General features: G+C 30.8%; 1 protein-coding gene across 3 annotated transcripts; it reads right to left on the bottom strand.

Annotated features, from left to right (window-relative positions):
• Positions 1 to 13068: 13068 nt before the first annotated feature.
• On the bottom strand, positions 13069 to 123094 carry LOC147067723 (very long chain fatty acid elongase AAEL008004-like). Of its 3 annotated transcripts, none has more exons than XM_085952864.1 (10): positions 122895 to 123094; positions 88211 to 88272; positions 44076 to 44288; positions 43186 to 43293; positions 39222 to 39302; positions 36379 to 36435; positions 34712 to 34817; positions 27541 to 27677; positions 14016 to 14186; positions 13069 to 13365 (listed from the first exon to the last, which is right to left on the bottom strand). In XM_085952864.1, exons 3-10 carry the CDS (start codon positions 44214 to 44216, stop codon positions 13195 to 13197), a joined length of 972 nt encoding a protein of 323 aa, XP_085808990.1. In that variant the 5' UTR covers positions 44217 to 44288; positions 88211 to 88272; positions 122895 to 123094; the 3' UTR covers positions 13069 to 13194. The 3 variants fall into 3 exon arrangements, with proteins under 3 accessions (XP_085808990.1, XP_085808991.1, XP_085808992.1); XM_085952865.1 differs by having other exon boundaries at positions 88211 to 88269; XM_085952866.1 differs by lacking the exon at positions 39222 to 39302 and having other exon boundaries at positions 122895 to 123035.
• Between the last annotated feature and the right edge of the window lie 8502 nt (positions 123095 to 131596).

Here is a 131596-nt window from a genome sequence, read left to right as displayed (position 1 = left end):
TAGTGAATATTTTGGTTGTTAAATAAAAAATAACGAATGTATCGTAAGTGTGTAAGGATGGGATATATGACAGAAAGAGGAATAGAGCGCTGTAGACGATGACCGCCGATAAAAACAAAAAAACATCAACCATTCATTTTTTCAATTCAAAATGAGTAATGATGTTCATAATGAATGAATTACCTGTGACAGGATCTCGTTGTTTAATGTTTATGCAATATCCGTCTTGTCCCTTCCAGAAAATTAGCGGATATTGGAGAGCGTCGTATGAACGGTGTGTGTCAGCGATGAACTCCAGATTATTGTTTCTTCTTCGAATCACGATTTCTCGCGTCGATGTGCGGTCGCCAACCATGATTCCAGCAATGTCGTCAACAACAGGCGCATTGAATCGACGCATGTACTCTCCAGCTGGTGTTTTATCAGGATTGATGACAATAGCGTGATTGTCACTTTGCAATTCGTGCATGTGTTTTTTGAAGAATTTCAATAATTCATTGTGCTCATTCAACAGGGCGTCCAGTTCGCCGACGATGCGCCTGGCATTAGGCGAATTGAGGCTATTGTAGCCGCAACGTGCATCCACATGATTGATGTTCTCACCGCCCATGAAGTAGATTTGTAAAAATTTATGTGGTTTGTTTGGCATTGGCAGCAATGAGCCTACTTTGTGGTATACTTGGCCTTTGATTTTGAACGTAGAATGGAATTGTTGACCATTTGCCGCAGTATTGTGAACTATTTCTGTTGCTCCGAATGAAGTCTTTTGGAAGCATGAATTGAATGTGCGAATGGACTTCAGGAACAGGTTTGAATCTGGAATCGTGCCGATGAGCAAGCCGTTCAATGGTTCTGGTGGTATCTCAATTTCTGGTAGTTGCACTTTTCCTGATGCGCAACACATCCCGGCTGACTCATGTTTGAATTTGAGCGCATGACAATGGGGACATTCTCTGTCCATAGCACCAATCAGCACTTTCGGATGAGCGGAATATTCAATATCTGGCTCGTACTCGAATGCGAGACGAAGGAACGAAGCGGATGTAAATGTTCGATGTACTTGTTGGCGTTGTCGGTCATTTGCTCTGCGTGTGTTAACTACGAACCGGCGCGCTTGGCTCCGTTTCAATTGTCGTTGTTGATTTCGTTCAGCTCGTGCCTCTTGTGATTGGGATGCACGCAATTGCAACATGCTTACACGCACGTTTTTGTTATCTTGTTGGATTTGTTCGCCTGTTCTTTCTGCTCTAATATTTCGCATGTTTGTTGCTTTATTCGTTCGACGGCCAAAATGGCCCCCCTTGCGTCTTGATGGCATTGTGCACTGTAATACACGCAAATAAAAATAGATAAATTAAAATAAATCATACAAAATTTTGCACGCACTGCGTTGTGATATGCCGAATGAAATGTCAAAATGACGCGACGCTTATCTTGAATTCTTCTCGGACGTAGCGCCATCTGTCATTCAACAACATAAATAATTTCGTCCTGTTTGAAATACGAACGACGGTTAAATTTGTTCATACAAAAATAATAAAATCGCGATTAAAAAATGGGAGGGTGGGGGTAGGAGGGTGAAAATTTGGGGTTATAGGTATTTTTTGATTCAAAATAATAAAAAAAATACAAAAAGAAATTTTCAAAGAAATAAAAGAAAAAATTTTCTGGATAGAGATACCCTAATCACCTAGCGGTATGAAATATACTTGTTGACTTATTCTCATACCTACCAAAATATACATAAAAAAAATCATAAAAATCGGTCGAGCCATTTCGGAGGAGTTCGACCACAAACATCGTGACACGAGATTTTTATATATATAGAGATTGACTGCGATGCATCTGAATACCTATACCTAGATTTAGATTTAGAAAAAAACGGAAGGGGTGGAATTTTAAGTTTGTCAAAGGGCGGCACTTTGCCTATGAACGTCACGGATCTTATTCATAATAGAACGAGGGCGACATCATCTTCTTATTGAAAAGTTAGAAGTCCACGCTTTGATTTATTCAAGACCGTTGACTTAATAATAAACAGGTTCTTGTTTCTGTACTTAAAACATTTGCGATGAACCATCTGCATGAGAGACATTAATTTCATATTGTGACTGATAGCGTTCAGTAAAATCATCGGGTAAAATTTAAATTATGCCATGAAGATGAAATCAATGAGAAGTAATTAGATAATCACAGTCAATTGATAGTAATGTTTTACCACGTAATATTGTATCATATTATAATATTAGTAATATAGCGCGATTAACCCAACGTCATCTGTTGACTTCACTAGCGTGAGATTAGTTTATTCAATTTCCCTCATTTTCGCGGGCTCTAGATTGATTGTAGGTATAGGTCTCTCAGCCAGAGTTGGTGCGACACAAATACGAAAAATTGTGTATTGGTGAATTTCTGAAGAATACAGTATTCTTTTACAGGCTGTTCCTTTTTTGAGTGCGATCTATACTTCAGAATATAATTTTTTTATCTCAGTATCAGTATTTCACACCATGTACATAGGTCTCGTGAAATAATATAGGCATTCATTTTGCTGTACGCAGATAAACGTTTTATCGAAACAAATGACTATAGACGTAAATATGAAAAATTGAACGGGTGTTTGGAAAAAGGATAATATTCTAAAATTATGAAAAATCAACTGAGATAGCCATTTTGTAGGTATTTGAATACTTACTCTTTCTATTGAGTGTAAAACGGGGAATATTCCAGCCTCACTAAATTGTAAAAATCGACCATTAAATTTTACATGATTGAGTAGAAAAAGGATAATATTCTGGGAATGTTACCCTTTGACTACTTACTACCCACACTAGAGATGTAACTCCTGACTTTTATTTTGTATTATGTTAATTTTGGAGTTTTGATTCATTAATAAATATGTTTTGTTATTATTCAGGGCTCGAAATGGAAAATCTTACGAACCGGAGTGCTCGATAATTTTCGAAAAATATCTCCATATTTATCCAAGTATATATTTATTTTTATTTTGTAAAAATAAATGTTAGATTTTTTTGTTATAATATGACCTACCTAGCTCAGATGGTCAAATATTTTTTCCCACGAGATAGAGCGATACTCTCGGGGATTTCATGAACAGGAGCTGCGCTCCGGTGCGTTCCAGTCCATTTCGACCCCTGTTATTTATAATGATATTTTAGCTACTGTGAAATCGTTTGGTGGAAAAAGGATAACATTCCAGCACCTTCAATATTAATAATACTTAATTAACTATTAACTAGTTCAACTTATTTTTTTGTATAATTAAATACTTTTAGGTAACAGTAACTTTTTCAAATAAACTTATTGTTTCTTCAGAAAATAGTTTTTTTTGTCTTACCAAAAACACTGGAACATTATCCTTTTTCCAAGTACCGGTTCAATTGTATGCGCATATTATATAGGTACACATCATCCACGTAAACACTATAAAATTAATGGTCTTTTCGTCCTGTGTTTTATATGATCAAATTTGTTCAACAAAATACAAATAATTGTTTCCTTTTACTAGATAGTTTCTTAGAACAAGATAAGAAAACATTATACCTAAGAGGAAATAGACAGGCCAGTGACGTTTCGTGGTGATGAAAAATAACAATGAAGAAATATTATTATTTATTGAAAACGGCGCATGCACACATAAAAAATTACAACGATGTGCGAATATTACAACTTTTGAACGTCACCCGTCTTATTATGCATATTATACTAACGGATCGCTGAAAGCCTGTCTAAAAAGATTCAAATTGAGGGACGGTGACTGCTGTCCTTGTGAAGATACACCTCTTAACAGTATGCCATGTCATTGACGACAGTCCAATCCTACTGAGAAGGGCTCGGTTTCAATATTAACCTCCAAACGACCACAAAAAACAAACCAATAAAATAATACTTAAATACCACATAAAATATCTAATAAGTACAAACCATAAAAAAATAATGAAGGAACATAACAACAATCCGGTCGTTGCTACAGACTCCATCTAAAACACATCGCACCCGGGGAATTATAGTGGCACAAATCAAAATACTTGTTTTTGCAGGAGAGCAGAGCATTTTATTTTGGTATGTTAAATCAGTTAATTTTAATTTACTTTATAATAGCGCGAAGTTGGCACACTTGAATCATCTCATTTTGAATGTTATCCGCAATAACAATGGCACAATGATCATTGTGCCACTATTTCTGCTTCAATTCAAGTAAAATGTTATAATATGATGGTGACAAAAATACTTTTAAGGCCAGCATTACATTTTTTAGAATTATGCCGCTATTTGTTCGGATAGAAATGATATCTTGGAACATTTCTGCATACTTAACATAAAAATAACAAATTTGGACTTGTACCACTATTAATCCCCGGGTGCGACATATATATTATTAATTGTGTAATAACAAAACAACCTTGGATACGAAAGAAAGAGCAAAAAGCACTATCCAAATATGTGGATGCTTATTTTTATTCACTCGGCAAAGTATCTTCTTAAAGTACCACCTTTTCCAACGGGAAACTAGTTTTTCATCGCTGGTATTAAAAACTTTCACTGATAGCGGCTTGGAAGGCTGGCCACAAAACAATTACGATCGGTTTCAATTTCACGAGATGCTCGCCATCAGCGGGCCAAAGGCAGCTTCGATTCCGACTCAGGCAGCGGATAGCGATGTCGAAAAAGTATCGACATTAGAAAATATCGTTGACCGATATTTTTTGTGTAGTTTTCTTGTGATATTTTTTCTGGGTGCACCAAAATAACATTCTCTGTTAGATTCGAGCCACCAAACTTGTCACCGAAGCAGCACTGTGTACAAAACAATACCAGTTGTCTTCAAAATCTGGTGTATGACCAGCGGTGACATAGAAAACTTTATCAACCGGAGCGCTCGATAATTTTCCGAAAATATTTAAGTGTGTGAGTTTTATGTTATTATACCTTCTATACTATAGTAGCTGCTGTCGTTCTGACCATTGCAGATACAGAGACCTCAGTTCAGTAAGAACCATTTTAGCGAATAATATTTACACTCCACCACTAACTGTCGGGTTTATTTATTTTCTCGCATTATTTAAGTGATTTTAATCAATTTAAATTAAGTATAATTAATTATACTGTGTTTTATGAGGTGAGATTACAAACATATGCTTCGTTTTTCTTATAAAAATTAAGAAAACTGTTTGGTCATTTCACCAAACATTATACCTAAAGAAGTTTCCTTTTGCCTTGCGTACATTGAACACACTCATTATCATTTGTTGTTGGGTGGATCTAAAAAAAAATTTCACGGACTAATATCATCATTAATTTGATACCAATACTTGCAAGTATTGATACTCTTTCTTTCGATATGACATCCCTAACAGCGGATCGGTGTTATGAAAGTCTTATGAGATAGCTGTTACTCAACCAGCCAGCGCAATGCCTAGGCATGTTTGTGGGTCACAGTATAAAATTTACTTCGCGTTTCTGACGGTTAAAGATCATGGTTGAAGTGTCCACATCATATCAACCATGCAGGTGATTATCGTACACCGAGGTTTCCCAAACGGGCATCCGCAGAATTATGGGGTTCCGAAAGATAAAATTAAGGGTTCCGTGAAAAAAATATATATTGTGTTACCTATATTTAGGTATATTTGTAGGACGAAACAATATTTAGGTCAGGTCGTTATGTCGTGTTGGGTTTACTGCTCAGCTCAGCTTGTGTACTAAGTTGTCTATTTAGTAATTAGTAATCCAGGCATATTATTATAAATATTGCGCCGACTGTTCATTCTTGCATGAGTACCGAAATACTGGAAACTACGTGCACACGACTGTGATTGGTTACTATAAGTAAATAATATAATAGTAGCGATATGGTTGTATAAATCTTGACATTTTTATCAATCGGCTTTGTTAAAAAATCAACGTTATATGCAACAACGTAACATTTATTTCAAGGGTATTTGACACTGAATATGTTTTCACTAAAAATTTATGGTACCCACAAAATATAAAAGTGTTCTGTCACTAAATTTGGGAAACGCTGTCGGACAGACGTATATGAATATAAATTACTTAATATGTTTTTTAATACCTAGTGATTTTGTTAAAGATAAATTTTTTATCAATTAGTAATCATTTCATCTAATTAAATTAATTTTTTTAAATTTAATTCGATGGTATATTGGTGCTTATTAATAAAATGTCAAAATTAATGAAACCACAATATTTAAAGGATTCAAATTCTAATGGATTTAAGTTTTGTACAAATGTTACTGCCAGGGCACGAAATGGGACGGAACGCACCGGAGCGCCGTTCCGGCTCGTGAAATTTGTAAAATTATCGCTCCGTCTCGTGGAAAAAATATGTTGACCGTCCGTGGTAGATAGGCCATAGAATAGAAAATCTGACACACTTATTTTTATAAAATACACATACGATTTGATAACTATGTAAATATCTTCAGAAAATTTGTCGAGCGCTCCGGTTCGTAAACTTTTCCATTTCGAGCGCTGCTGCTGTGTTACGAACAGGGAACTGGCTCACTCTACCGGGTGTGGTAGAAGTTTTGAAGCACAGTTCGCTTTATTAATTTAAGCCATAAAACCAAGCACAACAAAGCGTGCCATCAGTCGTCAAATATTGAATGCGTGCTATGTTTGCGTGACAAGATTTAATGCATATTATGCGACAGACATCACTACTGTTGAAAACAATATATTTTTTAACACGCGTTAAAGTTATTATTATTATATTATTATACACCCACGGTGGCCGCGCGAATTAAGCGTTGGACTATCACGCCGTGGGTCTCAGGTTCGAATCCTGGGTCTGGCAAGTTCACATATTGTTTTTCAATTTGTGTGTGAGTCAGGGTATGGACCTAATGGGTTGAGCAAGTGGCTGACATCCATTTCTCGTAAAAAACAAAATCTGTTAATACAAACCTCTACTCTGTGGAGGCCCATATGATCCTATTAGGATCGGACATGGTCGGATATTAAAGTTAATCCCATATTTTTCACACTCGAGATCCGTATCCTGTTATATCACATAAAAGGCTGAAACCACATCCGGTAGGGTAAGCCAGTTCCCATTAACCTTGTTTTCTTTGGTTACGAATAACTACGTAAAAATTTATTTTGTTTAGGTCAAAAATAAATCAATACACAAGCCTGATCAATATAATATATGTACCCAGCACTCGAAATGGAAAATTTTACGAACCGGAGCGCTCGTTCATTTTCTGAAAATATTAGCGTAGGTAGTTATCTAATTTTATGTGTTTTGCAAAGATAAGTGTTTGATTTTTGTGTTATTTGGGCATTCTAGCTCAAACAGTAAAACACGACACGGAATGACAATGTTGCCGATTTTACGACCCGGAACGGCGTACCGGCCTATTTCGAGCCCTATGTGTACCTACTATATTCCATACCGTAATGAGAATTTGGCCGGTTCCCTAATTTTATGGTGAAAATAATACACATGATTTTAATCGAGTTTTCTCTCTATTTTATAATTTTATTTATTGGGCCCTTTTATCCGTTTATCGTAATTGCCGATGGGCATTTGAAGCGTCTAATTCCAAAACGCGATAAGTCCACATTTGGTCAAAATCGAGAAAAAAATACGCACGTATTCTTTGTATAATTTTACACAATATGTGTTGATCTATAAATTCCAAAACGCGACATAACCCTACGAAAAAAAATATTTTAAGTCTCGATTTATTACAAAAAGCGCCAAGTCCGTGTTTCATATTATTTAAAGCTTGGTTGACTTCGCGCGTGTTTAAGTCAACCAATAAGGGAACGTTCAATATTGAAAAGGGTGTCTCCCATACTGTAGCATCTGGTAAACTCATGACAGTGCCACGGAAATATGTGCCTTATGCGGAGTAAATTAAAAATTGACGTACAAATAGCGCTATGTCCAATTTTATTTTGCCTATATTTATTACATTTAAGAGTTTATCGGCTGAAATACATTGCCATTTGGTTCTAATTTCGACATAGAATACAACGGAAAAAATAATCTCACATTAAAACAAATAATTGAAGCTTGAAATATAAAAACGTTGTTTTTCTAAAATATTGAATTGCGGACTTGTCGCTTTTTGTAATTAGACGCCTCATTTCGTCTAAACAGATAAAAGTTTTATTTTATTTTCAACTAGCATAGTAAACGTAGAAGTTAGTAGTAGTAGAAGTAGTTATTCTTAAAGAGATTTACTAAAAGGATTGCCTACTTTAATCATTTTTAGTTGTTGAAATGAGCAAACATTTAACAACAACTACTTTGAGCTAATTCATTGACAACAATATTTATTGTTATATTGTTACATCATTCACAGTAACTCAGAGCTAAAAATGTCGGAGCTCAGCTCCGATTCGTGAAATCCTCGAGAGTCGAGACTAGCGTTCAATCGTGTGCAAAAATAAAAAATCGCATTCCATTTCGTGAATTATGAAAACAATAATTAAATTCATCTACTTCACTATATTTTTTCTTAAAGTTTAGCACGAAACTTGTTGGACGCAAAAATAATATTTATGACACATCGTGATCCCCTATTTCTGTAAGCAATAATGAGCTTTTGTAATATTTTACCAGATATTTTCATACGATTTCAATTTCTATTAAATTTCGGCCTTTTCTGGATAGACTTGAATAAGAACTAGAATTGAATTTATACCAACGCGTAAATAATACATCATTTATAAGTACAAAGCGGTGACATGACGTGGGGGTAGACATATCATGCACTGCTTATGGTCGGCAGATAAATAGAGGAAAGAGATACAAAAAGATCGAACATCATAGAAATGAGATTTTTTGCTTTCGTGTTTAACTTAAAATTCTTCTTATTTACATCAAATCTAGTTTCAATATTGTGACCATGCCAAAATAAGATTTGATATAAATGAAAAGGATTTCAAACTGTACAAATATTTATTTGTATATAAAAATATGTTTTTTTTTTAAATAAATATAAAAAACATTAATACTATGAATTAGTCAAAAATCTTTTCAGCACATTAAAGAAAACTGAAAAAAACTCAATTCTCATAATAAACATAAATAAAATATAATAACAAGATGGGATCCACATCCACAATGATTTCATATTTTGAAACATTTTTTAAGTTATCTTTCATTGTTTGTAAATGATCAAAAAAATGACTCTATACTCTCTACTCTACTCCCGATAAGTTTAATTTGAGGCTTCGGTGCATAGGTGCCGCGTTTCCAGGGAGCCGCATGTTAAACTTGTCGGTCTCTAGTAAGTAGGTATTTATTATACATTTTATATAAAAAAATAACCATTAAAATAATAATATCGACTTTAGAAAGAAAAAAGGGCGTAACCCTCATTATTACATTAATTATATAATAAAAAAATGGGATACTTTAACGAATTCACATTTCATACGGTTTTTTTAAGGTTATCTTTGACTACACTTAGATCTTTTTAATAGTTTTAGATGGGTGTCAATTAAAGTAAGTTTTCAATAAATTGTCTCAACGAGCTTTGTATTTTTCCGATAGGTACCTTTGGTAGGCTGAGCATTCGTCTTAATAACTCACACCGTGAATGTAAAACCAAGGCATGTGCATAAGACATATTTTGGATATATTAGGGTTTGAAGTCTTCGTTTTGTTAGGAGAAATAGAGTTTCTAAAAAAAAACCATAATATTTGGTTTATATCTACATTATATTGCATGTTCTTTCAGTAACTTCACTTTTACATTATCAAGTTCACGACTTTTGCAGTTGTTTTGCATTTAATTTCGTAATTGAAAAATTTGCAGATGCTTGGTTTTACACTCACGGTGCGAACTGATGATAAAGTTTTTTATACCGCCATATTCGGAGTGGGTATACTCTGTTTAGCAAACATATCATGACGTTAAAATATAAATTATGAATTCTAGAAAAATCATAGAACTCAACAAAGGAAGTCATAAATTTAGTGATCTTTGTTCACATTGTTGTGATGTTCATACACGTAGGTGCTTAAACTGTGACACTATAAAAAAAATGATTATTTTCCTGTTCTTGGAAATAATTCTTAAATACACTTGAAGTTTGAATATCATCCTCGGATAGCAAATACGTACATACTCCAAACTGAATAAATCTGACCATTGAGTTGATTTAGCACTTAATTTCTTCTAAAGAAAAAAACTCGCACTCTGTCAAATGACCATTTGTTTGTTGACGATGACTAGTGTTTGGATTAAACATATTTGTTTATTATCAGTTTGAGTGATAATGCTATTCAATGGAAAGATACCATCATCCTCGAACGTCAATGGAAATCATATCTCACATCTGATTCATGTTTTAATGATATCAAACCCTTTTCAAAACTAATTGCTTTATTCCCCGTGTATGAATAACATCAATTCATAATTTATAATAACTTTTTAAACAAAATAACAGTCTTAATGATAGTTCATTATCTTTATGCAGTTTTTTGTTAAAAATCAGAAAAATAACTGATTCACAATAAACAAGAAATCTTTCAGCATTATTTATAATATTCCATACATCAATGTATGGGATATCTTTAAAAAAAAAATTTGGATTGATTAATTTTCGAGCACTGAAATGAAAGAATTAATTAATCAATTACATTAGAAGGAACTCTTGTATCCATCCATTGTGGAAACCAGGAATTATTATGAGCAGTTTTGATTGGCAACGTTAGACTGAACATTCTAATAAGGAATTGATCCTCCCATCATTGTGACACGGGCACGTTTCCACATGTTATTTTTATCTCCACTGCCCTGCTGCACGGACTGATGAAAACAACTTCCAAACATGACATGTCATGCAGAAATCTCTGCCGGCAGTACAATAAGCTGCCCTGCGTTGTGCGAACCGCGCTGCTTGCGCGCTAACGTGCGCTTAGACATATTATCTAAGCTAAACAAGAAAAACAACACACCGTTTTGTATTTGAAGAATTTAGATGGAAAAGGTAATGATTAAAAAAATAAGTATTTCATAAAAAAACATTTATAATAAAGATAAATACATACATTATTCCTTTCAAATATCAAGAGGTACCTAATAATTATTATTGATCATCTTTTACATGATATAACCAATATTTGAATACATCAAAAAAATATCATTAATTAACACAATGAAGAAAATATTGTTCCAAAAGAATTAATATAATATTATCCAAAACCAATATTTTCTGATAGCTTACAAGTTAGTGTAAATACATTGGCTGTAAATTGTATTGTTCAAACATCATAAATTAACTAGGTATTTAAAAAATGCATATGCAGGGAATATTCGAGAGAATTAATATATAATAACAATCTGTCACTCCTGTGATGTAGGCACCTAACGAAAAGAACTTTATTCATTTGCCATTTTTTATAGTATTATAGAAATATAAAAAAATGTGTCTTATTCATTCATCAAAACTTTTTTTATAAAAGAAAGAATTTCACAAATTGTCATTTAGAGTTTTAGACAAATAAATAAATGTTATCTTCGTGTCAGTATACTATATCTATTTTCATTATATTTTCAAATACCTATTCAATTATATCATGTGTTTCTTAAACGTATTAAATAACTTGATGTATTATTCTAAAGAAGAATATGTTTCATTGACGTTAAAAAATTCCACCCTTGGTTAAAGCCAAGATAATCTTGCTCTATATACGAAGATAATATCTTAATAAAACCTAAAATATTTTTTAGACGATATGTAAGTATAAACAAAGTAATATTTCCTTTGTTTATTTCAATAAAATGAATTCTTCTAAAGAAAAAATTATATTATAGGTACTTACTTATACTGCGTAATTTATTTCAACATTTGAAACAATTTTTTTATGATACATTATAATAAAACTTATTCAAATTTCCTGTACAGTTGATGGGAGTGAAAACAATAAATAGATTTTTAAGATACTAAAATGACAAATGTAAACTGTTTGTATTACTGGATAATAACATAATATAGTTTAATAAAATATAGGTTACCAATTTACCTAAATACTTAATAATAGTTAATTCTTATTAAGTATATAATTATTTGAGCACATGTTTCTTATATATTTTATATTTAATAATCATTTTTGTTACCATCATACCACCATTTACGTTAAGTATTAATTATATCACCATTCAATAATAAAGAGCCCCTTATTAAACTAACAACAAATCATTATTCATTCAACAACAAAAAATATATAAGTAGGTATGAAGATCACCATTTTCTGTGAAATCTAGTCACTAATGATGAAATTATAAACAAATTATAAGATTTTAGCGCTGTGGCAAGTAATATTTTATAACTAATTGTATTATTCAATATTTTACTAACATCATTAAATAAAAGTGTATAATTGGACACAAATATCGGTAACTTTATCAAATTTAGATGCCTATAAAAGAGTCAAATTAACTCAACAATGCAATGCAATAATATAACTCGAACACCAATCAATACGTTTTAACAAAAATAAACACAGTAATCTATGATACGCATTGTCGATAGGTAGAATAAAATTGGGTTAAGTAGGCAACCTTAGAGAGTTCTAGGTTACCTATATAGCTAACTTAGTAAAAGTTATCACAACAATAATATATATTTTATTATATTATTTTACGACCCACCGATGACAGATAATTTGTCAAATTCATTGATAGCCATGACAGATACTTGTCAGATAATACACCAATCATTTTCATAAAAAAAAATATAATGGTAGGTAAGTAGGCACATTAAAATAGGTATAGAATTTGTAGATATCATAATGATAATAAAACTGTGAACTAGGTATAACACATAGACATAAGAGTAATGTATTTCAATATTTTGTTTCGATAGTATGTACGTTATTTTATGCTAATTTGAGGATAATACAATATAATGTAAGTACCTATTCAAATTGGCCACTGCTTTACCTTTTTATTAGTAAACCATTTCAATGAAAACATTGAGTTTTTCAGCCTTGAATCTATATTAGACAACATAGTTGTATCACACTTAAAATATAGATTAAAAATAGAATACATTTAGAAACCTTAGAAAATTAATAATGTGTAATAAAACATTATTCTTCACCTGTCATTTTATCTGTCAACATGACATTTCTTTTAATATCACGAAGAAAACTTCTTTACCGATAGAAAAAATGTTGAAATATTATTATTGACCAGAAGCGGCATGGTCTATGAGTACCCTCTGTCGTGCGCCACCGCAACTGTCAGCCAACTTGTTTATCGATAAATTGTACAGAGGCGATGTTGCGCTTGAAATTGAAACACCATTTCCATTATGCATTTTCCCGGAGATGTCGCTGTCTCTTTTTTCGAGTGCCTGAAATTATAAGGATTTTTTTTTATTTATGCGAGATTAGTTCAGAAATAAAAAATCAAATTTACCTCGATTACACACCAATAATAATTACGGTTTAAAATACATAACTAATAAAAAAGCCTGAAATTTTTGAACTTTAACAAAACGAATAAAAAGTACTTATTAGAAATACACCTTGAATGTGGCATTATTTTTGTTTGTAATTATTGTCTAGGTAACTGTAAAGTATGCTATTCAATTCTTATCTATATCTTACTGATTATGCGGGTCTATTCTATACACAAAGCGACTATCGACCGCTAAAGTGATAAAGTGGTAGTATTTATAACATATTTGTATTGAGGTATTATTGTTACAATAAGTTAGCCGTCCAAACAGTCAAAACTGTCTATCTCGCTCTAAATTTTATCACAGCCAAGAGAGGTGCTGTTAAAATAATAACACTTATTGCAAGAATTACAACTAACTTATTGTAATTGTTACAATAAGTGCTAATACTTTGATACAAACCTACCCTAAGTTTGATAATATTTATCTCTTTATCGCTTTAGCGGTCGATAAGGTTTAGTATAGAATAGACCCAATGAAAAGTTGTGCTCCATAAACGTAGTGCATTCTTGGAATCTGAATAAATATATTATTATGCTTACCCTTTTGGCTTCGGCTGCCTTTTTCTTCAAATATGTCTGCTTGTAGAAGTCTGAGAAGAGGAAGTAGAACATGATGGCGTGCAGTCCGATGAACCAGACGAAGGCGCGAGGATAGTTGCAGTCCGTGAACACCAGTTGGAAGGCGTGGATCATCACCAACACGAATTGAGTCTGTAATGAAATAATATATTCATCTTAAAAACCTTATTTACATAAAATTTATTATGTGCTAATATTATTGGACTGATAAATTGTGAAATAGAAACGTTTGCTGCTGAACTACGGTCTAATAAGGATGTCTAATAGTTTTAATTAATAATTCTGTAACTTATCGGGTATTATTATTGGTTTGATACATAGTAACTCTATACGTCATTAATACCTATACTAAATGTTTTAAACATTTATGGATGTTGAAGAGGCATTCAGATGGAACGGGGCAAATCATCAGGGTGATTATCCAGTATCCACCTCATAGATTGCATTTATTTTCTGGTTTATTATGTTCTTCGCTATTTATAATGCGTAGGTATTGTAATATGCTTAAAGTTCCGTGTCGTCAACAAATTAATAAGGGTGATAGATGGTTATGTTATAACTGTTATAATTATTATAGACTGTCACACACAAAATCATTTTGACATGGGTATTGCGGGATCAAAAGAGTTATCGGTTCATAACAATATATCAACCGTTTAACCAAAAATAATTGTCACTAAACGTAAAATATGTCGGTAAATATCTACCTGTATGTAGATAGATAAGTACTTTAAAAATGATTTTGTTTATTTTATCGTAGGCACAAACAGCGTTTTTTGTTGGAAAATATCATTTTATATTCTGATTGTTTTGACTAATCTCGGATTTCGGAGATCGGGTAATACTCGTACCTTCTTTATTCGAAATGACAGGATTGAAAATTCCAGCCGGAACTGTAATCATTGTTTTGTATTTTATCAGTTTACTAATAATATTAAACATGCGTGTCCAACCTGCGAACACCTGACATTTATTTTGAAAATCATAGGTACTTTTTCGTAAACAAAAGCTGTCGAATTCTGGACGGAGATTTTTTGATTTTTTATCCTTCACGAACATGCATCAATTTAACTCTAAATGTAATATTAATAATCGTATTCTTAGTATTGTATATAATTAGTATTATATTAGATTAGTAACTGCGTGGTTACCCCGTGTATTACACCCCTTACTCCAGAAGACGCACATCATAAATCCCTTATTATTAATTTTAGTATAACCAAAATAAAAACGTTACAAGCGGCTGTTCGTGAGACATATTTATTTAAAAATTGCGATTATACCAAACTCAAAAAGGATCTCTCCGCAGTATCTTGGGAAACTATTATGTTACCAAACATGAATATGTAAGATGCCTCGGCTTGTTTCTATGCTAAACTTTGGGAGTTAATTGATACTAACGTACCGAAAAAATGCATAACTCCAATTCATCGTTATCCTCCCTGGTTTTCCAAACCCCTAATAAAAGTTATAAATGAAAAACTAAAGTATCATAAGAAATAGAAAAAGTACAGTAGCCCCATAGATTATGATACATTTGTCATTTTAAGAAAAAGGCAAAAACGCCTTGCTAAAAAATGTTATGAAGACTTCATCTTACGGGCAGAAAAATTCATTAAGCGAAACTCAAAATGTTTTTGGTCATTCGTTAAATCCAAATCCAATGGGTCCAATATTCCCGGTGAAATGCTCCTTGATGAAAAAAATTGTTTCAGATGGCAAATCTATATGTAATTTTATTCAATGACTATTTTAAATCTGTATTTATTCCGTCATCCTTACCTGTTTTGCAAGACGTTAGCACTATGATAATTAATTTAATAACATTCACTCCGTCATCAGCTCTTTCATACATTAAAATTATAGACATAAATAAAGGCGCCGGTTCTGATCGTATTCCTCCCATTTTGATTGCTTCTTGTGGAAACGAATTGGCCTCCCCATTATCAATTTTATTTAACTTTTCTGTTAAAAGTGGATGTTTTCCTGATGTATGGAAGAAAGCATTAATTACTCCAATATTTAAAAGTGGGGACAAAAGCGTCATTACTAATTACAGGCCGATATCGAAACTTCCTATTTTCGGAAAAATGTTAGAAAAGATCATTTCCGACCATATTTTTGCAGCTCTACGTAACTTTATCACACCAAATCAACATGGTTTTTTTAGGAGACGCTCCGTAGAAACTAACCTACTCGAATTCACTGATTTCATACTTAATTCTATGTGCAGTAAAACACAAGTGGACGCTATATATACGGACTTTTCTAAAGCTTTCGACAAAATCAATCACTGCATCTTACTTAAAAAACTCTGGGCCCTAGGGATTCACGGGGATTTATTCCGTTGGATTTCTTCATACATCTCAAATCGGTCGCAAGCTGTTGCAATTAAAGGATTCGTCTCCAGTTTTATACACATTCCATCTGGAGTACGGCAGGGGTCCCACCTTGGTCCCTTATTATTCATCTTATATATTAATGATATGAGCACCTGTTTTCTTAACTCACATTTTTCCATCTATGCAGATGACACAAAAAAAAATAAAAATATCTCTTCAGTCGATGATTGTATTGAGTTACAATCTGACTTAGATAGACTGTATAGATACTGTCAACTGAATCACCTTTATCTAAGCGTCAACAAATGCTCGTCAATAAAATTCTCCAGAAGTATGAACCCCATCAACACAGAATACAAACTAGGAGTCGAACCCTTGAAACGCAGCTCAAAAATACGTGACCTGGGTGTTATAATGGATAATAAGATGAATTTTAACGCTCATATCAATGAAACCATCAATAAAGCATTAAAATTACTAGGTTTTATCCTTCGGATCTCTAAGCCATTCAGATCACCTGATGTTCTGAAGGTTCTTTACTTATCTTATGTTAGATTCTTAGTTGAGTATGCCTCTGTCGTGTGGAATCCACAGTACGTTACTTGAACTTGTTACGTTCGAAGCGGTGCAAAAGCGATTTCGCAAGCACGTTAATTTTAAAGCCTACTGTTATGATTTATCTAATTCTACTTCGACCGCTGCAACTTTTATGGTACCATCTTTGGAAAGTCGACGTTCTATATCTGATCAATATTTTCTTTTCAAAATTATCAATGGTTTTTTTGACTCGCCAAACCTACTCGAAAGGGTGGGTTTCCATTGTCCATCAAGATTTACGCGAAACCAAACTTTGTACCATATCAGTCGTAGCGGTTCTAATTATGCACAAAACTCCTTTATTCGGCGCTCTTGCTTAAATTATAATATGTATTTCTCCACTGTTGATCCGTTTAATAATTCACCTGTTTCATTTAAACATGCTATCTCCAAAATTTTGTATAAATAGAAATATAATGTAATTACTTATACCTACCTACATATATATATTCTTTTATTTTTTACGTTACTTTTTTATTTTCCTTTTTTATCTTTTGTATATCTTTAATTATCCATTATTCTTCCTCATTTTTCTCATGTAATATTCTTATGTAATTTCTTTATATTTATGTTATTTGTACTCTTTATCTTGTTAGGCTTAACTATATTATAATGTATATATGGAAACTTTGCTGGTTGCAATAACTTTTTATTATTATATTTTGAATTTCTGTAAACAATATGTAACTGTTTGTTTTCCTTAATAAATAATAAAAAAAAAATAGTAAGACCTAAAAATACGATTTTTTTCTATGTGTGGCCCAAAAGAATGTGTATTCACTCAAAGTGGCTCAGCGAAATCAAAAGGTTGGGCACCCATGATATAACAAGTTATTCAAAATATTACTCCTCCGATATTTTTAATTGATAGTACAACTACGAGCTGAAGAACGCGTAGGTATCAAGAATTATTTTTTTTAATTTTTAGCTAGGTAAGGTATATACGTATAAATTGTATCTTTCATATTCTATCAGTAAATAAATGCTCCTAGTAAAATTTATACCTACTCGTTAGTTATCGGTTCTTATAAAAATAAGTTATTTTATATTGAAATAGTATGAAAGCGAGGGATAGGATTACCGGAAGTTCAAAACCGGTAAACAATTATTTATCAATACCGTAATACCGGTTTCATAAAAACAAAATACAGGTATTTTTCTTTTTGGTTTCTGTTTTTCGTAAATGAATTTAATGGTATTTTTCGATTCTTACTACTATATTGTACCTATATTAAATTTAGTGAATAAATTTTATGCTGCCAAAACGTAAATAATATATTGACTGAAACCAACGAAGGTTAAATAAAACAAAATCCCTCAAATATACTTATAGAATTGTCACGATGAATTAACATATTTCGGAAAAGAAAACATTCTTGGCAAATATTTTCAATTATTCTATATCTAAAAGTTGAATTTGAGAGAGATTTTCTTGCACCCGGATTTATAAGTATTACTAATTATACTTATAGCATTTGTAAAAATCAGCATTTTTACAATATTATGATCAATATATGTATGAAGGTCAACATAATAAAATGTAGGTTGCTATAAAATAATATTTTAAAGATTTGAATAGCTATATTATTATTGATAGGTACATCTTTCTTTCTATATGTTTTAACGAATACCGGTATTAATACTGGTATTCAATAAGAAATACCGGTGGGAATGATATTCTATTCATTTGGTATTGCAATCCCTAATGAAAGCTAATCACGAAAATCTGGTTTTCACACATTCAACAAATCAACAATTGGGATCTACAAATCAAGTTAGATCCTGAGCATTCACGATTCCAAATTTCAGATGGAAATCCTCGTATCTTTTTCTATCCAAGGAAAAAAAACAATCTGTCTAATGGTCATACATAGTCAATTCATTAAACCAGTTTGGCAAGACTTATAATACATAGATGGTTTTCTCCTTAAAATGATTAATGTAGGTACTGCGCACTGGAATCTAATAATGGCAGGTATATTATTATTATTGGCCATTAAATATTTAGAAGCAATGAATATGAATATAAAAAAATATCCGCATTGGTACATATTTAACGCTTATAGCTAAACCAGAATTTCCCAAATGAGGTTTCGCGAAAATTGTTAGTTTTTCGAAGATATAATTTTAACAAAGTACTAGCTGAAAATATCCTAATTGCAATTACAGTCACGATAATTTAAAATAATATAATATATTGTGTATTCACCACTCAGCTGTACGTTTGCATTCATATCTAGTGGCTACCGAGATAAGAATATTTGAATCGTTGCAAGAGAATAATATGTAGGCATATTATATTCTTTTCTGCTATAAATTTCGATTTTTTTGGTCGATTAAAAAAATTATTTCGTGGTTATCTAAAATTGCGTATCTTGCCGTAAAATCATACAATTCAATGACGTACGTTCATCACTTCAAAGCAGAAAATACTTAAAACATTTTTACCGTCCGGGATGTTACAATATTTGATCTCAGCTGTGAAGCTGAAAGTCTTTTGCAAGGTAAAAAAAATATCCTACATTTTCTTTCTGTGCCCCACTAAAATTTAACATGAAAGGTTTTCGTGACTAAAATTAATTAGGAAACGCTGAGATAATATTCTTCTTCTTCTTCCACCCTGTCACGTCCCAACATTGAGGCATAGGGCAAGCACAAGTTGGCGCCACTTTCCTCGGTCCATCGCCAACTGCTTGCCCCATACCCCAATACTAGGGTGTGACAGTATGAGTAAATATACCGTCTTTGTTTCTCTGGTTACTAAGCTTCGATACATTACAGCTAACGATTTTTTATAAATTGTCCATTAAATGATAGTATTAACAATTATTTTATTTTTAGACAGTTATTATTATGTTTAAGCAAGCCATATTCTACATTTGCCTCATAATTTATAAGCCAAGCACCGAAAGAAAGCTAAACAAAGGCAAATACTATTAGGTAGGTAGGTACGTATTAATATTTTCCCTCAAATACTTCAACTCCTTACACTCCCTTATTACGGCATGTATGTTAAGTTTTTATCACATTCAAAATATGTATTGATATTTTGTAAATAAACTATTATAGCTACTTAACAACAAATAAGTCGCTGAAAATGATATTTGAGGATTACTGCGGGCAGTTTTGATTACAGGAGTGTCCGAAATTTTATACGTACTTTTTTAATGAAAATAAAAAGATGTATAATATGTACTATACATAATATATATAATACTACAACATGCCAAAAGGTGCAATGACAGTCGCGTATTTAGTAATAGAAGTTAAACAATCACAAACACCAAGACTTTTAGAAAAATCACCTAAATATTATATTGTGACCTCACCGGGAATTGAGATTAAATTCACGTCCAAATAAAACAATACGTAATAAAATCCATGTAAATATAAGGAAAATACTGAAGAAAATCGGTAGGTTATTAAAATTTGAAAAAGTGCAATCATATCTTAGAATTTCATAAAATTCTGGAAAGTGCTTATAAGTATCAAGTCGTACTTATCAAATATCTGTTAATAAAGACACCCCAATTATCAGATATTTATTAACAATCGAAATCAAAAGTTCTAACTGGAACATTAGTCTGCAATACTCTATGAATAACGCGGATTTTTTCTTGATCTCAATGATATACGGCCATCCCTTTCCTGTATGACAGACCACGATTAACTGTGCTATGGCGAAATTTAGTGCCTACACTATCTACGTACATTTTACAAATAAGCGCTTAGGCAGCAAAGAATTATTGGTGATATACCTACTTATAGGTACCGGTTTTACAAAACAGTGTATTCAATTGAGAGAAAACGTAGTTATATAAAAGGTTTAATCGGAAAGTATAGGTACCTATAGGTCCATAATAAGCGATAAAACGTGAGAAGTCAATCATATTAAAATAACGGGGCATGAAATTTCGTATCTACCGAGGTACTATCCCAAGCAGAAAAAAATGCGTAGTCAAAACAAGTTTTCTTAGCTTTTGGAACATGCTATAAATACTTACATACTACCTAAGATTGGATTATCGCGAGGTATTCGAGAAAAACATCACAGCTTCTACCTAAAACTCGCATATTGCTAACATTGGTCGCGGCTAGGGATTCCAATCCCGGGATCCCAAGCTATTTTCGATACCTATGAATCGCGGGATTGATAAACATAATCCCGGGATTTCGGGATTGATTTTTTTATCAATTTTTATGGAACAAAATAAAAGCGAAAATATAACAGAAAAAATACTTTTAATAAAAAATAGCTACATTAAAAATAAACTCAGTTTGAATGAAGTTTGATTTATACCCATGTGTAAGTTGCCGATTCATTTTATTATTTCAAATAAATTATTAAAAAAGAGAAAGATTGGAAAAAAACAATGCTTCATTCAATTCCACCATGATCTCATACTTTTTACGGCAATTTCATATTTGACTGACTAATTAGATTTAAGAAGCGGAAAGGCCATAAGTAGGTACGCCATGATTATTTGCTTTACTATTTTAAATCTCGCTAATCCATTCGTTAAGTCTTTACTATCAGAAACAGCAATCTCGTATTAAATTCACATTATCATTTATATATATATATATATTTATATTTAATATTATTTACTCCATTAAACTTATGTTTTTCCAAGATTGAACGTAGATATAGAATATTAACAATAAATGTCTTAAATATTATAAATTATACTAGATTTATTTTTGACCGATTTTATCAATGTTATGTGTAAATATAAAATTTTTATATTAACAATTAAAAAAAGCCAATCCCGGGATCAGAATTTTGGCTCGGGATTGGATTCCCTAGTCGCGGCTACTATGCCAATCAGAAATATAGTCAGGGTAACATAACTGATATCATAAAAGTAACAATAATTACAGTTACAAATACGAATTTCATAAATAATGATTAATATTTTGAATGTTCAGTCAGGAAAAGTTTGTATGTAAAATAGTGTTCGATTCTTCTGGCAGTATAGGCAACTCTTTGTCGGTTCGGTGGTTGAACTTTGAGATAGGTAAAATTTATACAGCGAAAAGTTTATAAGAACGATTACTTAGCTATATTATATTGTTTTCAGGCAACGTCAACTGATTGTTAATAGCACGTTGTCATAACACGATTGTTCATTATAGGTAGGTTTTATTATTATTTTAAAATTCTTATAAGTAGATTTTATTTTCTGAGGTCGATCAGCATTTTCAAGGTATGCAATAAATACTATTATAAACAAACAATCAAGTCGTATTGAATATCATTTGTCCGTTTCTGTCAAATGAAAAATTGTATCGAGTACCGATTATCTATGCAAATACGAAATACTTATTACAATTATAGAATGTTATTATATTATTTAAACATTTTAAACTATTTAAATTAGTGGTGCACACCCTATTTGAAAGAAAGGCCGATTTATCCATTTTATAATTTTTCACGGGCTGCAGTGGGTAAAATTGTTGAAAAATAATGATATAATATTATACTAGACGAGACACATTTTATTATTTTAAATTCAATAGTTGCATACAGCTACTCCAATCACTCTCCACTCTGCATTACGTGCATATGTATTTTCACGGGAGAACTTACATAGTATTCAAATTTTGTCGTATTCAATGAAAAATTTGGTGATGAAGTAACTTTACTGTTATTTTGGGCCGCAACATATGCTATTTTGGGCAGTATTCGACCAGGGGCCCGTGGTTTATGCATCGCTAAGTTTAACTGTATGACATTTTTGTACGAATGCGTCAACTAACATATTATTATAATATGTACCCAGTTAGTATTGCAATACTTGCAAATTGAAATAGCCTTGTCCGAATGGGACAGTTAGGGACATTATATCCGCGAAGTGTGGGTTTATTTAAATAAGCCAGTACTAAAAATATGTTAAGATATTGATAATCAAATTTATGATTGTTATTTTATATTTTATGATGTGAAGTTTTTTATACCATAATATTTATACCATTGTGTGCCAATTAAAAAATATATTTTTTCAATTTCCAGAAAATTCGCCGATTATTTATTGTTTTGATAATCTGTCAACTATGCATACGGCTCATAATTAGTTTTTTTTACATAACGTTGAGATCTTTGCTTGGATATTCTTCTAATAACTAAAGCTTCTACGAACCATTAGAAATAACCAGAGAAAAAGAGAAAAATCCTTAGTCGCTAATTTGACGCATTGTAACGTCCAGTTTTGATATACATGTAAAAATGAAAAACACCTGTAGGTACTGCTACATTGAGTTATTATTTTATTCTAACACATTTCGAATATCTATTTATTATATACCTATACATATTATTATATCGATTAGTCTGAACATTAATTCTTTTTTCACTGGTTTGAACCATACTCACGATTATTTTGGCAATATTCATCTTATTACCTGATGGTTTTTGTTGATCTTATAGTTTGTTCTGATAGATTAAATATACTTTTATTTGTTCATGTTAGTCTTTTGACATGCAGCAGTGCTGAAAACTTTGATAAGATCTCTATTAAATGCAATCTTACAATAATATATGTTGCAATATTTTTATTTTATTGTTTTTCAATTTGTGTGAGTTTATGGACCTAATAGGTTGAGCAAGTGGCATGAATATATATAATATATATGTAAATACATACTAGTGGTAAAGACTGTGAGGCATGAGAAATTATGTAGGTTAGTACATATTTAAATACTGTTGGGTCTGTCACTTTGTTAAAATTAAAAAAAAAACAGTTAAAATAAACCGAGATAATATGTTGAATATGACAGAATACATTTCCTTTCATTAGTATTATAATACTACTGATAAAACACATTGATCACTGTGAAAACATGATTTTTTATTTGCATTTTATTCACATTCATCCAACAATCAGTCTTTGCAACTGATGCACATATAGAAAGTTTGGATGTCAAATGAGTTTAACATATTAAAAGATATTTTTTCACATTCTTTCAGATTAACACTAAAAATATAGCCACAAGTAGGTAATATATTGTATCCTCTGAAGTGGGAGTACTTATGGTGCCATAAAGAAATGACTCGTACCATGGAATTATTCCAATGACATTATGACTAACTATTACTTATTAATTTGATTATGTGAGTAGATTGCTTTCTGCATAACATGATGCAATAGGGACTAATTTTAATTCAGAAATACCTATTAGTAAGTACCTAACCATCAATGGCGTGCGATGTCTTCTGAAATCACGAATGCTCTTCAAAAGCATATGCATATATTCCAATTTTGAAATACATTATTTCCACTGAATAATCGATGACAGATTATCAAAAAATTATTGTGTTGTCATTAGTCATCAGTAGGGATTCCAATCCCGGGATCCCGAGCTATTTTCGATACCTATGAATCCCGGAATTGATAAACATAATCCCGGGATTTCGGGATTGATTTTTTATCATTTTTTATGGAAAATAAAATAAAAGCGAAAATATAACAGAAAAAATACTTTTAATAAAAAATAACTACATTAGAAATAAACTGAGTTTGAATGAAGTTTGATTTATACCCATGTGTAGGTTGCCGAATCATTTTATTTTTTCACATAAATTATTAAAAATGGAAAGATTGGAAAAAACAATGATTCGCACTTTTAACAAAGTAATTCCACCATGATATCCATACGTTTTACGGCAGTTTCGTATTTGGCTGACTAATTAGATTTATGAAGCGGAAAGGCCATAAGTACGCCATGATTATTTGCTTTACTATTTTAAATCTCGCTAATCCATTCATTAAGTCTTTACTATCAGAAACAGCAATCTCGTATTAAATTCACATTATTATTTATATTACAATATTATTTACTCCATTAAACTTGTGTATTTCCAAGATTGAACGTATACAATATTAATAATAAATGTCTTAAATAGTATAAATTATACTAGATTTATTTTTGACCGATTTTATCAATGTTATTTGTCAATATATAAATTTTATATTAACAATGGAAAAAATGCCAATCCCGGGACTAGTCCCGGGATCCCGGGATTGTCAAATTGTAATCCCGGGATCAGAATTTTGGCTCGGGATTGGATTCCCTAGTCATCAGGTCCAAATGAAATTATAAGTTGAAAACGCTATATCAAAATAATGGGGAACTACTAGCAAAGCATGAAAAAGATTTTACAAAATAGCTAGTCCCACACGACAGCACATATTTTTATCGCATAGGGAGTAGTACCCGGTTACGAGTATGCCATTTATTTATTGGATTTGTGGATACTTAAACATTCGTAAAATATTTTGGAATAACAATTAAGGTATGCGTAACATTCACAGCATCTATGGACCGCATACCATTGTTAACCATACACCTACACTGTTTTTACATGCAAGAAAATATATGTTGCAAATAAAAATGACAACCTCAGACTAAGAATACCTGTAAACAATTTTTAATTGTGATTCATATTATCTAGGCACCTTGTGATAGTTATGTGGGTAAGTAATTTAATTATTCAACGGATGAAGGTAAATCAACAAACACGTGCAACAAATCATGTTGTACAATGTAGTAAAGTTATAGGAAAACTCTTACAAAATTTCCAAGTAATTTTCCACCGTGAGAAAATTTTTACTACTTTTATTAATAATCAACATTGCAGAATTGAAATGCTGAATAAGTTATGAAATACTTCACAGCTATAAAATCATAAATACGTTACATAATATTTTGTTTACTTATATTGATTATATTTAACTCATAAAGTTATGTTTTTAATGCAAAAATAATTGTTAGTAATTCTCTTAACTCATTAAGACTATGGCGTTCATTCAAACACACATTAAAAAAAACAAGTGAATTTTCCAGACGCAGATTCGATCCTGCGACCCACAAGTCTGGCGTTCTGTTAATACTATCGACCGAAGGTATTTGATGGAATTAGAATTTAACACTATATAATAAATAATAAAAGTATTTATTTTATTCTACAATATATTTTTAATGCGTTTTCTAACTAGGTACGCTCGTTTCCCCGCTTAATGCCACTACATGTTGAAACTATATATTATAGCGCCTGTACACGTACATGGATTTAGTTGCGCCCAATAGTGTGTATTTTAAACTATCGCGATAATAACTGGTTACACGTAAAAGTGCTGACTTTCTCGCCAATTTCATTCTACAAGAGTAAGCGAGACGCGATGTTGTCATTTTATTGTACTATTTGAGAGGTCGTGAAAATAGGTTAACCTAAGATTAAGTCTGCGTGGTGTAGTTCGTTTTTTACCGGCAAGTTCGCCACTATCGTTCTACTGCGCAGATGCAGATATCGAACAAATCCCAACTGTCGCGTGAAAATTCAGAAGCTTCCGAACTTTTTTGATTTATGCACGCACTCTTGCAACTTGCGCGATAATACATATTTACACGTGCATTTTCATGTGCACGTGTAAACGGGGTATTATGTTAGGTTGACAATAATGATATGAACAACGAAATATCTCAATTAAGCGAGCATACTATACATATTTATATGAGGTTAGACCGAAAGGGACTCGAACACACGTCTTTCACTTTCCGAGTGAGTGCTTTAGCCTCTAAGCTATCGATACGTCTATGATTCACGTGAATTATTTCTTATCATCATCATCAGCCGGGGTCAATCCACTGCTGGATAAAGGCCTCCCCAGGTTTCTTCCAACTCTCTCGGTCCTGTGTCATTCGCTGCCACGTATTTCCGCCGAATTTTACCAGTTCGTCAATCCAGCGGCTTTAAGGGCGACCCTGTGGCCGTTTCGTGCCTCGTAGGTACCACTGGATGACGGCATTTGTCCAGCGGCCGTCCTTTCGGCGAGCAATGTGCCCCGCCCATCTCCATTTCAGCTTGGGCTCATTATTTCTTATATTTACGCTTAAATTGAGGTACTTCATATTCCACCAATCAGGAAGCAATCTAATAATGAATTAAGGTACTCTTAAATTACATTATTAACTCAATAGTAACCGACGTCTGATGCAATGGCTGATAATCTATCATAAAGAAGATTGCCTTCTGATTGGTGAAATTCGAAATACCTCAGTTTAAACGTAAATATAAAAAAATAATTGGCATGAATCATAAACCGATCGATGGTTTTATTGGTAATATAATGATAATATTAGTAGGTGTATATGTATAGGAAATGGTTATATAATTTTTCTGGCCTCTAAAATGATGACAACCATGAGTTTTTTTTAATTATGATAATCTACTAATATTTATCGGAAAACTTAATTCCATAAAACTAATTGATAATAATTACTTACAATTTCTCACCTTCACCTTCTAGTGGTATTCAAACTGTGGGTAGGTATATTAGTTACATTGAATTTATATCCGGATTTTTATTGATAATACTAACAAGAGTGATAAACCAAAATGAAGAAATGAAACTTTTTTATCACCCTATAAACATGTCAATGTAATAAGCAATTCTTTTTTTTAAATAACCACTTCAAAAAGGATTTAATACGAATGAGTATACCTATTTATATTGAAGAAAATGATTAGAGTTTGATTTAAAACTTACCATTTGAATTGCGGTGAGATATTTCTTCCACCAGAGGAACTTCTGGAAGCGAGGTCCAAGAGCGGCGAACAAGTAGTATGAGTACATCACCACGTGGACAAACGTATTCAATAAGCCGAAGAACGAGCTGTGGCCACCTGAAATATAAGACAATGCTATTTTATTGTTTGGTACAGATAAATTAATGTAAGTATACCTAATGCACCCTGTATCACACCCTTCATTTTAATGGTGATGATGAACATAGACAAGTTTATCACAATATGCGGGCTGCTTGCAGAGCTCGAAATGGATCGTAGCTCACCGGAACGTCGTTCTGGTTCATGAAATCTCCAAAATCATCACTTCGTCTTGTAGAAAAAATAATTTGAGCATCTACGTTAGACAGGTCATAATATAATAAAAAATCCAACATATTATTTTTATAAAATATACTAAATAAAAAATACTAACTACATAAAATTAGATATCTACGTTAATATTTTCAGAAATTTATTAAGCGCTCCGGTTCGTGAAACTTTCCATTTAGAGCGCTGGCTGCTTGGTAATATTCATCCTACAAGTTGTTGCTCGAAAAAGAGAATTATTCTTATTAAACCATCCTCTTTGAAGTTTCAGCAATGTAGTCCAGCATGTTCTAGACTAGAGATGGTATACATTTGACACGAGTATCATTAAGTAGTATACTATGCTTATTTTTTCTATAATCTGCTGAAGATTAAGATTTTAAGATTACTGAATAAAAATTCACTTCAACTGGCAATATTAGTTTATTTTATCGGCATTCTAACAATTAAAATATTCATATTTTATATCGAAATAGCATTTATTAGCATATCATCTGTGAATTAATGGAACTCGTTAGCCGAAAATTAATTCAATGAAAGAAATTTGCAAATTAACTGTTTTTGGGTAAAAATACGATTGCGAACAAAATGATTCAAAGTTTTCAATTATTATAAACCCCGAATAAATAATTTAACATCAAACAAACAATACATATCTCGCTAAATTGTAAAACATATAAGTATATGCTTTTACATTTAGAAAATAAATATAGTACTTTTTTTGTAAATGAAAATGTAATTGAAAATGAAAAATCATGAAAACGTGTCGGTGCATCCTTGATTGATACCTTTTGACCACGAATAAAGTTTTCTTAGAAAGCTTGAAGTTTGATATTCAGAATTTAAATGTTGATATCTTTTCCCTGAAGAGAAAGATTCAATTAATTTACTAATCCGCCAAATATGAAGCAAGACACATCCATTTTTCATCACTAAAGTGGGAAGAAAGATCTTATTTTTTGTCATGAAGAAAGAGGCGATGTTTATTACTAAGTTCTACAATTCTTATCCATATCGGATAAAGTATTGTGATCGTGTAAAAATTTGAGCTCGAGATTTTGACCGATTTGTATCGGTCGATCGTACAGTTATGATTTTTGTTTTTTTCAAATACTGAAATATTTTGCGGAACCCTGGCAGGAACTCCACGCCCCCTGGCCGCACTCCCAGTTTGAGAAGTACTGGTCTAAAGGTCTAAACATTGAAAACTGTATATCTTGCTCTAAAATTTATCACAGCCAAGAGAGGTGTTGTTAAAACATAACACTTATTGTAACAATATTACAACTAACTACTACAATAAGTGCTAATACTTCGATACAAAAAATGAAAAACTGCCCTCGATAGCTGTCGATAGCGGCCTATAGCAGTATTGTGTATTAAATAGATGCGCAGGAGTATGTATGTAATCGTTCATTTCGCAGGTCTAGATTGTATAGGCATGTTATCTTTATAGACCGGAGTAGCATATTTTTATTCACTGATTTGGTAATCTTGTCAATTTCCTCTGTGACAGTATGTATGTTCAAAAGTGAAACAGGGTAAGTATATAAAAGAATCAAAATATACGGAATTTTAATAATCGAATGTATCAGAAAACTACAAACCGAAATTCAATTTAGGTGTGGTTTCTGGTGGCGTAATAGGGAAGGATATTATATAAATTAATATTTTGTTTTTGTCTGGCTTCTTTGAAGGCCAGATTCGTAAATCAGCTTTTTTCATTCACCAATAAATTGTTTTATGTGTGGATTTGACTCTAATTGCCATTTATTATAAAATTGTAACTATATGTATATTTACCTAATTGAGATAAGCTACCTATATGATTTGATCTCATATTTTTATAGTTAATTAAAAAATATCATCGTACCAAAAACAACATTCCACAGAACATCAATATTGTTCGATTAGAATAAAAATATTAATTCAATACGTCAATTAAGTGCCATACAGTTTCTTCGATTTGGTTACGTGTTCAGACCTATTTGGTCATATCAGATGAAATATCAGGTAAATGTGTTGTCTGACATACGGTAATATTGGTATCAGGTGGCCACCCCATCCAACCACATGACGAACTAATCAAATCAAGTAATCTGTACTTGATATCAGTATTAGTTTGCGCGTGTAGGCACATTACTAGAAACGTAAATGATACGTTATTTTTATTCCGTTATATGGCAGGATGCAATACGCATGACAGAAACACGTACGTCGTACATAAACAAAATAGCAGATACCAATATACAATCGGTCTTCTTGATGCATTTAATTTAATTTCCAATATAAGGGTTGTTAATATTTCTTACAATAATACTACCGATAAAGATTTGTAATTTTTCGATTCCATTGTTTACAGCATTGGTTTAGTAAAATTTGATAACTACTTGTTTCCTTTCGGCACATTGCCATATTAGTTTTTAAAAACTAATTATAGATTTAATTTATGTAGACATATTAGATATTAGCTGTACAGTATATACATTTCGTCGTATAAATACGTAGCTGCAGGGCATATGGGTTTTTCCTGTGATCAAGATTAACAATATAATAATTGGACAATTGTTTGAAGGTATTTATTGGATATTATGTAGGTAGATACATGAAATCGACACGTTGATTATGTTGACGAATTTGCATATTATGATACATATTTTAAGATAAGGTGGAACGTTTTCTGCAGATGTCAGACTTATTGATGACCTTGTTTGATTACCTATCAAAATATAAACGTTATTATAATAATAAAACACTGTAAACTGGTATTTTATTATATTATTATTAATTCGGGCGTGTCTATATCTTCGCCTAACAAAAGAGATGCGCCATTTAACGTCATGATGGGAGCTGCACAGGAAGACATTTAAAGAATCTGTTTATATCGTGCACTAGAGAAGAACTTTCCAACTGGTGAGTCTCGAGCAATTTGGAAGAGCGCCACCATATTTCCTTTATAAATCTTGTAGATTGATAAAAAAAGTACTTAATAAATTTGTACACAATACTTTTCTCATAACTCTGTTCTACTTATATAAAAGTAGATAGTATAAACATTCACTCGCGTCGAAATTTCTTTTGTTTGAAAAGAAAGCTTTTTGTTAATTATAATATTTTAATTGAGTTATTTATGTTGACAGCTGTTTGTTTTCTTCAGAACGACAGTAAGATAACCGATTTCCTAAACATAAAACTAAATTATTATGGCTGACAACATTATGTCAAAATAGATCTTGCATTGTGACGTTTTTCGCTCTCCAGTGACGTAGCTATATTTATTTTTATTATAATAATAAAAACAAATAAATAAATATAGAGATAACAAAAAGCTTTATAAACCATTATTATGGAGTTATACCACGTGAACGCCAATTCAATTAATAAATTAAAAATGTAATGTTCTTTTGCCATGCATACCATATATTTTAAGTTTTTGATTATACTAGTAGTTTGGCACTTTTTGTTTGATTAATCATCTTTTATATTAAAAATTCACTGCTTTTTTGCAAAATAGATTCTATAAATTGTATTTATCAACATTCTTTATCTTACTATATGTTTGCTGCTTATTTATTCCTCTCTCAAAAAATCGCAAACAACCCTATGACATACGTAAATTAACACAATGACAAAAGATGTAGCCGAATAATCACTTATGTATTTACTCGAAATTAAAAAAAAGTAAATTAAATATCTGTATAATTAAATTCATTTAAAACCATAATAGTAATATCAAATTCAACATATTGCATGTACCTATGTATTAATCAAGAATTAATATTACAAATTTTCTGTACATATTGTTATTTCTTGGTAGAAAGACATGATGGCTGAATATTCTGAATAACGTAATAACGCAATACTGTGATACTTATTGCGATATACTTTTATTTTTAGTAAATTTTCCAAGACCGGTTTCGTCTTACGATATTATTCATCAGTTGATACTATCGTAAGATGGAACCGGTCTTGGTATTATAATGTGCAAAACCTAATAGAATTAATAACAATAACAATCGAGATGTATCAATGTCATTTCATGTATGTACTATTAATTGTGACATTTAGAAAATTAGTTTTATTATAATCCGCAATCGCAAAGAGACATCAACGGCATGGTACAAACGAAACCCATATCGAGCTTTCGCCGCGATACACTTAATATTAATAATTTATTATGAGGACTGCGGACATGCAATATCTCATAAAAACCATTTTCTTTTCTTCAGAAGCTTCGTAACTAACATCATGCTCTGACTGAGGTAGAATTTAGCATTAATTTTTGCTTCCAATGCATACCTACGTAGTACGTATATACAAATTAATATGAATTTAGTTTCAGACCGCGTCTACGTGAACTCACGAAATTAATACTTTTGTATTAGGTATACAAAACATGGTATTATTTATATTTAGCTGATTTTAGAAATAAGGTACATGTGAACGCATACTTAAATGGAATAAAATTAAAATTCACCTTTTTGGTTTACGTTGCAATATTTTTATTGAGGAAAAAACCACTTTATATCAATGTATTTGTGCAGGTATTTTTTTACCATATTCGATCCTAAGAATATCAAATGGGCTTTCATAGAGTGGATATATTAATAGATTTTTATTTTTACGATAAATGTTATTTTGCTTGCTCAACCTATTAGGCCAAAGCACACATTACAAAATGATATGTGAGTTTTGACAGACCCGGGATTCTACTCTAGACAGTAGTAGACACTCTACCGCTCGGCCATCGTGGCGAAATAGGTAACTATTGTATTTAATTGTAGATACAATATATTATGTTAACAGTTTGTCGTTAATAATGTTAAATGTACACATCATATTTTGGAGAAATAATAATGGTGATCAAATTGTGATATTATTATTCAAGTATTTTATATTATTTTAAATGTTTAAAATAAAATTTATTATAATCATAGTAGGTATTTTTTTTTACTATCAATATTATCGTTTTACTGTCGGATACAGCTTAAATATTATATCTAAAGAAAAAACTCGGCGCTTTGCTTTGCTTTGCCCTGGGCTCCTCAGATAATGGTTACTATATTTATTTATTTAATTACTTATAATGAAAGATGGAGCGGATCACACGTCATTGCCGAAGCGCCGTTAGCAGCCGACTGAACGGCCGCGCTACTTTCGTGACTTTATTTTCGTTTAAGTAACCGCTGTGCCTGTTCGATGTTTTCGTAACGAATCCACCCAGGTGGTCAAGACAAAAGCATGTTCCATGCTAGAAACGTATTATCTGAAATATTATACGACAGCACGATACTAACAATATTAAATTCCATATAATTCGTTTCTTAGTACTTTATAGTTATAGTTATGACTATGTCGTAATAGAATTATCTATTAGAACCGCATTGGTAATGGTATTCCAACTAGGTAAGCATATAGGTAACTAAAGCAATTTTTGTGAAGTATCATATAATTGTGTAGGAACTGTTTTTAAAAATAATGTAATATGTACATATTTTTGAGTCTGGCTTGCCCAAGTATAAAAAAATAATACAGGAAATTTGTATTTTGACCTTTGCGTAATAATATATTTTTTAACAATGAATGTAAGGCCACAATATGTATACGCTATGCTCCGCAATTATTCTTTAATCTTATTGACCACCTCTTGACGAGATTCTCATAATATAGTTTTTACGAGAAATGGTTGTTCGCTATTTGCTCGATCTATTAAGCCCATGCTCTGGACTGTGGGGTTCAAATGCACAACACACGGTCTTGGAAACAAAATATATGCTACTAGTCTATTGCATATAGGTTTATACATTTATTTATTTACATTACTTTTAACTGGTTCATTTAGGTAGTTCACAATATTTTTTTTAAACTTTAATACTACGTACCTACTAATTAGAAGGCTACTAAAGTATGTATTATAGCCAATTATTTTCGGCACGAATACAATTATGGCTAAAAGGTTTGATAGAATGGACGGTCAAATTATATATCCATAATGCCTTTTATTCTATAAACGAGTTTTTATCATACAATAGTGAAATCAAAGATGCTCAGAAAAACCTTCATATCGCAACACCTTAGTAAAATCAATCCATTGTCAACTTAAAAATAATATATATTTTTTAAACATATCTGATGTTTTTTACGCGTTTACCATTCGATCAATAAAAATGTAAAATTTCTATGTTTTGTTGCACACAGAATGTAAAGTGTATTTTTCATTGAGAATATTTTGTTTTTATTACATTGAAAATTTAACCATACAACCGATAGCGATCAAAAATATTCATTTTCTATAAAAAAACATGGTAATATAAAAAAAAAACTATTGAATCATCGAAGTATGTGACAATGTCGGCATAATAAAATATAGTATGGATCATAATAAACATTACGCACTACATCATTTGCATACATTCATGACGTCAAATATTACTCCACTTTCCTTTCATGGCTATCCGTATATGTTCCTTCTTTCCTCTACATTTCGGGCTCATTGAATTGCAAAGGTTATTTTTAATTCTATTGAGAATGACTTCTGACTAGCCCAACAGATCGAGGAAATAAGTAAGAGCTACAATACACGACAACAGTTCAAAAATAAAATACAAATACGTGACGTCATTGTAAAATATTCTAAACTTTAAATTTATTCAGGTTCCCGTAAATTACGAGGGTTCATTTTTTCAGTTTTTTTTATTTCTTTTATTTTTCCAAAATATATCATATGACTGCCCCGCTTATTAAAGTTCTTATACGTTTTGGTACTGATTGAAAATCACATTGGATATAACAGCTTCAGAGGTGAGTTATAATTAGTATCTTACCTGGAGTGAATTTGACTCCGAACCAGACGGACATAGGCATAACTCCATGATGAATAATGTGAAGAGTAGATAGTTGGTCATTCTTTTTTCTCAGGATGAAGAACAGCTGCAAAATAATGTAAATTTTATTGTAGGCATAACAGTAAAACAACTTTATCACTTGTGTATGTATATAATTAATTAAAAAAATATCTATAATTTTTGATCGAATCAAAGAAGAATAATTAAGTGATTGATTTTCTAGTGGGATTCGTTTCTGATGGGTTTGAATCCCACTGGGTGGCTATACGATGTAATTTTTTTACCATTAGAATTTTCTTTTGCATATTACAGAACGACTTATTATGGTAATGATGACCATTCGCCGTAAACACATATACTCTAACACTGCATATATATAAATATTGGTATGGAAATGATGATGCACGATACGAAATATTAAGGTATTACCATCATGGCCCCCACAAAGGGGGGGGGGGCTGACAGGGCACTAGCCTGGGGGCCCGGGCTCAAGAAGGGCCCGGCGTGGCGATTCGACCAGATAAGTGATATAAACACACATCACGAATTCTCTCTAATAGTTAAAAAAAAAGTTATTTTTCTTCAGTAATATTTTTATTTAAAATCATGTGGTTGTACTATCCAATTTTTAATTGTGTATCGATACTCGACAACTCCATAATTATTCAAATGGAAGTATTAATTAAAATATACATATTAATTTCACCGCGTACACGATTTGGAAAACGCTACTGTAGAGCGTCACACTGCCTTTAGCGATAGGTAGGGGGGCCCGCCAAAAATCCTAGCCTGGGGGTCCGCCTCAGGATGTGGGGGCCACGATCACAAAACAGAGAAAGCTTATGAGCAGACTCAATATTAATCAGAATATGCGTAAGTTGTACTGTCAACTTGATATTGAAAACTTTCAGTAGATTCTATTAAAAACGTTATTATACAAGTAAAGTAGTTACAATATTATGCCATATTTACAGCGAAATATGGCTCGTGTGGGAAAGGCTTTAGTTACTAACTAGTTAGTAGTAGTTAGAATATACTTTTAAACCTTAAGATTTAAGTAAAAAATGACCGGATGCATTTTCATTAACCAAGATATATGCATCATGCAAAAAAAGTTATGTATCACTAAAAAAAACTTAATATCCAAACATTTGTATTGTGGAAGATTTTTTTGTATAACCCTGACAACGGTTTGTGTCTAGTAAAGACTGACTTGCATAATTAATAACAGTAATCGTTTTTATTAGCATCAGATCGTTTTGTTTGAATTTTTTGTAAATTAAAATGTAATCATAATATTTAATTTGACCATGTGTGCAATCATAAAGCATGCAAATAATGTTAAAAAAAATCTTCTTTCGACCATGTCCGATTCTAATAGAATCATATGGGCCTCCACAGAGTGGAAGTTTGTATTAACAGATTTTATTTTTACGAGAAATGGATGTCAGCCAATTGCTCAACCTAATAGGTCCATACTCTGACTCATACACAAATTGAAAAACAATATGTGTACTTGCTAGACCCAGGATTCGAGCCTGGGACCCTCGACACGAGAGGCCAGCGCTTAAGCCACGCGGCCATCGTGGGTGTAAAAAAAATACTTAAATATAAATACATACGGAAATATAATGTATTTTACTTACCGTATCTAAAAACTCTGAGAATTTTGACATGTAGTACCACCAACAACCAGATGCCATCTATAAAAAAAAATGCATATTATGCATATGTAGACTTAACAAAGAAATAAAACAGTTAGTTTCAAAACCATTATAATGGGGTTTTATCACGTAAATGCCAGTTTAATTAATGACTAATAATAACTTCTCGCAAAAGACCCTACTACAAGCCAAGATCCACATTGGACTGTAAACACAAAATTAAAAATAGTTACATACTTAGGAAGTGTAAAATTGATCTAAATTTGGAATGTATCTTCTATCTCGTCATTTCATACTATCTATAAAATATAATAAGGAGAGAAGGGTAGAACGTCACGTGGAAGCGATCGCCATAGAGTAGTTACACTATAAACTAACTATTACTAGTAGTAGACTATGTAGTATAACGTGTTTGTGTGGTTATGTTATACCTTTTTAATGTAAGTTTTAGGAGTTTTTTATGCTTTGAGCAATATGTATACGTACTAAATTTATGATATTATTTTAATACTATTTGATACTATTTTAAGATTTTATTACAATAATTTAATAATTATAAGTATGACCAGTTTGTACCATTTCGAGGTCCCTTTTTAAATCATCTGTCTAATCGACTGAATCACCAGCAACAAAGAAAACCGCCGATGATTTTTTTTCATTAGAATTATTAATAACCATGTCCTAGGTTTTTCGTACAAAGTGGTTGTAATAAGTAATTTGGAACAATCATAAACACCCAGGCTTTGATAAAAACACATAAATATTGTGTCCTCACCGGGAATCGAACCCATAACTTTCGGGGGGAAGGCCAACGCCTTACGCACTTCACCACGAGAACCGCCAACCACCGATGATTAGAAATGTGTGTTACATACTATAAAATATACAATTTATTAATATAGATCACATTTACATTATGTATCGTGAATAATATGCAAATAAAATTATGAAAATATTTCTTTGTGAAAATGCATAATAACAAAATATTCGATAACTTTTATAGTTTTGCAATACGTTATATAATATGATGTTATATAATATTATTATAAAACATTTATAAACAAGGTCCTAAAATTGAATTAATTGAAATTATCACTTTTAGTGAATTGATGAATAATAATTATTATTATTACTTATTAATAATATCAGTTAAATTTATACAGAAATATAATATTTAAAGCTCCTTAGTATACAATATACATAATATTTAACGTAAAATGAAAAAAAAATATTATAATATTTAACCAAAAGTATTCATTTAACAGATTATAATCAATGGCTACCAAATTGGTCCCAAATTGGATATTATGTGTATTGTATAATATACATAATATTGCGGATAAGGATTGCAATCTTGGACAAAAGTGTTAGTCCAGAGATTTCGGCATTAGTATCCTTAATCCCGGGGTTACTCAAATATTACTCATTTTATTTTGCGTTTTAAATACTTAATAATATTATAAGTTTGTGCTAATAAAATATTTAATTTATTAATAACAATATTATTAATATATGAGTGGATCGTATTTTCCCAACAATTTAAATTTATTTATTTTTTAAGATATTGTTGACATTACAAATTATAAGTTTAAGACGTACACAACATGATACGAAACATTATTATAAAGAAGAAAGAAAAAGAAAAGTAATAAAAATAAAAATTAAAATATAGAAGAGAACATAATATTAACATACAAAAGCAGTGAAAATACAATATTACACATCTAAAGAAGTTCAAAGAAGTACACCGAGTTTACTAAGGAGACCCTATTTTAAGAATCACCCTCACGCAAGTGGAATATATCAACAACCGAAGCAATTTGGTTGAACATAGTTATATAATATCAACATAGTTAAAAAAAATGGACCATGTCCGATCCTAATAGGATCATATGGGCCTCCACAGAGTAGAGGTTTGTATTAACAAATTTTGTTTTTTTACGAGAAATGGATGTCAGTCACTTGCTCAACCTATTAGGTCCATACCCTAACAGACACACATTGAAAAACAATATGTGTACTTGCCAGACCCAGGATTCGAACCTGGGACCCACGGCGTGATAGTCCAACGTTTAAGCCGCGCGGCCACCGTGGGTTTAAAATAACAGTGGATAAAATAACACATCTACTACTAATTAATTATCTTTAAGTTACAAGACTTCAGTTCTTAATAAGAGGTAATTTTAGATAGAAACTTTCTGACATAGGTAGTCCCAAAATTATGCAATTCTGGTGTTTTCAATCACTAATATCTACCGTATAAACTAAAAGAATACACCCACGGTGGCCGCGGGGTATAAGCGTTGGACTATCACGCAGTGGGTTCCAGGTTCGAATCCTGGGTCTGGCAAGTACACATATTGTTTTTCAATTTGTGTCTGTCAGGGTATGGACCTAATAGGTTGAGCAAGTGGCTGACATCCATTTCTCGTAAGAAACAAAATCTATTAATACACACCTCTACTCTGTGAAGGCCCATAATATGATCCTATTAGGATCGGATATGGTCGAAAGAAAAAAAGAAAAAACTAAAAGAATAAACAACATAAAGGATTCTAATATTTGTAATTAGCTAGGAAATACGTCTATTAGGGGCAAACAGTATATCTTTTTCTCGTGTTTTCTAATTAGTTGGAGTATGTATAATGGACACGATACGGTGCCTCATAGAATCCCTATCGTTCACCAGTCTTCTTGCCTCTTCCCAGGTAAAGCAATATAGTATACTGTATTATTATTTAAACTATTTTGATTGGAATTCTGTCATACATGAGTAACTGATACTCTATATACTCTTAATACTCTTATTTGTTTTTTTTTCTTACCCGCATTGCCATTGGACTTGTCGAGTAATCTACCGGTTGGCACCGAAAACTATAGTGACCGACCCAACCCGACATACAGCACTGAAACATAATATTAAACGTTATTTAATTTGTATCATAAAACTTTATTTAATATCTAGTAAGAGTAACAGTTTAATATTATACATAAGTTATCATTTTTAAATTCCATGCTGAATATTTACAATTTTTAAGAATGTTCGATTCTTCATAATGTATTTTTTATGATACATATTTTCACAATTATAATAAACTGTAAATAAAATATTTGTACTTGATTGAAATAATACTGAAATATCATATTGTTTTATATAGTAAAGCACGTATATATTAATAATTTAGTTGCTATGACCCCAAACCTCTAGCAACCAATAATGGTGTCGAAATAACTTTTCATACAAAGCAGAATTAACTGAAAATGAATTCTACTTAAAGATGGCTAAAAGTATTAAAAAAATGCATTGGCATTGTGTTCTGATATATTCTAAAAGTTCCAAATGTCTAGCTAGTCGGGAAGTTGGTTAAAAATCGATTGCAAGATTTGTACCGGACAAAGAACCATCGGACAAATAAGAATACTAACTAAGAAAAACGTTGTAAAATGGAAAATATTTTGACTTTTAAACAATTTATTATGTCACATTCAAATAAATGCTTTGTAATCGTACTACTTTTCTTACATAAATTCGGTATTATTTGTGCATAACCTGTTAACTGCAAAATGTTGAATTTACAGGAAAGCAATAATGCTTTGAATTGCCCACATAAATCTCAGTTCATTTTTATTATCACATTACAACGTTTTTATTAGCTCGTATTCTTGTTTGTCCGGTGGTTGTTTGTCCAGTACAAATCTTGCAATCGATTTTCAATTAACTTTCCTACTAGACAGACATTTGAAACTTTTAGAATATATCAGAACACGATGCCAATGCATTCTTTTAATACTTTTAGCCATCTTTAAGCAGAATTGAATTCATTTTCAGTTAATTCTGCTTTGTATGGAAAGTTATTTCAGAAAAATCCGTAAAAAGTAAAAGACTATTATTGGTTGCTAAGGGGGTGGTCCAAGCAACTAAATTATTAATATATACGTGCGTTACTATGGAAATCAAAATGAAATTTCAGTGTTCCATGTTTGTTTGTTTTTTATTTACTTCATATCAAGTACAAGTTTGAGCATATTGAGCATACTAATTCAACAGAAAATTTAAAAACGTTGTTCTTTTTAACTTGTAATTATTTTGTCTTAAATTGAGAAAAACTACTGAAATAAATAATTGAAGAAGAATATGACGATAATTAGATTGTCAATTATTCCACTAATTAGGAAAATAATGTCGCTTATCAGTGATCAAACTATGATAAGGTTTTTGGTCATGTTTTGACCAAACTAACCGCTGTGTTTCTTCACATATAATCATATTATTACCATAGCGTTGTGAGCATTTCAAATGAGGTGACATGTAAGTTGTACGTATGCAGTTCATTGTGGGACACTTATTCGCGTGCCGCAGTACGTGAAATATGAGTTCGTATAACATTTTATGAAATGACGAGTTATTCGTTGAACATTTCACCGTGGAATACATTTGTACGTATCTTACAAAATGCGGTGATAGTTTGCAAATAGTACTATTCCAATTAGATTAACCATAACCTAACCTAACCTAGTAAAGAAATCTTCACGGTGAATCGTTCAACGAAGAACTCGTCATTTGATTAAATGTTACACGAACTCATGTTTCACGTACTGCGGCTCACGAATAAGTGTCCTGCGGTGAACTGTTTACGTACAAATTTCCGGATACGTTCAAATGAAATATAGACATCGGGTTATTATCAAATGGAAGATAATAATACATTGACCCAATTTTTACTCTTAACATAAAATAACCAAAAAAGCAGTTATCAAGTTATGCCCAAACAACACCGAATTACAAATAACATGATTATCTGTCATCTGTCTAAATTCCTGGCACATGACCGACTTTTGGTAAGTGATAGTGACCGATTCTTTTTGACGTTAGAATGCATATTAAGTTAAATTAGTTGTGGAATTGACGGGCGAGTTACAGTTGCGCGATTGAACATAATCTGACAGCGGAATGACGTATTCAATACGGCGTCATAAGATTCATTACGTATATAGTTACATGTTTGCCTCCTCTACAGAAAAGTTTGTAAGACTGTTTTATCTATCATTACCATTTATATACATATTGAGTAGCAAACCAATGGATAGCGACCCGTTTCAGGCCGTCGTATGGTCATTAACTAAAAACCACAGTGTCACTTAAAAGTTAAAAGCCCACTGGATTGACGCACTCACCGACGGATTACGTGGCAGCGAAGAACTAGAGACCGATAAGAATGGAAAAAGCCATGGGAGGCCTTAACCCAGCAGTGAATTGACCCCGACTGTTGATGATACGTGTTGAGCACCAATGAACATCACATAGTTTGTTTGAGGCTCAATTCATGGTTTATAGTATTTATACCATGTAATCGTGTTCAATCAAAATGAGATGAATTTTAAATTAATAGCTATGAAATATGACTGCGAAGACTATTTTTTACAACGTTTTTCTTAGCTCGTATTATTATTTGTCCAGCGGTTCTTTGTCCGGTACAAATCTTGCTATCGATTTTTAACTAACTTCCCGACTAGCTAGACATTTGAAACTTTTATAATATATCAGAACACAATGCCAATGCATTTTTTTAATACTTTTAGCCATCTTTAAGTAGAATCGAATTCATTTTCAGTTAATTCTGTTTTGTATGAAAAGTTATTTCGACACCATTATTAGTTGCTAGGGGAGGGGTCTGGGGTCCTAGCAACTAAATTATTAATATATACGTGCGTTACTATGGAAATCAATATGAATGTCAAAATGACATTTCAGTAATATTTCGATCAAGTACAAATTTTTTTGATCGTTTAAGCTAGTCAAGTCAAGTTTATATGATTCAATAGAAAATTTAAAAACGTTCTTTTTATCTTGTAATTATTTTATCCTACAAAACTATTAGTGATAACCACCTACTAAAAATCAGTAATGTACGGGGATTCAACTTATTTAATAAAAAAATCTTATATTACTATTTTAATTTCATTGACGTGATAAAATGATATTTAAATACTTAAAAGAATTGGTTATTAACCTTAAAATAAAAAATTCCATCCATTAGTTATTTCAATAAAAATAAAATCAAAATTATCACGTTGGAACCACTTTGTTGGTTGCTCAATGTTCAAACAAAAATGTTATGTAAATTTTTTGAGAACAAAGTAGTAAATTAAATGATTGTTTCATACATGTAACGTAGATAATTATGCAATAATAATATGTAGCTAAATTAAAGTTAAATGCATCATAAAATATTGTGTAGGTATACATCAAAAATTACTCTAAACTAAATACCTACACTTCATTTCCCGTGATTTATCAGTAATGTATTATTATCAAATTAAATGAATAAATTTGGCATTGATTCTATATTAAGTGATATAATAATTATAATTATACTACAACATGTCAGGGACAGCGTGTATAAATAAACGTTATGTTTACATAATATAATATAATATTAAACACGCTGGGATACAACTTACTTAATTAAACACCGTTACCAAGGATAAGAAAAACACGTTTCTTAAAATTAATTATACATAGTTTTTTTTACAATACTTCCTTTTTCCCATTGCCCTAATTGTACAGTTGGAATCATAATAGTTAAAACTAGTAGCGGTACCTATGTGTACGACTATAACACATCCGGGCATCTCTATAGGCAGTAACTTATTATTAAAAACTAAATATTATCTTGCAGAAATTAATGATGTTTCATTCGCTGCGGACCTTTTAATTAATATTTAATTACTACATTTAAATAACCTGCTAATTATTACATGCATTTTAAATGATCAAAATATAATTACCTCATAGAATAGCCATGCACTGAAAAGTACTTGGAAGAGATTATACACTACTAGTATATTATTTAATTGTAGTGGTTTTCTATTTTCCATTAATTTTGGGCCGACAACCTAAAACAGAATAAAAATGCATATTATGAAGTCAATTTTATTTTTACTGTAGGTACAGTATCGGTCACGGGTAGCGAGTTTCAGTAATAGGGATGCTGTTGGAAAAATATACATTATATCATTATATTTACTATTTGAAACCATCCACTACGAATTGTAACAAAGTTCATTTTGGCGTGCACGGGATCAAGTATTATGACATAATAATTATGAAGTAGTAATTCTACGATATTATAAACATATTAATATGTTTTAATAAGATAAAACATTGAGAGTAAAATTTACCATATACTTGTACATTAAATACATTATATTATTAAATTGTATTAATTCAATTATTTCTGCTAATGCTCTGCATTTACAGTATCGATGCACCGCACGCCACTGATCGTATTTACTTACATACTAGAAAATTGACATTTTTATTACAATGCCACATTATTTTTTTTAAATATTCAGATTTTCAATTTAATAATACACATTATTATGTTATGAGTATTATGACTAACAATATTCCCTTTCAACCAACATATTATGGAATACTGCCAGATATTGTGACTGGCATCCTGCGATAGTATGTCACATAAGCATGTACGGGGTTCTATTGAAACCACCATAACTGGCTAGGAACTGGGAAGTACAACAGTCTAAGGTCAGCATGGCTATCTCCATACGCTGCATAATAATTTATTAAGGAACAATTTTATTATGTTGTGAATATATGAAAATATGGCTAGGTATGCCAGTAGTTTTCCAATATTTCAAATATAAATTATAATTACCCGTGCGATGTAGACGTATGATAAGCATATGATCATTGTGGGGAGAGGTGAGTCCATCATCATCCATTTGGAAACCCTGGGGTCGCTCTTATTGTCTAGGAGGTCGTGGTAGCCGGCAACCAGTGAAGTCATTACCTCCATCTTGGAAAAACGATTTCAGACGAGTTTTGACAGAACTGGATTTTCCAAAACAAGTAGGTAGCTTGTGATAATCTGTAACATAAATAAAATGCCGGTGTTATTACATTACAGTAAACAATAATTATCTTTGAAGAAACTAGATTTGAATTTAAAATGTTTTTTTTAGTTTTAATATGAACAGAAAATATGATTTTAGCATATACTATAGCAATTTAAAACCTGTTTAATTTATATTTTAGCTCTAAGCACATAATACACAATTTTCGAAATGTAAACTTATAGCTCAACACAGAACATTAGACTAAATACTTTATATTATTCAATATTAGTAATTAATTTATTTTAAAGAATTAATAATAAACAATAATTACTACGTTATAGATACTCGTATCAAAAGTGAGAGAGTTGTATTTGCAGTATTATTGGTGGAATCATTCATTGTACACAATAATAAACAAAATACGTAGTAGGTACCTATTAAATTAGATCAACTGTTGGTTAAGGTTGATATTGTTTCATAATTGATTACTTTAATCGGTTCATGGCACATGTAACTATAATATGTATTATAGAATTTTCTTCTTTATCTTTGCCCAATCTGAATACATCTTCATTCTTCTCGGATTTCTTTATTTTTCACGTGATTTCCGAGTTATTTGTCAGTTGTTTATTTGACAATATCCTCCTAAGCCAGTATTTTCCAACCTTATTTGTGCCGTCCCCCACTTCAACGCTTCAAAAAACTCCATGCGGGGGGGGGGGGGTTCTATCAAAATGCCACAGTTAACTAACAAATTCTGAAAAAAAATTGCTTGAAATAAAAAATGCACATGGGCAATACTATTTTTAATTTAACTTTCGTAACTAAGTATCTATGTATATTACATACAACTCAGAACAGAAGTAGTGCAATCCTTGTGCTTGATGTGAGCTGCAAAGAGTTTTTATGTGAGATACTGATTTGGTAATTTTAATGTTAAATCTCCACAGTTTGTGATATCAAAACGATTTTTAACCTACTTTAAAATGTAATACTTTTACTCTCCCGCAATCTTGGAATCGGCTGTTTGCATATCTGAAGGTATAATGAGACGCGTAGCGACTTTCACTTGATTGGACCTTTGTCTAGGCGACCTATCTCGTCCGTGTCAACCGACAATATTTTTACGGACGATGAGCCTATCCAATTTTTTTCCTTGTCTATGACCAACAAAATACAGAATTCTCTCTGGATATATATATCGGAGAGTCAATCTTGCACTTTTATTTGATATTCGTCTTCTCTGTCATCGGTGGACTCTTTAGCGGCGTATTTATTTTATTGATTTTTATTGAAATATTATATCGATTTTTTCAGCTAGTATTGATAGCATACACGCTGTATACCATAACGCACTAATTTATTCAAAATATAATGTAATCACAATCGGGTTTTAACCACTATTAGAATATATTTTTTACTTCTCCAAACAACATTTATATTAATTGGTAAATAATGAATAGAACAAAACGATTCGTGATAATGGTAAACGCTGCTCATGCAAATACACCCGAAAGTAATAGGTAATGTATGTAATGGCGGTGATTGGCAATACAATTAATTCAAGTCAGTGCCGAGTTGAGTGCATTTTGTTTGAATATTGTCATCATCAGTACGTCCAGTGACGTCCCATGGGGGTAGGCAGATTGAGCGTCGCTTGGGGGCGGCAGTCACTCGAAGGGCGGAAAATCGAAGAGAATCATTAAGTATATACATAAATAAATAGCTACCTAACCTTAAAGTAATAACGGAAATAGTTTTCCATTGAAAATTCACCTCACTGGTTGGAAACAAAATGTATTAATTAACATACAAGGTTTAACAGGACTGTATTTTTTGTCGGGTTGCCGATGTCTAGTTTACTTCCGTTGTCCTTAGATGTCACGTCTTTGATGACCAGCAATGATACGTGCAGATTCGCGAATTATAGGTAGGTATATATTTACCTAATTTAAAATATATCTAAATATTTTTGCAAGTCACTCGTGAATTTTGGAAGTTGTCAGGTATATTTTTAAATGTATCTGGAACCGTAGACTTGCAATATTGTCTATTGAAGCAGAGGTGGCGTTTAAATTAGATTTAGTGGTAAGTATAATATTTTGTTAGTAATGTATCCATACAACACATTTCATAGATATTTTCGTCATGAAAGGTGATGAAAAATGCTGTAAGTACAAAAAAATGGAACTTTATTTTGACGCTGCCTAGGGGCGGCATTTTGTCTAGGGACGTCACTGAGTACGTCTTCTAGTAATAGCATACCACAAGAATTGTAAAAACAATGTCTTGTACGTAGATATTCTACCATTAAAAAACATTATAATCCGACGCGCAATTGTCTATGACATGATGACATTAAAATAATGTACTCGTGTATTTCTATACACTGATTTTTACTTATCAGAAGACTTACTGAAAATAGTCTGTTATCTATCATAGTATTCGTCGTAATGCGACAGGTCGTGTTTTTCTCACAAGTGAAATGACCAAAATATTACTTTGGATTTATATTGTAATATTATTTAATGCTATTTTGTGAGAGAGGGGGTTATAAAACCAATAATATGCGACAAAACCATATGTGATAAAAATTCTAAGATATAATTGAGCAAAGCAGATGAGAATTTTAATGTAAATGGAAGAAGTGGGGAGAAATTAGCAATTAAAAAAATATGTTTCTTTGTTTCGTCTTCTTCAAATAAAAATGTTTTATGACGTTACGGAAATAGTTTTTTGCATTGAAATGGAAAATGCAAAAGTGCGCGATTCAGATAGCTACAATACGTTAACTAGATGTCCAATCTGGCCGTTTTTCCACTATTTTTATGCTGGGATAAATAAACACCGAAAAACTTTTTTTCAAATGCCAGCATAGATTTTTTAATCATGGTTTCGTAATTGAATTATTACAATCGCAATTAAACACATAAAAAATTCTGTAGATTTACGTTGACTCCTATATTATCGAGGTTCACAGCCGAAAAGCCCGGAAATGGAAGGAGCCCACACGATTCTATACCTTATCTAAAATAGTCCCAAAAGAAAAAAAATAAAAAAGAATAGTCATTGATGTACTTATTATTATCGATATTATTTTGACGTGAATCAAGAAACAAAATATTTTAAATGTTATTAAGATATATTGGGTAAAAAAAACTAGACTATTGAATATATATAATTCTGAAAACACTCATGAGAAAATATAGCCAATAGAAAATAAATTGAAAAAAGTAGACACCCGGCAGGGATCAAACCCGCGTCTCTTGGGTATCGCGCCCTGTGTAATACTACTATGCTACAACTGTCATGCTTAATTACGACCAATTTTAACTATTTACCTTATTAATATCTGATCTTGTGAATTATTCGTTGAATAAAACAAAATAGTTAAGACGGTACTTCAGTGAAACGGAAAATAATTTTCAACTATAGGTGCGATGAAATTTTGGACTCGCTGGCAATCGGCAAGTGAACGTCGAGCTGTGAACATGTCAATTTGTTTCGTGATGGCGACGGGGGTATTAATTCTTAAATCGTGTAAAGATGACTAAAAAACGTTACTCATTTACTTAAAAAGAAAACATGTCAATGAATATATTATTATTGTTACTAATAGATCAGTAAACAGAACATTAAATGGACGCATGTTGGATTAATATGACAAATTATATTTCGTTCGGCACGCGTCATTTACACAATCCGCGCATCGCCTAGCCACGATCTTTTTAAACCATGCCTCAACTGAGGTATAACTTTAATTAAAACTAGACTATTATTGCCTTTATTTTTTCGATATTTCGACGCAAACGTATATTATTTTTTTGAGATTGGTTATATTATATAAAATTTGAAAAATAAACAAATATAATATGTATATGAATATTGATTATTCACATAATCTTTAGTAAGAATCATATTTTGTTTTATTCATAAACTGTTTGCTATGAAAATAAGTGTTTCAAAACTGTAATCCTCTCACGGAAGTAAAATCTAGTCATACATATTATTTAATGCATAGGTATCATTCACGTTAAAAAAGAGTAAATTTTATCTTGTTTGAAGGCCAATAATATTTTATTATGTTAAATTTATAGTATACCTTAGGTATCGTTTTAATAATGCCATAATATCCTTCGATCGAATTGTGTAGTACATAATTATCGTTTGTAAACAATAATTTTCATGCATTTGGTAGCACATGGCTACAATAAAAAAATGACACTTAAATGGGTACCTGCGCAATAGTATTTATTTGATCTCAATACGTTTAAGTCAGTTAAATTAACTTACTATGAATATGCGGTTCACTAATAAATATTCAAAAAAAAATTATTACTAGTAAATGGGCGTGATCTTCTTTAGCACAAAATTAAAATAAAAAGACTAAATGAGAGTAAATTTGATGTTTTGGTCATGAACATGACATTAACACGTATTTTTATATGAAATGACTTAAGTAATAATAAAATAACATATAATCAATCTGGAAAATCCAATAGGTAATAAATATATCTAGACTCTAGAGTTTGTTCAACATACTATTATTGAAACTAATGCAGTTGAGGTAGGCAGGAACAACTTTCCGAGTGTCTACTAAGACTTGATTAGATCTAAGATCAAATTATGAGAAAAAAAATCATATTATGAAAATAAAATTAAAAATAGCTTACAGATTAATATTTTAATAATTCTTGATTTCAATCGACTAATTTTATTGATAAAGCCGTATTTGTCCATTATAATATTGTATAGAATTTTTTTTACCGTAAAAAAGATAAACAATACGTTTTATGAACATACATAAATTATATAAGTGCATTATTATTACTACAGCAGGCCATGTGAACCAATAACAGTAGTGAAGTGTAACAGTAACATAATTAGTAATATAAAGGAAACAATCACAAATACCCAGGCTTTGAAAAAAACTCATAAGTATATTGTGACCACACCGGAATCAAACCCGGAGCCCCCGGATGAAAGGCCAGCAACTTACGTACTTGACCGAATTAATGTCGATTATACTACTGACATTACGTGTATAACACTTGTTTTAAAATTCGTTACATGTAACTATTTTTTTTTTTACTAAATTGGAATAATTTTGCCATGGGTAGATGAGATTGTAGTGGGCAGAAATTATTAGACAGGGAAAATATCATTATATCACTCGACGCTCTTACGAGTATGTCTAGTTTTCTGTCAAAATAATCGAAATTCACGCGTATGTGGTTTGTTTATAATTTGTGTTTTTTATGTATGAATTTTTTCTTCTTCATAATATGTATTATTAAATTCACGCAGAACCAGTTTCTTATGTGCCTCAGTACCTATATTAATCTTACATATCGTAGGTACAAAGTTTCCATGCAGTGGAAACATAAAAGAAGATGATTTTGACATGAGGTGTTAAAAGGCGTATAATCGGGATCCATCAGGCGTGCCAAGTAATCCATTCCTGCGCATCTATTCTATACACAAGACTGCTATCGGCAGCTATCGAGGGTAGTTTTTAATATTTCTGTATCGACGTATTAACACGTATTGTAACAATTATAATAAGTGCTATATTTTAACGGCACCTCTCTTGGCTGTGTTAAATTTTAGAGCGAGATAGACAGTTTTGACTTTTTAGACGGCTAACTTATTGCAACAATTACAATACTTCAATACAAACATAATAAATCTTTATTATATTATGTCAAAAAGCTCATTAAAGCGCCAATCTGAGGCGAAAGATCTTGGGATAATTTTTGATTCTTCATTATCTTTTCACTCGCATATAACAGCTCTACGTACGAGTAAGCTTCTAGGATTCATCAACGATCATGCGATAATCCAAACCATTCAAGAATCCAAATGTCTTACGTACACTCTACGTCTCATTAGTGCGTAGCATTCTTGAATATGGGTCGATTATCTGGTGTCCTTAAGAGGTTTCCTATACGATTTTCCTTTCGATAATTCGTCAAATGATTGTTTTCAAACTGCCATTCTACAAGGCATGTTTAATTTTCACTCTCTCGAATCTCGTATGTCTCTTCTGCTCCTGAAATACTTTTGTCTGTTATCGCGAGGGATGGTTTCCAATCCTGATGTCCTACATGCACTTGTCAATTACCTACGTACCATGATTTATTCTGGATCGGGACCGTTTCCTCGTGTCAAGCCTATCAGGCACCATTAGCGAGAGGTGCAAGACTAGTCAATGCGCTCCCCAAAGGCGTAGATATTTTCGGTGACGTGGTATGTATTTTGTATTCGATATTTTATTTTTCTGAATAAAATTTAATTTTTTGTATTTAAGGGGGGACATGCTCGTCGAAGGTCAAAATTGAGTTTTTATTGTATATTCAAACCATGATCCTGGACACTCCTTAAACGTTGTAGATGATCTATTTATATACTTTTGAAGCCTTATTATCCTTTATAGTTAATTTAAACATTTGATGACTGCATGAAGTATTTTTGTTACATAAAATAGTATTCTTTTAAACCTCTCGCTCTAATGTTTTAGAATATAGTCATATTTCGGTACATAACTGTGCAGTGGTGTTAAAATTTTTTACATTTATTAATTTTTAAACGCATTTATAAAACCATTAGCATAATTTATTACGAGATAATTTTTGTAAAATATTCACGATAAAAAATTATATTGATAATCTCTGTGATCCCAAATTTGACAAGAATTAGGCATTTTATTATTCAAAAAATCGGCAAGATTAACACTTTTCAAGATGATTCTAAAGATATTTATTATAAGCTATGTTTTTGACCATTCAAGTGTGATAAACATCTTATGAATAATGATTGCTTTATAATAATTATTGACCTAAGAATAAGGTAGTGTTTTTTTGAAATACGCCATTTCTTTTGTCATTCCCCAGTGGTTAAGCTACAACATACGGCCGTAATTGACAAACTATAATTGAAGTAAAGAGTAAAATGATATTGACGCGCGTGTTTGAACATGTACCGTTTAAAAAAAAATAAAAAAAAATTCGGTTAGGTACATGTTCAAACACGCGCGTTAACATAATTTTACTCCCTACTTTAATTATAGTTTGTCATTTTATGGCTACGGCCGTATGTTGTAGCTTAACCACTAGGGAATGACAAAAGAAATGGCGTATTTCAAAAAAACACTACCTTATTATTAGGTCAATAATTATTATAAAGCAATTATTATTCATAAGATTTTTATCACACTTGAATGGTCAAAAACATAGCTTATAAAAAATATCTTAATCATCTTCAAATGTGTTAATTTTGCCGATTTTTTGAATAATAAAATGCCTAATTCTTGTCAAATTTGGGATCACAGAGATTATCAAAATATTTTTTTATCGTGAATATTTTACAAAAATTATCTCGTAATAAATTATACTAATGGTTTTATAAATGCGTTTAAAAATTAATAAATGTAAAAAATCATAACACCACTGCACAGTTCTGTACCGAAATATGACTATATTCTAAAACATTAGAGCGAGAGGTTTAAAAGAATACTATTTTATGTAACAAAAATACTTCATGCAGTCATCAAATGTTTAAAATAACTATAAAGGATAATAAGGCTTCAAAATTATATAAATAGATTATCTACAACGTTTAAGGAGTGTCCAGGATTATGGTACCGATAGTAGTCTTGTGTATAGAATAGATGCGCTGAAGGAGGTAGTGATAAAACCATCCGCATGAGAATGACTCTTCAGATCTATGGAATTAGTGGAATAGAGGCGGTAGGTTGAAGAGACTGGATTGACACAGGAAACAATACAAGAGAAAGACAGAGAACACTCGGATCAACAGGATCTTCAATAGTATTGGCAATCAGCTCATCTGGGTGGAGGAATAACTGTATGAGAGTTTTTAGCAGAATACGAGCTGGTTATTGCATTGATTAAGATAATCAATGTTCAATTAACACGTACACATTTGAACAACTGACCGTTCATCAGTTATTATAATTATTCTGACTTATTGTCAGAGTTTTTTTAATATTTGATGGTTAAGCACGACTATAAGACTACATTCTTGCAATTGACCACCAAAAGCACAAAATAATCTCTGCGGTCAGGTCAGATGCAGTGTGCTCCGGCGAAACATGTTTATCATGTGGGAAATAAAATTTATATATGCCACCGGATTAGTATGTCTCCGCCCATCAAGTTTTCGAGTAATTATTTTGTTTTTTGACAAATGTAAAATAACTACAGACTTACATTACAGATTAAATATGGATGATCGCTTTTATTGATTGCTACATACTCTTTGTACAACTTCTGGTTATGACCGTTACGGTGAATTTATGTTAATTATGATTCTGTATGCGGCGTAATAAAAGCAGCATGCATATGCATGGCAATGAATTAGAAATACATTTTATATGACTAGTAATTGTCATGTATGCTTTTACTAGTATAATTTTTTTCCTTGTCTCATCATCATCAGCCGACTTGAAGGCCTCCCCTAGCTCCTTTCACTTTTCTTGGTCCCTAAAACTTCATTGCTACATACCCGTTTTTCCTTGTCTTATTGATAATAAACAATCTCAAAAAATTCAAAAAAATATAGTGAAATATTCTAGTATATTAGTTTGCTAGTACTTACTTATTCAATGAAGTTACGTTGGTGTTCCATAATGACCAAGTGAAATAGTGTAATGAGAGCATCCTTATCTCTGATTTGTTCACGGCCGCACTTCCATTACGATATAAACATCTCAGAATGATAAGATTTTAGTGCCACACTTCCTTACCCCGTAACGAAGCTGCACGGGACTGGTATAACAACAATGCACCTCGATGCTTAGATCATAGTTTCTTAACCGGTGGTCCGCGAACCACTGGTTGTTCGCGAAGATTTTTGGGTGGGCCGCAAAAATTTTCTGCAGTTCAAAAATAGTTAGTATCCATTTTTAAAAGCTTATATTAAATTTCAAGTAATAAATATCTTTCACAACTCGTGCATCTACAAGGGTTCACAATGAATTAACAAGTCATTTCCGGAATGAATGACACTGTTGTATATGGTCATAAATCGTTTCCGTGGTTTACCTAGAAACACCACATTTAAAGCGAGGTTGTATTATATTTCGACAATTGTTTCATAAATGGTGTAAATATTTATTATTTTATTCCAATGTTGATGGTCCGCAAAACATTTTTTGTTTTTTTTTGTGGTCCGCGGATGTAAAAAGATTAAGAAACATTGGCTTAGATAAAGAGTTTAGAAAATAAAAATAGGCTATTTGACTTGCTCTGTGGTCTTTTATATTTTAGTAGCATAAAGTGTCCTTTGTACTGGTGTACTGAAACTATTTCGAAACAGAGGAGAGAGGAGTTGAAAGTGATGAATCTAAGGAGGCACGGAAATATTTCGTCCTCAATATGACGCAGCAAACTTTTCGAATGCCTCAAAATTGTCTATGGTTGATATTAAGTTGGCGTGGCCCGTGTGTGAACAGATCCTGGCAAATAGCTCTGCTCGGTCGGATCCCAACAGCAGGGCAGTCCCAGAGGACTTGTTCAGCGTCTTGATGGTCGTGCGCGCATGTGCATTTCGACCCAAGCCCTATTAAACGAAAACCGTGCAGTTTGGCTGTAATCGTACAGTGTGACTTTTAGATTTTTTTTATACAATGAATAATATACAAGAAATAGGATTGTACCAGTAATTATTGAATGATTTTCAAAGTATTTTCATTGATTTAATTTGTTGATAATAATAAATATTTTTTCCACATTTTATTTAAATTTTGTTACTATGAATAAGAAACGTTGTTTTTCATACAAATTCTCTTAGTTTTATTGTATGATTCCAACGTCAAGATGACGTGATGAGTTATTTATAATAATTCTCACAGAATGTCTACCTCAAAGTTAAAGATTTACTGCTTTGTTTTTGATGAAATATATCAGTAGGTTTATCTTTATACTATGCATGTGAACTTTTGCATTCTTACTACTGGTGATAAACATCGATTTTTTTCAGATTCATGAGAAAATTTTAGTCAATGCACGAATAAATGCATTTCAATGCACATTTAATATTTTAGAATACACAAATAATTTATTAAATAACAGTGAAAAAAGAGCAATAAAATCTGATTGGCGGGCCGAGGTCAAGTGTCATAAATGTAATATATTTAAAATAAGCAACAAATTCAAATATATATATATATATATATATAAATATTACAGCTGATGACTGATGATATATTATACATATCGCAGGGAAACGGGTTTAGCTACGTAGGTATATTATATGCTTTGTGGTCGTTGGTGTGTGTTAGGCATAAAGCCCATTGACGCAGCGAGTGCGGCGCTCGCGCAAAATTTCTACAAGTGGCGCCGTAAATCATCAAAAATACAACGTAATCAAATACGCCAGCGCCCACTGGACTTAACGATGCCTTGCGCGCCGCTTGCCGCATGAGTCACCGTTTTTCGCTTCTCGGAGATACGATTTAATGAAAATACAAAGAAGTCCATTCATTGAACACGGCTACCAAAATTACGCTGCTTGAGGCCTCGTCGATCGACGGGCCAAAAGCAATTATTTAATAACAGAGAACCCATTGTTTTATTTTATTCCGTGTCATTATATTTCGCTGGTTGAATAATGTCGTCGTAAATATTTATTACAAGCCCCGAAATAATATAATATTTTTATTGCTTTGTTATGAGAGACGCTGTAAAAATAATTTTTTTGTGCTGCTTGGGCCGCTTATTACATAGGTGAAGGGTAATGCGCGGTGAGAGACGTGTGGTTATGGTTATGAATACGCTGACTTCGCCCGCTCGACGCGTTCTGTGGGCACCATCGCTTAGAATCACACGTGTGACAAAAATTCACACGTTATGTATGTTCAATCCAGTGTAAGTATCTAATAGCTAATACATTCGTTAATAACCTCCACAGTGTAGATGTCAAAATGTAATACTCCTCTTTGCATAAATCATTTAAAATGAGTAGGTGCATGACTTTGGCACTCGATTTAGCAATAAAAAAAATCAGGATATAAAAACACACTATATTGGAATGTCAGAAAAATACTATGACCAATACACGAGATCGTCAATTATACTGTCTAAAATGAAAATAGTAATGTATAGGTATTTTCAATAGAACAAAGGTAAATAAAAATAACTTCAAATAAGTTTTTTTACATTCCTATATAAACGTACGTCTCCTGCATTTTTACAACTTTTTTATTAGCTCGTATTCTTATTTGTTCTTATTTGTCTTGGTACAAATCTTGCAATCGATTTTTAACTAACTTCCCGACTTGCTAGATATTTGAAACTTTTACAATATATCAGAACACGATGCCAATGCATTTGTTAAATACTTTTAGCCATCTTTAAGTAGAATTTAATTCATTTTCAGTTAATTCTGTTTTGTAGTTTTTTCGGAAGAAATCCGTAATCCAATCCACTATTATTGGTTGCTAGGTCTGGGGTCCCAGCAACTAAATTATTAATATATACGTGCGTTACTATGGAAATCAATATGAGTGTCAAAATGACATTTCAATATTATTTCTATCAAGTACAATTTTTTGTTGATCGTTATGGTCGAAATTTAAAAATGTTGTATATAAAAAATTCTTTTTATCTTGTAATTATTAGTTGATATATTCTGGTATTTTTAAATAATTGTATTATAATTTAATTAGTAGAATTCCATTTTACAGACGGTAATATGTTTTTGGTAAATTTCGATAATCACACTATAATATTTTGTCTTCTCCTTTACTCCAGTACTATTAAAAAATAATAGTCTAATACTTGGTATGTTTGGAAATAGTATTAACTTAATAAACTTTACTTTAAAACAGGTTCATAAATATTGTAAGATTTGCGCGAATACATGAGTTTAAACATGTGCCAAAATTAGAATTAGTGAATTATACAATAATTAAAAATCATAGTAATGCAACGCAACGCAAATTATTAAATTGGGTTCAATCAGCGCCATCTTTAGATTAATAAAACCTGAGCATATCTTTTTGCACAAGCAACGAGTGGTCCACTGTTTAGCTGTCAAAATCAGATCCCAGATTGCTTGACATATTAATTCGCCCTTTCTCGTTTCAAATTGAATTATAAAAAATTCTCAAATCAAATATATTAATAAATTATAAATAATATACATTCCTGTTATTGATCAGCTGTCAAAATCAAACTAGTCCTTCACACAAAAACCGGTGGTAATGTTGATTTCCAAAAAATATATAGCATTGGTCTATGCATTACATTTGTAGAAGGTGTGTTAATGCTAGTATATTGTTTATCGTGTAAGTTATCTATTCAAATCAAACCATTCCCTGTGTGAACATGACAGAGGCATCAGTATGAGCACTATATAGAACAATGACAGGCAATGACAGGTCATACTTAGACAACAACGGGAGGGTCGGAAAAAGTAGGACCAGTCGTTGTGAATGTATCGGCTTTCTACTTGAGTCGGCAATGGCTCAATTGAAAATCATATTTATTTATGAATTTCATACAAAATTTAATAAAAGCGTGAGTGAAAGCCACATTAGTAATATTTATAATGAATTATGTGGATTATGTAATATCATTATTTATATTTTATACGAAATGCTGCATTTTATTTAATATAAACGATGGTATTCTACGAATAATTGACAGTTGACACCATTAATACGATAGTATTCAAATACACATGTATATTCATAAGTCCAAATATAACCGGTTTGCATATATGTAGCTGTTAAAACTGCAATTTAATATGTATAGCTGTCAATGTTATGTTGCATGACACCTTCCATTAATCCTCCAAGGCAAGTCAGAAGTCTCATCATTGCATTGATGCAGGCAATAAATAACCATAGGATATGGCGAAAAAATTAACGAGAAGAACATGTCGTTTTTATGTTTCGTCTTAATGAATTCTTATCTGTGATTATAGTCAGACATTTTTAAATTATTGATTCATTCATATCGCAATGTCTTGAATGAATTATTGAACATAACGGTGATACTATTTAAATATCACGAAAACTGTGCTCAATTAATGTATAATAAAAGATTACTTGTCAGTAATTAACAAACCCTTAATTGGGGTGTTCAATTATTGCTACCTTTTCATTACAAGTAACAAGACAATTTCCTGCGACTGCGGGTATAATTGTTAACCCATCCGCATACATAACGCATATTTATGATAGATTTATTTTAGTTTTCCATTACCTACAAATTGTCTATTTTGACTTATTTATATAGATTTTTAGATATTAAGAGTTATTTGCAAAAATATGCAGTGACACAGCTAGAAATACTACGCCTTTATGTCAAAATTTTGCGAATGAAATGGGTTTTAAAATATCAGATTCCATAATTTCCGTCCTTATTTTGATATGTATATGTGAAATTTGGTCAACAACCTTTGATAAAAGACAGCGTAATATTAATCAAAAAAATGTTATCGGAGAAAGTATTCTAATTTTATTACATATCACCGGTTCCGTTCTAAGCGGAGTAAAATAAGAAGTAGGTATTTTAATATAAATTAAAGAGAATTGATCATTATCTATTTGGCCAATTTTTGTTTAAATAATAGAAATAAGACGAAAAATGGGATAAAAAATACGAACACAGATGCCTTGATTTTATTGCTTAATATAAATACATTCTTGAATAATATGGACAATCTAATGGTGAGATTTTATAGAAATAATTTTTCTAGACTTATGTTAATATTTTAAAATGAATTGTTTACGCATTAGAAAGTCATCATAGTCCGAAAATTGTAAGGTCAATGCTAAGATGGCCTACTTGAAGTAAATGCCAAGCGAAGAAGTTACATTATTAATTTAATATGTACCTACATCCGAGATTTTAAAATTTATTTCAGAAATATAAATAGTACCTATCCGAATAATCAATTAACAAGCATAATATAAATTATCAACAGCTTTATTTGGCGTCATCAATATGATATCATAAAACTATTCAAATACGGAACCTTTTAATTTATTTAATCAATCAAATGGGAAAAAAACTTGAGAAAAGATGTATTGAAATAACATATGAATATCTTAAGCAGATCCTACTTGGTCAATATTTCTGATAATAATACTGACAGTATTCACGAACACGGGATTGATGTTTTATAGACCTTACATATCCAGTATTACAATCAGTAGTTGTTATCTACTGATGAAAAATATCTCTTTAAAAGTTTTTTTATAACCTAACCGAATTTTTTTTTTTTTTAAAACGGTACATGTTCAAACACACGCGTTACCATTATCTTACTCCCTACTTCATTTATCGTTTGTCAATTTATGGCTACGGCCGTATGTTGTAGTTAAGCCACTGGGAAATGCCAATAGAAATGGCGTATTTAAAAAAAAATACTACCTTATTCTTAGGTCAATAATTATTATAAAGCATACATTACTCAAAGAATGTTTATCAGATTTGAATGTTCAAAGAAAAAGCTTTTAATCAGTATCTTTAGAATTATTTTTAAATGTGTATATCTAGCCCATTTTTTGAATAATAAAATGCCTAATTCTTGTCAAATTTGGAATCACAGAGATTATCATTATAATTTTGTATCGTAAATATTTCACTATAATAATGTCAACATATATTTTACTAATCGTTTTATAAATGCTTTTAAAAATTAATAAATATAAAAAACACCACTGCACACGGATGTACTGAAATATGACTATATTCTAAAACGTTAGATCGAGAGGTTTACAAGAATACAATTTTATGTAATAAAAATACTTTATGCAGTCATCAAATGTTTAAAATAAATATAAAGGATAATAAGGATTCAAAATTATATAAATAGATTATCTACTACGCTTAAGGAATGTCCAGGACCATGCTTTCAAAATAGCATAAAAGCTCCATTTTAACCTACGCGGCGCACGTCCCCCCTTAAAGGCTACTCATCCAATAATAATTGTATTCAAGTTGTTTTTTTTTCAATTATATTTATTAATTTCATCCGGCAGCGCTGTCATCATATTAGTCTATGGTATCTACTGTCATTCACCATCGATCGAAATGAATAATCGTTCAAAGGTATGTTATGTTGGCTATAAATTTTATTTGCATTATCAATTTATTTGCATTATTAATATAAAAAAACGAGATAATTTTACTCATCTCAACATACGAGGGTGGGTCAATAATTCCTTAGAAAAAAGCATTAAAACAGTTTTTATTTTTGTATTTTTTTTTATTTCTCAACATAATCTCCTTGGAGCTCAATACACTTGGTTAGACGTTTCTCAATATTTTTTAAACCGTCAGAAAAATAGGTTTTCGGAAGGTCCTCAAAATAAGCATTTGTCCGATCGATGACTTCTTCATTTGAAAAAAAACGTTGTCCACTTAGCCATTTTTTTAAGTTTGGGAAAAGGAAAAAGTCACTGGGGGCTAAATCTGGCGAATACGGTGGGTGGTCGACCAATTCGAACTTCAATTCTTCAATTTTAGCCATTGATCGTAAACATGTGTGAACACGGGCATTGTCCTGATGAAAGAGGATTTTTTTCCTGTTTAAATGAGGCCGTTTTTCTTCAATTTCGTTTTTTAGCTGGTCCAATAAAGATGCATAATAATCCCCTGTTATTATTTTTCCTTTTTCCAAATAGTCAACGAAAATAATTTCACGTGCATCCCAAAATACAGTAGCCATAACCTTACCAGCTGATTTTACGGTTTTCGCCTTCTTTGGACATAGTTTGTCTTCGCAATCCACTGCTTTGACTGTTCTTTCGTCTCGGGAGTATAGTGGTGTATCCATGTTTCATCTACAGTCACAAAGCGACGAAAAAATTCATCCGGATTGCGTTGCATGAGCGACAACAGGGCTTTAGAGGCCACCACCCTATTGCGCTTATTGTCGACTGTGAGCAAACGCGGCACCCATCTTGCAGAAATATTTTTCATGCCCAATTTGTCATGTAAAATAGAAATGACGCTACCTTTTGAGATCCCTGGAACCTCAATTATCTCACTCAACTTTAATCTTCGGTCACTTAACAGCATATCGTGGATTTTATTGATCATTTCTGGTGTAGTCACCTCTACAGGACGTCCTGAGCGTGGTTCATCCTTTGTTGATGTACGACCACGTTTAAATTCATTTAACCAGTTATAAATAGTTGCAAGTGAAAGAGCAGATATGCCGTGAACTAAATCCAACTCATTTTTTATTTCCTTTGCTGTTAACCCTTTTATATTAAAATGTTTAATAACAGCTCTAAACTCAATTTTCTCCATTTTCCATTTTTCCATTTTCCACAAGCAATTTTTTTTTTAAATGTACGAGAAACACACAACAACCCGACCAATCTGATTGAAACTTCGCAGCATACTGAATCGGTAGTGCCGCTGCATGAAAACAAACCGCTTACAGTACTAGTCGCGCCACCTGTCGGCTTTTATAAGGACTTATTGACCCACCCTCGTATTATCCATGATCTCAATTTATCTCATATTCATAGACATAGACGGTCAAATAGCACAATCATAGACTAATATACTCTTAGACTACAGATACATAATATACTTCGTCCATTCCTTAGTTCATTCCATCACTCCATCATTACTTACACAAACAATACTACTGTCAATATTTTATAGTACTTACAGTAATATACAATACTGATCGTGTACGGGTAGCTTTTCGTTTATACAGTACTCCACTATATCAGTGCGCTAGCTTATTAATATTGTTTAATGGGAATTTTGAAAAAAATGCTAGTCATTAATTTACACTTTTAAATTATCAAGCCAGGTGAGGTAAATGTGTCATTATCAACTAATAAAATCTGATTTAAATGTGTAATTTTATTATTTTTAGCATATTGTTATTACTCAAAGCGACTATTGTAAAAAATGTTTCACAATAAATAAATCAAATACATATTTAATAATAATAAAAAAATCTTACGATCCTGCTACCTCACAAGTTTTTAGACAAACATATTACAACAAATAGTATGTATATATAAAACCATATTTCGATATTTTCCAAAGAGTTTCGAAAATATTTCGATACAATAAATCACGTTTTGGCGAAAACACGTTAATCATTTAAATAATACCGATTACTAAAGATTTTTGTATACAAATATATATTTTACTAATGATCACAGTTTTGTAACTATAATTTATGGGCAAAATTTTTTCTGCTATTAATTGATATTTTAGTAATAATAATACATATAAAAGCTTTAAAATGTTTTTTTTTCACAAACTATTTAGTAATAATAACTAATGTATGTATTATTCCAACATTTACACAACCCTAATCTGACATTAGCGATAATAACCAATGCAGAAAAGATATGTTTAACCAAACTGGTTTGGATATCAAGGTGGGCTCTGTTTAGGTTCTTATAACATGGTCTGCTGTGTAATTCACATGGTAGAGTATACGTTTTATAACTTTGTACTTTTTTTCACTCTTTACTACACTGATACGCCTCTTTGCCTGAATACCTCGCATAAAATTAGATCAAATGATATTCACTTGTATTAATATAATATTATGTAATAATAAATAAATGAATACCATAAATAAAAAAATATATTTTTAGAATATATTAAGTAAGTACATTATTTTCATTCTAGAGCCAGAGTGCAAAGTTATGAATCATATTATACTCTAGCTAGACCACTAGCTCTTTTCAACTACATATTCCCATATTCCTGAATATCAACACATTAAATTAATAATATGAAACGTCTACAATGACATACATGCATGCACAAAAATGAAAGTGAATTAAATTTAAAATAAGTATAAATATACCTACATACCACCTTTTTGTATCATATAGATACTACTACGATATTACAACATCATGGTTTTCTTCTTGACAAATATCTCAGATTTTGACAAATACAACCAAAAATACGAAATAGATGGGCATAAAAACATACGTATTTATAAAATAATAACATTACTGATGTACCTTGATTTTTAGGGACGTATTTTTTTATTATTACAAAAATTAAAAACCGATATATATTATGGGTTTATTATGTGGTATTCACCACTTGGTTTCTGGTCACCAAATAAAAATCAAAACCAAATGCCGCCTATTCGGCGCTTGCATTCTGACGGTGCTGCTTTAGCGAATAGCAAATCATGGCACCTTACGAAGGCTCAGAGCAACCGTATACTGAGCTTCGAAAACAGATATTTGCGACGGATACTAGGTGTGCGGTGGTATGACTTTAGGAGCAACGAGGAGATAAAAGAATGCACCAAGCAGTCTTTCATCACGCTGAGAGTGAAGAAGCGACGTTGGGCCTGGCTCGGTCATGTGCTGTGGATGCCAGAAGAGAACCTCAACCTGGCTTGCCTATTCTTCAAGCCGACCGGATTCCGGCACTTTGGAAGGCCGCTAAATATTATCTATAGAGTGTATACGGCGGAGCTACGGGATGCTGCTTTGACCTGGAACGAAGCAAGAAGACTAGCGAGTGACAGGAATTCTTGGAGGCGCCGCATGGTGTCCATATGCTCCAACTAAGGGGCGGATTTGGCCGAAGAAGAAATCACCACATTTAAAATTGTCTTACGAAATGTATTTCAATCACTTAGGTACAAACATCTCAGATCTATCGAGTATGAGTACCGAAATATGCTTGAAACGCTGAATGTCTTAGAAATATTGACAAGTAAATTGCCAATATTAATATTCCTGTCATACCTATCGATAAATGGAGAGATCGTTATGACTGCGGTCATCCATCAGTATGTAGGTAAATAAACCTTGTAATTTGCAATTACAGGCATTTCCTTATTAGTGTTTTAAAGACGCATAGTAATGATTAAAATCGATAGATAATTATGATGAAACAGGTGACAAATATCTAAAGTCGTAATGCGAATCAACACGTGGGAGATAAATAAGTATTTTAAATTGTTTGGTATACGAGTATTATGTATAATGTAGGCACTATAAATTTAATATTATTTGTTAGAGATTATTGACTCCTTCACCTTTTTAATAATCAATAATCATTTTAAAGATGTATCGCTACCTGCCTAATTAATTAAGTAATTTCGCAAGGTTATAATTTAGACTTTTTTTGACCCAAGTCCAAACAAGGTATTAGTACCTATTCATTTTTGTTTTAACTACTATTTTCATAAAATAAATTTGTATATTTTATATAAATAATAATACAGGTACGTTATAATGGGATTTACCATAGTGATTTAAAATTCCATACCGTGCTTTGTTCAAATTCACTTAGTTTTTCAATATGTGTTTGGATAATTCTGAGAGATTCTGACAAGAATTTCTTGTCTACGTGTTAAAACTATGAACTACCAAGCCCTTCCTATGCAGTTAATCGTACTTCCGTTTCAAATGAGGAACGCCCCTAAATTTGACATTTTATTTTACGCTTCCGTGGTGTACGGATCCGTCAATTTACGTAATTTGATGCTTTTTATTATAAATATATATGTATATAAAACGATCAGAAGTGATATTTAAATTATTATTTGTAAATTTTTGGTATAATGCGAAGAAGAAAAGGAGTCGCATCTAAAAAGAGAGCTGATACATTATTATTAAACACGCGTTGCCGCCTTGACAGGTAAGTCACTGAGAAATCTTCCATATGCAATTACACCGACTTCCGGTTATCCACAAGATCTTGTTGTCGGAGAGTGTAACCTCATATTAAGCCCCACCTTGTAATCTAATTAAAATTTCAAGTAGGTATTGATATTCATATATGCTAAAAGTTTATATTATATCTGTATGTAGTCATAGTAAATAGATATAATATAATAATCTAAATTATAATAATAATAGTATGCATTCCGCTTTATCAATAATTACGAGCATAATATGTCCTCGATGTTTCTTTTACACTCGAAATGTCAAAATAAAATAATATGTAATTGATCGTTTTTCCATTAGGTAGCTATTTTGCTCTATTCGAAATGTATTGCGATTGAAGTAAGTATACAAACTGTTTTGTAAAATGTCAAAAGGTAAATCTTTTTTAATATTGCGTACGCACGCAATATTAAGAAAACGCCAGTACATATATATATATATATATATATATGGAAATTAATTAAAACACACAAATGCATTGTATAGTTTTAGTTTATCACTCGACATATAAGAACCATTATTCATAATATATAATACATGTAAGTACCTACATTTTTTAATTCTTTGTAGCCATTTTTCTAAAAGATTGGCCTGCTATGACGACTGCCTTTTCGCAATAAATATGATATCATTCTAATGAAAATTTGATACGTACCTATATTAATGTCTAAACGTTTTACAGTTTCGTAGAAATTTGTATTGAAACAATATAAATTGTTGGCAGATTTTATAGAAATGTAGATAAATACTTACTCCGAATTAATTACAAAGAAGCAATAAACGTCATTATTGTATTCCATGACAATTAAAATTATCACGTGCAAGATGATTCAAACTATTTATTTTTATTGTATCAATTTGCGGTTGATGTTTACTATTGTACGACCTTCTGTTACGGATTTAAACAACACAAATCAGCGGAGGGTGCTTGATGAAAATTGGTTTTTAATTCGCAATGTTCTAAAAATATTACACCATCATGTGAATTCAGCCTGTCCCAGCATTTTAGTCATATTGATATATTACGCAAATATATCATATAAGTTTGAAGATGCATAAATGCTAAACTATGAAATATATGGATGATCTATAATAATATACTATTTTAAACGTGTTTGACTCAAAATAAGATATTGATATTCATATTCAGATTAAAAGTGTACAGTGTACATGACAAAATAAAGAAAAGATTTAAGATACAACCGTCATAACGACAGTAAAGTTATAGACTATAAAAGGGACAATAATATAAAATATATTTGGTAGAGATATTCTATAGAAGATAGACAGTCATGAGATATAATGACGTTATGTACAAATATTTAAAATTGTCATGTTTTGGGAAAAAAACGGTGGTGAAGGCTATTGTTAGAATTGACTTGTAGCGTCATCTAATGAAACATGACGCTAGCATACCCCGACAGTGCCATCTTATTGATTGTATTATTCAAGGGACGTGGTGCCCTGTTTGAAATAGTACATCCTGGCTCAGAAATCATTTAGACTCGTTTGAGTGCAGCATTTTCTCTGTTCGGGGCAACTGGAGACAGGGGTATATATTGATAAAATCAAAACCCGGTAATGGATGTGGCACGAAAAGAAGTAGATGTTTATGTACGTTAATTACCTGTTATCTTTAAAATGGTCACGACTAAATAATAATATACAATACAACGTAAAGATATTCAGATAGATTTACTGTTATCAATTAAAGAAATAATTACGTGGTTGATTCGCACACGTTCTAGGTACAGTACAATGCACATCAATCATATCGTTACTACGAAATAAATAATATAAATTCAAATTCCAGTCTGCTTTCAACTATGATAAAAATCTATTTGCGTGAAATTGAACAATAAGTTTTTTTCTAGATGTAACACATAATCAAAGTGTACCAATGCGGTACAACTCGTTCTAAGCGTGAATTGCAAAGCTTACCTACACATATCGATACGTGATTTGATATAAAACAATGTGGGCAGGAAAAATGTAATTAAACTTTCTTTAAGGTCAATGGCGGACAATGGTCAATAATAATCCACATCATCGACGTTGTATTACTTCGATCAATATATGTGTGGTATTGCTATAATAAATAATAACATAGCAACTATTTTTGGGCCAAACTACTCGGTTGTAGGTCAGACTCATGAACTTGATTGTATCGTTGTTTTCTAGCAATATTGGTTTACAGTTTTTTATGATCATAAATCAGATGAATTTTAATTTAATAGTCCATAATTATTTGTTAGTAACAAAGTAGAGGTATCGCTTCCATTTTGATGATACGCATAATTTTTCATGTTAGAAACGAAAATCATAATTTATAAGCTGTTATGTACGCGAAAATATACCGATACGAGTTTATGACAGCCAGAAAACAATAAAAATTTTAACACATTTTATAGCATAACTATCTAATTACTTAATATTGTACCTTTGTATTTAGAAAAAAACAGGCTAAAGTTTTGCATTATATATTTTTTAAATTATTATGAGGAATAGAAGACGCTAAACAAGGCTCGAAATGAACCGGAGCGCCGTTACGGTTTGTGGAATCAGTAAAAGTATTGCTCTATCTCGTTGAAAAAACAATTTGAACAACTGAGCTAGATAGGCCATACAAAAAATCTAACAGACTTATTTTTATAAAATACACAAAGAAAATTATCATCATCATCAACCTAAATTTATCCACTGCTGGATGATGGCCTCTCCAAGCTGATCCACGATTACATTTAATAACTACCTTAATATCTTCAGAAAATTGTCGAGCGCTCCGGTTCGTAAACTGTTCCATTTCGAGCGCCGAATTACTAAAGAATACGTAACATGATTAAGGCTATCTAAGCATGCTCATTGAAACTATTAGAAGTTTTCACGCAATATGATAGTGTACAGAATATATTTTTAGATTGTTGACATATTCTCATAATAAAAGTATTTTTGAAGTTATACTTCTTTTGGCGCGTTTGGAAAATGAGGTCAGAGTGTATTTTTGGTGTGTGACATGTAACACATAATTTATTTTGTCACACGAAAAAAACGCACTCGATTAGATTCGAGCCATCGATTGTTCGGTTATCAGCCGAACGCACCACCTTTACGCCACAGTATGATACTAAAATCGTGACGATTATACAGTATAATATTATAGTTCAGAATTTTTCCGTTGCCTAGACAGCGAATTTATTATTGTCGGCCATTTGCAATTCCTTTCGTAAACAAACTATTAAACGTCAGAGTGACAGTTGGTACTTTAAAAATAAAAACAATGAGAAACCATTATATAATTTAGTAATATAAGTTAAAGTGTATATAAATAAACCAACGGCGTTCCAATAAGCGGTCCTTTTTCTTAAGTGTGTAATTTAACAAGGTAATTAAGAGCTAGTCAACGAATCTAGTTTATCACAAGTTTTGTTTTTATTTTTACCCTTTTTTAACCCCTTAAGAAGTATAACTTCTAACGCGCGTACACAAGTACACACACTGATTTTTTTTTAACTTTCAGTTATTATTTAAAATTATTGAGGCTTCGAAAAAGGTAAATCTAATGAAACAGTCTCTCATGAAGAAAACGAACATTTTTTATAAAACTCTTCTAAAGACAGTATTAACATAATATCAGAATGCTTAGTAAACATGATATAGGTACCTATTTGAGAGTAAAATACAAAATGGGATGAATCTTTTTGAAGGGATTTGAAGATAAACGTAAAACTAGATCATCCAGTATGGGGAAATTTTCTGGAGCAATCCAAGACCTTCCATATTATAGACTGTACTGAAATTATAACCATTGGTTTTAGACATGATAAATTAAAATGTTAACCGTTTACTTAGTTTTCAAAGCTACGATGTCCTTCATTGTACAACAAAAACAGCCTTTTCTAGTGGTAGAAATATTTTTCTATGATAATATTATTATTATTATTGATAATTTACAAGATCCCATAATATACTTTTTAGATGTATTTTTTGTGATGTCGTTAGTACGCTTTTGATATCACAGTATCTGATACGCGAGCATAGAGTATCTAAATGATTATTAATTATGTTAGAAATAATAAAAAAAACTACTGAATGTACACTCACGAATATTTAATTATAACTTATTTATTTACAATATTATTTATAAAAGATTGATTGCTTTTATTATTTTATAAATTATTCAAAATACTATTTTATATAAAAATCATTTGATGAAACATAGTAGTTTATTATCTAGCATTTATGTGATTTATGAAAAAAAAAACTTTAGCTTGACCTCAATTGATGAACACAAATAGGTATTAATTAACTTTATTAACTCGATATGACAAAATATTTATATGACAGTCAGTTTCGCATGCAATATAAATAATAATTACCTACGTGGTATGAATATAGTGTTTTACCACGATTTTATTAGCTCGTATTCTTGCGTTTCCAGTACATTGTTTTTCTTGTTTGTCCAAGATTTGTATTGGATGATTGAAGATTTTAAACTAACTTCCCGACTAGCTAGACATTTGAAACTTTTAGAATATATCAGAACACGGCGACAATGCATTCTTTTAATACTTTTAACCATTTTTAAGCAGAATTGAATTCATTTTCAGTTAATTCTGTTGTGTATGGAAAGTTATTATTATTGGTTGCTAAGGGGTCTTAGCAACTAAATTATTAATATATACGTGCGTTACTATGGAAATAAATATGAAATGTCAAAATGGAAAGTCAGTATTCTATAATATTTATTCAGTATTTATATCAAGTACAATAAAAAGTTTTTATTAATACATAGAAATTGTCAAGTTTATATGATTCAACAGAAAATTTAAAAACGTGGTAAGTATATGAAAAGTTCTTTTTATCTTGTAATTATTTTTCATTGAAATTTAATGATTTATAAAAAAATATATGGTTGTATATAAATGAGTTCAAAGAATTTTATTTGGTAAATATTTATTTAAATTTTTCTGGCAGACTGCACCTTTTGATTGTGTATATGTGCAATCACCTTGGTGAGGTCACAACACTCATAATTTTTTTTGTTAATTTTACAGTTTCTTTTGATTTGAAAATATCGAAAGCAAATTTTTTAATTAAAACAAAACTACACAATATGCAATATGCGCAGTGTGGAATTTTATTCATACGAATTGACCATTTCTGCTTTTGTTTTGGCGACGAATGCTTCATTTTGTGTTTCTTGTACAGAGAACAGGACGATTCACTCAATCGTTCAGATACTCTAAAGTCTAAATAAAGGAACGGCTCTCGATGATATGTCTGAAATGCATTATGAAGTTTTTAGACGTCATAATACTCGGCGCGGACCAGATAACCTTGAGATACTGGTAGTTTTGGGCAGCCTCTGGGGAAGGCAAAACAGATGAAGATCGTTGACGCGCTGGATTGACCACAAGAAGGAACTTGCGGAACTCAGCATTCACTCTGTCATTTTATCGATGACCTAGGTCATTAGTACCATTTAATTACCATACTATAATTGATATCTAAATATATCATACAATGAAGAAGAACACAGAGAAAACAAAATAATAATAATTTAATGTGATTGCGAAGTCATGTTCATAAATTAACATATTAGTATAATGATTAATAAAATAAGCAATTGTTGGTTTCCAATTTTTTTACATAATGTAAAAAATGTAATAAGAAAATTATATTGTAATATTCAATTGTAAATCCAACACTAACTATACAAAAATAAATTAAATTGGTAAAACACAGAGTTACGAAAATATAATATTGACCATATCGAAATCGTTCCATATTCAAATTATCCAGTGTTGCAACATGACGAAAATAACATAATAAGCGACTCGTGGAATTTCACGTGGATGTGGTGAGAAAGTTAAGGTCGGTTATGATGGACGGCATATTGCAGCAGAAATCAAACTGTGTATGCGCCAAGGATGACACAACGAAAGAAAGTATCGGTATTACTATTAGCTGTATAAAATATAAATAAATTTAAAAAAATCATGCTGCCAAAATAAGAAAAAAGAGTTATGATTTTAATAATCACATATGTTTTAAAATATAATTAACCCCGTGTATGATTTAAAAAAAATATTATAATTTATAAAATAGTGGGTCCAACGTATAATATATTGACGTTCTGATTTAATGTTGTATAGTAGGAACTACACCAAAAAGAACAGTTTTGGTTATGTGGTCTATCAAATTGGTTATCGATTAAAGTATTTTAAACATTTCGACTCATTTGAAAAATCCTCAAGCATGACCTGATCCCTGATTATTTCCAATGGTTTGGTCAATCTTTTGTCCCAAGTAATAGTATTAACACACGGTTATAGGCCTATTGAAAAGTTCTCCACAAGTCTAATAAAAATCTTACGGAGAAACTACAAACTAAAACACAGATATTATGTTGATTTCCTAGAGACAGATATCGGATGGTATCCCTACTTTGGTAGGGAATGACCATGACCGAAATGTCTCGGACGATATCAATACTGACGAAACATGCGTCTCATTCTGTTTTTAAAATAAATTGCACACAGCACCCGAGACTCGAATCGTTTAATCGAGTTTTAAGGTCCAAACTTTTATAGCTTGCACCGAAAATGCCGACAGTTTTAATGACATGACTGGACGATGGAAAATAATTAGCCAACCATGTTTAATGAAATACGTACGTACAAATGGCCCAAAAAAACGTTCATGCATGCAACATGAAACCTAAGGCGTGGTATACTGCAATATATATAATTACTTAAAATACACAGCCTTGTGTAAATGTCACCGATTGATATATATATTATATATATAATAATCAGTAAGATCTCTTAACTCAGTATAACCAAAAAATTATTACGAAAACGTCAACAGAGATTTGCATACTAGGTACCAGAGATAATATAACACAGAATGAGGATTTTATACATTTTGCAATGGTAAATATTATGTTAATAATAGTATATTATCAATATCTATATCTATATGGTTACTTAGAGTAAGATAAGGCCACTCAAACTAAAATGTTTTTTAAAAAAAAGTTTGACTGATCTTTACGTTAAAATTTCGGGTAATAGTATCATAGACACACATGCTTTCGATAATACAAACAAAGAAACGATTCTTCTTTCTTTAAAATAATTAAATGATACACTTATTTATATTTTTCTGGTTTTTATAGAATTCAGCAATGGGAGTGAAACTCAAGAGAAGTCAAATGTAATAAAATAACATTCATTTGTATCTAAATGCATGTTTTACGGGTTATATTGTAAATAACTTTATTTAAAATAATTTATAAAATATACTGTTTCAATGAAATTAAAAGTTTGTATGCAATAAGTGAGTAATCTTATTTACAAATTAACATACAGATTAAAACGAATTATAATTAGCATAAACGTTAGTGAAGTAGTCTCTTTTATACATTTATTTTCATAATATTTAGGCTTGGTCTATTAGAGAACGTGCAATTCCGTAGTGTCCGGATATTTTGTACGTAGGCTGTATAACAGTTCACCGTGAGATGTTTTATCTGATATATATTACCGTATAGGTTTGAGATCAATTTCGTGTCTAAATAAAACAGTTACAAAATAAGTAATATAATTCACCGGAATACAAGAGAAAAACAGAAGAAAATAGGTAGGTAATTAAATTATAAATACAATCAAATCGTATAATTTATATGTAATTCTGGTAGGTGCTCGCAAATTAATGTTATCATTGAATCCAATAAGCTTGGTGCATTACTGTCTGCATTGCTCGACGGATAACGTGTCGGATAACGATAACGATAACGGATAACGATAACGTTGATCTTAATACAATATATCCATCTCTTTCTGGTAAGATAGCTTATGGTGAACTGTGCTACGGCGAAATATAATGCGTACAATGTTCATGTAACCTTCTCGAACCACGCAGATTTGTCTAAATTTTGTAAGCAATTAAAATAATAATACAGAATTATTACGAATCATGATAATATAACAAACTAATAAACTACCTACTGATGAGAAAGCGAAACAAACAAGGTGATATCTCTAATCACCATATATTCATGGAACCGTTTTAAATGGTATATTTTTCATATTCGGATAAGACATTTTTGATAGCAGGCTCCGTACAGAATGATAAATTGAGATCGTTGTTGAGAAAAATATTGTATAATTCCGGTTGGTTTATTTTAAAATTTGAATAACAGTCTTTGTCATATCAAAATGGAAGATTAACTGTAATAAATAAACGAAATGGGAGGGCCAAGACCTATTTCCCTGAAACAGGGTCATCATAGTTGTCCATCCGCGTCGCGAACTGCTTTTTTCTTCGGAAGTAATGACCACCTACTGCCGAAACTATTATAACACATACTGCGAAGTCATGAAATATCAATCCAACAAGATCAAATTTAATAAGATATCGAAATGTAACGAAACAATCCATTGCTTGTGTTGTCAAGATATCTTGTTAAAAATATCAATCATTCATCTAACTCAATAGCGGACTTTTCATACGTATATACACAATAGTTTTGAGTGACATGGTTTGATAGTTGCATCGTTTTTGATAAAAAATATATATACAGGTTTTATATAAATCCTACATTTAATGCATCATATGTCATAAATAAGTAATTTATTCTTACTGGGTCAACAATTATGTGTATTTATTACTATTACAACAAAACACATTTATATGATAGATATTAAAATTAATTAAATTAATTAAAATATAGAAAATAACAATATGTTTTGTTTCATCCCCGAGAGAAAAAAATGTCGTGGCTTAAATTTTTAAAATAATATGTTATTCGTGGCGGTTGTTTTCTAACCCGCTCGAACGCCGTCTTTTGGATTCATGTCCACTATTTACTCAGAGCCCCATGCAGAATCCAAGATTGGATAAGTTGCTGAAAAGCATGACTTAACTATAGACTATACTGACTATAGAGTTAAGGAATCCTTAACCATAGACTAATTTTGTTATGAAGACGCCCCCTTCTGTATTACCATTTACCCCTAACAGCTGCTGTCAAAATAAATTTGCGTGTCTATAAAACAGTCCATACACTCATATTCATTTAAAAATTTATCTCAATACGGGGATATTGATAATGTTAATTCGTTTAGCATGTACACGCATCACGTATAATGACTAATAACGGAAACATAAGAGTATTATAATTAAATACTAATTATGTATTTATAGTTATTGCATTTATAAAGTGCAGTTGTCATATTTTTGTCATCGTTTAACAATTACAAAATAATTTACTTAAACTATAGGAAAGAGAGTTTTGAAATATGGTATTATTTTTAATAGAAAAAATGAACGAAGCTTTTAAGAAAATGTGAACCATAGACAACATGATCTTAACTAAGGACATGTTTCTGCATAGTGTTTTCTGCTAAGGAAATTTTAGCTATAATAAATGTTTCTGCATTCCGCTCTCTCAGGTAATACGAAACGGCGCTAAAATATTAATTTAAAAATAAATAAATTGACATTGTCAAATTAGTCCAGAACACCATAGTACATTACATAACATGTCTTCGTGATGTATTCTTGTAAAAGTAATAGTAAATATGATAATACTATTATATTTCGTTTTGTTTAGCTTCGTTTTATGACAGTAATTTGATATCAGAGCTTTAAAGCAATAAAAGCTCTCGACCCTTTTTTATCAAATTTTTCTTAATTCAATTGCGACAAGAGACGAAATACAGATTCTTCTTAATATTTTTAATACTTCCTAGTTCCGTCAATTTTATGATGCCATGCGGCAAGAAAGAAGGTCTGCTCTGCTCTCATCAATTTTGGATGAAATATGATTAGGTACTAGATGGTATACTATAATATGTTCCAAAGGGTGTAGAGAAGTGAATGGTATGGAGAAATAGCATGTGTCAAAAATACTGACACGAAAATCATAGATTGAGTTAACTTTTTCAACTGTTTTTTTTTAACTGTTAAGCATGTATTTAATTATTTTTGTTGAAAACATAAATAAATACCTTTTAACAATACGCTTATAAAGCACAAAATCGTTTATATTAATAAAAAACCGGCAGGTTGGTTTTTAGATTGAGAGTTTTTATTATTCGTTCCGTAAAAAAAGCACTGGCTTAATCGAAATTATGTTAGTAACGAATAAGAAAAACTACAAAACGTCATTCATTCATTCAAATTTATAATGTTATTCCATGCCAGACTCACCAGAATCAAAGTTTTTTTAACGTTAACTTAGTGGTAGTAACTAAGTGGCAATTCATTATAATATATAAAATGTGATTATCACTGGTATTCATCACGACATGTGTGGCAAATAAATGTAAAAAAAGGCATTTTGTAAAATCTTTTTTTTATTTGGAACTCCTTTATAAGTGATACGATAAGTTACCAGTTTAAGCATCCTTACTCAAATGTCATCGAATAAGGAAAATATTATCAAAAACAAAGATCCTTGTAATCGTCAATATTTGTGGGCGGGATAATATGTTTCTGTAGCGAAACTTCTTTCATAATCTTTTTGACGAAGGCCCCCATATAACAACGAGATAATACCTCTCTGTTTTATACAAATTATGAATATTGACATAATCCTAAACAATGTATTCATGGAAATATGTTACGCATCTTCTGAGAGTCTAGAGAAGCGATTTTCAACCAAGATTCTGTGAGCTGTTTCATGGGTTTCGCGACAATTCGTAAAAAATGTGTAACAACTAGGTATGACTTGTAAACTTTTTGATAACAAGCATATTTTTTTTTAAAATAATTAACTATTTGAAACGTTTATTTTTGTTAGATATCGTACTATTACAGTTATTATTAAAATGGCAAACAGACTTTTACACGGATGGGATGGGATGGGATGGGACGTTACAAATTTGAGTCTGACTAATTTAATTGACGTAATCTATCATACCTAGGGTCGTATACATGAGATTCCCAAATACTTTATAGGCTAAATACTGCTCATTTGTATGCATGAGTGCAAATTTCATGTGTCATGGCGTCCATATAATGGCAAACTTTTAAAATGTGATTTCCCGATCATTAATTTAAAATTTTGAAATCGTAAATGTGTCTGAAAGTGTGCGAACGGTACCATATAAAAGAGCAAATCATTAATATTTGGTACATTTTTTTTGTCAAAAAACGGATTTTCGAAAATATTTTTTTGATATTGCAACCATGACTTTGCAAGAAAATTATCTACTGTTGCCATTTCCATCATAATATTTAGTAGAATGCAACGCTTTAGCTCTGTAAATGATTTGTTACTGAAAAAAAGAAATCATTTTGATATCACAAACTGTGGAGATTTAAGATTAAAATTCAGTCGGAAGCCAACAGCGGTGGAGTGAGGTTGTACAACTTCGCTTGAGTACTCGGGTCGCTATTCGCCTGGTTACTCGCGAACGGTTATAAATACGGGATACAACAAAAATAATATTGTTTGTAAATGAATTTGACAATAAACTCAACATGTGTGGTCCCATGTGATTTTGACAATCAGTGCCAGTGCTTGAGAAAAAGTGAAAAATATTTATTGTTGCACGGATAGTGCACTTTGTGCGGGGAGTGCGTCAAACGCTGTGAAGCGAGGGGTTGTCCACACTGTTTTTTGTTCACACTGTTGCGCGAATTCCAAGACCGCGTGAACGGCAAAAGCAATAAAATGGAAAACACCACGATGGAAGTGAATGAAACCAAAAAAACGAAGAAGAAAAGAAACGATGATGAAGAGGAAGTGGTTGGAGAAAAAGAAGAAGAATGGCAGACGGTGACCTCTGGAAAAAAACCCAGAAGAGACTCTGGGGTCACTCCAAAGGGAAACCAAAACATCGTCATGATAGCGACGGGAAGTAAAATTCCATTAAAATTGAAAATAGCGCAGATGCTGCATAAGGCAGGAGTAAAAGTACAGAAAATTTACAATACAAATTTAAAGACGTACATCCAAGTAGAAGATGAAAAAGAAGCAGATAAAGTGAAACAAGCTGGAGAACTCAAAGATCTCGGTTTTGTGACCAAAGAGAATGACTCCTGCTCTTATGGAGTAATAAGAAAAGTCGATATTGATATGGACCTCCAAGAACTGCAAATGGAAATCAAAAGTGATGCAAAAGTAATCAACCTTAAGAGGTTGACAAGAAAAGGTGATACAGGAGAGCTGACAAAGACCTCGTCAGTCAGTATTAAATTTGGGGAGAAAATATTGCCGAGAACAATTTACATATATGGAGTCTCTTTTGCTGTAGAACCGTATGTATTCAGGGTTATGCAATGCTACAAATGCTGGCGATATGGGCATATCGCGAACAATTGCGGACGTACAGTAGAAACGTGCCCTAAGTGTGGTGAAAACCACAAAACCTGCGAAAAAAATGAGGAAATTACGTGCATCAATTGCAAAGGTAACCACGCGGCAAACAGCCAAAAATGCCCAAAGTGGCAAGAGGAAAAGAATTGCAAAGAAGCAATGAAAAAAATGAACATACCTTTCAAGGAAGCAAAAAAAAATATGTTAAATAATAGCTATGCTGACATATTAAAACAAAAAAAAATCGTAGGAAGAGATGAAAGCGAAACAATTCAAAAAACTAAGGAAAACAAAAAGAAAGAAGAAGCGGTGGTAGAAGCTTCAGGCTCAACAATAATATCTACAGGTAGCAGCGTAAAGCCTACAAAAAATAAGAAAAATTCTAAGGGGAAGACAGAGGTTAACGCGATGGGAGAAATTATGAAAGTCTTGCTGAAAGGGGGAGACTGGCAGCAGATCATTAAACAACTAATAATTAAAGCAGTGGACTGGGTATGCAAACAATTCAAAGAAGGACACTTAAAGGAAATTCTAGGGGAGGTTCTGGAGCAAAATGGATAGTAAAAAACAAATTAGGATTTTACAATGGAATGCCAGAAGTATGAAGCAAAAAAAAGGATGATATAGAACTCTACTTAATAAGACAAAAAAATTTCAATAGCATTAATCTCAGAGACTTGGCTGAGGTCTGAATTAGACTATCTGAAATTCAATGATTACACGATGTATCGAAAATACAGAAGGGATGGATACGGAGGAGAGCGATTCTGGTGCATAAAACACTGGCGTCTAAAGAAGAAAGAAAGAAAGACGGAAGAGCTAGACAAAATAATTATAAAGCCATTTAACAGAATAGGAGTGAGGACCTGATCGAAGGATCCCCTTCTAGAAGAGAAGAGGCGATATGACAGCGAGTCGCAGTCAAAGCCTCGGTAAAATCACAAAAAAAAAAAAAAAAAAAAAAAAAAAAGATTAAAATTGACCAAATTAGTACCTCACATAAAAAACTCTTTGCAGCTCACATCAAGCACAAGGATTGCACTAATTTTCTTCCGAGTTGTACATCTAATATACTGTACATAGGTACTTACTTACTAAAGTTAAATTAAAAATAGTGTTGCCTATGTCCATTTTTTATTTGAAATAATTATTTTTTTTCATAATTTGTTAGTTAACTATGAAATTTTGATGGGTGGAAGGGCATGGAGATTTTTGAAGCGTTGGAGTGGGTCATGGCAAAAATAAGGTTAGGATACACTCACTGGTCTATTGCTTTTATTTTCTCTGTACACCAAAATGATACACCATACATTTTAGGTACTAGGTGCTATAGTACAAAATCTATTAACAATATTTTACCGTTAAAATTTCGATGACTGTATCGACGAATGTCACTAATGTTTCGAAAAAGACAAACAATTGAATTTAAAAATAAATAATATAACCAGTTATGCTAATAGTCATTTTTTTAAGAATAAAATACCAGTTTTTAAGAATGATAATATTGTTTTTTATAGATTTAATGGAATTATCTGAATATATTAAGCTGAATTTAACTGATACATATTGTATATTATTTCGAGTACAACAAACTCTGCCGTGCGAAAAAATGCATTAAGTTTTTTGTATCGAATAGTATTATTCTATTGAGTAACCAATGAATCAATTGAACACGTTTTACACGAACCTACCTACTATTTTATTGCTGGAAGCATTCAAGTTTGGTTTAAAAATTTACCGTTGCCATTTCTTTGAAGATCAAAGTTGGTATTGTATCTGATAATTTATTTATAGACCATATTTGGAATATGGGTTATTAATTCAAAAACAAAGCGTTGCCATGTCTACTGAAATTTCACTAGATCAATTGATATTTTTTGCCAATATACTGAATTTTTGAGTTTTTTTCGAAATTTAAGAACCTTATTTTTAAGTTAACTGAGGATCATTTTAATAATAATCTTGAAAATGATTAACACACGTCTTTTTTTATTTATGACGCTTCCAAATTGACAAAGAAAGCATTTTAACTCTACTCAAGAGTGTCATTTTACCCACTGACATCATCATTGTTTTATAATAAAAATAATGTTATTTATTAGGTATTGTTTTACATAATATAACAATATACTAATCTATGGCATATCAACAAATAAAATTTAACGATGTTGAACAATTATAACAAGAGGCATTATTCAAAGGTTTACAAAGGGCTCATGTCTACTGAATAGTTTTATTATTGTTATTTTTAAATTTTATATTTTTATACGAGCATGAATGTCGTTATCTACACAATGTAAGTTTTAAAATCATATATAATACGTTGCATTTTCCAAAGTCTTCTGATATTTTATAGAATCTACTGATTTTTTTTTTTGTCAAAATCTACTGATATTTTAAATTTTGATTTGGCAACACTGCCACTGACTGCAAGTTGCAACATCATGAAGCTTCCTATAAAACAATCCATTAATTATTATATATAAAAAAACTAGTGGTATGTTGAAATTTTTGATTATTTTTATCGAATAGTTTTAAAATGTGACATGACGTAAAATGTATGTAGGTATCTATCGTTTGTTGATAGATACCTACATACAAAGCTGCGGAAAAATATTGAGCTGTAAAATATGGTTGATTTTTAAAATTTATGTAAATATGGATCTCTTTAAAAAATATTTCATGTGAATAGATTGAAATAAAAGTGTAAAACCTGTAAAACAGTAAATAATAAAAGTGTTTACGCGTTAAATATATCTTATTGTGATGATTGTAAAAAACAAACTTTGGTAACATCAGCCATAATGTCGCTCATTGCATCGACTTGAAACGTTGCATTTTTTACCACGTTTTTCTTATCTCGTATTCTTGTTTGTGAGGTGGTTGTTGATCCAGTACAAATCTTGCAATCAAATTTTAACTAACTTCCCGACTAGCTAGACATTTGAAACTTTAAAAATACATCAGAACACGATGCCAATGCATTATTTTAATACTTTTAGTCATCTTTAAGTAGAATTGAATTAATTTTCAGTTAATTCTGTTTTTTATGAAAAGTTGTTTCGGAAGAAATCCGTAATCCAATCCACTATTATTGGTTGCTAATGGGGTGGACCTAGCAACTAAATTATTAATATATACGTGCGTTACGATGGAAATCAGAATGACATTTCAGTATTCTATGTTTATTTGTTTGTTGCAAAATAGCAAAAAATTGATTTGTTGACAATTGCCTTATTTGTACTAAATTATTTATACATAGAATTGTCAAGTTTATATGATTCAACAGAAAATTTAAAAACGTGGTATATAAAAAGTTATTTTTATCTTGTAATTATTTTTTAAATAAGTCAGTCACATTTACTCAGAAATTCAGATTAGATAGTTAAATCGAAAGTTCTTCATGGTCAAACGAGGTGGCGAAATGGTAACTCTACGGTCAAACATGCGATGTATCATTGATTAATGAGCTATAAAAATGTCCATTTAAGATAAATTATTAATATTGCAACATTTCCAATACCTGCCGCTATAATAAACATAATATTTCAAAATATCTCACCGCCGAAGTCCATTTTGGCTGCAGTTAAAAATTTAAAGAAAAGTTGTCGAAAATTTAAATATATTTATATCACGTGTGTACTTAAGTATCCATGTTTAGGATATTATGTTGCAAAATTCAACACTTTTGCAATGCATTCATTTATAGCTAATTAATATTTGCTGTACCCACCTATTTCTGTGAGCAGACATAATTTCATTCTAATTTAATTAAAATTAAACAAATTGTAAGATTGCATGCATGAATCAAACAAGTTCGGAAGCTTCTGAATTTTCACGGGAAAGTTGGGATTTGTTCGATATCTGGCGAACATGCTGGTTAAAAAACGAACAACACCGCGCAGACTCATTTTGAGGTTAACCGATTTCCACGATCTGTCAAATAGTACAATAAAATGACAACATCGCGTCTCGTTTACTATTGAAGAATGAGATTGGTAAGACAGTCTTTTACGCGTAAACAGTTATTATCGTGATAGTTTAAAATACACACAGTAATTGGTGCAAGTAAATCCATACACGTATATAGACGCTACTACACTTGCATTTCTTACAAAGATTTCGTTAGATATAAATAAGTATTTCATCATCCTATCTCAAGTTTTCATTATAACAGGTAAAATAAAACTCATAAACATAGAAGCACTATTAATATCTGCAAGGGGTAAATATATATTAAAATATATTACATTATTACACCACAATGTTCGATCATATTATGTTTGAGTCTGTATTCACAGATTTTTATTTTTACGGGAAATGGATGATAGCCATTTTCTCAACCTATTAGGTCCATACTCAGGGTATAAAAACATATTGAAAAACCCGGATTTAAACTCGGGACCCACGATATTATAAGCCCCCACGTTACCGCTAGCCGTCTGTGGGCGTTTAAAAAACAAGGTTCTAAAATAATTAATTTAGTATAAAAAAACAAACAACTTTCACCTGCCGATAAGGATAGAGAAAAAGTGTATAAGTTTTGATATTTTTTTTAAATAATTTTATCGATATATAGATACGATCTCAGAATATTGTTAAAATATACAAAAATTTAAATATAAAACAGTGATAAACATATTGTAATAAGTCATCGTTATAAAAGAGGAGTAGGTATATAAAAGGTTAGGCTATACTAGTATGAGTGGTATATAGTTCATGTTAGTGTGTCTCATAATGTATAACTAATATTATACATTATGAGAAATATTGGCAAACGCGAGTTATGAGAAAGAAGAAGATATACTTATTGTAATTCTACAAAAGTCTCTTATTTATTGAATAAGAGCATTTAAACTAGCATTGTTTAGTTGCTTTAAAATCATAATATACTGTTTGACATGCGTTATAGTTAACCACATTATGACAATGGTAAAATGTCACGATCTGGCTTTAGCATTGTATACGGTGTTCAGCTTGAGATCTCATGCACCTCGATCGTGATCTAAGTAAACCCTCATTATTAAAACAGGTGGATAATTTTAGCGATATTACTATTATAGTCTGTCTTATTCTTAGTATACATTCAAGTTAAATATACGCTGAAACGAGTGGTTTCTTTGTTGAAAATAATAACAGAATAATTATTATATTTATAAAAAAATATAAATGCGTCGAGGGATCTCAACTGTAATTATGAAATGTATGTAGGTATATATTTATATAATTGTAAACAAATATTGAATATACAGTTTTTTAAGTATGTCACATTATCGTGACATTTAAAAATAATGCTTTTATCATAAAATAGGCTTAAAATCACAATAATGAAACGAAACAATACCTTCTTTGGTAACAATTCATTCATCTATCAAAGTGGTTATTTCACACGCCTGCGCCTGCGCATATACATATTTTTTAGCAATTTAATTAACAACTCTCAAATGCGTACCAATAGCATAACAATGCTTCTCAGTTTAGTTAACAGTCGAAAGATTGATATTTTTTACACATTTAAATTTATTTTACCATCTTAAAAATAAGCCGCTGTTGTAGAAATATTTTTCGTGCGACTATAAAAAGTAAAAAATATTTATAATATAAATCAAATACTTAGGTATATAATTTTCATCAAAACAATCTGATTATGAATATTCTAATATGTCTACCTGTTAAAAATCTTAATATTTTATCATTGCAAGGTTAATAAATATTATCTCTATGCAGATTTTTGGTAATAGACACTAATTTAATATATTATATTATACTGATATAGTAAGCTCAAGTGCGTCATAAATTGTTTAAATCACCATAACAATGATAGTATATAAGTATAATATACCTGTATAATGAGTTTGACAAAATATTACTCAATTAAATTGGGTTATGTTATAGGTATTTCCTTATATTTTGGGAAGGTCCTAGATAAAATTTGATAGAAAAGAAACATTCACCCATATCTACTAAAAACCTTATTGTTTATTGGTGTTATGAGATTCTAATATACTAACACAAGTAGTTTTAAGTATTTTTATTATTACATAATTGAATATAAATTCAATTACGATGTACGAAAACACAAATTACTAAGGATTTAATTAAAAGATGTCGATACAAATTGAAACAAATTGATAGAAATTACAATGATGTATTTGTTCAACAAATTAGAATAAAATTGTAATAGTTTTATTAAATGATTATTGTGTATTCTTTGTAATCACAAGTTTTTATATCTTAACCGGTATCTTGAGTAGGTTAGTAATTATTATCACCTTTAAATTGGTTTTAAAGAACTCGTCCATATTGCAATACAATATTATTGTATCGAATACGTTAAACTAAAAGAGCGCTCGTAACAATAATTGCAACTTTACACGACAACAATTTGAAAAAAATATTACATTGTTTTCGTCCAGAGATATTTGAGATTTTTTCAGGTGGAACCTTGTCGTTTTCATGAATTTTTGTACGAAAGAAAGAAACACCAGCTGCATGATACAGAATGTTTGTATGACAATTAGTTAGTTATTTTTGCCATTACGTATATACATTTACGCTTCATCTTTATACAATAACGTTTTTCAAAATCTTTAGTTTTTATATTTTTAATTAATTAGCCTGCCAAAATTTGACCTATGTAACCTTGACACGGAATAACGTTTGAAGAATGCTGAAGATGACATTCTAAATAATACAACTCCGATAAATAAATTATTTTCGCCCATCTCGCACCGTCAATGTTATCTTTGCATTATAAAATAAATAAACTTTCGTCTCAATTAATATACATTAGAACTATTGTGACGTAGGTACGATTCTGTAAAAAAAGGGAGTTAAGTTTGTACAGATTTTGTACCTGAAGTGTCATATATTTTAGAGTCAATAGACCTTTTGAATTAATAACAGAACTCAATATAAAATTGCGTTTTCCTGATAGTGTACTTTTTAAACATACGACAGGCATACTATCTCTCAACTACAGATATTGAATTAGCTAGAATGAAACAAAGCATTGCAAACGGTCAGAAATCTATTGAAACATGTGTCTTAAGAGCATCGTTTGTTTTATTTTACATACTATTAACAGAACAGGTTATTTCGAAAGAGCAATGACAATAATGTTACGATAGGTCAAACATTTTATTTTCTCTTCTTATTCTCACAAAATTATATCATCTCACGTGTTGTGGTTTGATATTGAAAGGTTAAAAAAATACTAGTTGTCGCATACATGTGTAGGCATTACAATAATTGTTTTTGTCTCCTTCCATATTATGCATATAATATTATATACAAGGTGAACAAGATCCTTTGTGTTGTTAAAATGATCAGCTGATGATATGATTTAATGAACCGTATTTAATAAAAAAATATTGTTCGTTATATACTTTTGTAAAAAAAAAAAAAGATATTCGAGGCTGATAATATCCACACGCCACCAAGCCGGGGCAGGTGTGTACTTGCGGGTGATTGGTAACAAAGAATCTCAGCACATCGGTGAACAGCTGATGAAACGCGGTAATAGTGAAAAAACGAAGAGTTATATCACCAAACAATAGTGATGTTCTGTCTACATAACTATCCAAAGCATATTTGAGGTATTAACGTATGGGTCGGAATGCTGGACCTTTGCCGAAGTTAATTGACTCAATATTATCGTAAAAAAAGTTTACAAGTTTTTAATACAGTAACGTGGCATGCTCTTTTCTGTCGTCATTTCTATATATTATGGCGCAAGAGGAAGAATTAAATTTTCACTAATTATTATGGATTGTTTGCTTTAATATCAATGTGAACCGTGAAAGATATTTGACGCGAAATGAGGCCTTGTAGACCATTAAATAAGGTCTGTTTAATGATTCAAAATTTTTCATTAATATTTTATTATTGTTTTTGTTACTTTAATCTTTTAAAATGAAGCAAATACTCAATTTTAATATATAAAAAAACAGTTACAACAGAGTCATTAAAATCATTTTTTTTTTCAAAATGCCCGCGTTTACGTTTGAGATTTCTTTAAACTCTGGCACAAAAACTACTCTACTTGATGGTCATGAGAAGGTTAGTTAATTTAATAATTATCAAAAAAAAAAATTGTTACGTCAAAAAACGAAAAAAAATCGCCGTAGGCTAAAACATATCCTGCCTTCAACCTAAACCCAATTATATATCACATTTTTTTAAGTGAATTAGTACCAACCTAGTTACATTTTTACAAAATAATATTCTATTCTTTTTCTTATTTTTCCAATAGGATCATAATATGGGCTTCTGGACCGAGGTCAGAGATCAAAAACCGCTACGCGGTATCTATATTACATTAAAACAGTTTCTTAGCCTTCTGCCTTTTATGGGATAAGGAGTATTAAATATAACCTCTCAATTTCCTTTATCTTTTGAATTTCAGGTTTGGCTAATAGTACTTTTTACCATGGCAGACCCTAAGAAGATCATAATATGGGTATCCACTGATTGTAGGTTTGTATTAACAGATTTTTTTACGAGAAATGGGGCCACTTGCTCAACCTATTAGGTCCATACTCTGACTCTAAACACAAATTGAAAAACAATATGTATATTTGCCAGATCCAGGATGCGAACCTGGGACAGTGGGACCCCTCGACATTATAAGCCGATAAGTAAGCCGCTTCAAATGCGAATTTGCTTTCCTCCCTGCATGACTCCCGCATGAAATAGTTATTCACCCTTAGAGCTGTTTCACATGAAACACTGGTGCCTCTGGACACTGCATATACGTATAAATGTGTGTCTCCGTCTGAACGCACCCATTCATTTATGTGTAAATGCGGCGTCTCGAGACTCTGGTGTCTCATGTGAAACGGCTTTTAGTAGTGAAGCATAATTCTGATACTTTAGTTAGAGTTCCTTTCAAAGAATACATACATAATATTACATGCTTTTATCTAAAATTTAATCACAAAATAAATTAATAACAAAATTTAAGATATTTATATTTTAAATGTACACGGTAGGCAAACTAATCGTTAAGGCTATATTATGTACTTCAGCTGGGGCACGGTCTAAAACGACCGTGTCTACGCGACGCGAAGATTGTGCAAACGACGCGTGCAGAACAAAACATTATTTGTCATACAAATTCAACACGCGTCCATTTAATTTTATGCTTATTATTCTATTAGTAATAATAATAATATGTTCATTGGCATGTTTTTTTTTCCAAGTAAATGGGTAACGTTTTTTAGTCATCTTTACACGATTTAAGAATTAATTCACCCAACGCCATTACAATACAAATTGACGTGTTCACGGCTCGACTATCGCTCTCCGAATGGCAGCGAGTCCGAAATTTCGTCGCACCTATAGTTGATTGGATGAAATTATTTGCCGTTTGACTGAAGTATGCTCTTAACCTATCATAAATAAGGGTCATTTATTTGAGTATTGTATCAGTGTTGACATTGTGTACCTAGTGACTTTTTTTTAAATTAGCGGCTTTGTATTATTTAAAGAAATAATACTAATGAATATATGAATTACACATTATGCATTCTTTAAAGGTATGTATGTTACAATATTGTATCACAATGAGTACAAATTAACCACTAATCATACTTTAATTACAATGACAAATGAATTATAAAATTCACACGAATCCAATAGTAAATTGATACAAATACACGTAGCTGTCTAATTAGGTGTTTGCGCGAATACTGTTGACTGTGTCAGTCAGTAATTTGTATCGGAATCATATTATGCTATGGCGTAGGTATTAATAATAATTGTATTATTACAAATATAACGTGTAATTTTGTTTTAAACACATATTCGATACACCATAATTTGTAACAATGGCCATTGACGGGTTGAACTCTAATGGATCATGGTGACTGAAGTTTTTCAATTTTAAATTAACAAGTTCAGTGAGTGATTTTCCAATAGTTTGATTAAAATATTTTTACTTTTGCAATAATTTATTATAATGTACCGTAGCTGACTGTATAAGCTAACATAATTTATTACCAAATAGCAGTGGTGAACCGTGGAGGTAGGCTGTTAAGATCCGCCATAAATAGTCCACACTAAACTTTGTCAGTCGGACGTATTTGTTTTTATTGAAATAAAACTACCATAATTTACGGATGGTGTTGGTTAGTTTTTAAGATTCAATAATTAAACACTGCCATAATATATAATAGTCAAAAAAATACTCGTCTATCTATTACATATCTAAAATTATGCAATTAAATCATACATAACTTTAGATATTTTATAGATAGAATAATATTTTTTATCTATCGTAGTTTGGTTTAGGCAGAGCGTAATGAATTTAAAAAAAATGAACAACATTGTGTAATATGTATTCTCTATCCAACGAAAACAAATAATAATTAACTATTTTTTTATTCAATTAATAATTCACAAGATTTAAGAATGTACCATTCTGATTATTGAACATACATAATTTTGAAAACACTTTCTGAGAAAATATATTATAACCAATAGAAAAAAAATATGTATGTTCAATAATCAGAATGGTACATTCTTAAATCTTGTGAATTATTCGTTGAATAAATGAAATAGTTAATTATACATTATTAGCAAGTTCAAGTAAGTTACATCATAAAAAATATTGGAGAAATCCACGACGTCGGTTAGTAATTGAAGTAATAGGTATCTACTTTGATTTAATAAAAACAAAAACCGATTGCCAAAGTAGCTTGATTTAGAAGAACGCTGATGAGTGGGTATTAAAAAAGCAAATAGTTAAAATTTGTCGCAATTAGTACGTCGCCTTGTAGCATAGAGGTAAATGCAACGGACGGTGCGTAAACCCAGGAGATGCAGGGTTCGATTCCCTGCCGGGATGGCTTACTTTTTTCAAAAGGATTTTTTCTATTGGTTATAATATATTTTCTCAGAAAGTGTTTTTCAAAATTATGTTATACGTTCGAAAACAAATAAGTATGAATAAAAAAGTGTGCACAATTTTGTTGTATCGCCCAAAGTATACCAGAACTATTATGGTTTGGTTTAGGCAAGGTTTAATTGATTTTCAAAAACTAACCAACACCATCTGTAAAATTATAGTCTTAGTTCAATAGAAACAAATACGTGTGACTAACAAAGTTTAATGTGCACTATTTATGGCGCATCTTAACAGCCTACATCCACCCTTCGCTACTGCTAAATAGAATATAAACACCACAATATTGTAATAAATCATATATAGTCGACACATGATAACATGGGCACATAAACGTCCTGATCTATGACGATGACGTATGTACTTACGATATATGTACCACTGTTGTACATTTAAAATATATCGTAATCTATATTCGAATATTCGATTTATTTTAAAATCGTAATCGTACTTATTGGTATTGATTAAATGCACAAAGATTTATCTAGTTAGGCTTTAAAAATGTTTGATGAATTATTATATGAAAAGATGCGCATATTGTATTTGTAATATTAATTCATACGATAGATTTCATTTAACAATCGTTTGATAATCAGAAACCTGGATAGTGTGAAAACAGAAATAGCAATAATTTACCAAGATAAGTTTCTTCCGTTAAGACGAGTTTGGTTCCGCTGAACGGGATGAAATTGATTTTAATTAATATTATTTAATCTAAAATGTGATACAAGTGCAAAATAACTAAATTATTATTAATAATCTTTGTCTAGTAATTTATTTAACTATAAGGTTGTTTTATGAAACTGTTTCAATAATAATTACCCAATTAGTATCTATATAATATACGTATGATGATGTAAAATGTAATACAATATTTCTTAGATATCAGAATGAAGTGTGAACAGTTCAAATGACGTTTACCACCGCATTCACGTGGGAAATGAACCATTCATAATATATTAAATAGGAATCTGAAAAATATTAATGTAGCTTGAATATATATATATATATATATATTTATATATATAATATAAACGAAATATTTAGAATGACTTACGTGCAATTCAATATCCTGGCGTTTGTTCACTGTCAAAATACGTATGGCACGATTCACTGCTTCTGAAACAAAACAAAAATGATACTATGTAAATGAACAGTTCACATTTCGACGCCCTAAAGATTTCTAAATATGTATTAATTATTTACACACAGAATTTGGAAATATTTGGTGAAGTTGTGTCAAGGTATAAAGGTAAGATGTGAAATCGCGGGAAACCTTACTAATCAAATCAAAAGTCGAAACGATTTCGACATCACCGCAACGATTGCGTCCGAAATCACATATTATTATAATATACACAAGTAGCTCAGTAAATGAATAATCGCCGGACTAAGCATCCATTGGACATCCTGTGGGAGATAAATTAGTGGTAATGAACAGGTAATGACCGAGAAGATTATAAGGGACCAGAAGGGATTAATCAGCATATTTATCTCAACTGAGAATGATTTTTTTAATGGCACTGGAGCTTAGGATCAGCGCTCAAAATGAAAAACTTTACGAACCGGAGCGCTCGATAATTTTACGAAAATATGAACACTGTTACTTATCTAATTATATAGATATACTACCTGACCCGGCAAACGTTGTTCTGCCATATAAATTATTTCTAGTGAATATTTTGGTTGTTAAATAAAAAATAATGAATGTATCGTAAGTGTGTGGGGATGGGATCTATGACAGAAAGAGGAATAGAGCGCTGTAGACGATGACCGCCGATAAAAACAAAAAACATCAACCATTCATTTTCTCAATTCAAAATGAGTAATAATGTTCATAATGAATGAATTACCTGTGACAGGATCTCGTTATTTAATGTTTATGCAATATCTGTCTTGTCCCTTCCAGAAAATTAGCGGATATTGGAGAGCGTCGTATGAACGGTGTGTGTCAGCGATGAACTCCAGATTATTGTTTCTTCTTCGAATCACGATTTCTCGCGTCGATGTGCGGTTGCCAACCATGATTCCAGCAATGTCGTCAACAACAGGCACATCGAATCGACGCACGTGCTTTCCAGCTGGTGTTTTATCAGAATTGAAGACAATAGCGTGATTGTCACTTTGCAATTCGTGCATGTGTGCTTTGAAGAATTTCAATAATTCATTGTGCTCATTCAACAAGGCGTCCAGTTCGCCGACGATGCGCCTGGCATTAGGCGAATTGAGGCTATTGTAGCCGCAACGTGCATCCACATGATTGGTGTCCTCACCGCCCATGAAGTAGATTTGTAAAAATTTATGTGGTTCGTTTGGCATTAGCAGCAATGAGCCTACTTTGTGGTATACTTGGCCTTTGATTTTGAACGTAGAATGGAATTGTTGACCATTTGCCGCAGTATTGTGAACTATTTCTGTTGCTCCGAACGAAGTCATTTGGAAGCATGAATTGAATGTGCGAATGGACTTCAGGAACAGGTTTGAATCTGGAACCGTGCCGATGAGCAAGCCGTTCAATGGTTCTGGTGGTATCTCAATTTCTGGTAGTTGCACTTTTCCTGATACGCAACACATCCCGGCTGACTCATGTTTGAATTTGAGCGCATGACAATGGGGACATTCTTTGTCCATAGCACCATCTGGCTCGTACTCGAATGCGATACGAAGAAACGAAGCGGATATAAATGTTCGATGTACTTGTTGGCGTTGTCGGTCATTTTCTCTGCGTGTGTTAACTACGAACCGGCGCGCTTGGCTCCGTTCCAATTGTCGTTGTTGATTTCGTTCAGCTCGTGCCTCTTGTGATTGAGATGCACGCAATTGCGACATGCTTACACGCACATTTTTGTTATCTTGTTGGATTTGTTTGTCTGTTCTTTCTGCTCTACTATTTTGCATGTTTGTTGCTTTATTCGTTCGATGGCCCAAATGGCCCCCCTTGCGTCTTGCTGGCATTGTGACTTTGATACACGCACATAAAAATAGATAAATTAAAATAAATCGTACAAAATTTTGCACGCATTGCGTTGTGATATGCCGAATGAAATATCAAAATGACGCGACGCTTCTCTTGAATTCTTATCGGACGTAGCGCCATCTGTCATTCAACAACATAAATAATTTCGTTCTGTTTGAAATACGAACGACGGTTAAATTTGTTCATACAAAAATAATATAATCGCGATTAAAAAATGGGAGGGTGGGGGTAGGAGGGTGAAAATTTGAAGTTATAGGTATTTTTTTATGCCAAATAATAAAAAAAAATACAAAAAAAAAATTGTCAAAAAAATAAAAGAATTTTTTTCTGGATAGAGATACCCTAATCACCTAGCGGTATGAAATATACTTGTTGACCCATTCTCATACCTAACAAATATAAAATAAAGAAAATAAAAATCGGTCGAGCCATTTCGGAGGAGTTCGACCACAAACATCGTGACACGAGATTTTTATATATATAGAGATTACCATTTTTATCGATTTGCAGCTGCAACTCAAAATTGAAAATATTCTTTTAAGTAAAGGGTTAATACATTATTTTTCAGCCAAGATGGAGTATATGGACGATAATTTCAATGTTTTACAAGAATTTTAGTCGGCAAATTATTCTTTTATCCATTAGATTTACACGAAGGATGTGGATATAAATATTTTTTTAATGACACGTCAGTGAGACAACGTTTGTTACAAAATGGGTAGGTACCTGATTATTTTATGCTTATGAATAAAAACGAATATGTACTAAAAATTGTGACAATTACATCATGAGCGGGTCATGACGTCCTTCAAAAACTTTTACGTCAAGGCTTTTCAGCTGTATTTCGGCGATTGCAGCACAGGCTAGGATGTACATAAATGAATTAAAATGTTCAGTAAAATACAATATGTTAATTTTCTATTATAATACAATATGGAATTTACATAATATTGATAATTCATAAGTACTGATAATTCATTCTAAATTAATCCCATTATTCTCATTTTTAATATGTAAGTAGGAAGGTACAAAGTTTAATTTTTTTCAACGTTTTTCTTAGCTCGTATTCTTATTTGTCCGGTACAAATCTTGCAATCGATTTTTAACTAACTTCCCAACTAGCTAGACATTGAAACTTTTATAATATATTAGAACACGATGCCAATGCATTTTTAAATACTTTTAGCTATCTTTAAGTAGAATTGATTTCATTTTCAGTTAATTCAGTTGTGTATGAAAAGTTATTTCAGAAGAAATCCGTAAAAAGTAAAACTATTATTGGTTGCTAAGTGGATCCTAGCAACTAAATTATTAATATTAATATATACGTGCATTACTATGGAAATCAATATGAAATGTCAAAATAACATTTCAGTATTATTTCTATCAAGTACAAGTTTTTTTGATCGTTTAAGCTAGTCAAGTCAAGTTTATATGATTCAACAGAAAATTTAAAAACGTTGTATATATAAAATATTCTTTTTATCCTGTAATTATTTTAAACTATCTTAAATATTGCTACTTACATAACCAACTAATTTTATTCAAGAAACTATAAAAGTTATCAACCATGTTAATTAATAATGTAATCAGGAAAACTACAATAATCAATATCACACCTGATAAATATATATTCTTATTTGGTTTGTTATATTATCAATTTTTAGAACGCCATTACGTTATATTAATAAATACTTAAATAAATTTATGCTTAATGATTCATTACATTATGTACTTATATGAATTTAACATACAATTTTTATAAACAACTATGATTACCTACATAATATTAATAATCTTCAGTCACACTGTACTTTATGTTATAAATATAATATAACAATACATTTCTTAATGTGGGTTTCGATTATAATTATTTCTAGCAATATACATTACATTACTTCATATCCGCCTCATAAAAGTCTCAATCGAATTAGTGATCAACTGATCAAACACTATGCTAATTGGAGTTTTATGACAATACTATTAATACAATAATAATTAATACAGGTACAAAAATAAATTTGATGATAGTTACTCTATGTTTTGTTAAGACTATAGTTTTCGTGAAATCCATCACATGAAAAATCAATAGCAAGAAGTATATTTTTTTTAAATGTCAACGAAAAAACACGAGTTGTGTATAAATTGAATACTTTTTATACTGGACAGAAGCAAGAAGTTATGGTTTATAGACAATGCAGTAATATATATTTTTTTAAATCAATGATTAAATTGATTTTTTTAATGGCCACACTTAGAGTAAACGCTCACTAATAGCGTTCAATGTACTACAGTAGAGATTCGTGTCCGGTGGAGTGTAGTAATTACATTTTTGGTGACGGAATTGGGCGAGAGGCTATGCAACTTAATTTGTACTAAAGAATTTAATAAAATTTGACGACTTTTGACACATTAATATTTGAGTTATAGTATACACTGTTTTTTATAAATTATAAATAATATTATAGATTTTATCAGAGCGGCATTAGCATATGGGGCATTATTTATTATTGCACATATATTTAATTTACACACTTTTTCGTAAAAGGCTAAGAATATATCGATTTTTCAATTGCGAATCTCGACTGCATATCTCTTTCTCGTCATAAACATCATGAATGAAGATCTCGATCACTCCGCAATAGGTACCACGGACATCTTAAATGATATTGAGTTTCCAGTAAAGTCGTTTACTTGGTCACTTCATTTTATCTGTGTTTATCCTTTGTTCGATTAGAAATAAGTTCAATTTTCAGTTTTAAAAATAATAAAATGAAAAATACATGAATAGATAAGTACAGTGACTAACATTTAAAAAATGTATGGTATAATTAAAACAACATTTCATTCATAAAAATAAAAGTATAAAACGAACTAGAATTCAATGGTCGTTCATTGCAAAACCTGGTATAGGCAGTCGTAAAAAATATTTTAATTTTAAGGTAGAAAATGTCTTACAGTCCCTGTGGGTCTATTATATATTTATCGACTGCTAAAGTGATAAATTGATAAATATTATCAAACTTAGGGTAAGTTTGTATCAAAGTATAAGCACGTATTGTAACAATAACAATACGTTGGTTATAATTCTTGCAATAAGTGCTATATTTTAACAGCAGCAAGAGAGGTGCTGTGAAAATATAGCACTTATTGCAACAATACAATCAACTTATTGCAATTGTTACAATAAGTGCTAATACTTTGATATAAACCTACCCTAAGTTTGACAATATTTATCACTTTAGCGGTCGATAAGTATAGAATAGACTGATGTGAATTATAAGATTTCACAAAATGTAACATTTTGTTTTATGGATACTTGTGTGGTTGATGTTGATACCCTGACAAGAAGGAAGTTCAAATGCTTTTCAAAAAGAAAACAAAAAATACACTTAACAATCAATTGTGTTGTCAGTATTTGGTTTATTAGTCAGCAAAAATTTCATTGCCAGTTTAAAGTCATCGTGATTGAGCGTAAAAAACTTTTAAAATTACGACTATACCTACATAATTGCACAAACTAAATTAACAATCTACAATGTAACAATTTAAAAAAATTTGAGCAATGGATTAATTTTATATCGCTATAGAGTGAGTCAGTGATCCCCAAACGTTTTTTTGTTAGGCGGGACGCTTAAATCATTTTTAGAAATTGCAATACTAACTGTAATGCAGATATTTATGAAAGTCTAGAGGGGTTTACACATCGTCGCTATAGGATTGGTTTCCCGAATATCCTTTTTTGTCAAAATCGACCTTTTCATCCACAATGTTTTTTTGTATCTAATTGGACTAGAACCATCCCTTTCTTTAAATTACTTTGTAATGGTAATGAATACATCATTCATATGCTGTAAAAATAACAATTTAAAGATCTCCATGTATTTAAATATAGGATTATGAAATTTGTTTTTCGTCTCCTGAACATTTGGTCTATTCGGGAAACAAATCCTACAGCGACGACATGTAATGTGTTAAACAGTGAAATATCTGTGAAAATGCATCCACTTACGAGTATTATTATAAATTGTATATAAATTCATTACCTACCATATTTCATCTTTTTTACGTATGTATTACAAACGAATACTTACATGCAAAGTTTTTTTAATTGTGATATTCACGCTAATAAACATTAAGAGCCTATTATTGCCGCAGGCGAAAAAATCGTCATCTACACAGAATCTATTCTGAAAAGATGTATTATTTGTTTCTAATTGACAGGCCATAAACAATACATAATAATACTGTGCTGATCTTTAATGTTTGCGGGCAAAGTTTAAGATCTTTGAGAGAAACAAAAGGTGCAGCACGTCGGTCGTTATTGACAAGTCAGTTTATCAGTTAGGTTCTATCTAATCTGGTTGAGAATCACTGTTGGCATTTTAGTAACACCAATTTCAATCCGTAGACTTCGTCACTGGTTAGACTAAATAGGAAACCAGTTTTTACAATCTACGGATGCTACATTTGTTTTGGCCGATGGCCGACGGATGTTTTGTAAAAGTATTTCAAATATAAATTTTAATATTTTCAAGATGCCATCAAAAGGGCCAATTTTAAATGCAATATTTCACAATTCAAAATCTGCGGCTGCAATAATTGCATCACAATGACTACGTGACTTTTTGTAGGCTAAGTAAGACGTTAAGAAAAATATGAATTGTTATTAAAATACTCTTTATGAATTTTCTATTAATTATCTTCATAATTTATGTATTAGTACAAAGTAACTGCATAATATTTTAAATACTTTGTTGTGTATATTGTAAAAATATTACATTCAACTCTTATTTATCAGCATGACAAAACCTTCTCAGATTTACATTGTTTTGACATTTAATTTTATAAAATACTACGTATACTACCGCGTAGGTCGAATGTCAGAATGTCCACTTCTAAAGCGGCGACAAAAGCATGGTAATATTATGTTGCTTTTTTTCATTGTAGGTCGGGATCCAGTTTGCGCTTAATATTTGTAGGATGAGTGAATGGCAATAATCATTGCTCGTAAAAGACTTCTTCGGAAAAAAAATGTTAGAGCGTCTTTGGAAGTCGGCCAAAATATACATAGGATCGTTATGCCAATTATTATGAAGATAGTTTTTCTTTAGTAAATTACTATTCACCATTCCAAACAAATACCTTATTTATTAATCAGTTTGAAAATGATACGTAAAGTTATGATTGTATCAAATGAACATACAAAATATAACCGCGATTATTTTCACTGATTGCTGAGTGGACCAGCAAGTAGTGAACACACTGAGCATTCGCAAAGATCTCTCTACAATTAAATAATACTAACCGTCTCACCCCACCCCGTATCCGGACATAATCGGGCAATATCTTGAAGCACAAAAAATGAAGCATTATTTGCAGTGATTTAGGTCCGGGAAATATCTCAGAAGCAATAAATCAAGACACTAAGTATTACTACCACAAAACAGATAATAAATATAATTCCGATAGGTTGTATATCAATACAGTAAATTTTGACGCAAGGTTTTGAATGTGTGAGTGTCCTACGAAAATGAACCACACATTATTTATATACGTGCTATAGTATAGGGAATCTAACCCCGGGATCTTGGTCAATTTTTGATACCTATGAATCCCGGGATTAGTAAACATAATCCTGAAACCTTCGGGATTGATTTTTTTATCAATCACAATCAATTATTATGTGTACAGCATTATGTTGGTGAAGTGTATGTACCTGCACATATCACAGGGGGATCGCCAGATGCTCACGGATAATAAATAACCATTTTTTGTTGTCATACACAATCGTAAGAACATCAAAGAAATAATAAATTCGTAACCAGCTAGACACCAATGACGTTCTGGCACGCGAAAGGCGTCTAGCCGCGAGTGCCACGGACGTGCAATCAGGCACTTGTTTCTACGCTGAATTTTATGAATTAACATTCATAAAATTCAAAAAACTCTTTTCTTAAAAAAAAACTGTGTTACTTTTACATTATTATCTATATTACAATATTATTTACTTCATTAAACCCATATATTTCCAAAATTGAACGTACATAATATTAAAATTAAATATCTTAAATAGTATAAATTATAATAGACATTTTTAACAGATTTTATCAATGCTATTTGTATAAATAAAAAAAAATCTTAACTAAAGAAAGAAACGCTAATCCCGGGAGCTACTACTCAGGAGCAATAAATCAAGACACTATTACTATCACAAAACAGATAATAAATAGAATCCCGATAGTCTATATACCAATACAGTAAATTTTAACACAGGGTTTTGAATGTGTGTGTATCCAACGAAAGTGAACCTTTTTCCCTGATTACTACGCACACGAGTCTTCGCAATGAATTTATGTTTAAGCTATTAATTATTGTAGAATAAAAATAATTTGGAAAAAGTAAAAAATTGGTCAGTTCAACTAGACTCTTCAAAGATATAGGTAAGAGGGTATAATATTATGTATAAATACTGGTCTGAAATGGGCTTGGTAGTGCATATTATGTACTGAGTCGTATGCTGTCTTCTTTTGGGATTCGTTATTTCCTCCTTAGGTCGTTCGTTCGATTCGTTTATTAAATTCAACTCAATACACAATACGCATTTGAGAAAAAAACCGATAAATCATTATGACTCCAAAAACATCAACATAAAAATGTAGTCAATGACTATATTGACGTAGTAGTCTAATAAATATTTACATACAGAATAATTAAAATGTATAACGTGTTTATTTTGGTCACGATCATGATATCTTTCTATGAATATTTTGTAAATTTTATTATTATGTATTTTTAATTGTATTATTCTAATGTTTTCATCGCCTTTTTAACTGGAATAACTTGTTTTAAATGGCGAGAAATGATCCTGATAGGATATCAAAACATGATCACCTTAAAAAAACTGTTAGATAATTAAATAATAACACTACTTACTAAAAACATTGGAAAATCCAATTATTATACAAAATATGTATAGAACAAACTGACTTTAGAATAAGCCGTCATCACTTAATTGTAGACGTATATCATAATTATTAAAATATAATGACACAAAGGAATAATTTTCCATGGAAATTAATTTTCTAGGTATACAGTCATGCCAGTTTCCAATAGGGGTTCAAATGTATGTTATACATAACAACTGATTCTCGAGCCAAATACCAAATAAGATCCAAAATATATCGTATATAAAACATTAAATTTACAAGAAACTCGGGTAAACAGAAGTAGTCTGATGTCTAGATACGTCAATCCATATAAATGTACTTTTAAAGTCCCTAAGCATAATATTATTTATATATTTTTTTAATAATCCGTATATAGGTGTTGTATCACAAATGTAGTGATCCGTAGTACCCTATGAGTCCTTGTTAATAAAATTTTAATTTTAATGATGCAATGTAGATAAAACTTTAAAAACATTAAAATCTGATTTTCCCTTCATCTCCAAACTTTCAAATTGCGATATCTCGAAATGATTTTTTTTTGTGTTGGCCTAACAATTTGGCGCCCACTAGACGCCCATAGTGGCCGGACAAGCGTTGGACTATCACGCCGTAGGTCCCAGGTTTGAATCCTGGTTCTGGCAAGTACACATATTGTTTTTCAATTTGTGTGTGAGTCAGGGTATGGACCTAATAGGTTGAGCAAGTGGCTGACATCCATTTCTCGTGAAAAACAAAATCCGTTAATACAAACCTCTACTTTGTGGAGGCCCATATGATCCTATTAGGATCGGACATGGTCAAAATTTTTCGAAAAAAAAAATAATTTGGTGTAAAAAAAAACCAGCAAACAATTTTTCTTTAATATGTCGTAAAAACCGGAAGTTTTGTAGTATATAATATTATTAATTTTGTATAATACACGCTAGTTTTTAAATTACTGAGAAGTTTGAAATGAGTTTTAAATGTACAGTCGGATTTATACGTCAAAACCATGACCTGTTTTACGAGAAAAGTGTCGGATAGGTAATACAAACAAATTTTCTCCTACAACGATACATTTTATCACATAGATACGTTACAACAATTAAACATATAAATTTATTTTAATAGAATCAATAGTTGTATTATTAGTTGAAATATCTATTACATCTTTAATCATGATTGACCTATCATATAATATTTATTTGCACAACTTAAAAAATATAATTTAACCACGAATTAACTGTGAGCACTGCGACTATTTAATTAGGCATTTTTAATATTTTAGTCCTAGCCATATTTATTGGTGAATCTGGATTTGGATATCAGTAATAAAAAAATATCATAATATTATTTTATTATTCCAGTAATATAGCTTCGTACCACTGTTGTACAGCAAAGAATCTAGTTGTATTATGAAAACACGAGTTTTGTACTTGTCAGTACAAAATTATTCACAATCAAGGTAATTACTAATTAATCAGTTTAGCATTTAAATGTATACATCTTATACCGGAAACTAATTAGTATCACACAATAATTATCGGAGTACTTAGGTACCTTCATGTTTGTCCTTTATGGCTATCATCTATAAACAGGAATATTAAGTCAACTAAATAGTTAAAGTAATACTAAATATTACGTTGTCGATTATTGATTAGGTAATCTTTCGCTTTGTTAATTATGTTCAAAATTCATTGTCTTTTCTTCTTTATTAAGTACATGAATAATTCTGTAATTTTTATACTAACAAAAAAGTCGGGGATTTTTTAAAATACTTATTTTAGTTAAGTCAGTATTATTTAATTCTGTTAATGGTAACCAGACACCATCGAACTAAGTAACTATTTACAGGTTGATAGTAAGTATGCATTGGTATCTATAAGTTTTGTATTACCTACCTAAAAGGGTGCTAAAATATCTTGCTACGCCCCTAAATAGAGGCAAACTCATTAGCGTTCAAATTAATTTACGATTTGAGGCGATGTAACCAAAGTAATATACGGCGTGGAATATCATCAATATACAAATTTATTATCCACGGGATGATTTCCTGACAGAAGAAAAACGTCGCATCTCAAAAATGTGTAGTAATCTATTGAGACTAGTTTGAAACCAGCACTTTATTCTTGTTGAAAACAGCAGCAGACAGATAAAGGTTTGTCAAAATCAACGCAGACGTCCAGTAACGGATACGGCTTGTAAATAATAAAATAATATATCAATATATAATGGTTGGTCTCCATAAAAAAAAACTCTGCATATTACAATATTTTATTAAACAGGTAATTATAATATAAAATGTTGCATACATATCAATAGGACTTCTTAATAGTTGTTCATGTTTTTAATTTAGACTGGTAATGCATAAGTTCTTCACAAACCTAGAGTATTGTTTGTTATTTATAATTATATACCTATTGTATAACCTTAATTGTAATATAAATATTATGTCAATCTTTTAGTCAAAATAATTTGTTATATGATGTTAAAATCTTTTTAGAGAGTTATTGGGACACCAGATAAATTTAAATAGCCGGTTTGAATATTAGAAAAAAGGTGTTGATTTTTTATCACAATTTTGGCAATATTTTTCAATGCTAAATGCTTTAATGCTACTGACAGTTGATAGTATTATGTCACGGTCGATATAATTAATATGTCGAAATTTGGTTATAGTGACATAATTTTATTTTTCCGCAAGGCTTTAATTTGAATACATTTTTCATTTAGAAATGTCGAAATGAAACCAATATATTTCTATTTTGCATTTTTGACATTCATTTATGACAATATTATATTCTTAAGTTTCTGATCTTACGAAATTTTCCAGATACAAAAATGATTGTTTATAAGAACTTTCTTATCTGTAGGTATTCTTCACCTTGACATTTTTATTGGTCATTATATTATATAAAATTAAATATAGCAACCATTCACATCTGCGTTACTATCAATAACCATGTACCTATAAGTCACGAACGTCTATTTATTACAACGTTTTTCTTAGCTCGTATTCTTATTTGTCCGGTGGTTCTTTGTCCAGTACAAATCTTGCAATTGATTTTTAACTAACTTCCCGACTAGCTAGACATTTGAAACTTTTAGAATATATCAGAACACGATGTCAATGCAATTTTTTTAATACTTTTAGCCATCTTTAACTAGAATTGAATTCATTTTCAGTTAATTCTGTTTTGTATGAAAAGTTATTTCGACACCATTATTGGTTGCTAGAGGTCTGGGTTTCTAGCAACTAAATTATTAATATATACGTGACATGTCAAAATGACATTTCAGTATTATTTCCATCAAGTACAATTTTTTTTGATTGTTTAAGCTAGTCAAGTCAAGTTTATATGATTCAACAGAAAATTTAAAAACGTTGTATTTAAAAAGTGCTTTTTATCTTGTAATTATTTATATTTGTATCAATGCAATAGATAATATAAAAAGAAAAAGTCCATCGACCTGCCTAAACAGGTCAAGTGTAAACAAGCAATTTTAAAAATGTGATGATTGGTATCTGAGAAAAAATAAGACAAATTTATGTGTCAAGAGTAGGGAATCCAATCCCGGGATCCCGAGCTATTTTCGATACCTATGAATCCCGGGATTTCGGGATTGATTTTTTTATCAATTTTTATGGAAAATATAACAGAAAAAATACTTTTAATACAAAATAACTACATTAGAAATAAACTGAGTTTGAATGAAGTTTGATGTGTAGGTTGCCGATTCATTTTATTTTTTCACATAGATTATTAAAAATAAGAAAGATTGGTAAAAAAACAATGCTTCGCACTTTTAACAAAGTAATTCCACCATGATATCATACGTTTTACGGCAGTTTCATATTTGGCTGACTAATTAGATTTATGAAGCGGAAAGGCCATAAGTACGCCATGATTATTTGCTTTACTATTTTAAATCTCGCTGATCTATTCATTATGTCTTTACTATCAGAAATAGCAATCTCATATTAAATTCACATTATTATTTATATTACAATATTATTTACTCCATTAAACTTGTGTATTTCCAAGATTTAACGTATACAATATTAACAATAAATGTCTTAAATAGTATAAATTATACTAGATTTATTTTTGACCGATTTTATCAACGTTATTTGTAAATATAAAAATTTTATATTAACAATGGAAAAAAATCCCAATCCCGGGGCCAGTCCCGGGATCCCGGGATTGTCAAATTGTAATCCCGAAATCCCGGGATCAGAATTTTGGCTCGGGATTGGATTCCCTAGTCAAGAGGACACCATATTATCCTACCGTATATATAGATGACTAATCAGAGAAAATTTAAAATTAAATACGCGATTTTTAAAGATTCCTTCCAGTTTACGAGGTTGTGTTTTCTAGACGAAGAAGTTACGCTAATATATTCAAATCAGATACGTTTTCGTGAAAACAACAATATTCATAACTGGAGTTTTTTCTTTGTATGCATTTGTAACCAACCTTCCCTCTCTTTTATTTATCTACATACACAATAGATCAAATAATATTGTAGACATATTTAAGTATTTGTTTCCATATAATCAAAAAAGTCCTATCAGCAAAAGTAATTCCACGAAGAAGTCATAAATACATTTTATAATTAATATATAAATTGAAAAATAAATTTACGATTAAAAGTATTGCTTCATACAATTATTGAATGTGGATTACACTTACGGAATTAAATTGTGTTTTGATTAAGCTGCAAATCTCTCGTTTACGTTGTTGCTCACATTTTTAAAATATTACCTATCTCAAATGTTGCATTTTCAGGTCACGAGGTGAACGAAGAGGCGTTGTTGAATCGAGTTTTTAAACGCACCCAATGTAAGCCAATAGCATAGTGAAGATAAAATAATATTTAATATGACTAATTTATATCTGTCATTGAAAATAAATGTTATATCGTGGTGATACCTCAAACGAAAAAGGAAATTGGCTGAGAATTGAGACAATACGTTTCTGTATTAAACTTGAAGAAATGAATTGTATATTGCACGATTGTTCATTAATATTGCTTACTCAAAGTCTTAAAAAAACCTGCATTAAACTAAATATACCTACATACCATTGGTTCACTTAATTTCCCCAAAATCTATCACATCTCAGACTCACAATTTACTCATGTCACATTCACTAAAATGTTGTCACATCTGATTACCTTTTCCTATACGATTGACAAACATAAATAAGAGCATTCACACAATATGATTCCAGTGGCAAAAAGTGTCTGTTGAAGGTAGATAGACTGTGGTAGGTAACTGAAATAAAGTACTACGCACAGAATAGATTAACAAATAGAATTGCGGTAGGCTATTCTCCAATACACTACATTTTGACGCAGGGTTTTGAATATGTCGTCAGAGCGACGTTTGCATTCATACACCCAGTAACGTCCCTAGCCAAAATGCCGCCTCTAGGCAGGGCCAAAATGTCGCCCCATTTTTTATACAGTATTTTTTAATCATCCTTTCATGACTCCAATATCTAAGAAAATTGTTGTATGGATACATTATTAACAAAATATAATTACCACTAATCTCCTACCATCTCTGCTTCAATAGACAATATTGCGAGTCCACGGTTTCAGATACATACATTTAAAAATACACCTGACAACTTTTTATTTTTTTTATTAAGGAAAACAAACAGTTACATATTGATTACAGAAATTTATAATATAATAATAAAAAGTTAATGCAACCAGCAAAGTCCAAGACTCGCGAGTGACGAGCAAAAATTTTTGGATAAATTTTAAATTAGCTAAGTATGTACCTACCATTACTTAATTCAAATATAATTCGCAAATCTGCACGTGTCATTGCTGGTCATCAAGGACGTGACGTCTAAGGACAGCGTAAGTAAACTAGACATCGCGAACCCGACAAAAAAATTACAGTCCTATTAAATCTTTTATGTCATTTAATAGGTACATTTTGTTTCCAACCAGTGAGCTGAATTTTTTAATGGAAAGATATTTTCGATATTTCTCTCCGATTTTCCTCGATTTGCCGCCCCCAAGTGACGCTAAATCTGCCTACCCCCACGGGACGTCACTGCATACACCTACATTACACTTCATCATAACACATATCTCTTGATAATGGCCTCTGCAACTAGCCCGAATTACTGTACAAAAACAACCGTGAAAGTCTCAAACATTATACCTACGGCTATGCGTGGTTTCTCAAGAATGCCCGCATATCTTTAAACATACATTTGACATCACATTGTTGTAATTTTTGGCGAATATTTTCTCATTGCTTCTACCACCAGAATGTTACTCAACATGCTTTCTTTTTTGATTGGAGGACCGTCATTTTAATATTGCGCAGTTCGAGTCGAATCGGACCACCAAGAAAACATTGATGCATAATGGTAATACCTACAAAGCTTTCAATTATTTTGAAAAATATTTTTTATAATACATTCGGTATAATACAATACACTTTTATGCATCGCATCGATATGCATCAAATAAAACTACACAACTATAAAAATATATATTATTTACAATCGAATGTCGATTCTGACGTAAAATTTTACGATTTGTGAGTTTTTTAATCATAAAGGTAATAATATGAATACCTTAAATATTTCTTAATTTTTTATAATGCATCGTTATTACGTAATATTTTACAACGTCCATACCGTATTTAAGGTTTTTGAGTGTGTAGGTTATTATGTAGGCACTTATCGTATTCTTCATTCGAGAGCATTCATGATTGAAGTTTGCAACTCGGATAATTCGATTATCGGCTTATCTTATCCGTGGCTAGATTCTCGAGAAATTTTCGAGATTGTCCATCCCGAATCTCAAGAATTGAAATTTTTAACATTTCGGGAAATCCCGGATCTCGAGAATCTTTTCCATTGGGGAATGCCAAAAGAAATGGCGTATTTAAAAAAACATTACCTTATTCTTAGGTCAATAATTTTATTATTATAAAGCAATCATTATTCGTAGGATGTTTATTACACTTGAATAGTCAAAGACATAGCTTATAATTAGTATCTTTAGAATTATCTTCAAATGTGTTAATCTTGCCCATTTTTTGAATAATAAAATGCCTAATTCTTGTCAAATTTGGGATCACAGAGATTATCAATATAATTTTTTGTACTACATAATACGTCACCATGTTCAATCCTTGAAGGATTATCTGGGCTTCAGGTAGTGGAAGTTGTATTAACGGATTTGTGTTTTTATAATAAATGGGTGTTAGCCTATTAGGTCCAAACACACATTTAAAAACGACATATGAATTTTCCAGGCAGGGATTCGAGCCCGGGACCCACTACATTATAAGCGTAACCGCTTGGTTATCGTAGGCATTGACACAATCAATACTAATTAATAGAAAGCACTTAAAGAAAATCGTAAATATATGCGAATGAAAAAACACAAATACGCATACCTTTATTAGGTTACGATATTTTCTTACTTGAGCTTGTCTACGCGATAATTATATTAAAATATCAACATTTTGTATTATTTACAGATCTTCAAAATACAGTAGCCACCGTGTAAGCAAAATTAACAACTGTACCTGTAATATAAATATTATATTCCGATTATTTACTCTCTCTCCAGAATAGCTCGTCCATCAACATGTAAAATACCTCCATTCATATAAATAAGTTATACTTTGTATGTACTTATTATGATAAGATCTAAGATCTAAGATAAGATTTGATTTATCTAATTCTATTTCGACCACTGCAACTTTTATGGTACCATCTTTGGAAAGTCGACGTTCTATATCTGATCAATATTTTCTTTTTAAAATTATCAATGGTTTTGTTGACTCGCCAAACCTACTCGAAAGGGTGGGTTTCCATTGTCCATCAAGATTTACGCGAAACCAAACTTTGTACCATGTCAGTCGCAGCGATTCCAATTATGCACAAAACTCTTTTATTCGGTGCTCTTGTTTAAATTATAATACGTATTTCTCCACCGTTGATCCTTTTAATAATTCACCTGTTTCATTTAAACGCGCAATCTCCAAAATTTTGTGTAAATATATATATATATATATATTTATATATATTTTTTTATGTTACTTTTTTGTATATAATTTAATTATTAATTATTCTTCCTCATTTTTCTCATGTAATTTTCTTATGTAATTTCTTTATATTTATGTTATTCTTACTCTTTATCTTGTTAGGCTTAACTATATTATAATGTATACATGGAAACTTTGCTGGTTGCAGTAACTTTTAATTATTATCTTTTAAATTTTTGTAATCCATATGTAACTGTTTGTTTCCTTAATAAATAAAATAAAAATAAGTATTCATACATAACATACACACAAGTACATAGGTCTACAGGTAAGAAAACTTTATGCTTTATGTGTAAAAAGTCATTATAAATATGATTATTGTTTTATTCGACTTTTACGATACTGTATCGGAAGGCCAACAATGTATCTGAATAAAACTTTTGCGAAATCACACATGTGTATAAATATAAATTACCTGCAGTTCATAAAATAGACATGTGAATATGTTATAATATAAAATGATCTTTAAACAAAAAATGCAATGAGCACGGTCAATTAAGTCAATTCACACTGACCTATAGATGTGTTAATATAGTTTGAAAGAGTTTTTTTTAATCTGTAGAAGGTAAGGTTTATTAAAGTTTTTATACATACATATTAAACAATATCTATTTTAACCATACAAACAATAAGTAAATTGTTGTTTCAAATTATTAATAACAAAACTACCACACTGAAATAAAATGCACGACAAATAATTGAACCACTGCAATATACCGGTTTTGATTTCGAATAATAAAAACATATAAGGTAATAATTATCATTACTGATAATTTGTAATATAAAAAACATTAAAATATCTACGAGTCATTTTATGACAGCTAGTTAGAAACGTGTCATGTCATAGCTCACTTCTTAATCATAATTATATTTTGTAGACTTAACAATAATGATATTGGTTACACAATCGATTATCACAAAACGATTCTCTTCTAATGAGAGTAAATGCATCATTAATATGAAGATAATGCATATTTTCGTACACTCGATAATGCTTTCATGAATTGTTTCAATTATTTGGCTTAAATAATCATAGGTGATTGAATCATGTTTCGTTTTCATCATTACAAAATAGTAATCTTAATTTTCACAAAATGTATTCAAGAAGTTAATTGATTATTAATGATAAACATAAATTATTAAATGTGCAAAGTAATGTATGTATTACTTGGCGTATAGTTATATTTCACAAGAATAAATGATACACCTTATTATAAGGTTGAACTTTGGTGTGATGGCTCATTTATCATAGATCTTGAGTAAAAAAATATTCTGTTTTTTTACGCTTCAGCAGCTCTGTTCATTGTCAAGTTTCCGCCTATTTTTCATGATAAAAATAACATTGTAAGTTTTTTAAATCACAAAATAGTAAAATTTCATTCCCAAATACGGAAAATGATTTGACAAAGTTATTAAGAGTATTCTACATAGTTACTATAATTTACAACAAATCTCATAAGATATCCATAATATTATATATTCTTAATAATAATCGATGCCATTACATGGTCTATAAACTTTTATATGTGAAAGTACATAACATTATCTAGATATAATATAGACACCATTAAAAGTATATCTTTGGTAAATCTACTCTAAAATTCTACTCTAAAAAGATGCCGAAATCGCTATCGAGATGACTCATAGAGATATAATCAGGGTTGACTACGAAGCATAGAAAAAAAAATAATAAATATTTAGTCTAAGTTGATATTCAGATTTTTATTTGAATGTATTTGATTTAGCTGTAGATTTTAGTAGAATTTAGTTAGTGATAAAATAAGTAAGAATAATAATATTGTTTCGCAAAATAATTTGTCGTCCTCAGACAAAATTCCGATAAATTTTAGGATACAGAACATATTAGAGATAGGACAATTTCAATATTAAATTTATATTTTTCCTGAAAGGTCATAGTTATATTTATCGTTGTTCTGTTCTGTCACTGTTCTGTTTTGTTACGGAACAACCATCAAATACACACTCTTCTCTGAAGTGGATTTGTGTCACCTTGTTTTTTAAGTAACGTGACTGTGGATTTTCTTATCATGATACTCGTATTGCAGAAAACATTAACTTATCATATAGTTTTAATTCGATAATTATTTGGATCAGAATCACTTACGCGTGTAAAGAAATTATATAATTATTTGTTTCTTGCAATCGCCTTTCCGTAAACAAGTTAATAATGTATCATTTACCTCTATTTATTACTTTGTGTAGGTAAAAAATTAAACGTAAATAATTTTTACTTGGCTATGGGCTATAGTTGTAAAATTCAAGCAGGTTATAACAAACTAGCACCTACATTATTTTTGAATGCCAATCGTTTTGGGGAATCAAGGTCAAAGCCTCAACTAGATTAATTATTATACCCGTATTTATTTATCTGATTCTACTCATTCGCTCACGAACGGTAATAATACTCAATATATGAAAAGTTTTAAATTATTTAAATATACATAAAGTCGCCAGAATGTATTCTTGAACACGAAGAAAATAAGAATAATGTATTATGTACGTACTACTAATGTATTGGTTAACAGTACTCAATACTTTTGGCTGTTCTACATTATATTCTATTTACAAGATGTCAATTGAAGTTTTAAAATACTACACACTCTATAGTGTTAATCAATAATGGTTGACAATGATATTATAAAGTGGCATAGGTGACATAAATAGGACATATTTTTGTCATATACCCATTATTGGGCGTAATAAATACTAGGTTTAATCAGTGAAATTTAAAATGTATGTAAAATAAATATTATTGAATATTTTTATTGAACAGAGCATATTTTTAGTAAATATCGATGGCCTAATGTTAATATCCTGTAAGTGACTTTTTACATATTGTGCAGGAAGCTAAAAAAACTAAATATTTAATATCCCGTATCTGACTGTTAATAGTTCACACATGTTGTAACCACATAGCATGCCAATAACCCGTAACATAAAAAGAAGTAAAACAAAGCATATAACGCCTAATATAATGATAACATCCAATAAAATGTGATATATATAAACATCCAAATTTGTTATATTACTTACTGTTTTACCTTTTAAATAATTCGAAAGTGACATTTTGAAGCTGAATTCAATACACGTTATGCAACACGCTAGACAGCAGAGAGGCAAGATACGGATTATTACAGGTTTATTCTTGCAATGTTCAGATACGGGAAATTACTAAAACGGATGTATCATTTCTGTTGAAATAACTACAGATGCAGGAAATTCGCAGTGGATGGGTAGTATTTTTGTTGTTGTTGGTACATCAAAAAGTCATTTTCGTCATATATGTACGGGGTATTAACATTAGACCATCGTTATGCGAATTGTATTTTATATTTTTTAAATATAATAAAGTTCTACGTTCTGAATGCAAATTCAATTTAAGATACTCGTATTACTAAGTAAACGTTGAATCTAACTTGCTAGAATGGAACCCGAGAGCAAACGAACCCTGGGATGTCTTCCAAAAAGGTGGTCCAAAAGCTCGTCAGCGGAATGATTGACAAATAAATGTATTAATAAAAAAATAGAATCATAAACAGGTTCAATTCATCAGCCATAAAACTAAACTTCTCAATATGGGATAAGTGAAGATTTGATTTTCCGACGGATTCACATCGATAACAGAGTGTGAATTACAAATTTAATGTTAAAATGCGAACTCACGAAGTCGCGTGTAAAATTAGCCACACCTGTTGATAATTATTCCATATATTTCAAAATATGAAAATGACACAATAACCACACAGTATAATAAAATGGCGGCCATAAAGGTTGGGCAATCGATTCGTCCCTAATAATCACCATTTTGTGGCATCGGCAAAAATAATGAGGGGACGTTCACATTAATCACACTTACGCCAATTAAGTGTATCTCCGTTAATGCAATATCACACAAAAAATGCATTGTGAAATAATTAATTTATAACGCTAGTATAATGTTGCTATTGACCTCGAAAAGATACAATGGATATCGATGCACGGGCACTAATATTGCGAAAGAGACATCAACGCATGGAAACGAAACTCGCGATGTCAGCGTTTTCTTTATAGACTGCGCTGTTTTTATTTGATTGCGCCTACAAACCTCGCAAACTGTTATTTAATATACGTTTTGAAGTTTTTATATATTTATATATGTATATGTATGTATATAAACTAATAATTATTCTTCTAATTAACTATTTACTGAAACATTTGATGTATTTGTGCTCGAATAGGTCATAATATATGAGCCTTATTTCCATAACTATACATACTTTTTTAGTTTAAGAACAATAACCAATAGAAGGCACGAAGAGTTCAGGCTTTCGGGATGTGACTGTACAGACGCATCCACAAAATTTCTTGGACTGACCGGGTGACAAAATATGTTGATGTTCTGAATCACAATAAATAGAAAATGACCTAATAGCTCTGCTTAATATCAAAACCAGAAAACTACAGTATCTCAGATAAGGCAAAAATCACCTTAATGGTGACCTAATCTTGCTAGAGCTAGGGGATAGCACGATAAGAAGGAGATGAAGTACAATGTGTGCACAACTCGAAATATTTATAACCAATTGACATATCGTACTAAAATTATAATCGTAAAATTAAATTAATGACATAATTACAACGGTAATATAAACATATACTTTTTTAATCTATTTAATTATTTTGGTTGTGACACCATTATCAAAGTCATGTAAGTTCTTACTATTTTTTGTTACAACTGCAATGTGCTATCGATTAAAAAACATAAGCCATGACATATTTTGGGTGAAAACTGTTTCCTCATGTCAGCCTCACTAGGCACCTATAGCGAGGGCTGCGTGGGTAGTCAATGCACTCCCTATAGATTTGGACATTTTTAACGGTGCAATATGTAATTTTTAAATTCAATTTTATTATGTAATTTGTTTTTTCTCTCTACTAATTTGATCTACCTGTACTTTTTATTCTAAATGTCATGTTGTGAACGTCTTGATAAAATAATTTGTTATGTGCTTAATGTGTATTGTTTAAATAAATAAATAATTTGTGAGATTTAAATTTTTAATATTGTACATACTAGCTATTTTAAATCGAACCATTCCGAGTCAATGTAAACATTTAAAAAAATCATTCATACGTTAAGATTCATTTCAAAGTTTCTTGTCTTTATAAATAAAATATTATTTGGGTAGGTCGGTTGTTATTAAAAATAAAAGAATGTATTAATAGCGACCTATTATTATAATCAAAACTTGAAACAGAAATGCTCCAATGCCATGTGGTGAATAATATGTTAAATTAATATAACATTTAAAAAATTCATTCGACTTTTCGAATTACACAACAGATATTTAAAAAAAGTTGCTCATCAATAATAATTACTACAGTTACGTGATGAAAGAAAACCGTTTTTAACTTTTCTCATGGCTGGATCTCGTGATTGCTTTCAACCAATCAAGTTCAATTACTTATTTGCCGATGAATATTATTATGCTTTAGGTCAATTGAAATAATTATAAATATTTATAAATACAAATACGTCATAATAACATTAATAATTCTTGAATTTGTGTGAATTTGTGGATAACTCATATACGTATTTATTTATATTTGCGAGGAAGATTATTGTTATAATATTTATTATAAATTCTTCGCAATGATATTGAAATTTAGAAAAAAACAGCGAAATAAATTCATAAAATTATTTTTAAGTTTTCATCAATGTTTTTTTCTATCTTCTTCCAACTTCTCGTATATAGTAAACTTTATTATTATAATGAGATTGATGTTGCTAATTGGTAATAATTACAAGATAAAAAGAACTTTTTATATACAATGTTTTTAAATTTTCTGTTGGATCACATAAACTTGACTTCACTAGCTTAAACGATCAAAACAATTTGTACTTGATAGAAATACAGAATAAATATAGAATACTGAAATGTTATTTTGACATTTCATATTGATTTCCATAGTAACGCACGTATATATTAATAATTTAGTTGCTAGGACCCCAGACCCTAGCAACCAATAATAGTGGATTGAATTACGGATTTATTCCGAAATAACTTTTCATACAAAACAGAATGAACTGAAAATGAATTCAATTCTACTTAAAGATGGCTAAAAGTATTAAAATAATGCATTGGCATCGTGTTCTGATATATTCTAAAAGTTTCAAAAATCTAGCTAGTCGGGAAGTTAAAGTTAAAAATCGATTGCAAGATTTGTACTGGACAAACAACCACCGGACAAATAAGAATACGACCTAACAAAACGTTGTAAAAATAGAGGAAAGATTATTTGTGACTTTTACGGTTGTTTCAACCAAAAGAGATATTTCACTACATAAGTATCTAAGAATGGGCTTCACATTGAATTTAAAATGGCCAAGGAAATAACGTGAAGGAAGAAAACAATCTGAAAAAAAATTACAACAACTTGCACTATTATGTGAATCTAAAGTACCTATATGCCTTTGTTAATTACGCCATATACATGGTAACAGTAATTGGTATTACAATAATGAAAAGCTTAGCAGTCGAAGAATTAACTTATTATGCGAACCAATTTCACATATTTTGTGCCCAATACTATTTTTCTTTCTTTACGTAAGAGATGTCCAGCTATGATAATATTATACAATATAACCATCCTGAATTTATTATATGTGTGACAACTATCAGTTCACTTCATTAATTATTTTTTTGTCTTAACTTAATTTCTCCTTGCTATTGCTATCGGAAAAGCATATTTTAAAATACCTCCCATTAAGCCACATTACGATCGGATCCGGATTTTTAGTGCTGGTTTATTCAGCATCCAGGTTTTACTGCGAATAATAATTGGATTTGTAGTATTTATTAAAATAAATATAATAAAGTTAAATAACGGAACTGGCGCAGAACGTGATATTTAACGAGACGAAATAAATGAACTGACATTGGTTTGTCACTGCGACTCAGTGCAGGACCGTGGTGGGATAAAGTAATTAAGTGCATCAACACAATATCAGACTGTAGTTGTATTCACTCTAAATATTTAATTTATATATTATTATGATATGGTTAATCTGCAGTTGTAAATTATGTAGCACAGTAAATGGATCCATCTCCATGTGATCTAGTTCAAGAAATGCAGGACATGGCCCGCGGTTTGTTAGTTGTTGGTACGAAAAATGCCTATCGATATCAAATTGAAAAAAAAACCAGTTCTATAAATCTCAAAACCGTTCATTATAAATTTTAGATGTAAGTTTAGCACTTGTAGGTAATAAAAAAAATAACAACGGTCCATTCGATGCATATAAAAAACAGGTTTCGCGAAATTCATCAATAAAATGATAATAATGTTTATATGGATACAGGTGGTGTGGATTGTGGAACACGTACATTCTCTCGGTCATTTGTGGGTGCACTTGATTAGAAATTCTTGGTAAGCCATTGTAAGGCACACGCCTTTCTTATTTAAATCATCAGGTCAATATGAACTACATTCCATCATAATACGTTAATAATTCATTCATTTTAATTTATTCATGAAATATTATGATCGAAGACTATTTGTAAATTTCATAAAATCTGGATTAAGTACCTAAATTATCTGATGTGTCTATCCTACTTAATTAAATAAAGTAATACGTTAAAACAAAGATCCCGAAGGTATTTATGAGAATATTCCATGATGAAAATGACAGCGTACTTCTCTAAAACAGCCCATCGAAGATCTTAATAATTCCGATTTGGTTAAGTCAACCAATTTCTCCAGACCAACTCCCAAAGCTAATCTTCCTCTTGTTTTACAGTTGTTTTTCCCTCAATGAGAGAAAATATCTACTGGATAAGCTTTCTCATTACACCACACGTCACAATCAAAATAATATATAGCTATCGTACATTGTAGAACCTTCGAAGGCATATAGACGATGATGTTATACAGGCCTGGGTATAACTATTAGGGGAAGAATACTGAACAGGACTATTTTTCATTTCAGACCAACAACCAGAGTCATCAGCTCTTAAGGTCCCACATGTGCCACGTAGGTCAAAATAGAGATTTTATTGTATTTTCAGAGTATACGCTTGGACATTCCTTAAACGTTGTAGAAAATATACTTATATCATTTTGAAGCCTTATTATTTTTTATATTTATGTTAAACATTTGATGACTGTATAAAATATTTTTATTACATAAAATAATATTCTTTGAAATCTCTCGATCTAATGGTTTAGTTTAGAATATAGTTATATTTTAGTACATCCGTGTGCCATGGTTTTTTTTTTAACTTTTGAAAGTGAAATTTTACCGATAACTAGCAGTTTTGTCAAGTTACATTATATTCTGCTAATACCTACCTGAAATTTATTAACTTACCATTTTATATTACAATACGTGCATGTTTCTTCTGGATTATTTACTTAAATGATGGAAGGTAATGTTAGCAAAATATTTATTTAATGTACAGAACTGAGGTGAGATTCACGATTATAGTATTTTCTTCTGGTTACAATAAAAAAGAGATTACCCAGAATACAAAAAAAGGGAAATTAAGTTTGTATCTGCCTACTTATTACTAAAAGACCAGTCTTCAAAGTCCACCGATCGATCGAAAATTATTACATATACATATTTTCAACAACAACAAAAAATATAATATAAACATTATTTATTTGTCTGTACAAAACATAATCCAGTCTGGTCAGATCTAATTTTGCATTCTTACATACTTATTAAGTAAATATTAACTTATTGTAATAGGTTTTTGGGTTTCCACTGTGTAAATCTCAAACATTATAAATAAAAATATTAACTTATTATAATTTGGTACACTTTTATATAATTATAGAAGCAGATACTTTCTTAATACACAAGATTGTAGTTTTACTACTAATTTCAACACCACTAATTTTGGTGTCATCATCATTATCAACCGGGGTTCATTAAATGCTAGAAGAAGGCCTCCCCTAGCTTTCTTCCCTCTTATCGGTCCCTAGTTCTTCGCTGCCACAAACATCTTCCAAAGGTTACGAGTTCGTCTTATCATACATACATCAACTTATGATTTTCAACAATATACGCACAATACATTATAATATTAACAAGAAGTTTTTATTCAATGATAGATAACCGATGATCAGTAAATGATATAAGTTGCATTTAAATAAAGGTAATTTAAATAAACCAAATTAGAAGAATTCAGAAGCAATGATAATAGCTAAAGAATATATATATATATATGTAATTTTTATTACGCTGATGGTTTTCTGGTCTGATTATCTCTGTGTCAAATTTAGATGACCGTAAAAAGTCGATTGACCCAATTTTCACGTTTAGTTTTATATTCTTGGTTGTGGTCAGATTAAACATATGATTATGTATTTCGAGCACATCGATTATTATTAACGTTAGGTATAATTATTATGTGCAGATGTTATCATTTTGAGCATGGTAGTATCATTTTCAGGGGCAGATGTTCAATCGGGTACCGTTATTTTATAAACAAACTACCAACTCAAAACCATTAAAAAAATGATAAAAAATTAACAACAACGCCGGTACTGCTTAAATTGACAACTTTACTCTCGCAGTGGCATTTGAATACTAGTATTGTAAGTGCCAAAAACTTGCGTATTACATTTCGCGTAGTTACATCAACATTTCGATTATATAGGCACAGTGGTGTTCCTATTTTTATGGTAAAGTGTTATTTATTTAATTCAGTAATGTATTAGGTATGGCACAACTTGTAGTCAATAAACCACATAATAAATAGTGCACCTAATATAAAAAAATACTTTTATATGCCCATTATTAATCATTATTATTGTAAGTAATACGTGAGAATATTTAAAACTATTTTATTGCCTACTGTGATCGTATTTTATAATGTCGTAATAAATATTTTGCTTAAGACGACACATCAGTAAAACGGCAAATAATTTTCAACTATAGGCGCGACGAAATTTTGGACTCGCTGGCATTCGGAGAGAGAACGTCGAGCTGGGAACACGTCAATTTGTTTCGTGATGGCGACGGGGGTATTAATTCTTAAATCGTGTAAAGATGACTAAAAACGTTACCCATTTACTTGAAAAAGAAAACATGTCAATGAATATATTATTATTGTTACTAATAAAACAATAAACAGAACATTAAATGGACGCATGTTGGATTTATATGACAAATTATATTTCGTTAGGCATGCGTCATTTGCACCCCCGACCCGCAATCCGCGTATCGCCTAGCCACTATCTTTTTAGACCGTGCCTCAACTGAGGTATAGACTTAACCCAGGGAGTATATAATAAATATTCATGCTTATTACACCAAATTTTAAAAGAGATAGCGCTACGTGGCATGGAAAGATGCATGTTGGGGATAATGCGGAAAGACAATATAATAAATCAATGGATAAGAAAGCAGACAAGGGGTATTAAACGCCCAAAGGGACGGCTTAAAACCCGGAGGATAGATGAGCTCATAAAGTTCGATGGATTTACCTGGCAGCAAATAATTAGGGACCGAGAAGAGTGGAGAGATCCAGGGGAGGCCTTCATCCAGCAATGGATCGACTATGGCTGGTGATGATGATAAACTTTAGGTGATATTATTAAATATAGACACGGGCAATAATAAAGTGTGAAACTATTCAAATTCACTAAGAATATCAAAACAATATTATAAACAGCTAATTTCCTTATAGTACGATAAAATTTGACACTATGTTTATAATAGTAAAGTTAATAAAAGTATTTCACATGTTCTGGTATTTTATTTAGATATAACGTTTTTTCTATCAAAAATAAATTCATCTGCGGCACTTATATTTAGAGTAAAATTGATAAAATTCATTCGAATATCATTTCTCATTCATTGTATTATTCAAATTCAACAAAAACTTTTAAAATATCCTAAAAGTATGACCATATCTGTTGTACGGATTATTAAAGATTAATACAGAAATTTTATTCTCCTCTGTCATAATAATTGTTTCAGAAATGGGCGGTAAGCACAGCTGGAATAATTCACGTAACAATAATATATATTCTATTATCATAAACTAATAACTGAAATGTTATGTTTAGTTCAATAATTATAAATACACTTTAACACAAAAACTATGAATGTTGGATTCTTATTAATGAAAATACATCATTTTAAATCGTAGGCTAAAGCTCTCAGATTTTCAAATTCAAGCGGCGACGTATAGAACAATACAATCTATTGTATTAATAAGTTTTATACGATCAATAACTATTGATTTCTAGGATGATAAAAGATACAGCATACTAATAACGTACATATTATGTTTACACCTCGATTACAAAATCTAGACTAAGCCCCCAAATATATCCCAAATTCAAAATATTCTACCTTTACAGAGCATTTGAGCTATTAACGAATAAGACCAATGTGCATTTTATTCTAATGTTTTAATGTAAAAGTACATTTTAAATCTTGTGTGATCTTAAAATCTTAAAAAATCACCGTGACATTATTTCATAAACCAGTTATCTATTAATATTATGGTAAATTCTTAATGTTATGGAAAATTGGTTAAATTAACCTTGTTTCATAACAATTTTTCCTGGTGGAAGGCAACTCAACTCATTTTTAACGTCTTAAATAGTAGACTTTGTTTGATAATAAACTGTAGTTATTAAAATATTAAAACATTTCTATATCTTCTATTTGAAGAAGGAAGAATTTTTCAAATAACTGAAATACTTTAAAGGTCATCCTTATTTTGAAATTGTTTCTAAATAAAAATTGTAGCTTTTAGTGTTTTCTCAAACGTTTCAACAATAAATATTTTTTATGGCGTTGCCATAAATTAATACGATTAAAAAATATATCCCGACATGCTTTCTATTCGAGCATGTTTGGAACATAAACAATATTTTAGTTTTCCAGTATCGTGCATGATGTAAAGTCACACACTTATTTATAAATTACCTATCTACCGATAACCGAATCTACGTGCCTAGTTTTAATTTGTCTATGTCAAGTATGTAGGTTAGTAGCCCCGATATTGTATTTTTTTTCTCGGTGAAAGAAAGATGCAAAATTTACGAAAAATCAGGTTTGACTAGATATTCTACTATTCAGTCACGAACATACCCAGGATGTACATCGAAATTTTATAACGGTCATTATTTTAAGAAAAGTAGTACTAGATTACAATAATAACAGGTAAGAAGATAAGTAGACAATAATTAGATTGAAAATTCAATAATACCATGACATCATTAGCTGGTGTATTTGACCGCCATCTCGTGAAGAATATAATATTATATTAATAAAACTATAAACCCGTTATTTTTTCATGCCATTGTACTTATCAGTGATATAATAATTTCAATAATTATCTACAATCTGTCATCAATTAAACAAATGAATATACTCATAGAACTAACATTCTCTTTGTATGGATATTTCTATAGGCGTTGTGGGTTCTTTTAACAACGTGTTTCTTAGCTTGTATTCTTATTTGTCCGGTGGTTTTTTGTCCGGTACAAATCTTGCAATCGATTTTTAACTAACTCCCCGACTAGCTAGACATTTTAAACTTTTAGAATATATCATAACACGATGCCAATGCATTTTTTAATACTTTTAGCCATTTTTGAGTAGAATTGAATTCATTTTCAGTTAATTCTATTTTTTATGAAAAGTTATTTCGACACCATTATTGGTTGCAAGGGGTTCGGGGTCCAAGTAAGTAAATTATTAATATATACGTGCGTTACTATGGAAATCAACATGACATGTCAAAATGACATTTCAGTATTATTTCTATCAAGTACACATTTTTTCGATCGTTTAAGCTAGTCAAGTCAAGTTTATATGATTCAACAGAAATTGTATATAAAAGTTCTTTTTATCTTGTAATTAAAATATAATAGAATGTCAGTCAATGTAAATAACAAATATAATATTATTTTGGTCTTAAAATTTGCCTAATAAGATATCTAGACCACGATTTCTTTTTTCTTTTAATTGGTATAAAACAATGAATTTGGTGAAGTTGGTTATTACTGTATTGAAATTTCATTATGCTCTCAGACATTGATGAAATGATGAACGCAATATAAAGAATGTTACATTCTAAAATATTCGTTGAATAGAAGAAATAGTTAATTAAATATAAGATCGTTTAAAGCTTTTGATTTTCACAAGTAAATACCAATCCATTTTGTTTTATCTTCAAACGCAAAATGGTGTCGGACCGTAGGTAGTAATATTATTGTTTTAAAATTATGTATTTTTGTTGTCTTCAAATAATTTCATACAAGCGGGTGACATGATGTAAAAAATATATAATTTGTGTTTTTAGCAAAAAAACAAACTAAACAAAACTATACGTTCACGACGGTTGTAAATTTTATTAACATATAATGGAACAGTCTGCATGTTTTATGATATCACAAGGAAAGATTTTAGAATATACATCACCTCTTATTTATGGAATTTATATAATAATTAATTATTAGTCGACAATGCCAAAACTTGTCTGCAATATATATATATATATATATAAATGTTAAGGTCATGATTCATAAATCATAATATTATGTAAGAGATAACATCAGCTTGTATATTTTTGAGAAATTACTAATACTTATATGTATTTAAAAAAAAATATATTTATAATACATAATCAAATTATTTATTATAAATCCAAAAGAATATAGAAATCACTTTTATTTTCACTGTGGTTTGTGAACACATGAAATAATATAGCATTACAGAATTTTGCTTATATGTAATGGTTTTTTAAATGAATCAATTTAATGGTGCTGGAACTATGTATAATAAATTTGTGGGGTTGATTAAGAACTTATTAATATTAGTAGAAATAGTTTGTTTTTTTTTTCTGTGTACTTAAATTTTTTAAATTAAATTAAAAACAGAGGTCAACAGAATATTATAATAATAACAGGTTGGTATGTTATGTTATTAAACTCACCGACTATACCTACTAGATAAGTCATGCTAATAAAACATAATATTATAGTATTATCTATTATGGAGTTATTCTAGTTTTTCCTGCTAGTGAATTCTTTATAAAACTTTTGGTACCTATATTTTTTGCTTTGACTTTTAGTATTTAAATCAAATTCAACTTTTTTTTAATATACAGGTATCAGTCACAACTATTTTCAAATTTATTCTAAAATACTCTTAATATGCCAAACATATTAGCAGTATGCGTAACTTCTAACACCTCAGGTATACCCACTAGAAAAAATCATATTTGAAAAAAAATACGAACCTCGACGGAATTTGAACCCGTATAGCCATTGGTGTCGCGCCAATCTGTGTATTAACCAATTATGCTACGAGACTCCTATCTAATTACGATAATTTAAACTAATAACGTAATTAAATAGGAGTCTCGTAGCATAATTGTTTAATGCACAGATTGGCGCGACACCAATGGCTATACGGGTTCAAACTCGCCGAGGTTCGTATTTTTTTCAAATATTATTTTTTCTAGTGGGTATATCTGAGGTGTTTTTAAGTTATGTATGTTCAATATATGGAATGTTACATTCTCAAAATCTTGTGAATTATTTGTTGAATAAAAGAAATATTTTATTAAATATTAGAAGTAGTTTTAATGAAATTTTCTCGTTAAACAACACATACTACACACTCAAATGTAGTTAATTGTTAATTATTGGTGGAAAGACATTGTATTATTAAAAATATAACACGATATGTAGTAGGTACATCTTATTTTGCATAATTTAAAAATGATCAGAACCAGTTTCTGCTGCAATGAGACATCTCAACTGATACAAAATATACAATCTCACAGCTATTACACTGATTTTTTAAGATAATGTTATATAATATTGAAGACATTAACTATAATGTTCAAAAATAGGTAAATTAAATTTATGTAACTTCACGGACGCAATACATCAATATACGCGTAGTTAAGAATGCTCCATTGAAGCGAACGCAACCAATACTGGTTATTTTTTAAATTACATGGAATAAGTCGAATAAAATTGTGTTTTATTTCAATTAATATACTACACAATAAACATAGACTCCAAAATATTTAAATTCTAATGGACTTAGATGTTGTACTATTCCATTTGAGACGTTTTTTGAAACCCGGGTCGCAAAAAACGACTCAAATGGAATAGTACAAAACTTAAATCCATTATAATTTAAATTCAAATTCCATCAAGTACCTTCGGTCGATAATATTAATATTTTAAAATATTTGTTTTGCATCATTGAAATATAAGTAAATAATAATTGAGATATTTGTGATACCTACTAGAAATATGATACAACTATTCAACAGTGGCTATATATATATATTATAATAATATGTCACCGTAAAATCATTTTTAAAACGATTTTTCTTGGCTAACCAGCTGCATAGTAATTATGACTAAGAATAAATAACCAATAGTAGATAACTTATTATAATTTTATTGACCATGAGCACAGAAGACTGACTCCATTCCGGCGATGTCAGTAAGGTACAATAATTTCCACGGCGTGCGGGTACATTATGGTATATTATGATGAATTATTGCTAATTGTATATTGTTTTCAGACGACACAAAGGTATCGAAGGACAGATCGCGTAAGTAAATTTAATGACGCAAAAGATCCTGGCCTTTACCTCCGAGGAGTTTTATTTGTATGGACATGTTTTAGAAAAGAAGTTTTGTAACGCTAAAAATAAAATTCTCGTTTAGGTTAAATATAATATGGACTCTTAGTATCAGGTAAAAATGGTTTGGGATGAATGTGCAATAATTTAACATTGTACTATTTTTATTTTAAATAGTCAATCGTATCTAAAACATTTAAAAAATATTTTATTTGAAGTAAAAAGGTCGATATAAAATTTTCGTTTGTAGAAATTTCAATTTTTATTTGTGCATTATAATATTCCATGGATATTTTAGATATTAAAATGCATTTTAAAAAGTTCTTTCGAAAGTACATCTCACCCATCTACCACTGCTATATTATAATTGATCTATATAATATGATGAATTATTTTAAGTGAGATATTTTATAGTAACTATTTGAATACAACTCTAATAGTAGTCTATACACTTTCCAAGTTTCATCAATATTGGTCAAGTATTTTTTGGAGTTTTAATGAAGTAAACATACACACTGACAGACACACTAATAATCAAAATGTTCACCAAAAGGTAAATATTTCAAAATCACATGTAGACATTAAATTTCAATTGTATTACCTATTAGTATAGATTGATCAAATATAAATATACACATATCAGAATTGGTTGATGAATGTTACCGCCATTGCATCTAACTAATAGAATATAGTGAAAATGCAGATGCTAAAGATAAAAAAACAACGTTTTTTACATTTTATGCAAAATAACAACAAAAAGTGTAGGTGACTATCTTTGCGACTAATGCTCTCAATTAGTTTGGCTGGTCGATGCAAACTGTGTTAAGTACAGTACGTAAACAGGATAGGTAAGTTGTTAATTATTTCTTTATTGTTTATGCTTGTTGTCAGTTTACCAATTATTTGCAAATAGAGGTTTTGATTTTGACAATGACAAACTGATAGTAATTTACCGCTGAATAATAGGTGTCATAAACAAATCGAGTGCAATAGTTATATGTAATATAATATATTACTAGATGAATACAAAACAATATACATTGATATTCTTGGTTAACACATTTTAAATTTATGTATAAACCGCAAATTGTCGAAACGTTTTTGTACATAACTACCAAAAATAATTGCACACAATATTATTGAATACTACCATTTAATTGTATGGTTACATACCTCCCAAAGTAGAATCTCATATATGAATATGAAGAAAGGACTTGCGAAAAATAATCGTATACAAACTAGCTTTTTTTTCGTTGATTCTACAATCTAGTGTTGGTTGGATACAGAAAAAAATAATACATTTCTCTACGATGAAAGGTTATTGGTCAACAATAGTAAATTGTATCCGAACACTGGATTAAAATTAACATTTGAAACGCAGCATGTAAACTTTCCAGACGTGGAACATTTTTCATTAAAATTCATTGAAAATATTTATATTATCAATTTTTTTGGTAACCAATATTCAATATATAAATATCTAATAAATACTTATATCCTAAAGTATTGCCGAAATGATCGTAGCAGTTTTTTCAACTTAAATTCCATAAAATGAACACCTACTTAAGCAAATTTTATTGTTGTATATAATACCTATATTATTTTTCGTCTCTCAACAAATATTTTGCTGTGCCAAGGTTTTATCATTAATTACATAAAAAGCGCGAAGGATAAATACTTATTTATCTAATTATTATTATCATCTGCTTTTCATTGGTAATAAGTATTATAAATAAATAATACAATGCATATTCACCAATACTAATTAACAGTTAATAAAATAAAAGAAATACACTTTAAAATAAAACCACATAAATACAATGCTAGGTGACCCACAACAAAAAAACAATCATAACTTGTTTCGACATCTACATCCTAGGAGCAGTATCAACTAATTGGATTAAAATTCAGCAGAGGAAAACGGTCCTGATTTTATTTATTGAATATAACGCTTTTCACTGACATTCGATAGTGGACACTATATGAATGGTAAAACTATGAAAGTTTTAATCACCGAATATAATATTAAAACTTTTGCTGAATATCATTCGAATAAACGTATCGGGAAACGGTATAAGGGTTGATTTTTATTAAATGCTTACCAGTATATAAGAATTTTCTATCACAGCACGATTTTTTTTAAATTGTTCAGATCACTTCAAATAAATTGTCGGACACTTTACATGTAATTATATTTCACTCACCACCTTATGCGCGAATTGAAATTTTCATATAAGCATAGCCAAATTTACTCTTGTGAAAAGAGATGGGCTCTCTCTACTGCAATGCAAAATGAAATGTCAGCCAAGAAAATATAGCTAGGCGTTTTATATTCACGACACAGGCACACCTTGCGGCCTTTTCTCAAACTACCTTTTGCAAGATATATTGTTTACTTTGCATTTAAAAACATAATTTATCTGCAATATAAACAATGCATGATACATTAATTAACTTTGTTCACAGTTACCCTTGTTGATTTTATAGAACTTTACCAATCGTATTGAAATCACAATATAACTGCTTGACTTAAATTCTTTTTACAAACGATTTATTTTGATTGATTTCGTCGGTTATAAAATATTTTCATCAAGGTAACAGTACATACAACCACGTTGGCCGTGTTGCTTATGCGTTGGACTATCACGCCGTGGGTCTCAGGTTCAAATCCTGGGTCTGGCAAGTACACATATTGTTTTTCAATTTGCGTGTGAGTCCCGGGTATGGACTTAATAGGTTGAGCAAGTGGCTGACATTCATTTCTCGTAAAAAACTAAATCTGTTAATACAAACCTCTACTCTGTGGATGCCCATATGATCCTTTTAGGATGGTCGGAATAATAGCACATATTAATAAAATTATTATTTCATATATACTGAATGTACTAATGAACATTTACCAATGCTAGATTCTTATTATTGAAAATAAACAATTTTCAAAACTGTCAGAAACTTATCTCGGATAACGTAATTTAATTGTATTCACAAGAATCATATACATATTATTATAGCTTAATTAATTAATGAATATACTCACCCAGATAGTGAAAGAGATTATCGCTTAGCATTTGTTTTTAGGAATGTTTCTATCGAGTATGAATAGATTATCTAAGATTCTTCCAAACTATATATTCTTTAACCAATATATAGTTTGAATGTTATTTATATTGCATAATACCGCAGAAGTAGAATTTGGTTTTGATTGAAATAGTTGAAAATTTCATCCTAAAACGACCAAATCATGGGGAACGAACCTTCTTATTATCATGATAAGAGCTAATTTTTATTTATAAAATCGCCTGTGATGCAAATTGTGAAAAAAATTGTATTTCTGTGAGTGAAACAAACGATAAAACTATGTTGTCGATTGTTATTTATAGATTGTTAAGTCTTTCGTCTAGATTCGTTGAGAAAATTCACTGTTTCTACTTTATACATATTATTAAAAGGTCTATGATTTGTATACTAAAAAATCGGAAATCTTAATTTTTTCAGTTTTCGAAAATCCTTTTATTAGATATTTAACCCAGTATTATGTAATTCTGTTAATGATAATGACCATCATAAAACTTAGTAGGGTAGTAGTTAGTATAAGCAACTACAAGTTTTGTATTACGTTAGGGTTCATTTTTCGTCACTGCCCGGATCATATTGGCGTCCAAATGGTAGAGGTTGTATGAATATATTTTTGTTTATACGAGAAATGGGTGTTAGCTACCTTATTAGCTCTAAACTCTGAGTCCAAATACAAATTGAGAAACAGTATCGATTTTTAAATTATTTGATCATAAAGCAGTATATCTCCTGTGGGTCTATTCTATACTTATCGAACACTAAAGTGATAAATAGTATCAAACTTAGGGTAGGTTTGTATCTGGCACCTATCTTGCTGCTGTTGAAATATCGCACTTATTGCAACAATAAAAACCAACTTCGTGTAATTGTTACAATAAGTGCTAACATTTTGATACAAACCTACCCTAAGTATGATAATATTTATTACTTTATCACTTTAGCGGTCGATAAGTATAGAATAGACCCACTGATTGATGGAATTTGGAGTACCTCAGGTTATACGTAAATATAACAAATAATTCACGTGAATCAAAGAAGGATCAATACGTTAGAGGTGAAAGCACCCGCCAGGAAAGTGAAAGATAGGAGTTAAAATCCCGCTCGATCCAACTTTTTTCAAATAAGAATATTTCTGAGGTTTTCAAAATTGTGTTTTTTTTTTAATAAAGAATCTAAAATTCTTAAACCTTGTGTATTGAATTTAATTATATATTAAAGAAAAAATATAATAAGTACCGAATTTAATAATTTTATTGTAGTGACATTTGATTTTTAATAATTAGAACCAAGGTGAAACGTTAACATAAATAATACGTAGAAAAGATACTACACAATTTTATCATACTATTTACATTAATATAGTTATTATCATCTTTCGTCCAAAAAATCAATAAAAATTAGGTACTTACTTAGTATATCAAAAGCGTTTGAATAAATTCATTTGACAATAATTTTGCTTTCTCCATTATTTAATTATATTATATTGTTTATTAAAAGAGAATATCATAATATAGCATTTTATTGAAATTGGTCTTTAGTATTTCACTGTTACCTTCCCCATAATCCCTCGTTTTGATTTTGAAAATTTTCCATTTATAATTTGTTTATTTAGAAAAAAGAGTATTTTGGCATTACAGAGATTGGCCAATGCGCCATAATTCATAATAAATGCAAATTATAAAAATGATTTAATTACTAATACCAATCAATATATTATCAAGAAAGTAGAAGAGAAAGTCTGTTATTATGTACCTAGTATTAAAGTTAAATGATAAAAACAATTACAAATGTAACCTATTATTTATCACATCCACACAAATATTATATGTATAGTTCAAAAAAATAAATCAACGTTTATGGTGCCATCAAACAGGTCAATCGTACGATACACAGCATCATGAAACATCACATCCGTCCTGCGATAGGGTATCATGAAGACTTTCTTGATGGGAACATGAAAATTAATATTTGCCAGTATTGACGGATTGTAAATGAACCCACGAAGAAGTAAAAAGAAATACTTTAAAAGAGCAATCACTCTTCGGGTGGTAAAGGATTGCATTGATTTGATAGCATACCCAGAAGAAAACGAGTCGGAAAATTCTTTTTTTATCATTATCATATGGAAAGAATCCATATGCCCTTAAGGCAGTACTTCTCAAACTGGAGGGGGCCCTGGAGCTTACTGCCAAGGAGCTGCGAAATATTTTAGTATTTGAAAAAAAAATCATAAAAACTTGATTAATATCTCGCATTAAACAGAGCAACCTCTTTGCAATACAACTCATTGAAATTCTAATGGATTCAAGCTCTGTACTATTACATTTAGAGCTTGAATCCATTAGAATTTAAATTCAAATTCCATCAAGTACCTTCGGTCGATAGTATTAATACAACTCATTGAGTTTACTGGTTTACGAATCACGCACAGTTAATGGTTTTTGTATGATTCCCAAATTTATAACGATTTGCTTTTCTGTAGGGAACTATTGGCGACAACAAAAGGAATAGATATTGACCCATTCACTGCAAACCTTTTAATTAATATTTAATTACCACATTTAAATAACATGCTAATTATATCTCATGGCTATCTGATGAGCAACGCACCAGTTGCGTTGGAGAAGAGAGTAGATGAGTTCTATTCCGAGAATAAGCTTGAATGGTCAAAATACGTATGAGTATGCATAGATAGTGCAGCAGCAATGACTAAGAGAATATCAGGATTCAAGGCAGAAGTGGAAAAAGTATGCCCAGATGCAAAACATATTCACTGCGTAATACACAGAGACCATTTAGTATTTCGAAAAATGTGTTGCGAACTAAGTAAAGTGTTGAATGGAGTTGTGTTAATTGTTAATTTCGTAAAAAATCGTGTTGTAAACTCAAGATTATTTAAAATTGTATTCAAAGAGATGGGTTCGGTGCATGAAGTTCTACTGTACCATACCGAAGTACGGTGGCTTTCTTGCGGAAAGGTTTAAAAAGAATCGTAGAACTTAGTAATGATCTTTGCCTCTTTCTTCATGACAAAAAAATAGATCTTTCTTCCCTCTTTAGTGATAAAAAATGGATGTGTTTTGCTTAATATTTGGCGGATTTTTTTGACAAAGTATTCTCTTTTTCTCTTGTTTTTTTTTGACAAAGTATTCTCAAAATATTTCTCTTCAGGGAAAAGATATCAACATTTTAATTTTAAATACCAAACTTCAAGCTTTCCAAAAAAAACTTTCTTCGTGGTCAAAAAATATTAATCAAGGATGCACAGACATGTTTTCATGCTTGAATGAGTTTCTTACCACCAATGAAATATCACTCTTTACTTCAATTAAAAGTGTCATACTTTGATCAAATTGCCGAATCACAACGATTTTTCAACAAATATTTTCCAAACTTAAATGAAGACCAAAAGTACAATTGGATAAGAATACTATTCCAAGTACATACAAGTCCTTAAAATATGATTAATAATGGGGCACCTCTTAAAGAATTGATTACTATTAAATCAGATAATTCCCTTGAAGTCGAATTTAATGAAAGAAGTCTTGCAGAATTTTGGATAAGGCGACAGCAATTTGGATAAGGCGACATCAATAATATCCGTCAATCGCAAAACCAGCATTGTTAACATATTATATGTATTAAATAAACACTGGTAATGTCTTTCAACGGAAACTTTGGAGTAAACCTTGCGATTTAGCATTTCAAACAATGTATCCGATAAGTATTGATTTATTATGTAAAAATATGCAATCACACCCCCCTCATTAAATTGTTTTTGTATGCTGTAGCTGTAATAAATTAAAGTTTTTTGCTTTACATGCAAGTAAATGACATGTTCTATTATTTTTAATAAAAATGTACCTATAATAATAATTAATGGTAAATAAAGTAGATACTGTTGGCCACTAAAGACTAAAATTTGTGGGGTATGTGGTATGAAAAAGTTTGAGAAGTACTGCCTTAAGGCTATACCTCAGTTGAGGCACGGTCTAAAAAGATCGTGTCTAGGCGATGCGCGGAGTGCGGGTCGCGGGTGCAAATGACGCATGCCGAACGAAATATAATTTGTCATATAAATCCAACATGCGTCCATTTAAAGTTCTGTTTATTGTTCTATTAGTAACAATAATAATATATTCATTGACATATTTTCTTTTTCAAGTAAATGGGTAATGTTTTTAGTCATCTTTACACGATTTAAGAATTGATACCCCCGTCGCCATCACGAAACAAATTGACGTGTTCCCAGCTCGACGTTCTCTCTCCGAATGCCAGAGAGCCAAAATTTCATCGCGCCTATAGTTGAAAATTATTTGCCGTTTCACTGATGTATCGTCTTAAGGATTTCAAGTTATAGACATTTATATTTTTATATAAATCGATGTTTTTTAAAATAAATATAAAAAAATATTTACGATATGAACTAGTCAAAAATCTCTTAGGTTAAGCTTAGAAAACTTAATTAACTAAATTTTAATAATAAATATTAAAATATAATAGGTACTTATGTAATAATAAGATGGGGTTCAATTAAAAAAAATCACATATTATTACATTTTTTACAATTGTAAGTTTACCTTCGACATAAAATAAAAAATATTTTTCCATTTAATATTTTCAGTTAAATATTTATTAATTAATAGAGTTGAAATTGAAAATTATCAAAAAAAAAATGTCTTAAACGCCTTAAGGCGATAACTTACCAGATGCACCTAGCGGAAAAATACGAAGCTTGCAATTTGAGACATTTTTTTGATAATTTACAATTTCATAGCTATTCATTAATACATATGTATCTGAAAACATTAGAAAGAAAAATATATTTTATTTTATGGCAAAGATAAACTTACAATTATTGTAAAAAAAATGTGAATTTAAGGATCCCTTCTTATTATGACATATTATTTAATGGCCAGATTTTTGACTAATTCTTAGTTTTAATATTTTTTATATTTATTTTAAGAAACATCAATTTCCACGATTATATTTAGCAATGGATCGGAACATAAAGTGTTTCTCTGTGTGAACTATTTAACAGATAATTATTAATACCACCAAGTGTACAAAGATTTCTACCATGGAGAAGATAATACATGTAGTGGATATCATTTAAATGAACACAATTAAAAAAAAAAGCTAGTACTTTTGACATGTTTTCGGAATTGTTGGAGAAAATTCATCAGACGACCGTTGTCAAATTAAATGATAATTTAATGTTCTTACTAGATTCAGGATTAATCTACTACAATCTATATCTGCTAGAAGTAAGTAGTATACGAAGCAGTTTTTTTTTTTAACTACACGTATAATGTAGATACATGTCGTGACGTGTCGTCACAAGAACATATTGACAGTTTAATCCTAATATATATACAATGGCGGGTTAAGATTAAGGTACGTGAAGGCATAAATGAACTGACTGGTTTTGAGGCCCCCATGATAAAAATATCATAAAACACACCCATGATTAAAAATAATGCTAATATTGAGGATGACAGTGAAAGTGACAGTCATGGTTTATTTTATTTTACAACGTTTTTCTTAGGTCGTATTCTTATTTGTCTGGTACAAATCTTGCAATCGATTTTTAACTAACTTCCCGACTAACTAGACATTTGAAACTTTTAGAATATAATTATCATAACACGACGCCAATGCATTTTTTTAATACTTTTAGCCATCTTTAAGTAGAATTTAATTCATTTTTAGTTAATTCTGTTTTGTATGAAAAGTTATTTCGATACCATTATTGGTTGCTATGGGGTCCTAGATAATATGAAATAATATATACGTGCGTTACTATGGAAATTAATATGAAATGACATTTCATTATTCAGTATTTCTATCAAGTACATTTTTTTGATTGTTTAAGCTAGTCGAGTCAAGTTTATATGATTCAACAGACAATTTAAAAACGTTGTATATAAAAAGTTCTTTTTATCTTGTAATAATTATTTTGTGTGTAAGTTCGTATCTATTTGAGTATGTTATTATGTTTAGAAGAAATACATAAATAAGTCATTTAAGATTCGGGTAGAACTTAATAATCGTAATATGACTGCTTTGGACTATTTCAAGGCGCTCTTTTAAGTATTCTAACGAATCGATTGCTCTATTTGCGTCAAAGAAAAATTTCGTTGCTAATATATACACAACCATGGTGAAACAATTTAGTCATGAATATTAGCAGATGCGATTTTATCTCGTATTTAGAAACTACGCAGGGCTAATATGAGTTAAATTACAGTTGCTAGTGTTGACTGTATATTAAGTCTATTGTATCATTTTCTCTCGCTTCGCGCCTCGTCAAACATGGCTAGTTTCGTGCCAAAACTGTTGAACCTCACGGAAATGTGGTATGATAATGGCCATCATCGCGACATACGCAATATTGACCAAAACATACATTTAAAGTATCATACCTTAGTAAATGTACTCTACTCTAAACTATGTTCACGCTCAGTGGTTAAAAATACTGATGGACTGAACTAGGATGCTAAAATCGTATAATTTATCGATTACCTACCATATTATTTTCAAATAAACCGCCTGCCTATCTTGTTATTGTTTTCTCTACGAGTAACAATGTAATTGGCAGTGGTAGCTAATTCATACATCATGAAATTGTATTTGTTAAAAAATTATGAAATACATACTTAATTATTATTATTGTTATAATGTCATAATATAATAAAGGTAGGTACTGAAAATTGCAACGCTATCAAACATGCACTACTTGTTTTCGACACATCATTTTGTAAGCCAATTATTGCTTATTAAGTCAATATGCAGTCTGTCACGATACGTATTGTTTATAAGATCGACAGGTAAGCACCATATTAATAAGTATAGTATGCAGGTAAGTATGAACATTGCAAATTTGCTTCGGACGACTTATTAATGAGCCCCCAAATTATATGTTAACACATTATTATGTAAGTTACCTACGTATATACTACAATTAAAATCCAATTTAAATCTAAGTAATGTATTAAATGTTACAATTTGGAAATATCAAAAATGAAGTAACATTATTAAAATACAGAGTATACATAATATTATAAAGGCAACCCCTCCACGCTCCAGCCTACTATTGCAAGCATCTCACGACTATAGAATTTGTAGTATAGCTATGACCGAATTTACCTTTGAAAGGGGCTGGACTAATCCAAGAACATCATATTACAACACATTTCATCATCAGCCTGAATCTATCCACTGCCTGACGAAGGCCTTTCCAAGCTGAATCTACTTCTTTCAGTCCTGCGCGTTGCGTTTCTACGTACTTCCGCAGAACTCAATCATTTAATCGATTCAGCGGCCTCTAGGTCTACCTTGCGGACGTTTGGTACCTCTTGGGTACTACTGGATGACTAGATTTGTCCAACGATTGTCCCTTGTTTGAGTTATGTGTATATATAACACACTTAATTTTAGAAAATATATGCATAACTATATTTTTAATGAAACTTGTTTATTAGCGATACAGCAACCAGCGTAATAATATTATGTATAACGGAAAATCGTCATAGCCAATTCGAAAATCGTAAAGTGAAAACGCTCATGATAGACTACGGTCAGCTTCAAACCGACAACCATTCACTTCTGTCGCGTGTGACCGCCACACGCTTATTTTTTCACGAAAATCACATACTATTGTTAAATCAAATTCTAACCAATTTTATATTTCAGACTGAATAGATGAAGTGAACAAAATCAATGTTGA

The sequence above is a fragment of the Rhyacophila brunnea genome, unplaced genomic scaffold (assembly GCF_057557595.1).
Source record: "Rhyacophila brunnea isolate RB1 unplaced genomic scaffold, BYU_Rbru_1.0 scaffold_3, whole genome shotgun sequence".
In the NCBI taxonomy this organism is placed as follows: Eukaryota; Metazoa; Arthropoda; class Insecta; order Trichoptera; family Rhyacophilidae; genus Rhyacophila; species Rhyacophila brunnea.
The sequence above is the reverse complement of the archived record's forward strand: the minus strand, read 5'-3'. Positions and strand labels throughout refer to the sequence as shown.

Excerpts from the sequence above, each read along its gene's own strand:
- LOC147067723 (XM_085952864.1), bottom strand. The coding sequence starts at position 44,216 with ATGGAGGTAATGACTTCACTGGTTGCCGGCTACCACGACCTCCTAGAC. Across the intron at positions 43,294-44,075 it reads CATACGTCTACATCGCACGG|GTTGTCGGCCCAAAATTAAT; the intron begins GTAATTATAATT and ends ATTCTGTTTTAG. Across the intron at positions 34,818-36,378 it reads TCTCAGAGTTTTTAGATACG|CTGTTCTTCATCCTGAGAAA; the intron begins GTAAGTAAAATA and ends ATTATTTTGCAG.